Source organism: Hylobates moloch, unplaced genomic scaffold (genome assembly GCF_009828535.3).
Source record: "Hylobates moloch isolate HMO894 unplaced genomic scaffold, HMol_V3 SCAFFOLD_6, whole genome shotgun sequence".
Lineage (NCBI taxonomy): Eukaryota > Metazoa > Chordata > Mammalia > Primates > Hylobatidae > Hylobates > Hylobates moloch.
The window spans coordinates 131,943,171-132,087,349 of NW_026652281.1; the positions used below are offsets into that span (position 1 = coordinate 131,943,171).

General features: G+C 41.5%; 3 protein-coding genes and 1 pseudogene across 7 annotated transcripts; 3 read left to right on the forward strand and 1 right to left on the reverse strand.

Annotated features, from left to right (window-relative positions):
• Positions 1-1,956: 1,956 nt before the first annotated feature.
• GEMIN5 (gem nuclear organelle associated protein 5) lies at positions 1,957-53,286 on the reverse strand. Of its 2 annotated transcripts, none has more exons than XM_058440077.1 (28): positions 53,024-53,286; positions 52,102-52,262; positions 50,735-50,916; positions 46,975-47,126; positions 46,329-46,445; positions 43,403-43,535; positions 42,274-42,439; positions 40,750-40,962; positions 39,681-39,766; positions 35,889-35,971; positions 34,221-34,357; positions 32,182-32,255; positions 31,249-31,430; positions 26,933-27,072; positions 25,748-25,919; positions 21,623-21,850; positions 19,404-19,517; positions 18,543-18,665; positions 17,037-17,132; positions 16,498-16,635; positions 15,284-15,431; positions 12,830-12,949; positions 12,076-12,286; positions 9,739-9,990; positions 6,143-6,305; positions 5,004-5,505; positions 3,103-3,199; positions 1,957-2,507 (listed from the first exon to the last, which is right to left on the reverse strand). In XM_058440077.1, the coding sequence occupies exons 1-28, from the start codon at positions 53,187-53,189 to the stop codon at positions 2,340-2,342; spliced, it is 4,524 nt and encodes a 1,507-aa protein (XP_058296060.1). In that variant the 5' UTR covers positions 53,190-53,286; the 3' UTR covers positions 1,957-2,339. The 2 variants fall into 2 exon arrangements, with proteins under 2 accessions (XP_058296060.1, XP_032014362.1); XM_032158471.2 differs by having other exon boundaries at positions 46,329-46,448.
• A 2,743-nt stretch (positions 53,287-56,029) lies between these two features.
• Positions 56,030-83,614, forward strand: MRPL22 (mitochondrial ribosomal protein L22). Of its 3 annotated transcripts, none has more exons than XM_032158474.2 (7): positions 56,030-56,196; positions 56,275-56,323; positions 65,938-66,073; positions 71,465-71,530; positions 72,229-72,306; positions 76,631-76,700; positions 83,329-83,614. In XM_032158474.2, exons 1-7 carry the CDS (start codon positions 56,169-56,171, stop codon positions 83,538-83,540), a joined length of 639 nt encoding a protein of 212 aa, XP_032014365.1. In that variant the 5' UTR covers positions 56,030-56,168; the 3' UTR covers positions 83,541-83,614. The 3 variants fall into 3 exon arrangements, with proteins under 3 accessions (XP_032014365.1, XP_032014366.1, XP_058296061.1); XM_032158475.2 differs by having other exon boundaries at positions 56,034-56,196; positions 65,956-66,073; XM_058440078.1 differs by lacking the exons at positions 56,030-56,196; positions 65,938-66,073 and having other exon boundaries at positions 56,305-56,323.
• A 26,944-nt stretch (positions 83,615-110,558) lies between these two features.
• LOC116471759 (cytochrome c oxidase subunit 7A-related protein, mitochondrial-like) lies at positions 110,559-111,387 on the forward strand (annotated as a pseudogene).
• A 19,191-nt stretch (positions 111,388-130,578) lies between these two features.
• KIF4B (kinesin family member 4B) lies at positions 130,579-134,963 on the forward strand. Of its 2 annotated transcripts, XM_058440079.1 has the most exons (2): positions 130,634-130,695; positions 130,867-134,953. In XM_058440079.1, the coding sequence occupies exons 1-2, from the start codon at positions 130,684-130,686 to the stop codon at positions 134,386-134,388; spliced, it is 3,534 nt and encodes a 1,177-aa protein (XP_058296062.1). In that variant the 5' UTR covers positions 130,634-130,683; the 3' UTR covers positions 134,389-134,953. The 2 variants fall into 2 exon arrangements, with proteins under 2 accessions (XP_032014367.1, XP_058296062.1); XM_032158476.3 differs by having other exon boundaries at positions 130,579-134,963.
• The last annotated feature ends 9,216 nt before the right edge of the window (positions 134,964-144,179 follow it).

Consider the following 144,179-nt stretch of genomic DNA (forward strand, 5'->3'; position numbering starts at 1 on the left):
AAGAGAGCGAGGACCCTGCAGCCTCCGTCTTTTATGCCTAGGGACGTTAGGTGGGGGTCGCTGGTTGGCTGAGGAACTGGGTCTAGGCTGAGGCGGGAAAGCGTGACCTCTAATTGGCTCCTTTTGGCGGGTCTGTGTTGGGGAGGAAGAAGAACCCGGAACCAGCACCATTAGGGTGCTCTTGTTACCTAACAGGCAGCAGCACCCTTCTGCAGACGTAAATTTACCTTGCTGAGAAGTCTTTTGTTTGAGTGCTCATTTTCTTTGTCTCTGAGCTCTTATTTCCAACGCTGGGATTACAGACATGTGCCACCATGCCCAGCCAATTTTTGTATTTTTAGTAGAGACAGGGTTTCTCCATGTTGGCCAGGCTGGTTTCGACCTCCTGACCTCAGGTGATCTGCCTGCCTCAGCCTCCCAAAGTGCTAGGATTACAGGTGTGAGCCACTGTGCCCGGCCATAATTCATTTTAAAAATTTTATTACTTATAGAGATGGGAGCTCGCTATGTTGCCCAGGCTGGCCCTGAACTCCTGGCCTCAAGCAATCCTCCCGCCTCAACCTCCACAGTATCCAGAGTACAGGCGTGCACCATAGCACCAGGCAACTGAGTGCAATTCAGCCCCTCCATATATACTGCCAAATGTTGGTCTCAAATATATACTGCCTCCATATATACTGCCTAGCTGGTCTCAAACTCCTGTCCTCAAGTGATTCACTTGCCTTGGTCTCCCAAAGTGTTGGGATTACAGGCATCCCAACAGGGCTACCACGCCCGGACTCAAATAGTAAATCTTGTTCTTACCAAAGCAGTAACTGAAGAGTGAGCAGGACTCCTCCACCCACAGGTGATGCTTCCGACAGATCACAAAGGAATTTAGAATTCTAGTTTAACAATATCACTCTTTACTCAAGTGGAAGGGAGTATATATTTTTTCCACCTTTGTAAGTAAAGTTCATTTTAGCAGTTGGTAGAACTGGTGTCCAGTTTTCTACCTAGCCATGCCTATTTATGTCTTTGCAATCAAGAAAGATTCTCCATCCCTGGTAACAAAGCATCGTCTTCCTAAAGTTCACTTAACTGTGTGAAGAACTGTGAGGATCTAAATTCTACAGTATCTCCCTTTGTAGAGTTTATTAAACTCTAATGCTAGGCACATACACGTCTTTGAAAACTGCCTCAAACTTTTTCCTTCCTGGGACTTCCTGTAAATGAGTTTCATTCTTACTGTCCCAACAACCCCAATCCTAGGAATTAATTGAAAAATAAACTACAAACGTGAGCAGAAAAGCCTTCACAATGAATCCTAGAGAAAACAGTTCAATTATCTGAAAGGAGTGTTCCTTCTCACACCCATGCCAGACTCTGATTTTCCCATGCTGGCAACTGTGACATTACAGAAACATCTGTTCCTGACACTGTTCAACTGTTTAAATAACCAAGGAGGAGAAAAACAAGATTTATAATTGAATAGTTTTTAGGGTCCCAATAGTCGGAATCCAATAATCCAAAGGTCATCTATGCAACATTAGGAATATGCATTTTTCTCCAAAGAGTATCTTTGGCTTTAATCTGATTCTCAAAAGGATCCTATGATCCAAGAAAGTTTAAGAACCATTGAAGCAGTAATTTATTCCTGAGCTATTTAACTGCCATCAATCCATTTGTTATAAAACTGAAGGGAAAACACACATTTGAATCACTTCTTCTAAAGCTTTAGTAAGTGAGCTGTTCAAATAAGCAATTACATAAAAGAATAAAACCAAATTTCCAACCTAAAATTCTGACAGGAGAGTCAACATGATGGTTAAGGCCTATTTCATATTCAAACTTCAATCTATGAAAGAGTAGAGAGAGAAGGGCCTCCTCTTTCAAATTAAATATTATAAAAACAATTTTAAAAAGGTATCAATAGTCCTAAAATGCAGCAACTCCATCTCAAACAAGCATGACACATTTCTGATCAGATGAAGTATTTATAAAGGTAGCTTGTGTTTTAAGCATGTAACACTTTGGGTGACGACAGAAGTTTCTCCTCTTTGGGTGAAACCTGCCTAAGGCTGTAGAGATGACCAACACTCTGCAGGTGTTAGTTCTGAATAACTACTGTGGGCTTTTCATGATCTTCCCTCTAGTAGGAGACCACAACTGAGTCTAAAGTCAGATCCACCATGTCTATCGGTAGGCAGGGTTGATTCAAACTTAATCCTCGTTTGTATTCTTTTGGATAACTGCAAAAACATCTAGGGACCAGAATGAATGTCTGGTGAGGCGTAACTGCAGAGGTGAAAGGTGTCAAACATTTTCAATTTGGCAGTTTCTTCAAGGTGTGTGAAAATTCACGTGCAGAAGGTCTGGCAGTGTCTTCTATAGGTTTTTGTGTTGCCATATTTCTGAAGGAGCTCTTGGGCCTGCTGCTGCATTTCCTGGGCCAGGCAGCCAGGAAAGTGGGACCTGATGAGAAGCAGGACAAGGCAGCACTCCAGCACATCTGGGAAGGGCCAGACCTGAAAGATGATGACATGAGGATGAATAAGGAAGCATTTGCAAAAGAGCCACAAACACCTGCACGAAGGCACCAGTCACTCAGGTTCATCTATAGACACTTCTTGGACACAGCTGAGCCAGCTCTCTCCTAAGGCAATGTCCTGTCTTTCTCTTCAACAATTACTCCAAGGAGAAATGACACTCAAAACTGGGATGGCTACTGGGATGTTCTTCTCAATGGCACAATCTCTTTCTATAGCCCTATGCAAATCGACCCTTAAAAATGGTCCTATTAATATTTGGGCCCACAGCCAAAAAGACCTGTCCATCTGTAAGCTATCTAATACATGGCACCAATTTAAATTTTACTTCTTATCTATTAATTTGGTTTCTCTGAAGACTGAGGTATAAAATTATTTCTGTGATCAATAATTCTACTCTCACAAAACATTATAGCTAACCAAAGTAATTGGATTCTAAATTCTTAAGCACATATGAATGGGTAGAGATTTTAGAAACTGAACAGAGAGGTAGCTGACCTTTATAAGAATGTGGTATAGTCGAGTGATAACACAAAAAGTGATGCTTTACCAAATGAACTGCTTTAACTCTTACCTTAATGCTCTCAGGAAATTTCGCCATTCTCTGATTTGCCTCTGTAAGCCTTTTGGTTAATTCAGGCAGAGAAAGTGGCTCATTTTTTTCTTCTTTACTAGTGAAAAAAATAAAAAAGTGTAAGTTGTATGTCTTGCCCTGGGTAACATTTTTCTCCCATTGTTTTTACTGTGGTAAAATGTATATAACATAAAGCTTACCATCTTAGCCATTTAAAAATATAGCTCAGTGATTTTAAATAAATTCATAATGTTGTGGAAAACATCCCCACCACCCATTTCCAAAACTCTTGTCGTTTTGTAAAACTGAAATTTTATACCCATTAAACATTAACCTCTCATTCTGCTTCCCTTAGCCCCTGTCAACATTATTCTACCTTCTGTCTCTATGATTTTAACCATTTTGAGTGGCTCATATAAGTGGAGTCATATAGTGTTATGTCTTTTTGTGACTGGCCTATTTCACTCAGCATAATGTCCTTCCTTCGTAAGGCTGAACGACATTCCACTGTATGGATATAGCACATTTTGCTTATCCATTCATCTGTCAGTGGATACTCAGGTTGCTCCTGTGTTTTGGGTATTATGAATAATGCTGCTATGAACACAGGTGTGCACATATTTCAGACCCTGCTTTCAATTCTTTTGGGTGTATACCCAGATGTGGAAGTGCTGGATCCTATGGTCATTCTATTTTACATTTCTGGAGGAACTGCTGCTATACTGTTTTCCACAGTGGCTGCATCATTTTACATTCCCACCAACAGGCACAAGGGTTCCAATGCCTCTGCATCCTCCCCAACACTTGTTCTGTTTCTCTGATAGTAGCCTAATGGCTATGAAGTGCTGCTTCACTGTACCCCAATGATGAGATGTTGAGCATCATTTCCTGTGCTTACTGGCTTTTTAGAGAAATGTCTATTCAAGTCCTTTGCCCATCCTTGAATTGGATTATCTTTTGTTATGCCTGGGTAGCTTTTACCTTTTTTATATTTTTAAAATTTTTTTAAAATTTAAACTTTTGCCTATGACACAGCCCTCAGGAAGCCCTGAGAGCATATGCTCCTGCCTGGGTAACTTTTATCTCATTTTATAAATAAAATTCCTTTGTCACCTGGCTTCTTAAAATTTAATTTTTTTTTTTGTAGAGACAGGGTCTGTCAACCAGGCTGGTATGAGTGGCACGATCGTATCTCACTACAGCCTCGAACTCCTGGGCTTAAGTGATCCTCCCACCTCAGCCTCATGAGTAGCTGGGACTACAAGTGCATGCCACCACAACTGGCTAATTTAAAAAAATTAATTTTTCTAGAGACAGGGTCTCAATATGTTGCCCAGGCTGAACTTGAGCTCCTGGCCTCAAGTGATCCTTCTGCCTCAGCCTCTTAAGTAGCTACAGGGTACATGCCACCACACCTGGTTATTTTATTTGTATTTTTTGAGATGAGGTCTCCCTCTGATGCCCAGGCTGGAGTACATTGGTGCGATTTTGACTCACTGCAACCTCTGCTGCCCAGGTTCAAGCGATTCTCTGGCCTCAGCCCCCCAGGTAGCTGGGATTACAGGCATGTGCCACCATACCCAGCTAATTTTTATATTTTTAGTAGAGATGGGGTTTTACCATGTTGCCCAGGCTAGTCTCAAACTCCTGACCTCAAGTGATCCGCCCACCTCAGCCTCCCAAAGTGCTGGGATTACAAGCGTGATCCACTGTGCCCGGCCTTTTTTTTTTTTTTTTGGAGAGACACGGTCTCGCTTTGTTGCCCAGGCTGGTGGTGAACTCCTGGGCCAAGTGATCCGCCTGCTTCAGCCTCCCAAAGTGCTGGGATTATAGGCATGAGCCACTGTTCCTAGCCAGCAGGGTTATTTTTCATTCCATCTTGTACTTGCCTCAGTACTTACCATTGGCTCTGAGAACTGCAGAGGGGCTGCTCTGCTTCTACTTCCGGTTCATTCTTATCAGGACCATTTGCTGTGGATTTACAGAGTTGACTCTTCTGGTGTTGGCGGATCATTTCTGCCAAGGTCTCTTGGACTTCAGCAACAGTTCTCTGTGAGTTTTGGAGACTGGCATGCTTTTCTGAAAAGAGCTCCTTAAAAGTACTCAGCATTCGCTCACCTTCTTCTGTGAGTCTCAAGTCTAGTTCTGAAGGCCTGTTTGGCTCTGGCTGAGAAGTTTCAGGGTCCGTTTCTTCAGTGCTGGCAGTGCCTAACTGCTGGCTTGGCTCTACAGAGAGTGTTCTGTGACCAGCTCTTACCCAGATACTGGAATTTGGGCAAGGCCTGGAGAGAGACCACCAGAATTCATACAGACGCCCATAAAGAAAAAAGGCCTCCAAACTTTTGAAAGCTGGTGTGGCAGGGGATTGATGGTCCCCCAACTTGTCTCTTAGGTGGTCACAGCCTAAGAAAAGAGGAAAAAGATACTGGGTCATGCATTTCTCTAGTTGCCAGAAATCTGGCTTCCTGCCCTTATGTTCTATTTCTTATCACCCAAGAAGCAGACCCCAGGAAAAAGGACAACAGTGCGATCCACGGGGCCACATGCCTTTCCACCAAGAGCCAACTGGAGGCTGAACATTTCCTGACTTGGGACAATGTTCTCATTACTACATCCTAGGAGTCAAAGCATGATAGAGTATTCTATTTGTACTACTGAAGGCTCTGGGGCCACAACAACAGATCACACTGTCTCTCTGAAAAATCACGATGATTTAGTTCAGTGACTGACTATGCAGCCCAAGGAATGTATCTTTTTGCTGTTCTTTTCTGTTCTTACTAATATGTAACTACATTCCTATTTCTCTCTCCCTTAAACTGCGTGGAAAGTGGACAGGAGGCTGTAAGAGAGTAGGGCCAGGTAAAGGAAACAGTATAGTTGTTCTTAAAGGCTTGGGTAAGAGAATCCAAACTTTCTACTAAAATGACACAGTTGGCCAATCTCCATCTTTTAAGAGTCTAGGTACTCCCAGTGCCACACCACTAGTGGTGGTGATGTTGTCCATTAAAGGGTGTGTCTCAGGCAGGGGGGAGTCATTTACCGTCAGGGAGAAAGGCTGAGTACACTTCCTGCATGATGGTGAAGCTCCCTGAGTCATAGCTCCGGACCACTGCCCGAAGGAGCGCCTGCACAGCCTCGTCCCAGGAGGCCATCTGTTGGCTCAGCACTGCCAGGGTCAAGTCATGGCAAATGTGAAGCAGGAGCTGGAGAGAGAAGCCAGAGTCTGAGTTAAACATCCTCCCACGGTAGGCGCAGAGGATGCCACCAAACTGTTCCTGTGAACCGCATTTGGAAACAAGTGCACACAATTCACACTTTGAAAGTTCCTCTTCTCTCCGCCACCCATTTTTGCTTCCCACATCAGAAACTCTCATGTCTAGCTGCACAGCAGCACACGCACATCCCAGTGTTAAAGTCTGTTCACACTGAGAAAACACCTTTACATTTGCATTTAATTAAAACAAAAAGTGGGCCAGGCGCGGTGGCTCACACCTGTAATCCCAGCACTTTGGGAGGCCAAGGCGGGCAGATCACAAGCTCAGGAGTTCAAGACCAGCCTGGCCAACATGGTGAAACCTCGCCTCTACTAAAAACACAAAAATTAGCTGGGCATGATGGCGCTTGCCTGTAGTCCCAGCTACACAGGAGGCTGAGGCAGGAGAATTGCTTGAACCCGGAAGGTGGAGGTTGTGGTGAGCCGAGATTGCACCACTGCACTCCAGCCTGAGCATGAGAGTGAGACTCCCTCTCAAAACAAACAAACACACAAACAAAAAAACAAAAAGTGAGTTTCTGGAACTAAAAGCTGTAATTAAAAACAAAATAAAGGCTGGGTGCAGTTGCTCACACCTATAATCCCAGCACTTTGGGAGGCTGAGGCGGGCAGATCACCTGAGGTGAAAGCCTGTCTCTAAAAAAAAAAAAAAAACAAAAATTAGCCGGGCGTGGTGGCGCATGCCTGTAATCCCAGCTACTCGGGAGGCTGAGGCGGAAGAATCCCTTGAACCCGAGAGGCGGAGGTTGCAGTGAGCCACTACACCTGAGCCTGGGTGACAGAGTGAGACTCTGTCTCAAAACAAAACAAATAAACAAAAAAAAAAAAAAACAAAAAAAAAAACCTACCAAAAACAAAATAAAACAAAGCTTGGAGTACAACTAAGAAAAATGTGCTCAATTTTAAGTATGTAGTTTGATAAGTTCTGAGAAACATATATAGTTCCATAACTACCAGCAAAATCAAGACAGAACATTTTCATCAACTGAATATATGCCCTCCGGCTCCTCTGCAGGAGATCTCCTGGCCCCACCCCACTGGCAACCACTGAACTGGTTGTTTTGTCATTTTAATTTTTTCTTTTCTAGAATTCATATAAATGGAACCACAGAGTATATGGTCTTTTGTGTCTTTAATGCTTTTGAGATTCACTGATATTATTATTATTATTATTATTATTATTATTTTGAGATGGAGTCTCGCTCTGTCGCCCAGGCTGGAGTGCAGTGGCACGATCTTGGCTCACTGTAAGCTCGGCCTCCTGGGTTCACATCATTCTCTTGCCTCGGCCTCCCGAGTAGCTGGGACTACAGGCACCCGCCACCACGCCCGGCTAACACCGATATTATTTGTGTGGCAGTAATTTGTTCCTTTTTACTTTATCTTTTTTTGAGATAGGGTCTCATTCTCTTACCCAGGCTGGAGTGCAGTGGTGCCATCTTGGCTCACTGCAGCCTCTGTCTCCCAGATTTGAACGATTCTCCTGCCTTAGCCACCCTAGTACCTGGGATTACAGGCTTGTGCTACCACACCCGGCTAATTTTTGTATTTTTACTAGAGACGGGTTTTCACCATGTTGCCCAGGCTGGTCTTGAACTCCTGAGCTCAAGTGATCCACCCGCGTTGGCCTCCCAAAATGCTGAGATTACAGGTGTGAGCCACCAAGCCTGGCCCTTTTTATTGTTAAACAGTATAGTATGTCACTGCATAGACACAACACAGTTTGCATATACATTCATCAGTTAATGGACATTTGGGTTGTTTCTAGTTTTTGGCTATTGTGTGCTAAGCTGCTGTAAACATTTGTGTAAAAGTCTTTGTGTGGCCATCTGATTTCATTGTTTTAGTGGAGTATCTAGGTAGCAGGACTGCTGAGACATGGGGCATGTGCATGTTCAACTTTATAAGAAACTGCCTGGCTGGGCGTGGTGGCTCACGCTTGTAATCCCAGCACTTTGGGAGGCAGAGGCAGGTGGATCACCTCAGGTCAGAAGTTCAAGACCAGCCTGACCAACATGGTGAAACCCTGTCTCTACTAAAAATCTAAAAAATAGGCCGGCTGCAGTGGCTCATGCCTATAATCCTAGCACTTTGGGAGGCTGAGGTGGGTGAATCACGAAGTCAGGAGTTTGAGACCAGCCTGGCCAACATGGTGAAACCCCCGTCTCTACTAAAAATACAAAAAATTAGCCGGGCATGGTGGCAAGTGCCTGTAATCCCAGCTACTTGGGAGGCTGAGGCAGGAGAATTGCTTGAACCTGGGAGGCGGAGGTTGCAGTGAGCAGGTATCGTGCCATTGTACTCCAGCCTGAGCAACAAGAGCAAAATTCCGCCTCAAACAAATAAAAAAAAACAAAAGGAAAAAAGAAAAGAAAAAAAGAGACTGTCCAACTGTTTTTCAAAGTATATACCATTTGAGAAGTCTTGATCCTCATAAATATCATAATGTTCCCTCATTTTGAAATGAGGGAAAGAACTACGCCAGGCACAGTGGCTCATGCCTGTAATCCCAGTACTTTGGGAGGCTGAGGCAGGAGGATCACTTGAGGAGTTCGAGACCAGCCTGGGTAACAGTGAGACCCAGTCTCTACAAAGAAAAAAAAAAAAAAAAAAAAAAGAAGTAGGTATATTCACAAGACAGACATAGCAATTAAAATAAATCAACTGATCTCTTTTTATCAACATGGATAGATTTTACAAACAATGGCCTCTGAAATAAGCAAACTGCAAAACAATATATGTGGCACTGACACAGGAGGTGCCTGTGGCGAGCTAGGGGAGGAGTGAAGGGCTGAGGAAAGGAAGAAGAAGGACTTCAACTTCACCGTACTGTTTTCATTTCATAAAGTTCTCAAATCAAAATACAAAATGAAACCAGAAAACCCTACAAAGTAAAAATTACAAAATGTGAACATCTGTTAATTCTGGTTGATGGGTTACTACATTATTCTGCTTTCCTATATTCTTTAGATTTTTTATTTTACTTTTGTAGAAAAGGAAATAGTGGCTGGGCATGGTGGCACACGCCTGTAATCACAGCTCTTGGGAGTCTGAGGCAGGAGAATCGCTTGAACCTGGGAGGTGGCGGTTGCAGTGAGCCAAGATCATGCCACTGCACTCCAGCTTCAAACAAATAAAACAAAATAAAACAAAACAAAAAGAGGGAATACTGATCTAATACTAACTTTAAAGTTAAAGGGCTTTGATTAGTCTGAAGGGATCTTTCCAGGTGGCGTGGGCATGCCTTAGCCTTTTCTGAAACAGAGTCCGGTATTCTGCTTGTTTCCCTGTTACAATATACATGGATTAAGGAAGTCTTACCACTGAGTGATTAATGTCAAAAGCTGGTACAGACAGCTTACCTGTTTGGCAGGCGTATTATTTGTAGCAGATGGGTACTTGATGTTCTGCAGCTTCTGAAAGGCTTCCTGATACTGCTCAGGGGTGTCAAGGCTGAAGATGCTCTTCCACACTGCAGTCACCCTCTCCACGAAAGGCCCTTCGGTGCCCGTGGTCCAAGTGTGGTAAGAGGAGGAGCTTTTGCCCTCTGAAAGCTGCTTTTCCTCCAGATGCCTGGACAGTAGCTCCAGAAGGGAAAACACCAATCTCTGACCCTGGAACACGACAACAAGGAAGAGGAACTGTTATAAAGGGAAAGCACTCGGATGATCTCGAGAGCTCTCCTGAGTCCTTCAAAGTATTTCCCTTTGTATCTGCAGCAACCAAAGCACATTAGTGAGCTACCTGCCCCATGTGAGTCATGCATGAAAAGGGACAAAAGGGGCGATCTGACAGACACTTCCCAGGTCCCTTTTGGGGGAAATCTATCCTTAGAGCTCAAGAAACCATTTTTATAGCACAGAATCCCAACTGTAGCCCTACCCACGATGATTTAAGCCACACACACAGACCAGCCACTTAAACCTTGTAGCCTAGTTTGAGGAAAGATGGGCTGGGCTCATCATGTTCTTTCTCCCTGACCAAACTTTGGACTCAGGAATAAAAGCATAATGGGCCAAAGGTGCTGGAACAGACAAGCTTTGTAGATCCAAGAGCTGGGACAGGCATTAGGAGCCATGTCCAAATACGTTTAATTGAGGAAATTGGCTGGGAGAAAAGAAAACAGAAGCACAGACAGAAGACCTAGCAAATCTATTTTCACTAGATTTTTAGTTGCCATGAGATTCCTTGTGTACTCCTACAACAATATCTTCTCAGTTAAGCTTGCAAGAGTCTCTGTTCCATAAAGCCAAAATAGCCCTTATCAGAATATTTAGCATATGCTTATTAGGTTTTCTTGCTTTGTTAAGGATGCTGTTTAAGAGTAAAAATAAAATGCGAAACAGTCATTCTGGAAACTTTTTTTGATTGTGGATAAATTAAAATCTCTCCAGACTTGGTCATTTTATAAATAATGCCCAGTAGCATTATCTTTTGGGGTGTCCTATTTTCGCCTCCATTTTTATTCTGCTGTTCCCAGAAAGCTACCTCCCCATGTACCATGCTCCTTGGGCTCTAAATATTCAGCTAAAAACCATCTTTAGGCCCCGTACTCTGTTAGAGAACAAAGAACTTGAAAAACTCTTGTTAGTAACTGACAAAGTTATCTAAAGTGAATCAAATGTTTACATGTTTTAGAAACTAGGTAAGAGTGCTGATGCTTTAATTTGTTTTGATGTGTCAAAATGGCAGTGGTATGTTACTGATTTTTAACAAGATGGGAACAAAAAAATTTAAGAGATAAGAGATTTCCATTTTCCCACACTTTTCTCTTTTTTTTCTGAAGAGTCTCACTCTGCCACCTAGGCTGCAGTGCAGTGACACAATCTTGGTTCATTGCAACCTCTGCCTCCTGGGTTCAAGCAATTCTCCTGCCTCAGCCTCCCAAGTAGCCAGATTACAGACGTGTGCCACCATGCCTGGCTAATTTTTTTATTTTTAGCAGAGACAAGATTTCGCTATGTTGGCCAGGCTGGTCTTGAACTCCTAACCTCAAGTGATCTGCTGCATCTGGCCCAGTTTTTTCCATAGCTTACAGTTAAGAGGGGCATTTACAAGTAGAGTTCCGTGATTTCTGTTAGAGGCCAACCATTCTCTCTTCAAGGAAGACAGCGCTGATAACATCAATGAAGAAATCCTAGACTGCCAACTCAAGGCCTGGGCTGACTAAAGTGTTTTTTTTTTTTTTTTTTTTTTTTGAGACGGAGTCCCACTATGTTGCCCAGGCTGGATCTTGCCTCACTGCAACCTCCGCCTTCCAGGTTCAAGTGATTCTCCTGCCTCAGCCTCCCAAGTAGCTAGGATTACAGAAGCGTGCCACCACGCTCGGCTAATTTTTGTATTTTTAGTTGAAACGAGGATTCACCATGTTGTCCAGGCTTGTCTCGAACTCCTGACCTCAAGTGATCTGCCTGCCTCGGCCTCCCAAAGTGCTGGGATTACAGGCATGAGCCACTGTGCCCGGCTCATAGGTGTTTTGTACAAACATAAGCAATGGGAATTACTGTGAATGACCATATTATCTCTTACTCTGAATATGCCAACAAGTCATAGTACTTCAGTGGGGCGGCATGGCCAGGGCTTGCTGCGCCTGCCAAATTGGCACAGCTTGTGCAACTGGGTTATTAACTTAGATTTGACTAGAAAAGGATTTGGGACACTTCCTTCTTATATACTAGGAGATGAAATAACGGACTGACCTGTAGACTTTCATGCAGCTGCAGGGCTTCCTGGGCTCCCACCCAGTTGTTGGCCAGAAGCAGCTCTTGGGCACATCTGAGAGCCAGGGAAGCAGACAACTCATCCTCTCCTACGATGGCAGCCAACTCTGCAGCCGTTCTAAGTGATGCTGCATCCCCCTTTTTGGCCAAAACTTTGGCTGCATCATAAGCACAAGTGGCCCCTAAATAGCTATAATATGAATAAAAATGTGAAGAAAATATCATTAAACAGATCTTTTATTCCCACTCCTAGAGGATGGAATCGTTTCTTTCTATCCACTTTGCTGCATGTGCCTTCCTGTGGTCCCAGATATGTCACTGCCCCGGTTGTTCCTGTGAAGGCTCAGGCCAGCACAACTCAGCAGAGTGTATGAGAAACAATAGCATATAGGTTAAGGACATAAGGAAAATGAGAGGGAATGACTCCTCTGTTGGGTTCAATCCAGCATGGGTTGAGGTTCCTTTATTTGATGTTATAAGAGACCGTTAGAAAAATGCATAATTTCTGAATCTGCTACTGAGGTTTTTCTTGAATAGTTATAGTGACTTATATAAATAAATCAGGAGGTAGTTCCTGATGAGTCTTATGAAACTAAGTTGAATATACATATCTTTTAAATAATTTCTCGCTGCTTTACCTCCACCTCTAAACTTATTACTTGTATTCTTGTCCTCCCCCTTCCTGGCAAAAGCTATTCTATGTTGGATGCATCCCTCCACTCCTCAGGCTTACCATTTGGCTGCTATGGCATAGTGGCCATCTCTTTCTAGGACGGTTCCCCAGCTGAGGTACAAGTCCTTCAGGACTGGGTCTTCTGGGCGCAGCCGGGCCTTGGCAATCGCAATAGCTTCCCTAAAGGCAAGAACAGACCCTTTAGCCAATCTGAAAAGGCTCCTCTGTGTATGGTCCTAGGAGGGGCTGTAAGACAGGAGAAATTGTCCCTTTTGCATTGTCTTATTGTTCCAACTTCCTTTAAAAAACTGCACTTGCATTATACAGACAAATTAGAAACATATGCTGCATTCGTTTCTTCAGTTAGATCGGCAGTTCTTAAATTGTGGTCTCTGGATTCCTGGGGGGTCCTCAAGAACCTTTCAGAGGGTTCATGAGGTTAAAACTATTTTTGTAACAATGTTAAGAGTCAGTTACGTGCTTTTTTATAAAAAAAAAAAAAAGTGTTGACATTTGCACTGATTGTGCAAAAGCAATGGTTGGTAAACCTGGCATCTAAGAAAGAAGGCAGTGGCTCTTATAGTGGAAAAAAAGGAAGAATGCCCTTAATGAAGCAGTAAAAATTACGAATTTTACTAAATCCATCAAGTCCAAAACACTTTAATATTCTGTGTGACAAATGGGAAGAACATTTTGTGTTCTCTGCTGCATTCCAAAGTAGGATGGTTGTCCCTAGGAAACACCTATATGAACAGATTACAAGCTAAACTGGCTGCTTTTTTCATAGAACCTCCTTTCTTCTAAAAAAAAAAATGAATAACATAAATAACAGTTATTCAGTGTTGGGTATTTGGCAGATGTTTTTCTCAAAAATGAACAAAATAGGCCTACCACTTCATTAAAAACAACCAACAGTATTTGCTACTAATGATAAAATGCAAGTTTTCTAGCAAAAATTAGAATTTTAGAAAACTTGTACCTACCACTTGTGTGCTTGACAGTTTCCCATAAGTTAGAATTTTCTGATGAGACTGATGGTGATAGTAAGGAATGTAGTATTTTATAATAAGATATGTTAACATTTGGAAGATCTGAACAACTCAGTAAACAAATATTTTTCAAATGACATACAACTGCTGAGTTGTAGCCAACATAAAGTTGTAGCTGGGAAAAAAGTGTTTTATTAGATTAAAGTGATCTAGAGAGAGCAATATTTTGAAAGTATTTTGGGACTTCTACTTCCAGCCATGATGGAATAACTGGGACCAGACCTACCTTCCTGACATAAAACTAAAAAACTGGACAAAATGTCTGAAACAACTGTTTTCAGATACCGGGTAACAGGCAGCACAGGACGGTCAGCCCTAAGAGAACAGAAACAAATGATGGGAGCCCTGTCTTGGCACTGGCTTTCTGCCCAAAGCCATTTTCCTTTTTTTTTTTTTTTTTTTTTTGAGACGGAGTCTCTCTCTGTCGCCCAGGCTGGAGTGCAGTGGCGCAATCTCGGCTCACTGCAAGCTCCGCCTCCCGGGTTCAAGCCATTCTCCTGCCTCAGCCTCTCCGAGTAGCTGGGACTACAGACGCCCGCCACCACGCCTGGCTAATTTTTTGTATTTTTTAGTAGAGACGGGGTTTCACCGCGGTCTCGATCTCCTGACCTCGTGATCCGCCCGTCTCGGCCTCCCAAAGTGCTGGGATTACAAGCGTGAGCCACCGCGCCCGGCCAGCCAAAGCCATTTTCCTAAGGAAAACCCGAGCAAAACCTCAGCAGTCTCTGAGTTGAGAAGAGGAAACAATGGAAATCTGAGGGGCAGAATACTAGGAAGGAGAAAGCTGTCCAGAGAAAGACATCCACAACTCTGCCTGGAGATCCCATTGAGTCTTTGGCTAAATTAAAAGCCACGTATGTAAAGGAAACTCCTTAAGTCTAAACAAAGAATGACTAGGTAACTGTAAGCTGAACAATTCCCAGAGCTTACTCAGGACTTGGAGACATCTGAGTTTTGATTTGTTGAATGCCTAAGGCATTCAAGAAAGATATCAGAATGCAGGAGGTCCAAACTAATTCTAGAATATGATAAACTTGCCCTAACAAAATTTAAAAACAAGCCATGAAAAGATCAAGCTGATACACAACTTCACTACTTACCAAAACAAAGTTCAACACTCTCTAAAGGAAGACAACAAAACCAAAGCGGGGTAGAACAAAAAGAAAATCTTGGCCAAGCATGGTGCTCATGCCTGTAATCCCAGCACTTTGGGAGGCTGAGGCAGGAGGATCGCTTGAGCCCAAGAGTTGGAAATCAGCTTGGACAACACAGCAAAACTCTGTCTCTACAAAAAACTAAAAAATTAGTTGGATGTGGTGGCATGCACCTCCTGAGTGGTCCCAGTTACTCAGGGGGCTGAAGCAGGAGGACTGTTTCTTCCATTTATGTTACTTTAACAATAGAGAAGTTTAGGTTATTTTCACATTATGTCCAAGTATTATCCCAACTCTAGGACCACACAGACCTGTAAAAATGGTTTGACTTGAGCAGCTCCACAGCTTCATACACTTTGTGGATGGAAAGTAGGTGAGAAGCAGCCTTAACATACTGATCCTGAAAGCACAGCTGTTTGGCAAAAGCTTCCACAGCCCATAGCCACACATGGTAGCCAGCTGAAAAAATAAAAGATGGTGGTTAAAAAAACAGTTGAAGAAAAAGTAAAAACAATACCCAGTACATTTGGGTTGAAAAAGGCTTGTTTTCAGTCAATGCATTCAGCAGAACATTTAGATACCAATTCAGCTACCATTACGGATCATCTGCTTCATCTACACATTCTGAAACATCAATTGTTTGATTATGTAACACAAACAAAACAGTACAAAGCTGAAAAGATACAGAAAGGAATGTGTGAGCACAGTTAAATTCCTATAATCAGAATTGATGAGCCAAAGGTAACATGCCTACGTGCTTTTTTTTTTTTCCCTTTCCTTTTATTGTTTTTTAAGACAGGGTCTCGCTCTGTGGCTCAGGCTGGAGCGCAGTAGCACAATAATGGCTCACTGCAGCCTTAACCTCCCCGGGCTCAGGTGATCCTCCCACCACAGCCTCCCAAGTAGCGGGGACCACAGGTACATGCCACCATGCCCAGATAATTTTTTAATTTTTTTGTAGAGATGGGGTTTTGCCATGTTGCCTAGGCTGGTGGCAAACTCCTGGGCTCAACTGACCTGCCCACCTCGGCCTCCCGAAATGCTGGTATTACAGGCATGAATCAGGAATCACCACACCCAGCATTTTTTTTTTTTTTTTTTTTTAAAGAGACAAGGTCTCATGATGTTGCCCAGACTAGAGTACAGTGGCTATTCACAGGCACAATTAACAGTGCCCTATAGGTCTGAACGCCTAGCCTTAAGCAATCCTCCTGCCTCAGCCTCCTGAGCAGCTGGGGACTACAGACTTGTGCCATTATATCTTTAAACTTTACTAGACATGGCCAAATTGTCCTTCAAGAAGTTCTCACCAATTATGCTTTTGCCATTAAAGTGTCAGTGACCTGCTTTTTTTCAAAGGGGTTGGGTTGGATTTATTAGTTTGTCTATTGCTGCAAACAGGATTAGCTTTGTTCTATTTGCAAGTGATTTCAAGCTTAAGACTGTGCTAAGAGCCATCTTTAGTGGGCGTATCCTAGAGATGATAGAGCTTTTGTTGAAAAGAACAAACAAACAAAAACCATACCTGCTGGTGCCATAGCCAGAAGGTTGTCTGTCAGCTCCCCTCTTTCTGCTGCAGTCTGGAGAACACCTTTGAGATCTCCTTTCCAAAGCATAAGCTGGTGAAATAACTCAGGGTGGCCATTTTCTAAGTGACCTTTTCCTGTTTGAAAGAGAGATAAAGTTTGGAAGGTGTTTCAGAAACATGTTACTGACTTGTAGAAAAAGAAAGGCAAGATAGAAGAGAAAGTGAGCTCCTAAAATATGCAGTCATTCTCTGATAGGTGTCACCTACCAGAGTGATTACAATAAGATCTGAAGCCCACTCGGTCACTGTACACTCTCCCACCTTCACATGTATTCAGAGTGAATGCTGTATGTTTAGGATCCTATGATGATGCAAGGGTTGTATCAATATGTAAATCAGGGAGCTCAAAACCTAGTTAGCTGACACGTAAAACTAACCATTATAACATCACAGGATGACAGCCATCAAAGAGGTGCACACAAAATGTTGGGAAAGCATAAAGATGGATGAGATTATGTTGACTGGATTTGCCTCACCTTCAATATCAATCATTCCGTACAGGGTAGCCCTGTCTGTGAAAAGCCCCAGATGAAATCTTTCCTCAAGATCAGCAGACACATCTTCATTCAGCTCTGTTAATTTAAAAAGGCAAAAAAATCAGATGAAGTCATTACATTGATTACAGTTTTCTGTCCAATAACTTCTGAGTATGTTTGGAACACCCACTTCCGACACTGAGAGAATCAGAGCTCTAACAGAGACTCCTGCAGTTACAAAGGGAGCAAAACACAAAAACACTTAAAATGTTAAAAGTGAACCCCAAATCAGAACATATTAAAGTGCAGTAAAAAACAGGCAAAACAATTATTAATAAGTAAAAGAAAGTCCTTAATATTCACTGGGACTTACCACAAGGGGATTTAATATTCATCCTTGGCTTAAAAAAAAAGTCAACTGAGTAATTTTCCAGTAAGGAAAATAAAATGAAACTAGGTTAACTATGTAAGTTACAGGACGTCATCACAAAGCTCCAAAAAGGCTATGTATATAATAAAAGCATAAAACATTTCCATCAAGACACAAGAAACTGATAATAGTTTGATTATGTAATATAGACAAAACAGTACAAAAATTCAAAAGAAAGAAAGAAAAATGGAAGCCCAGGATAGTGACCACCCTTGTTAGGGCAGCGGGAGAGAGTAACTGGGAGGGAGGATGGTCCTCCATTCCTGGGGAGGAGAAACAGAAGATTGGGAGGAAGATTTACTTTGAAAAAAAAAAAAAAAAAAAAAAATTAAAAAAAAATTTTTTTTTTTTTTAAATAGAGAGAGGGTCTCACTATGTTGCCCAGGCTGGCCTTGAAGCGAGCTCAAGTGATCCTTCTGCTTCAGCCCTTAAGCATCTGGGACAACAGGCACGCACCACTGTGCCTGGTGAGATTTACTTTCTTTTTATACTGTTTCAATTTCATTTTATTATGTGCATCCCTTTTCCACATGTAAACTTCAAATTTAAAAAATAAAGTTATTAAAATATCAAAATAGTGGACATTAAATGAAGACTTTGAAAAACAAAAATAAAACAACCCTTCAAAACAAAACTTCCAAAGCAAAAGCTTCCATCAAATTTTTTTTTAAGAAACTGCCATACTACGGGCATATTTCCAATAAGAAAAAAAGATTTTTTTCTCCATAAGGATACTGTTCAATGGGGAAAAGAGTTGAAAGAGTTTATTCATGCTGATATATTTAGATCAACATACCAATTCTGGCACACAGATGGCTGGGAGGAATTAGATTTAGAATAAAAGCAGAGTGCTACATCTCAAAGCCATGGCAGTGCTGACAGTGGGTCACAATGGGGAGTTTGGCAGCAGGGTGTAGGGGTGTAGGGATGTGGAGGGAAGGGAAGGCTGGAGAACATAAAAATACAGAAAACAATTTTAGACATTTCTTTGGGCATTCATTTAATAAATAAGTAAACATCCCTTATATGCCAGTCCCGGAAGACTATGGATGGGCCAAGGAAGTACATTTTTGTACCTTTGGAGTGCTTTGCAGTTGCTAGTACCAAACAGTCCTGATGAAGCTCCTCTTTGGATCTGTGGTCCAGGCTTGTACTCAGGGGAAGCAAGGAACGAGCTTTTCTCTTCTTGATTAAGGTTTCTGAAATTTAATAAAGTACATACTATCTGAAGGAGAGCTGATCAGAAACATAAAACGGAATGCCTATTGTGTGAGTGTAACCTACTGGCAGGACACCACAAGCAGAGAAAGTTCCTCCTCCTCCTAATAAAGAGGCTTTCAAAATAAATTTGCTGGGGGCATTGTTCACAATACACACTAAAACGCTCTTGCTAACATTTATGATGTAATATCAACAATTGCAAAACATTTCATCAAGTGCTAAAAAAAAATTCAAAAGCATGACCCAAAATGGAAGTGGAAGGCCGGGCACAGTGGCTCATGCCTGTAATCCCAGCACTTTGGGAGGCTGAGGCGGGCGGATCACTTGAGGCCAGGAGTTCGAGACCAGCCTGGCCAACATGGTGAATCCCCATCTCTACTAAAAATAACAAAAATTAGCTGGGCATGGTGGCGGGCGCCTGTAATCTCAGCTACTTGGGAGGCTGAGGCAGGAGGATCGCTTGAGCCCGGGAAGTGGAGTTGGTAGTGAGCCGAGAGTGTGCCACTGCACTCCAGCCTGGGTGACTGGAGTGAAAATCTGTCTCAAAACAAAAAAACAAAAAACAAACAAAAAACCCATAATCAGAAAACCTACAAATATTTTGAACCTAAAAAAACAAACAAGAAACCACACTGCTTTTTGACAGTTGCATGTAATATATGTAATATTTTAGGCTGCTTTAACAAAATACTGTATTTTAATTACTAGATACCAACCTGGCTTCTCTTTTGGTGGCTCCTTTTTCAGTAAAATGACTTTGTTATTAATGGTGACTTTTGACTTTTCAAAGCCTGAGGAAACTGGAGTGCAGATAACTGGTTCTCTAGAAACTACATCATGGGGGAAAAAGGAAAAAAAAAGCTGAGGATAAAAATAATATAGAATTTCAGTTCTTTTTAAAAATTAAGAGCCATTCCAAGCTCGGCAATATAATCAATTCATCCATTACCAAAGCTTTTGAGATAAAATGCATTGGAAAAGAAGTAGGGGTAGTTTCCCCTTTCCCACCTCCCAAACTAGCTGTTTTCAGGAATCTGTAAGTCTATTACTTTGGTTTTTTTTTTTTTTTTTTTTGAGATGAAGTCTCACTCTGTAACCCCGGCTGGAAATTCAGTGGTGCGATCTTGGCTCACTGCAACCTCTGCCTCCTAGGTCCAAGCAGTTCTCCTGCCTGAGCCTCACCAATAGCTGGCACAAGCCACCATGCCCGGCTAATTTTTGTATTTTTAGTAGAGACAGGGTTTCGCCATGTTGGCCAGGGTGGTCTCAAACTCCTGACCTCAGGTGATCCACCTGCCTCAGCCTCCCAAAGTGCTGGGATTACAGGTGCGAGCCACTGCTCCTGGCTTACTTTGAACTTTTTTTTTTTTTTCTTTTGGTTAGAGATAAGATAAAACTCTGTTGCCCAGGCTGGAGTGCAGTGGGTGAGATCACAGTCACTGAGGCCTTAACCTCCTGGACTCAGGTGATCCTCCTCTCCTCAGCCTCCCAGAGTGGCTAGGACTATAGGCACAAGCCATTATCTTGGTAACTTTTATATTTTTTGCAGAGATGGGGGTTCCCTCTGTTGCTTAGGCTAGTCTCAAGCTCCTGGGCTGAAGCAAGTCTCCTTCCTTGGCCTCCCATAGTGCTGGGATTACAGGCATGAACCACCATGCCCACCTTACTTTGGACTTTGACTAAGGAAAAAGCTCCCAGCCCTCCACGACTTTATACCATAAGCCAAGGAGTTCCTATACTTTGCTCAAGTGACAAACCACTTTTTACATTTCTAGGTCATAAAGTACTAATTGCATATTTAATTATACTAACAGGAGTAACTTTAATAATAGAGAATATTAGGTGTATGCAATATGGTGTCACAATCCTGAGCACAGGAACTTTTTAGAAACAACTTGTTGATCCATGTTTTGTATAGCCATTTTGTGAAAGAAAGGCTTTTTAAAAAAAAGAAAAATAAAGAGATGGGGGGTCTTGCTGTGTTGCCCAGGCTGGCCTCAAGCGGTTCTCCTGCCTCAGCCTCCTGAGGAGCTGGGACTAGAGGTATGCGCCACTGTACCCGACTAGAAAAGCATTCTGATGAGCCAAAATAATAAATCCATTAGGCTTTTTGCTCTTTATTTACCCCAACTATGTGTCTAATAGCTATCCCTTGGGATGGAGAGCATCAGGAATGCCTTGTATCCTATATTCTAGCCATTTCAATACTGACACATCAATGTATTCTGTTTTAGAATTAAGTATGAGTTATTGCTTCTACTGACACTGTTTGCTATTTAATCGTTTATCAGGGACCAGATATTTAAGGTAAATGTACAAAATAAAAAGAGTGCTAAAATTTTTACCTAACAGTTTTTTTGTTAGTGATAGAGCACTGTTTTGTGAGACATCTGAGAGCCACCACTATAGCTTAACTCACTAGAAGAACCTAATAACCATTCACACATTTTTTTTTCTGTGAGAAGACAGAAAGCAACGTACAAACTCCACGTAAGAGGGGTGAGAGCTTGCAAGTTCCCACAGTGGTAGTACCTTCTAAGTCAGACATTTGTAGGGGACAGTGGTTTCTTTCACCAAATGTGGCTACTGATGTCATACAGTTAAAACCTTTCCCATGTAAGTTCCTATGTACACGACTACCCCAGCTTCGCTTTGTCCCACAGTTTTACCTTGCCCAAGTTGAATAAGAAGTTTTCTCTATAGAACTTTACTATTTCCACCGCAAACATCCACTAGAACCCCTTTAAAACTTCAAACAAAGATATTTATTTTAGGACTTGAATAAAGCTTGAAAAAAAACAAACAAAAAAAACGAATGCTGTTTCCAAGAGTTGGAAAAATGGCAACAGCGAAGTTTCAAACTGAGTAAGGACCCAGCTTAGTTTCCTAGACACGACCACGAAATCCTAGTGATACACAGGATTCTGCCACATACCTGCTGGAGCAAGGCCACAGGGTAATTCCGGCTCCCGCGCTTCCTCCTCCCCTTCTTGGTCTGACACACCATTCTCAAAAGGTCCCGAGTTCTCCTTCACGCTTTCTTCTTCATTTCCATCAATCGATTCCAGCTTTACAGGAGTTCTCACGGTGGGCTTTTTCTTCTTTTTAGGCTTTGGCTTAGGTTGAGAGAGCCGTTTTTTCTCTAATTCAATACTTTTTTTGCCTACAAGAATCACAATAAAGAAGGACAGACTAAAGTATACATTCTTGGTTAAAAGCACTCTAGGTGGTAAACTCCAATATCTCATTACTCTTTAATATCATTTTTACCCATTCCCTTCCTTTTCAATGAACTTTTAAAATTATATTATCACAATATTAACCAAACCCTTTTGAGATTTCATTAAATCATAAACATGATAAACAATAACACCCAAATATTTTAGTGTGTGTCTTATGAACAGGACATGCTCCAACATCACCATAGTACAACCACGGAAATCAGGAAATTAACATGATTCATTACTGCCATCTACTCCATACACTCTATTTAAGTTCTGCCAATTTTACCCAGATGTCTGTTTTTTTTTTTTTTTTGGAGACGTTTTCGCTCTTCTTGCCCCTGCTGGAGTGCAATGGCGAGATCTCGGCTCACCACAACTTCTGCCTCCCACGTTCAAGCGATTCTCCTGCCTCAGCCTCCTGAGTAGCTGGGATTACACGCACGCACCACCACGCCCAGCTAATTTTTGTATTTTTAGTAGAGACGGGGTTTCACCATGTTGGTCAGTCAGGCTGGTCTCAAACTCCTGACCTCAGGTGATCTACCCGCCTCAGCCTCCCAAAGTGCTGGGATTACAGGCATGAGCCACCATGCCCGGCCTATCCAGATGTCTTTTATAGCAAAAGGAATCAATCCAGGATCACACGGTACATTTGGTTGTCATGCCTTTCTGGTTCCCTTCAGCCTGGAACAGTTAGTTGCGTGGTTTTCCTTTGACTTTCATAATTTGAAACTTCTGAAGATTACAGGACAGTTATTTTGTCCAATTTCCCTCAATTTAGGTCTGCCAGATGTTTTTCATGACTAGATTTAGGGTATGCATCTTTAGCTGGAATGCACATTAGCGCTGCTATGTTCATCCAGGGCAATCTATGAGGTAGCAGCTAATTTTTATTCATCCCATTTGGTTTACTTTGATCATCTGATTAAGGGGGTGTCTTCCAAGTTACTCCCTAAAAGGGTATTTCCCCTGTTTAACTACTAAGTATTTGCATCTAAGAGTTTTAGTATTCACTGATGTTTCTTGATTAAACATTGTTACTATGATGACTGCCAAATGGTGAGTTTTTTCTTTTTTTCTGAGACAGGCTCTTGCTCTGTTGTCTGGGCTAGAGTGCAGTGGCAGAATTTCAGTTCACGGCAGCCTTACTTGACCTTCCAGGCTCAAGCAATCCTCCTGCCTCAGCCTCTTGAATAGCTGGGACTACAGGTGTGCGACACCATGCCTGAGTAATTTTTGTAATTTTTTTTTTTTTTTGTAGAGACAGAGTTTTGTCATGTTGGCCAGGCTGGTATCAAACTCCTGGGCTCAAGTGATCAGCTTGCCTCCCAAAGTGCTGGGATTACAGGCATGAGCTACTGTGCCTGGCCCACAGGGTGAACAACTAGTTCCAGGATTTCACTCTACATTCTACCACAAGGAAGAGCTTGGCATCTAGTTGGCATCCTACCACAAGGAAGAGCTTGTGCTTCTCCCCATTTATTTATTATATCAGTCTGGACTCAGGAATTCTTCCATTACTGTTACATTTACATTTTTAAGGTTTCTACATTTACATTTTAAGGTTTTTATCCTTTGCTTACTTTAAAATCATCTTTACTGAGGGGTAATATAATAAAATACACCCATTTTTTAATACTTTGATGATTATCAAAGTATCTACCACCACCACAATTACTTTTGTACTAATCTAATATTTCCATCAAGCCTCTTTGTGGTAAGATATACCCCCTGCTTGAGCCCTAGGCAATCACTAATTTGCTCTCACTATGGTTTAGTTTTGCCTGTTGAAGAATTTCACATACACTGGGCGCAGTGGCTCATGCCTATAATCCCAGCACTTTGGGAGGCTGAGGCGGGCAGATCACCTGAGGTCGAGAGTTCAGTACCAGCCTGGTCAACATGATGAATCCCTGTCTCTACTAAAAACACAAAAAATTGTCTTGGGTGTGAGGCACGCACCTGTAGTCACAGCTACTCAGGAGGCTGGGGCAGGAGAATTGCTCGAACCTGGGGGGTAGAGGTCGTAGTGAGCCAAGAGTGCACCACTGCACTCTGGCCTGGGTGACAGAGTGAGACTCCGTTTCAAAAAAAAAAAAAAGAATTTCACATAAACAGAATTAGACAGTATGTAGTCTTTTGTGCCTGGCTGCTTCTGCTTGGCATGTTTTTCTAGATTCATCCATTTTGTTCTTTATCAGTTGTTACCTTCTTTTTATTGTGGAGTAGAAGTCTACCATAGGGATATACCACAATTAATTCATTTATCTGATGATGGACATTTGGATTGTTAGCAGTTTTTGGTGATCACAGATAAAGCTACTATGAGCATTCTTTTACAAGTCTTTATGTGGACACATCATTTCATTTCTCTGGGTGTAAATTTCTAGTTGCTTAATATATTCTTTCATTTAAAATTAAAAAAAAATCTATTTCACAGAGACAATGTCACCCTATGTTGCCCAGGCTAGTCCTGAACTCCTGGGCTCAAGCCATCCTCCTGCCTCGGCATCCCAAAGTGTTGGGATTATAGGAGTGAGCCAGCATGCTTGGCCAATTTTTCCTATTTGCTTTTATTTTGTAATTTTTGATAGAGACGGGATCATGCTCTGTTGCCAGGCTGGTCTCAAACTCCTGGCCTCAAGTGATCCTCTAGCCTTGGCTTCCCAAAGTGCTGGGAATATAGACATGAGCCACTGTGCCCAGCAGTTGCTTAATATATTTTGTCTGGCTTTCTAGTTGCTTATGGCAAGTCTGATACCAATTAATCTTTCTTAGCCAGAAATGGAATTTTCCTCTTTTTTTTTTTTTTTTTTTTTTTTTTTTAGACAGAGTTTTGCTGTGTCACCAAGGCTGGAGTGCAGTGGTGCAATCTCGGCTCACTGCAAGCTCTGCCTCCCGGGTTCACGCCATTCTCCTGCCTCAGCCTCCCAAGTAGCTGGGACTACAGGCACCCGCCAACACACCCAGGTAATTTTTTGTATTTTTAGTAGAGACAGGGTTTCACCTGTTAGACAGGATGATCTCGATCTCCTGACCTTGTGATCCGCCCGTCTCAGCCTCCCAAAGTGCTGGGATTACAGGCATGAGCCACTGCGCCCGGCCTCCTCTTACTTATGTTCAACAATTGTCCCAGATTTGCTCAGTGGGAGCCTCTTCAAGCTGTTTCTTCTGTCCTTTTGATATGTCTCCTAAATTCTTTTGAGTACTGCCTTCCTTTCTGGCATAAGAATGTTCCAGGTTCAGTTTGTATTCTTCCTGTCCCAGACTGGAACCAGCCATTTCTCCAAGAAGCCATGGACATTTTTAGTGGAGAATGTCATTTAGAAACCAAGATCTGGGCTGGGCCTGGTGGCTCATGCCTGTAATCCTAGCACTTTGGGAGGCTGGTGGGCAGATCACTTGAGGCCAGGAGTTTGAGACCAGCCTGGCCAACATGGCTAGACCCCGTCTCTACTAAAAATACAAAAAAATTAGCCAGGTGTGGTAGTGCGCACCTGTAGTCCCAGTTCCTAGGGAGGCCGAGGTGCGAGAATCGCTTTAACCCAGGAGGTGGAGGCTGCAGTGAGCCAAGATCACGCCACTACATTCCAGTCTGGGTAACAGAGCGAGACTCTGTCTCAAAAAAGAAACCAAGATCTGAGTGCTAGGTATGCTCTTTCCTATTGTGGGTGTTGTTGTTCTCCAGCCCTTGTAGCTGCCTTCTTGCTTAGGCTCAGACCCTTGCCCTACTGACACTAATGTCCTACCAGAATGTCTTTCTTGCTCAATCCTGATCAACTCAATTATTAAGAAAGGGAGAAAAAGAACTAGATAAGCTCTAGGTTCTGACTGACCTTGAGGAGGCCGGGAATGATCTTGCATGGAAGTGAGCCACTTGTGCACACAAAAGTCATCTGCCCCTGAATAGATGCAGTCTGGATCCAAAGGAGACCACGCCACACAAAGCAGTCGACCTCGATGTCCTCGGAAATTGCACAGGGGCTCTTCCCGGAGAGCATCCCACACCTAAACCCAAAAGCACATGGCCGAATAGACATTTTCTGGTTATTCTATTGTTTGGGCGGTATGTTTTCTAATTTAAAAAAACAAACAAACAAACAAAAAACAAAAACAATCTGCGGCCTCTTATTTCCTCAGGTGATTTAGAGTTTTCTCTTAGAAGTTCAATTTCAGAAGAGTACTATTTCCTGTAAGAGACTTCTGTGCTCGGAGATGCATAGACATTCCTACGGGGATGATTTTGAATGAGTTTCTACTGGTGTCCTATGGATTTCACTGTCTCGAACCAGTACTGTATGTTAACTTTTGGGCTTGAGATTCTGGTATCATGAAGAAAATAGCCCACATCTAGTACAGAAATTAGAGTTCTAATTTCTCATAGGTGATTCTTTTGTCTCCAATTCCTTGAGTAATTGGCCAATTTCCTTTCTATTTCTTGAATTATTCTGAACTCAGTTTCACAGAAGGCAGCTCTTCGCGGCTCTCAGCTTTGTGCAGACAGCTCAATTACAACTCAACACTGAGCAAGATACATCACAGATGTTAGGTCCCCAGCTCTAGTTCTGATATCCACAAGTCCTCCCTCATAGATCTGGCTTGGCATTTCATCTTTATTTATTTAAAACTTGGAGATTTCTGACTGACCAATTTATTATTAAAAATTGTTTTGTGATTTTTAGCCAACATTTCAGTGTCTGAACAGGAGAGTACTTTGCATATCATATTAGTCCACCATACTGATAGTGAGTCAGAATGAAATCTGTAAAAATGTTAAGAGTTAGCTAGCTCCTATCAATACTTTCCCCTTCATCTAAGTAAAAAAAAAAAAACAAAACCCAGTCTTAGCCTGGGCCCAGCTATATGGAATGAAACTAAAATGCCTCTTAGAGCCCAGAAAATCTCCTTCTGTAGATGATGATAATGGGGGACGCGAAACCTGCTCACAACCGGGGGTAAAGAAGAAAGAATTTGTTAGAGTACACAGTGAAGTACCCACAGGGACAAGGACACAATAGTACCTGGGCTGTACCATCATAGGAAGCAGATACCAGCCTTCCATCATGATGTGGGCTCCACGCCACACTGGTAATCTTGGCCGTATGCCCTGAGAGGGTCCGGTAGGGCTCTGTAATGGTCACTGGAGACTCAGGGCTGCTCTCTAAAAGGCAAGGGAAAGACATCACTGTTGCTACTAGTAATAACAAAAAACAAAACAAAGTACATCCAGGAAGGCATTCACATGACAAGAATCAAGATTTTGCCATACACTTTCTAGGTGATTTTTTTTTTTTTTTTTGAGATGGAGTTTTGCTCTTGTTGCTCAGGCTGGAGTGCAATGGCGCAATCTCGGCTCACTGCAACCTCCGCCTCCCGGGTTCAAGTGATTCTCCTGCCTCAGCCTCCCAAGTCTAGGTGATTTTTAGTAGGCAACATTGTTAGTTATTAAGAGGCGGGCGGATCACAAGGTCAGGAGATTGAGACCACGGTGAAACCCCGTCTCTACTAAAAATACAAAAAAATTAGCCGGGAATGGTGGCGGGCGCCTATAGTCCCAGCTACTTGGAGAGGCTGAGGCAGGAGAATGGCGTGAACCCGGGAGGCGGAGCTTGCAGTGAGCCAAGATCGCGCCACTGCACTCCAGCCTGGGCGACAAAGTGAGACTCCGTCTCAAAAAAAAAAAAAAAAAAAGAGTGCGGGCACATCCACAGTGCTTAGCGTACAGATCACCACAAGAAGTGTTAGGTCTCATTATCACTTACAGGATATTCTAGCTAAAATGTATAATTTGAATACAGTCATGAGAAAATACCAGACAAATGCAAAATGAGAAAAAATCTACAAAACGAGTGCCCTATCTTCCTCAAAAATGTCACATAAGATTTTAAAAAGTCTGGCTTGGCCAGGCGTGTCGGCTCACGCCTATAATCCCAGCACTTTGGGAGGCCAAGGTGGGCAAATTGCTTGAGTTCAGGAGTTCAAGACCAGCCTGTGGAAACCCTCACTCTACAAAAAAAAAGACAAGAATTAACCGGTGTGTTGGTGCACACCTATAGTCCCAGCTACAGAGGAGGCTGAGATGGGTGGATTGCTTGAGCCTGGGAGGCAGAGGTTGTAGTGAGCTGAGATCGTGCCACTGTACTCCAGCCTGGGTGACAGAGTGAGACCCTGTCTCGAAAAAAAAAAAAAAAAGGAAAACATAAAAAACAAAAACCAACCTAGCTGGGCATGGTGGTATGCGCCTGTAGTCCCAGCTACTCAGGAGGCTGAGGTGGGAGGATGGCTTGAGCCCAGGAATTGGAGGCTGTCATGAGCTATAACTGCACCACTACACTCCACCCTGAACAATACAGTGAGACCCAGTTTCTAAAAAATAAATAAATACACACATAATTTTTTTTTTTTTTTTGAGATGGAGTTTCACTCGTCTCCCAGGCTGGAGTACAATGGCACAATCTCGGCTCAATGCAACCTCCGCCTCCCAGGTTCAAACTATTCTCCTGCCTCAGCCTCCTGAGTAGCTGGGATTATAGGCATGCACCATCACGCCCAGCTAATTTTTGTATTTTTAGTAGAGACAGGGTTTCACCATGTTGGCCAGGCTGGTTTTGAACTCCTGACCTCAGGTGATCCGCCCACCTCGGCCTCCCAAAGTGCTGGGATTATAGGTGTGAGCCACCACGCCCGGCCTAAATAAATCATTTTTAAAAGACTGAGAAGTTATTATAGATGAAAGGAGACTAAAGAGACATGACAACAAAATGCAAATAGGTGATCCTGTGTTGGAATCTACGCTGGAGGAAAAAAAATCACTATTAAGGACATTATTGGATCAACTGACACAACTAGAATACGGGTGGCCGATTAAATTATTTTACTTTTTTTTTTTTAAAGAGACTAGGTCTTACCCTGTGGCCAAGGGTGGAGTACAGTGACACAGTCATACAGCTAACCGTAGCCTCCAACTCCTGGGCTCAAGGGATCCTCCCACCTCAGCCTGTGAGTAACTGGGCCTACAGGTACCCATCATGTCCGGCTAATCAAGTGATCTTCCTGCCATGGTCTCCTCAAGTGTTGGGATCATAGGCATGAGCCACCACGCCTAGCCTAAACTATTTGTTTAAATTGACAAGTAATAGTTGTGTATATTTTAAGGGAAAGATTAAACTATTATATATTAAGTTAAGCTAACAAATTGATAATTGGCAGGAAAAACTACATACATACATGCACACAGAATAAAGCCAATATGACACTAAAAATTGTTGAATTAATAGGAAAAAGTATATGCGATTTCTTTGTACAATTCTTATAACTTTCCTCTATGTCTCAAATATTTCAAAATAAGAAGGTAAAAATTAATTCTGGCAGTTTTCTTCCTTTCTCTATTATTTAGTAGATATAAGTGGATGATTAATTTAGAATCCCAATAATAATCGTAAGGACCAGAATCAGCTTTCTAACTTATGTTGATTAGTTATACACTGTCTACTATTTATTACTAGGAAAATACATCTACATTTTAATACTTTTTCCATATTGCTTTTAACTCAGGAGTCACTACTAGAACCAAAAATATTTTTTCTTGTTACACATAGGATTCTTAGAAAACTACTGAAGTAAATTCTAGAGAAATGAAAAATGTAACTATTTTCACTATGGCTGAGAGCACATGTTTTACAGCACTCTGAAAACAGTTTAGTGTCAGATTGTAATTTCTTCATACTAGGAAAAAAAGTAATCCCACTTCACTCATGTTTAAAAATGGCTCTTCTGACCACCTACTATGGTTTTCCAGGTGCCGAAGGGGCCTCAATGAAATTTAAGATTCCTTATGGAATAAATCATGCCCATATGAAAGTTAACTCATTAAGCATGGAATAGTACTTGCTAGAACACATACAGACACTGCAATTAGACACTCTAAGGTTGAATCTAGGCCCTATCATGTATTAGCGATGCTACTTGCTTGAATAAGTTAGCTAACCTTTCTGGGCCTCAGTTTAATCATTGGGAAAATGAGGATAACGTTACCTATCACCCTCACAGGATTGTGAGAATCAAATGCAATCAAACACGGGAATGAGGTATGTTTCTTCTGTTTGTGTGTAACACTCAAAAACTGCTGGCGGAAGTATTAAATGGCATAATGTTTTTGAAGAGCCACTTAGCAATAACTATAAAAAACTACATCTTTTTACCTAGCAATTCTACTTCTAGAATTTTCTGTACAAAAATTATTCATTCATATTCATGAAGATCTATGTATAAGGCAGTTTATTGTAATAGTACTTAAATTGTAAAAAAAAAAAATAATTTGAATGTCATTTAATTGTGGAATGGATAAATTATGGTAAGCCCATATAATGGAATGAACAGATAACTGTTTTTTTTTTTTTTAATTTTTTGTATAGGTGGGGTCTCCTTACATTGCCCAGGCTGGTTTCAAACTCCTGGTCTCAAGCTATCCTTCCACTATGGCCTCCCAAAGTGCTAGGATTACAGGCATGAGCCACTGTGCCTGGTTGACAGATATTTGTTAATAACAGCAAGATAGAGCCTATGTACTGACATAAAAAGATGTCCATGATAAATATTGTAAATTTAGAGAAAAAAACTGCAAGCAGTATATATTATATATAGCAATTTATTTTTGGCTAGGAACAGAAGATTATTCTTTCACACAAGTACACAGAATTGCAAATCTATTAATATATACTAACATATATACATATGTAGGCTATGACTTTATAAAATCTAGAGAAAATATGCAGCAAACTAATAACACTGGTTATTGAATGATGAAATTTTAGGGGAAAACTTCATATTTTTTTTCTTTCTTTTTTGAGATAGGGTGTGCTCTGTCACCCAGACTAGGGTGAAGTGGTGCAAATATAGCTCACTGCAGCCTCAAACTCCTAGTATCAGATGATCCTCCCAGCTCAGCCTCCCAAGTAGCTGGGACTACAGGCGTGCACCTCTAACCCGGCAAATTTGTTTTTTATTTTCAATTTTTTGTAGAGACGGAGCCTCACTGTTTAACAGGCTGGTCTCAAAATCCTGGCCACAAGTAATATTCTCGTTGTGGCCTCCTAAAGTGCCAGGATTACAGGTGTGGGCAACTGTGCCTGGCCAACTTCATTTTCTGTTACCATTTCTGTCATGTTTGAAAGAATTTTAAAATAAGATGAATCTATTACTTTTGAAACAGAAAAAGTAGTAAGAATAATACTTATTTTATTATAATGTCAAAAATAAAGTAAAAAGTAACAAAGATTAGAATGGAAAGTAGCTGAACAAACGATATCATCCCCAGTATGAAAAAAACCAAAGTTACCTATGATAGTCTTCAGGTTGTGCACATAAATGACTGCATTGTTGGAGCCAGAGGCCATCAGATAGCTCAGTTCTGGCTGGCTGCCATGCTCATGATGCCAGCTAATGGTATTCACAAGCTTGTGATGCTGTTGGATAGTACAGATCAGTTTCAGGTTGGGAACCTGAAATATTTCTATTGATCTGGAATAAGAAACACATCAAAACAAGAAAGATGGATGATCAAATTACAAGTTACAATGCAAATAGTAGCTCCCTCATTCCATCAGGCAAGGAAAGATGAGGTGGAAAAGGATAACCCTTTCTATCACTGCAAAGGTCATTCTCTCATAAAAAATCAAGTATCAAAAGTTATTCTCCAAAAAGTATATTTAGCTTTTAAAAATTCTAGCAATATCCTAACAATACTTTTCTTAAAAAAATTAATTTTTAAAAATTTTAACTTTCCACACTACCTCAGTGTAACAATCTCCTAGTGTTCTAACAATGCTTGATAAAATTGTGTTCATCAGGCATTAATGACAAATGATGATAGGGAGAAGCTAAAATAATTAACAGATCAATGGCTGAATTAGTACTGTGTTACTATGATTAACACTGGTCAGGACATAGACCTAAAAAGCATTTCTGATTAGGCTTACTTTAAAAAAATGGAGATTTAGGCAGTTCAACATAGGAGGTGACCATTTTGTGAGGCACAAGACAGCCAAAATACAGTGTAGCCAAATACTCTCAATGGGCTGAAAATATCTAAATAATTCTGTAGTTCTCAAAGACACAAGGTGCTTCTGGATCAGCGGAGGATATCAAGAACAAATCAAAATACCAAATACAACTGGGCCTCCCCAGCTAACATTACAGATGGCATTAGTCAGCTTGTGATCAAATATATGTGCAATTGCAAATTTTTTATCTTCAAGAAGCAAATACATACCCATCTTCATTGCCAAGAGCCATGATTTTGCCATCTGCTTTCCAACTTATCTCTGTGTGTACAGGCAATTTGTACTAGAAAGCAAAACAAACCAATCTTGACTATATACATATCTCACAAATCAGCAATGACAGCATGAGAAAAAAAATCCCTAGAGTTTAAAAACGTTTTAATTACACAACAGCTATTCTTGTAAAGAATCTACATAATTAGTCAAAGGATTACTAAGAACACGCATTCTAATTCTCATTTCCTAACTGGGCCAAAAAACAAAACAAAAAAACCCCCAAGGCTAATAAGTACTAAATGTTTACAATGCTTAACCTTGTGAAATATATACTTAATTAAACTGATCTGTGCCCATCAGCTTGGACAACGTGGGGACCATGGGTCCTTAAAGAAAGCTATATACACCCTCCTTGTTTTCTATCCCTTCAAAGCTTCTTTCCCTGAATCATTTCCCTCCCATATCTATATGCTGGTATTTCTCAAGGCTGCCTGAGCCCTCTTCTCTTGTTAATTGTCTCTTTAGCCCACCTCATACATGCCCACAGCTTCTTCATCTATCATTATTGTGAAGGGATTCAAAATTTCTATTCCCAGCTCAGACTCCTAGTATGAACCTCTGATCCATACATTCAAGTGCCAATAAATTAAAAGTCTTAGGAACAGGAATTTTGTCTCTTTTATTCATTGCTGAATGTTAATGTTTAGATAAAATTAAGACAATGAGGGAATATAATCAACAATATAATCCAATTTATAACTAAATGTTACTTTTATACTGGCCATAAAAGTAATGAGCAATAACATAAAAATGCTCATTTGGGCTGGGCATGGTGGCTCATGCCTATAATCAGTATTTTGGGAGGCCAAGCTGGGTGGATCACTTGAGGCCAAGAGTCCGAGACCACAGCCTGGCCAACATGGTGAAACCCTGCCTCTACTAAAGACATAAAAATTAACCAGTCTTGGCACGTGCCTGTAATCCCAGCTACTCAGGTGGCTGAGACATGAGAATCACTTGAATCCGGGAGGTGGAGGCTGCAGTGAGCTTAGATTGCACCACCGCACTCCAGCCTGGGCGACAGAACAAGGCTCTGTGTCAAAAAATACATAAGTAAATAAATAAAAATACTCATTTGAAAGGGTAAGGAGGCCAAGGCAGGTGGATCACTTGAGCTCAGAAGTTCAAAACCAGCCTGGCCAATGTGGTGAAACCCCATCTCTACTTAAAAATACAAAAATTAGCTGGGCATGGTGGCCCATGCCTGCAGTCCCAGATACTTGGGAGGCTGAGGCAGGAGAATCTCATGAACCTAGGAGGCCGGAGGTTGCAGTAAGCCGAGATCACGCCACTGCACTTCAGCCTGAGCGACAGAGTGAGACTCTGTCACAAAAAAAAAAAAAAAAAAAAGGTAAGGAAATAAGGAAATCTCAACATTTAAGGTATGACTTTAAAAAGACAGTTCTGGCACATATTGATAGAATGATAACACAAATGTAATTAAACGTGGGAATCTGGGTAAAGGATATAAGCAAATTATGTGTATTATTTTTGTAGCTTTGTGTAAATCTAGAATCATTTTACTAGAAAAACAAAATGACAATTTTGTCTTGAGTAAAACATCATGCAGTTGCATTTGGACACTATATTATTGTTATTTTTACCACAGCATCACTTTGGTGAAAGTGTTGGCCTGAAAAGGATGCTTTATACATAACACCTGAAAGTTTGTAATAAATCATTGTTGCAATTGAGACAAACCTTTTTTTTTCAGTAGTTCTTTTTTGGCTTTTTTATTTTTTTGCCTCATACTCACTGTCTGAGAGGTACCTCTTTGTTTTATTCAAGGATAAAGACTCCTAAGATATATGTTATAACTCACAAATTCATGCACAGCCTTATAAGAACATTTAAGAAATCTGACTTAGTATGATGATGGTAATCTCCAGTAACAGCATTTATTTTGCAAGATGGGAAACACAGAGGGATCTGTGATACAGAAAGAAAAGACTTTAGGACCACAAGAACTCACTTTGATTGAATTGGTGTCCCTGATGAGTTTGTTGATGTCAAAGGCTTCTCCACTAAGCTTCCAGGGGTTATGCTGTAAGACAATCCCTTCTCCTCCACAGCTGTATAAAGCAAGGGAAGGTCTGTCTCCTTCTCCTACTGTATGAAATAAGAAAAGAAATTTACCAGTTTTGTACTTCGCCAGCTTAACTATTTGTTGCTATAGTATGACCATATCATACTACATAGTTGTTTTAAAAGAACTATGTATTTGAAACATTCTAATACATTGGAATAAAATCACTGTTCTTTCCATCTGAACACAGTTGTTGGGAGCAGAAGTAAAAAAACTATACTACTGTAACTCTAGGTTAATTTATGTGATGCAACATATTTGCTTTAAACATTCTTCTGGTATTCATAATAACAGGGGTTCAAAAGCTAGGATCAAAAAACATACATGTTCTCAAAGGCTTCTGAGAATTTGCTTTTTCTTCCAGAAATTGGTACTCTTTGGGAATTACATAGCACAGTAGGACTTTCTATGTCTTATAACAAAGAGATGTCGTCAAAGCAGTGATGTCCTTAGTATCACAGCAATCTTCTTGTTAATTTTTAAGAAGCAAACAGTAATTCTCGTGGGTTTCTATTTTTTTTTTTTTTGAGACGGAGTCTCGCTCTGTCGCCCAGGCTGGAGTGCAGTGGCGCAATCTCGGCTCACTGCAAGCTCCGCCTCCCGGGTTCACGCCATTCTCCTGCCTCAGCCTCTCCGAGTAGCTGGGACTACAGGCGCCCACCACCATGCCCGGCTAATTTTTTGTATTTTTAGTAGAGACGAGGTTTCACTGTGGTCTCGATCTCCTGACCTCGTGATCCGCCCGTCTCGGCCTCCCAAAGTGCTGGGATTACAAGCATGAGCCACCTCGCCCGGCCTCTCGTGGGTTTCTATAAGAGCAGGTTTTACTTTTACCACTGGTAGATTACAAATCAAATACCCAGTAAACATCTGTTGAATAAACGAACTACAAATTCCAATGCTACTTGAGTTCTGATAAATCTACTTATCCTCTCTATGCAATGCAATTCCTATAGAAATTTACAGATGTTTCATCATAGATGATAAAGAAAAGTTTATCAGAGACTTTTGATGAATACACTCATTTAAAAAGCTAATAGAAAAGACTCATTACTTTAGGAATAAGAAAAAGACAAGGCTGAGGGGCTAGAAGAGGGAAAGGGGCAGAATGCTGAATCAAAGGCAAGAGATCATTTCAGAAACTCTAAGTTTGCTTTTCCTGTGGGTGAAAACAGATATTATTCCATTAATATACTGAAGTATCATTCTAATTCTGATAAAATTAAAAAGAGACAGCAAGTTTTAGTGAGTAATATTAGACTGGGTATCAGGACCCAGCATGATAACTACACATACAATGAAAAATTTCAGATCAAATAGAAGAAACAATGCTTTAGTGAGTTTGGGGAAGCTTATTATGGGTAAATGGTTTCTCCCAGGAATTGTGATTTATCGTCTGCCACTACTATCTTCATGAACCCCTGGAGACATAAGTAGCCCACATAAGCAGTCAGTGCACTAGACCATTTATGACTCTTTCCATCTTTAATATTTTAGGATTAAACTGAAGGAAGAATACTCTCGTATTTGTTACGGAATTGTTCAGATACTTACCAAGTGACATGGGGGTTACTGGTGGCCCCCAGGCTAAAGTATATACAGTCTTCTTATGATATGTGCTAGAAATCTGTGGAGGCCTTTAGAAGAGTGGGGAGAGAGAACAAACAGAGATTTAAACAAAAAGGCATAGTGTAGAACAGACCATCTTTTTCTAAAAGGTCCCCATTATAAACATAACTACTAATAATTGGAGAAAAATAATTCAATAATATCTTGCTCCAAATGGTTGATTGTAAAGCAGTTAATTATCATATATTTACTACATTTAAATTATATTTAAATATCAAATAATGACATTTACTACCAAAATGATTAAGTCCCAAACATATTTTACCCCCCCGCAAAAATGTTACTCTTACCTATCTAGCCAGAGCATATATTATCACCACCCAAATGTATTCACTTCACAGTCATGTAAAAGATGAGAAGTTGGCCGGGCGCGGTGGCTCACGCTTGTAATCCCAGCACTTTGGGAGGCCGAGGCGGGCGGATCACGAGGTCAGGAGATCGAGACCACGGTGAAACCCCGTCTCTACTAAAAGTACAAAAAAATTAGCCAGGCGTGGTGGCGGGCGCCTGTAGTCCCAGCTACTCGGAGAGGCTGAGGCAGGAGAATGGCATGAACCCGGGAGGCGGAGCTTGCAGTGAGCCGAGATCGCGCCACTGCACTCCAGCCTGGGTGACAGAGCGAGACTCCGTCTCAAAAAAAAAAAAAAAAAAAAAGATGAGAAGTCATTTTAGACTTACTCTGTGCCATTAACATCACATTTCCTAAACTGAGACAAGATTTCGGGGTAGAGAGATTTTCAGTTTGTGATTGTCTTTTAAAGAAGGCATACTCCTAAGAGTATTTTTGAAGGTTGTTGTGGTAATGATATGTGATGTGTCAGTAAAGAATGCTTAACTTTGTAGGAAAAAACCAGGCAGCATTATTTCTTTTACCATAAATTATCATACATTCTTTGTATGATTTTAGAATTCCAGAGCCTATGAATAATTAGCAGCTGACTTACTTCCATTTATCTGACAAATTTATAGTGATCATTCTAGAGAATAAATCAAAATTTCTAAAAGAAATTTATATTTTATAAACAGGCTAATTTATACTTCAGCCTATTTATTTTCTTTTTTTCTTTTTTAGAGACGGAGTCTCGCTCTGTCACCCAGGCTGGAGTGCAGTGGCGCGATCTCCGATCACTGCAAGCTCCGCCTCCTGGGTTCACACCATTCTCCTGCCTCAGCCTCTGGAGTAGCTGGGACTACAGGCACCTGCCACCAAGCCCGGCTAATTTTTTGTACTTTTAGTAGAGACGGGGTTTCACAGTGTTAGCTAGGATGGTCTCGATCTCCTGACCTCATGATATGCCCGCGTAGGCCTCCCAAAGTGCTGGGAGCCACTGTGCCCGGCCTACTTTAGCCTATATCTAAAAGAAATAGAATAAGCAGTTCTGGCAAAACGCCTCATAATAGCTCTAGGGCAATACCCATCACTCCCTGGCTATTACATGGCTTTTGTACTGTTAATCTGAATATTCAGCTTATAATAACCAGGATATAATAATGTAATAGAATTAGCAATTTCATGATGATATAGAACTATTTAAGTTTTATTTGATTAAAAACAGTGTACTTCAAATAAATCTTTAAAATAGTTTTTTTTTTTTTTTTTGAGACGGAGTCTTGCTCAGTCGCCCAGGCTGGAGCGCAGTGGCGCAATCTCAGCTCACCGCAACCTCTGCCTCCTGGGTTCAAGCAATTCTCCTACCTCAGCCTCCCGAGTAGCTGAGGATACAGGCGCCCACTACCACGTCCAGCTAATTTTTTGTATTTTTAGTAGAGACGGGCTTTTACCATGTTAGCCAGGATGGTCTCAACCTCCTGACCTCAGGATCCGCCCGCCTCAGTCTCCCAAAGTGCTGGGATTACAGGCATGAGCCACCATGCCAGGCCTTAAAATAGTGTTGTTTTTTTTTTTTTTGAGAGTTAAAAAAGGAGAATAGTCAACTGCATATAGGTTCTACATGAGTACTTCAAGAACTGCATATAAAAAGGACAGCTCTGGTGGCTCACATCTGTAATCCCAGCACTTTGGGAGGCTGAGGAGGGTGGATCACCTGAGGTTGGGAGTTCAAGACCAGCCTGACCAACACGGAGAAACCCTGTCTGTCTCTACTAAAGATACAAAATTAGCCAGGTGTGGTGGCACATGCCTGTAATCCCAGCTACTCGGGAGGCTGAGGCAGGAGAATCACTTGAACCCAGAAGGTGAAGGTTTTGCTGAGCTGAGACTGCACCGCTGCACTCCAGCCTGGGCAACAAGACCGAAACTCTGTCTCAAACAAAACAAAACAAAACAAAACAAAACAAAACAAAACAAAACAAAACAAAAGGACAGCTCTGCAGTATCATAAATGATTTTCACTCAGAAATGAATGATCTAAGACAGAGGCCAGCAACCTTTTCTGTAAATATTTCAAGCTTTGTCAGCCACGTGGTCCCTGCCACAATTACTCCACTCTGCTGTGGAAGTATGAAAGCAGCCAGACAGAATGTAAACAAAGGAATGTAGCCAGGTCCCAATGAAATTTTACTTACAGACACTGAAATCTGAATTTTATTTAATCTTCATATGTCATAAAACATTCTTTTGATTTTTCTCCAGCCACTTAAAAAGGTAAAACCATTAATTCATGGACCATGGTTCACCAAAGCCTGGTCTAGAACAGTGTTGTCCAATAAAGTAGCCATTAGTCACGGATGCCTCTTGTGCATTTAAAATGGGGCTAGTGCAACTGAGGAACTGAATTTCTATTTCATTTTAATTACTTTAAGTATAAATAGCCACATGTGGCTACTAAACTGAACCACACAGGTCTGGATTCTAATCAAGCCTCTAGAGCAGCAGTGTACAAAAATAAACAATGTAAGCCACAAAGATGAACTGTATATGTAACCTAAAGTTTTCTAGTAGCTGTATTTAAAAAAAGCAAAAGAAAAAAGTGAAATTTTAATAATGTATTTTTTGTTGTTGTTGTTGTTGTTTTTTTTTTGGTTGAGATGGAGTCTTGCTCTGTCGCCCAGGCTGGAGTGCAGTGGCATAATCTCGGCTCACTGCAAGCTCCGCCTCCTGGGTTCACATCATTCTCCTGCCTCAGCCTGCCGAGTAGCTGGGACTACAGCCGCCTGCCACCACGCCCGGCTAATTTTTTTGTATTTTTAGTAAAGACGGGGTTTCACTGTGTTAGCCAGGATGGTCTCGATCTCCTGACCTCGTGATCCACCCGCCTTGGCCTCCCAAAGTGCTGGGATTACAGGCGTGAGCCACCACGCCCGGCCTATAATGTATTTTATTTAACTCAGCACACTGAAAGTATCATTTAAAATATAATCAAAATAATTATTGAGATTTTAAATTTTCTTTAAATATTAAGACTCGGAACTCTGGTGTGTATTTTACATTTACAGCACATCTCAGTTTGGACTTGGCACCTTTCAAGTGCTCAGTAATCACCTGTGGCTAATGACTACTGTAGTGGAGAATGTAGTTCTAGACATAACTTCTAGTTCATATGAAACATAGGGAACAGGGAAATGAGTTAGAAGCTACCACAAGGAGGTAAGTGACAAGTCCAAAATGTGGAAGAGTCCACCAAACAACTGATTTGTAGTCTTCAAATTGAAAAGGCAACATTATGAAAAGGAAAGTGAAGGATTATTCTAGAGCAGGGGTGTCCAAACTTTTGGCTCCCCTGGGCCACAATGGAAGAAGAATCACCCACTTCTTACTTGTTGGAGTAGGTGTCATACAATCCCACTTTTCCATCATCAGTTCCAAAAGCTAAGCAACCTTCTTTGGTTGGGTGCCAACACAGCTACAAAAAAAAGAGTTTCCAAGTGAGAATATAAGAAGTGGGGCATATAGTTAAAGGAATCCTTACATTACCCTTTAAGCATCCAAAGGGAAAACTTTCTTGCTCTGATTTCTTCATTATTTAAAGGCAAAAAAGGGTATTAAAAACAAAGTCAATGTCATCTGTAATCTTTCATCCAAAAAACCAACTACAGATGTTGTATCTCTCTTTCCAGACATTTTTGTGAATAAACTTATATACAACTGAAAAAACCAAATGAGTTCAAATACGTAAATGATGTGCATTATACACTGTCAAGTTGGAATAAGAGATTCTGGAAGAATTTAGAAAATACAGTTCTATTAATATTATATAGTTTACAAAATTTGAAAAGACAGATCATAAACTGTCCACAGTGGTTCTCTGGATTATTCAAGTGGGGGACTGGAGTGGAGGGTAGGGTAGGAAAAAAATGTTTCCTTTCTCTATTTTTGTGCTGTTTTATTTTCTTTTTAAACCATAAAAATTTATTACCTTTAGATTCAATAGCCAAAAGAAAGGTACCATTTTAGAGAAAACCAAAAAAATTACACATACTGTTTTGTAATCTGCTTTCCATGTTTTGTAACTGACATTTTTCATAAATCATTTATATACCTTTCCACATCAAGGAAGAAAGAATCTACATTATCATTTTCAATAATTTGATGCCATTCCAACATGTGGTTATCTTATAACTTAATGTATTTTCTATGAATATACAGTCAGGCTGTTTCTAACTTCTTACTATTAGAAAAAAATGCTGAGATGAACAGAGCCTTAATAAATTTAAACTCTGGAGGATAATGGGTTTGGTTACAGGATCCTTCTGCTTTCCTAGTTTCAAACTTCATTGAAAATACTTTAAAACTTTTGATTCTCAACAGAGCTCATTTAAATGAACAGGCATAAAAGATAATTATTTGGAAAAAAGTTCAAAACAAGCTCAAAAAAAGAATCCTTACCGCTGTAACCTTGGACTTGACACCTTGCCAAAAATTTTTCACATCGTAGTTGTTCTTTATGGAGAGTGTATTCCACACACGGATCATGCTATCCCCAACACCTATGGCCAAAGAGCCTATATCCACAGAAGAGAAAGCCAGGCTGTATGCAAACCCACCAAGGGAAGGCAGGGTCCAGCAGCACTCCAGGGTGGCCATGTCCCAACATTTTACCTGCAAAGATTAATGGTAAGGGCCTAAACATAAAAAAGAACAGAGAAATAGGAATAAAAAACCTGATATGTCAAATGGGATAGGCTCAAAGACTGGGTAAGGATAATGTATGTCTTCCAGTAGGAATTGAAGAAAGCACTGCTAAGAAAAAAAAATAGTAATAAATTATGTTGCTTAAAGGGATCTTAAAATATATTTATTCCCAAAGATGTCAAGTGAATTCAGGGTTACACAATGAATAAACCAGAACCCACACCGCCTGTCTCCAAGTTTGGTGGTCTTTCTGTCCTATTATAGCACTGGTAACCCCCTCATTTGGCAAACTCTAAGGAAGAAAATGGCCTCGGCACAGTAGAAAAATCAAAGAACTGCTCTCTCAAAAGGCAAAACACCTTATCATACCCAGGGAAGGAGAAATGGTAAGTTTTTAATCATCACTTGTTTAAGAGACAGGCTAGGGAGAAAATGAAGTCTACCAAATAAGCCTAGCTTAACTGCAAAACAGTAAGGTAACAGGCTTTCAAATAAAGTCGATTCTCTCTGAAAGATTTCTATTCTGCTACATAAACTACAAACCAGGATAAACCATAGCATGAGGACCTAACACAGGGGTGTCCAATCTTTTGGCTTTCTGGGGCCACATTGGAAGCAGAATTGTCTTGGGCCACACAAAAAATACACTAACACTAGGCCAGGCACCGTGGCTCACGCCTGTAATCCCAGCACTTTGGGAGGCTGAGGCGGGCGGATCACAAGGTCAGGAGATCGAGGCCATCCTAGCCAACACAGTGAAACTCTGTCTCTAGTAAAAATACAAAAAAAAAAAAATTAGCCGGGCGTAGGTGGTACACGCCTGTAGTCCTAGCTACTCGGAAGGCTGAGGCAGGAGAATGGCGTAAAACCGGGGAGGTGGAGCTTGCAGTGAGCTGAGATCACGCCACTGCACTCCAGCCTGGGAGACAGAGCAAGACACTGTCTCAGAAAAAAAAAACACTAACACTAACAACAGCTGATGAGCTTAAAACCATCCTGAGCCGTGGGCCGGACAAGCTTGACCTAATACATCCTTCCCTGGGCAAAACTACCCTTCTTTATTATGTCTGCTTTAACAAAAAACTATTTTGGTGGGTCTTCACATTCTCCTTACATGTGAGCTATTGATATATTCAGTGCTGATCTGTATCAATAACTCTGAAATTGGAGTCAGGGGTGGAGTATTACGACTTGACAGGTGCTTTGAAAAAGCCCTCTCATCCCACCCAAGTTGTAAACTGCTGCTCTACAATGCTGAGTGAAAATAAGCATTCTTACATCTCTATCCATTGATGTAGAAAGTAATAGCTGTTTGTCATCCTCTGTTTGTAAAGGACATAAATTAAACACAATTCTTGAATGATTTTGCCCTTCTGATGAGGCACTGAAGAGGGTGTATTTCCGTCTCCAAGATTGAGTGAGATCCCATTGCAACAGTTCACCTCTGTGAAGGAAAAACACACGCATTAGTTGTTTTACAATCTGAAAACAAGTGACTGTTGAGACAGAGTCTGGGCTCACAGCTGCAAAATGATTTGTTGTCTTTTAAGGAGAGAAAAATTGCATATTCTGAAAATATGCACAAAATATCTCTGGGAAGGCTGGGTGCAGCAGTTCACATCTGTAATCTCAGCACTCTAGGAGGCCAAGGCAGGAGGATCACTTGAAGCCCAGATCTCAAGACCAGCCTGGGCAACAAAGTGAGACCATCTCTACAAACAATTAAAAAATTAGTTGGGCATGGTGGTGGTCACCTATGGTCCCAGTTACTTGGGAGGCTGAGGTGGGAGAATTGCTTGAGCCCAGGACGTTGAGGCTGCAGTGAGCTGTGTTTGCACCACTGCACTCCAGCCTGGGTGACAGAGCAAGACCCTGTTTCAAAAAAGTCTAATCACAGAAAGGGGAACCAAGTAGCTAGGGAAGACAGAAGGACAGTTTATTATATACTTGCATTCTTCTTGAACCATGTGAGTATATTGGACTACCCTTTAAACAGATTTATCTCTAGCCACTAGAAGTAGGTAGTCAATGAACTTTGTTTACTGAATGGGCATAGCAATCCAACCTAAGAGAAAATATTATAACCATCTCCCCTTTCTACACTTGAAGTGACTGGAGCTCAGAAAAGTAAAGGGTCTTGCTCATGAATACAAGGCAGTAAGTGACAAAGTGATTCTGAAATTTAGTTCTGACTTCAGAGTCCATATTCCTAACTGCTGGACTATACTGATTTGATCTTTTTACAGCTCTGTTAGTAGACAGTACAGGCATTAGTCTCATAATTTTTCCATTTCAAATGGCCCATCATAATACAAGCCTTGGCCATTACTTTCTCCATCCTAGGAGGACTTGAGGCCAAATAGAAAAACAAAATATATCTGAGAAAGCATGACCAAAAAAGACTTACCCAAAACAGCTAGATACCAGCTGTGTTGGCTGATTGCTGGGCCAATGGAGTGTCAACCAAAGGCGCTCTTTAACAGTTGGGTCTATACCCGCTCCTCTTCTCTTCAGAAAGGGCAATTTCAAAATCATCACCCCTGCAGATTAAAAAGAAGCCCAATGGGCACTCAAGACAGTGAAACTACATGCATGAAGTCGCCGCCGGTTCATAATAGTCTGTGCTGTACAAGCTTGTTAGTTTGGTTACTTAGAATTCAGATCTCATTTTCCAATGGTTACAATTTTAATCATTATTATGGTTATAATTTTAATCACTATAAATAGTGGTTAATACTAGTCTAGCTACATTTAGGTCAAACAAGCTTCCATAGGCTATCTTGACAATCTCAATGTATTAAGAGTATTTTTTTTTTTTTGGCCGGGCGCGGTGGCTCATGCCCGTAATCCCAGCACTTTGGGAGGCCGAGGCAGGCGGATCACGAGGTCAGGAGATCGAGACCATCCTGGCTAACATGGTGAAACCCTGTCTCTACTAAAAATACAAAAAAATTAGCTGGGTGTGGTGGTGGGCACCTGTAGTCCCAGCTACTCAGGAGGCTGAGGCAGGAGAATGGCATGAACCCGGGAGGTGGAGCTTGTAGTGAGCTGAGATCATGCCACCGCACTCCAGCCTGGGCCACAGAGCGAGACTCCGCCTCAAAAGAAAAAGTATTTTTTTGTCTGGGAAAATGAGTTCCCAAGTAAAACTGAGAACCTAGCTAGTAACACAGCTGAGTTGTGTACCCAAAAGTATTGCGGTGACATAACTCCAAAGTGAAAAGGACAGAGGTTGGGATTACTATTTCTAGTCGGCAAGAAATCCAACAAAGAAAAATTTGGCAGTCAACATGCTGTGGTTGGGGAGTACCTTCACCTGACATGCTTCTAATCACCGTTTTTTAAGCTGTATTGTGCATCAGAACCACAGGTGGAACTTTAAAAAATACATACGCCAGGGCCTAACTCCTAGAGATTCTGACTCAGTAGATCTGAGGTGGGGTACAAGAACCTACATTTTCCAAAGACTCTCCAGCTGATTCTGCTGCACAACCACAACTGAAGGCCATTTTACCAGACACCTCTAAGTCTAGACGTTACCCTCCTGGAGGGATCCTCAGCGTTATGTTCCCACTTGGACTTTTAGCTGCAGTATGCCCAAAAGTAGCCTGTAAACCTTAAAAAAGTTCTGTCTTCCCAAATTATGCTATTAGTTACCTACCATTGATGAAGACTGGACGACATTCCAAGCGCTGTGCTACTTGCTTTACATGCATTTGGGCAAATATGATAAAACTATCATGGTTTCAAATAAAGTAGAAAGTACATCCATGCTCATAGCATATTATTTAGAATAGTAAAACATGGAAGCAACCCAAATGTCCATCAGTGTGTGAGATATGAGTTCTAAATTTCTCTTCAAAGAATCAATATGTCAGTATGTTCAATTATTTGCCTTCTGTTTTTAAACTTAACTTCCTCGTAAAAGCAACCTTTTTTGATTACCTGCTCCATCCTGACTCATCCCGATTACCTGCTCCACCCTGACTCATTCTGATTTCCTGCTCTGCTATAACCATTTTTTCTGCCATAACCATTTTTTCCCGTCAAACCACTTACCCCGGCACTCTCTTTAAATTAGCCAATCAGAATTAGTTTAGCCTGTGTGGTCTAAACCTAGCTGACAGGGGAACGACACCGCAGCAGGGGCCACATGCGTCAGGGATAAGAACCCCTCCCCTCCCTTGTCCAAGTGTGCGCTCACCATTGCTCCATCTGTAAGGGCGCACCCTTCTATAGAAGTACACTGCCTTGCTGAGAATTAAAAAGAAAGTTTTATATTTGAGTGCTATTTCTTTTGCGGCACCGAAATTTTATTTATAACAAGTGAATGAGTGGGTAAGTAAAATGTGGGACATACATACAATGGAATATTATTCAGCCTTAGAAAGGAAGGATATGCTGACATACGTTACAACATCGATGAACCTTGGGGATATATGCCAAGTGAAATAAGCCAATCACAAAAAGACATACCATATGTATAATTTCACTCAAAGGAAATACTCAGAGTAGTCAAAATCATAGAGCAGAAAGCAGAAGGATGGTTGCCAGGGCCTGAGGGAGGGGGGAATGGTGAGTAGAATTCTGGAGATGGGTGGCTGTGACAGTTGCACAACTTTAGAGTGTACTTCATACCACTTAAATGTACACTTAAAAGTGATAAAGATGGCAAATATTATATTTTCCACCACAGCTTAAAAAACTGCAAAAAAAAAGAAAAAATAAAATGAAGAAAGAAGCCCGCTAGAAAGAGAAAAGCAAGATTTCTACTATAAAGGTTATATTCTATGATATACTATAAATATTCATTATGCCTAGAGTTTCTCTCAATTTTTAAACTTAAAGATAAAAGTTCTGTTCAAAGAGACATTTGGGAAAGCTAAATGATTGAGGGGCTCTATAATTTGGATAAAATGAGCTTTTACACATAATTGTATGCTGGGTGTATGTAATTTATTCTGCATTTGTGCATTAAAAGCTCTAACTCTTAAGATCTTTTCCATTCTCCTGGCTTAGGCCATATCATGTTCTAATATTCCTGTTTTTATTGCCAATATTTTGTTCTCCATGCCAAACAGTGACCCTTCTATAAAGCAAGAGATCCTTGTCTTCTCCTGGAATGCATCGGAAATACTAATCTCTAAGACTAGATGTTGAGAGAATAGAGAGTTCTAGCCCAGGCTCAAATGAGAAAGCAGAATTCTAGACCAAAAAGTGAAGAACTGCTCTCAGATAGATGACACACCCTCAGGGCAATAAGACAGAACAAAAAACCCTCTACTTACACCAGATCAATATAGGTTACATCACAAAAGAACGATGAATCTTACCTCGGCCTCTAGAACAGCTCCAGATTCGAATGGTTTGATCTTTGCTTCCAGTGGCTAAGTAGCAGCCTTTTGTTTCTGGAGCTTGTGCTACAGCATTCCCGTTGGTAATTTCAGCTTCTTCTATAAGATAGGTGGCAATTTTGTTTTTAATTTGCATTAAACACACACTAATATAAAAAAATTAGTTTGCAAGAGTTTCCAAAACTTAGCTATCTCTTTCATAGGTCTGAACTATAAAATTTGAAGTTTTAGGTATAATTAAAATGATATAATTCAGCCTGGCGCAGTGGCTCATGCCTGTAATCCCAGCACTTTGGGAGGCTGAGGCAGGTGGATCACCTGAGGTCGGGAGTTCAAGACCAGCCTGACCAACATGGAGAAACCTGTCTCTACTGAAAATACAAAATTAGCTGGGTGTGGTGGCGCATGCCTGTAATCCCAGCTACTTAGGAGGCTGAGGCAGGAGAATCGCTTGAACCTGGGAGGCGTAGGTTGCGGTGAGCAGAGATTGCGCTCCACCCTAGGCAACAAAAGCGAAACTCCATCTCCAAAAATAAATAATACATAAAAGATAAAATGATATAATTGTACCCGCTCTGTTCTTCAGGTCTCAAGAGTACTTAACTTTCCCTTAAACCATTTCTACCTGAAGTTTCCTCTTGGTTTATAGATAAACAATCTTCACCAGGCAGGGGACACCAGACTATGGAGTGGATTTCATCATCATGGCCTCGAAGCCTATGAATAACTTCTCCTTTCTTACTGATGTCAATTATCACCACTATGCCATCCTTGTAGCTAAAAAACAAGAGTTAGAAATATTACTAAAAAAATGAAGACAGAACAGAGTCTCTAGTAAACATTTTGGCTTAGAGTTACCATTGGTGCATTCCTTAAAGTTAGGTGCATTTGGGGTGGCGGAGGAGGGAAGAGGAAAAAAATAATTTTGTTTTTTCCTTTTTTTAAAGTGCTCACCTTATGCCTTCTGGTTTTGTTAAAACCCTTCTCTCTATGATCAAACTCTTGGCACTAGGTAATACTATGTATGTTGCCTGGTACAAAACTCACAGTGGACCATGATTTTGTTCTAAGGGAACTTTCATAATTTTTGCAAGGGTCCAGCAACTCTTCTTCTTTTTTCCCTCTCTGTTGCCCAGGCTGGGGTGCAGTGGCACAATCACCACTTACTGCAGCCTTGACTTCCCAGGCTCAAGCAATCCTCCCACCTCAACCTCCCAGAGTAGCTGGGACTAAAGGTACGTGCCATGCCCAGCTAATTTTTGTATTTTTTTGTAGAGATGAGGGTTCACCATGTTGCTCATGGCTGGTCTCGAACTCCTGGGCTCAAGCAATCTACCTGTGTTGGCCTCCCAAAGTGAAGGGATTATAGATGTGAGCCACCACACCCGGCCAACTCTTCTAATTAGAGATAATTTTGTCCTAGTGCACTGGAAAATAATCTTTTTTTATAAGTGATACTACTTTTTAAACTGTGAACTTAACAAAAGTTGCAGAATTCTACACTCTAGACCTGCATATTCCAAGGCTGTCATTTTATGAATTCAAAATAAACTGAGAAATTCTAATAGCTTTTTAAAGATGAACTACTTCAGATACATAAAAAAAGTAATCTACCACCCTGCCTAAGAAAAATAATTACCAATAGAGCTGAAGTCCTCTGTACATTCCACCTCAATCAAACCTCTCTCCTTGCCAGATCTCTTCTCCTTTTCTTCCTTTACCCAGAGGTCAAACTCTATTTGTGAATTGTGTTATATCATTCCTAGCCTTTCTTTGTATATATTCCTAAATAAGATATAGATTTTGCATATTTTAAAACTGCACATAAATGCTATAATCTATTTTCCTGCAGCTTGTTTTTTTCACTCATTCTGTTTGTAATTCGTCCATGTTGATACACGTAACTCTAGTTCCTGGCCAGTCATTACACTATTGTATTAGTACTGCACTGTGTGAATATATCAAAGTTTATTCATTTTCCTTTTGAAGGGCTTCCATTTTTTACAACAAAAAAATGCTATTAATGTTCATGTACACGTCTAAGACAATTTCAGGTTTGATGCCTAGTAATGGAACTGCCAGGATGTTAAGATATATGCATCTTTATTAGAAAGTACAAAACTGCATTCTACAAAGTGGCTGTACCTATTCACACTTCCTACACATTACAGAATTCGACAGGGAAAAACCCCAGCACAGCTTTATTTATTTATTTATTTATTTATTTTTTAAAAGAAACACTAGAGTATGTCAACCTTTGAAGACCTAGACTTTGAAAACTGCCAAGTAATGCAACCTAATTGCCAACAGATCAAGCTATTTAGAAATTTGAATCAAGCTTTCTGGGAATAATACTATTCTGAAGATCCTCCCCTGACCCCTGCCTACCACCTTTCTGTTCATCCTATCAACCCTACTACAACACTGCTCCCACTTCAAGAGACTGCCGATCCAGTTCCCTTCCATTTTCACTATCACTCACCCACACCTGTCTTTCCATACTTCCCTCCACCCAATGCAGCACAGATTTCATGATCCATCACTATCATTGACTTTTTTTTTTGAGATAGAGTCTTGCTCTATCGCTCAGGCTGGAGTGCAGTGGTGCAATCTTGTCTCACCACAACCTCCACTGCCCAGGTTCAAGTGATTCTCCTGCCTCACCCTCCTGAGTAGCTGGGATTACAGGTGTGCGCCACCACGTCTGGCTAACTTTTGTTTGTTTGTCTGTTTGTTTGTTTGAGACAGAGTTTAGCTCTTGTTGCCCAGGCTGGAGTGCAATGGCTCAATCCTGGCTCACCACAACCTCTGCCTCCTGGGTTCAAGTGATTCTCCTGCCTCAGCCTCCCTAGTAGCTGGGATTACAGGCATGTGCCACCATGCCTGGCTAATTTTGTATTTTTAGTAGAGACGGGGTTTCTCCATGTTGGTCAGGCTGGTCTCGAACTCCCGACCACAGGTGATTTGCCCACCTCGGCCTCCCAAAGTGCTGGGATTATAGGCGTGCACCACTGCGCCTGGCCTAATTTTTTATTTTTAGTAGAGATGGGGCTTCACCATGTTGGCCGGGCTGGTCTTGAACTCCTGACCTCAGGTGATCCACCTGCCTTGGCCTCCCACAGTGCTGGGATTACAGGTGTGAGCCACTGCGCCCAGCCTTATCATCAACTTTTAAAAATACCCGTACGCCCCGTCTCCTTCTCCCTCAAGTGTACTTACTCCACAAAGCCCCAAACCTGGCTGAATCCAACCATCTCCTTTCTCAAACAGTTTGAGTTTACTTTAAATTTATGGCCACGATTCTTTGTTTGCCACTCAACAGTGAACACTGGGCCTATAATTTTCCTTAGTACATTCATTTTCCTATTCTCTTTGACCATTTTCATACCTTCTTTGCATATCCGGTTTCAACCCCATGATGAACTTGACTCTACCACTCTGACTTAGGCTTCACTGAGAAAATCAGAAATCCCAGAATGGTACACCTTTTTCTTCCAAACACATCTACAAATCTACTTGCACCTATTTCCATATTCCCAGCTGTTCTTTCTTCTTGTCATCTGAATCCAATCCCCTCTTGACTTTTCAGCAATACCCCTACATTTATCATAGTTTACTCCTGCAACAAGCTCTTCCTCTTTTCAAGCCTTACTTCCACCAGCATAAAAACAGGTCCCATTTAATATTTCCCATTTAATACTCCCTTGACCCCATCTATCCCCTCTAGCTTCATGTCTATGCACATTTTTACAACAAACTTTGTGAAAGAGTTGTTGTCTCTTTGTATATCTCTATTGTCTTAGTCCCCAGTCTTTCAAATTCACTCCAATCAGAATTTCTCCTTCAACATTCTAGGGAAATTGCTTAAGTCTTCAAATTAGAGAAAATAGACATCTTTCAGTGAGAAGTACATGAAATGGTGAAGGAAAGGGGGATGTGTATTCAGGCAGCTCATGTGAAACAACCTTGGTGATCAACGAGGAAACAGATCCCAATGCCATATCACTTTCCCAATCTAAAGGGAGCGCTCAGAACTAGAGAGACCCAGCAAAGTCATCTGACACCTGGGAGTTCATGTTATATCAACGGGCAGTAGAGAAAGCGAAAAAGGTGAAAGAGGACATTTCCTACATGTAAAGGTTGACTGGAGGAGTTAGATCCGAAGAACGAAGAAAGTACAGTACCATGGAAACCAAGGAAACAAAAATGGAGTGGCAGAGACAGTAAGGACCTAGAGGAATAAATGATGCCAAGGGCTCAGGGGGAGTGGTTAACATCTGTAGATGGTTTCCTTTGAGGAATAAAAGGACAGAAGAAGGTAAAGAAAATGCAAAACACGATCATAAACAAACAAAAATCATCAATACAGATGGCACAGTACTTACCCAATGGCTACTAAATCTTCATGATGAGGTGAACAAGTAAGACAGAAAATTGTCCTGGGTTCTATAAAGAGGTGCTGGCTATCATTTCTGTTAAACCAGTAACAGAAAACTACTCCTTTTTCATCCCCAGATACTAGTAAGTCCTTTACTCGAGGAGACCAATGTAATGTTGATATCGTATGCTTTAAAACAAAACAAAAATCTGTTATTATCAATGCTGAAGTTTTACCTAATTTTTTTTTTTTTTTTTTTTGAGACGGAGTCTCGTTCTGCCGCCCAGGCTGGAGTGCAGTGGCGCAATCTCGGCTCACTGCAAGCTCCGCCTCCCCGGTTGACGCCATTCTCCTGCCTCAGCCTCTCCCAGCAGCTGGGACTACAGGCGCCCGGCCGTTCTACTTAATTTTTAACTTGTATCACAAACCAGCATAATGCTACATATATACATTAAAAGTAGTTAATATGGCCGGGCACGGTGGCTCACGCCTGTAATCCCAGAACTTTGGGAGGCTGAGGCAGGTGGATCACGAGGTCAGGAGATCGATTCCATCCTGGCTAACACGGTGAAACCCCGTCTCTACTAAAAATACAAAAAATTAGCCGGGCGTGGTGGCAGGCGCCTGTGGTCCCAGCTACTCGGGAGGCTGAGGCAGGAGAATGGCGTGAACCCGGGAGGTGGAGCTTGCAGTGAGCCGAGATCGCGCCACTGCACTCCAGCCTGGGTGACAGAGCGAGACTCCGTCTCAAAAAAGTAAATAAATAAAAAATAAAATAGAAGTAGTTAATACTTATTAGTAGTACTTGTATAGCAACACGATATTAACAAAATGGTGGGAAGATTTAGACTACTGGAGATCAAATAATCATTAAAAATTTTTTAAATAGCTTAATGCAAAGTTCTTATTAAGCAGGTCTTTTCCTTTGTTCTCTCAAAAGGCAGGTACATCAAGTAACTATCTAGCTTAGAAATGAGTTTCATTCACTCATTTACAGTCTATATCAGGAGTCCATTTGTATCAATAACCGGAGGGTAATTGTTTTAGACCTTGTGGGCCATACCATGCCTGTTGCAAACTACTCAACTCTTGTATCATGAAAGCAGTCATAGACAATACTTAAATGAATTAGTGTGGTTGTATTCTAATAAAACCTATTTGCAAAAATAGGCACAGAGCAGTTTGCCAACCTCTGGTTTGTATGTATCTCCTTTCAAAAACAGTTGAGACATCTTACAACATAGTTTCTTATCTAAGTAATGAACACAATTACAAGTTACTTTGCACAGATGAGCTAGCAAACCTAGCCTGCAACAGAAGAACCCTCAGCACAGATAGATAAAAACGGTTTGAGAAACCAGTAAGCCATGGTACCTGATGGAGTGCATGTTCTGTCACAACTGTTTTTGTCTCTACATCCCATATTTTCACAGTCCCATCGTCGGAGCTGGTGGCACAGAGATTGTACTGACCAGGGTGATGAGAAAATGTGAAGCCAGAGACCCTTTCGGTGTGTCCCACCAACTCTCCTATGACTTTAAGCAAAACCAGACGCTAGGTTAATCGAAGTGCTATCCAAGGTTCCTGGCAGAATCATATTGTTGTTGGATGATGAGTAAGCAGATGCTGTAGTTACTTAACCCATGGTATAACTGAAACACCGACAGACTTACAATCAGAATTCCCAAGTGCTGATATTGGCTGTGCCACGTGACTTCGAACAAGTCTCTGAGCCTCAGCTTCTCAACTGTGAAATGAATGTTGATATATCTTGCTCTGCTTAGTTCGCAGACTGGAAAGCAGCTCAAATAATGTGAAAGTGACTCTTATTTAGATGTGGCCAGAATAAATTACCTGGCATGTCATATCCTAAGGCACAATCAAAGCCTAGTTTGGAGCCTGAAAGCATCTGCTTCAACCCATTCATCTTACAGTAAGGAATGCCACACGTTGCAGGATCTTGCTTAGGACCCCCTTAGGAAGGCTCCCGGGGGTCTGGCGCGCACCGGGCTGGGAGGGAGAGCCATATAAATGGCCGGGACTATACAAGGCTAACTTTTCAGTAAGCAAGCTGCCCCACGTGGAAGCTCCAGGAGGCGGGACCGCTAGGCCACAGCATGGTGTATCATTGGGAGACCAGAAGCAACTCAGCTTAGTGACTGTGGGCTTCCTCTCCTCCCAGCCTGGGCCTCAGTTTCCCTAGCTATAGAAAACGGGGTGGCTGGAGACGTCCACTCGGCGCCCCTGGGGAACGTAGAAAGGGCAGTAAGTCTCGGGCCCAAGGGTGGTGAGTTACCTCGAAACGGGGGTGTCCCTGGACTCTCGCCTGCGCCCGGGCCCACGCGGACAAGGAAGACGGAGGTCCGCGCGGCGAAGCCAAAGAGGCCCCCGGGCACGGCATCGCTGCAGCGGGCGCAGTACCAGTTGGGGGAGGGCGGCAGCGTCCGCGGCTCCTGCCCCATAACTACAAGCCGTCAGAGCCAAGAGAAGCTGCCACAGCCAAGAGAAGCTGCCACAGCCGACCGCTCGCAGCCTCACGCCTTAGGTAGGGAGCGGGGCGGGGTGAACTCCGAGCTCCGCCTTCTCGGGCAGTCGCTACGGTGCGCGTCGAGGCCCAGCCAGCACCGCGCGTTCCGTTCCCGCTGCCGCCGGGCTGGAAAGGGCGGGACCACGCGTGCTGAGGTAGCCCTCAGTACCTAGCCCGCGGGAGGCGGTCCGCCCCAACCCTGGCTAGGGTCGGGTGTTGCCTGAACACAGCCCCGAGGTTAAGCATTCTCACTTCCCACAGAAAGGCACAAAATTAGAGGATTAGACTAGTGGAACCACCGCCCCACGCTACCAGTTTATTCTTTGGACCTGTTCAACCACTATCCCATCTAGCGTTTTTTGAACGCTATGTGCCAGAGAACTTTGCTAGTTGTGGAGGTGTTTTAAAGATATGCACAAGAGGCCGGGTGCGGTGGCTCACGTCCGTAATCCCAGCACTTTGGGAGGCCAAGGCGGGCGGATCACGAGGTCAGGAGTTAAAGACCGGCCTGGTCAACATAGTGAAACCTCGTCTCTACTAAAAATACAAAAATAAAATAAAATAAGAAAATAAGCCGGGTGTGGTGGCAGGCGCCTCTAATCCCAGCTGCTCGGGAGGCTGAGGCAGGAGAATCGCTTGAACCCGGGAGGCGGAAGTTGCTGTGAGCGGAGACCGCGCCACTGCACTCCAGCCTGGAGACAGAGCGAGACTCCATCTCAAAAAAAAAAAAAAAAAGTAAAATGCAACAATCCCTAGACAACCAATACTAGGGAAGCTGAGGCAGGAGAATCGCTTGAACCTGGGAGGCGGAAGTTGCAGTGAGCAGAGATCGCGCCACTGCACTCCAGCCTGGGCGACATTGCGAGACTCCATCTCAAATAAAAACAAAACAAAACAAAAAAAGGTATGCACAAGAGGCCACTTAACAAAAATATTGTTGTACCTGAGTGAGTTAGAGAAAACGCCACACTTTGAGACGAATTAAGAGTCCATTTAGCCGGCAGCCAAGAGATGGCTAACGCTCAAAGTTCTCTCGGCCCGAAGAAGGGGCTAGATTTTCTTTTATACTTTGGTTTAGAAAGGGGAGGGGGGGTCTAGTTAAAACAATTTTACAGAAATAAAGTAGGCAAAAAGTTAAAAGGATAAATGGTTACAGGAAAGTAAACAGTTCCAGGTGCAGGGGCTTTAAGACTATTACAAGGTGATAGACTCGGAGCTTTGGGAGTTATCCATCAGACGAATTCCTGGAAATTGCTTGCCACAGTATCTTATCAGTTAATTGCATTCTTGGATGTGCTGGGAGTCAGCTTGCACAAGTTAAGTCCTTGAGGAAGGGGCTGCCAGTGGAAGAGCCAAGATGGAGTGTGTCTGGCTCTCTTAGCTAAGGGAGAGTCAATTCAGGTGGAAACAAGGCTAGGTGATCAGAGGAAAAAGGGAGAGTCTAAAAACAGGGTTAGTAAAAACAAGGTTGGCCATTACAATATGGAGCCCAGGAGACAGGCTGGTGTGAGCTGTGATCGAGCTACTGCACTCAAGCCTGGGCAAGAGTGAGACCCTGTCTCAAAAAAATAAAACAAACACAAATATGAAAGTACAAATCTGGAATTAAAAAGAGAAAGAACAGTTTCTGCAACTGGGTGGAAATTCTGGCTCTGGGTTCTGGGTACTCAAAGATGAAAGAGAAGCAAATGGAGTGACTCTTGATTTGCTTGATTGAGGGCCAGCTGTGTGAAGGAAGCTGTATGTGGTAAATGGTGTGGAACAGTTTCCTTTCAACTCAAAAATGCTGAAATGCTCAGATTCTGCACTACTCGTGTGTTGCTTGTTTGCGTTGGGTATCTGACACTTCTCCATATGTAGCAAACCAAAATCTGAATTACCTGTTATTCTAATACAGAGAGGTCAAATACATATATTTGCAGGCGTCTAGGGGCACAAATTTGGAGGCACCTAGCCGTAGATTGATCACTGGTTTGCCAGTTGTTAGTTGAGAGACTTTAACCTATCCTAAATATGTTTCCTCATTTGAAGAAGGAAAATGATAATCCATGCTTTGTTGGATTGCTGTGAGGAATAAATGAGATTTAGTGAAATACCTGCCGGACATAAGGCAGTAAATGCCAGATGAATATAAACTCATTCTTGAAGGTCAACCGGATTAGTAGGGATTAGGACAGCATACATCATATTTGAACTATTTGCTCTTTAAAAGAGATTTTAGGCTAGGTTTGGTGGCTCATACCTCTAACCCCAGCACTTTGGGAGGCCAAGGAGAGCAGATTGCTTGAGCCCAGGAATTTGAAATCAGCCTGGGCAATTTGGGGCAACTCCTTCTCTATAAAAAATACAAAAATTAGCCGGGCGTGGTGATGTGCGCCTGTAGTCCCAGCTACTTGGGAGGCTGAGGTAAGAGGGTGGCTTGAGCCCGGGGTCGAGGCTGCAGTAAGACTAGGTCGTTGCTACCGCACTCCAGCCTGAGCGAGAGAGAGACCCTGTTTCAATAAAATGAAATAAAATAGCTTTCATACGATTTCAACTGATCTTTACAACAAGCTTGTGCCCTAAGTTTAGTCATTTCTGATAAGAAAACTGAGGACCACCGGATTAGGTGGCTTGTTCACAGATTCGGTTCCCCTACTCCTTTCTAGTTTGTGAGTTGGGGCTTCAGTTTTTCTGAATCCAGGTGAATTTTCGGAAGTCCACGTGCTTTCGGCCTTTATTAATTCATTCATTCCCAAGCCAGGTTCGCCTGACCACACCGCGAGCGCCGGCCCAGTGCTTGCGATCTTCGTGACAGCACCGCGGGTGTAAGCACTGCTCGTGGGAGAGCCTCACAGGAAATCCAGAGTATTGCGCATGCGTGCTGTCCAGAAGGCGCTTGAACTCGGAGGCTTCCGTAGCGGGAGGGCGAAAGATGGCGGCGGCAGTACTGGGACAGTTGGGTAAGGATTTCTTAGTGGTTAAGCGACTGAAGGGAGTCGAGATGGAATCTGAGTTGACGGCTTGTGTTGATGTTACAGGTGCGTTATGGATACATAACCTGAGGAGCCGGGGGAAGCTGGCCTTGGGGTAAGTCTCTCGCTTCGGAGTTTCGGAAGGGCCCAAGGCGTCTTTACTATTCTGCCAGTTGGTAACTGAACGCCTCCGTGCCTAACTGTGCTTTAGGCTCTGGGGCCACTGAGGCGAATGAGACAGCCCGAGTCCCTGCTTTGTCACTGTGTTTTTCGCCACCTTATTGCATAAGCTCTGCAGGGATTAGGATTACCCATAACCCAAGGGCGATTGTAAATGCGATTTCTGAACGTCTACTGTGATCATTCTGGACAAGGTTAGACTATTCCATCTCCATATGGAAGCGTCCAACTTTTCAAGTTACCTCTCTGGTTACTTGCTTACATGGGCAGGGACCGTGTTGTGGACAACCCTGGTTTACGTCGTACCTGACATTGCGTTTAGCGGTTTATATGCCTTAACACATTCTCATAACATTCTACGAGTAGGTACTGCTATACCCGTTTTTCAGACAAGGAAATTGAAGTCCCCAAACGTAACATAACTTGCCTAAGGCCACTCAGTTGTAGGAAATTTTGAAGCTTTATACAGAGGATTCTGTAGCCTTAGGACAAAAGCATTCATTAAAGGTTAGGGTAAGTAGTCGCTGTATTTCTCCCCAAAAATTAATTTTTAAAAAACCGGTATTTGAAAATTGATAATCTAATTGTAAATTTTCTGGTCTGTCCATTTGTTAGCATTGATTTTGGTTTAGTTCATAGGCTTTGCAGACAGATGAGTTGTATATGAATCTATTTTTTAACTGTGATTTTGGAAAAATTACTTATTCTTAATAAGCTTCAGTTATCACTTTTATGATATGAGTGTTATATTAGTACCTATCTCGTAGGTTTTTAAAATTTTTTTAATTTTTATTAATTTTTTTTAGATGAGATCTTGCTATGTTGCCCGTGCTGGTCTCAAACTTAAGGACTGAAACAATTCTCTTGCCTCAGCCTCCTGAGGTACTGGGATTACAAGCACATGCCATGCGTGTAGCTCTAGTAGATTTTAAAAATGAAGTTCAAACAAGATAATGCATATGAAGTATTTAGTATGTTTATGGCATGTGATAATCCCACTCTGAATTCTAGTTGCCATTAATGTTTTTATTATTATAAATTATTACTGAGTTCCCAATTATATTTAACCCTTTTCTAAGTTCTTGGGTCCGAGGGGGATAAAGAGGTGGGCTAAAGAAGAAAATAGGAAGCAGTAGCTCTTAGGATTTTTTTGTACTCTTCTTAGATAATCTTCTGTCACTCTTCCCCCAACCATGCTGATTAACTTACTTTTTCTGAATATACTTTGCGCTTACTTGCTTCTTGGCTTTTCCTAATATGCCCTCACATCTTGTCTATAACAGCAGTCCTACCCATTATTCAAACCTCTGTTCAGATGTTTTCCCTTCAGGAAGTTTTCACTGGTCTCTCTAAAACGGAAAGAAATTAGTTTTCCCTTCCTTTTAGCATGTGTGCCTTCTGTGATGACTTCGTGTATATGTGTCTATGCCCTTTACTAGCTTGTGTATCTTGTGTATCTTGGAGAAGTAAGGACATTTGTTTGTTGTTGTAGCTCCAGCATAAGGTCTTAGACAAGGTGAATATTTTGATGTTGATTTGAATTGTCTTGCACCAACTTGTATTAAGAAGCTCTGAGCAAGAAACTTAAGCAGTTTGCCTTTAGTCTTTTCCTCTATGTCATGATACAAGAGTGTTGGGTTTTGCTAGATAATCTCTAAGGCTATTTGCAATTCTGAAGTTATTACATAATTTTGTGAATCCTTATTTTGGATTTTCTAGTGGGGAAAATGACCATAAGAAAACTAAGTAGAAAGGTATAAATAATGTTCATGATAACCACGTAAAATTTTAGTATATAATCTGATTCAGTGATTAGAAACTTTTTTTTCCTTTTTTTTTGGAGACAGGGTCTTGCTCTGTGCCCAGGCTGAAGTGCAGTGCTGTGATCATAGCTCACTGCAGCCTCAAACTCCTGGGCTCCCACCTCAGCTTCTTAAGTAGCTAGAACTACAGGTGCATGCCACCACACCTGGCTAATTTTTTAGGGTCTTGCTATGTTGCTCAGGCTGGTCTCTAACTCCTGGTCTCAAGTGATCCTCCTGCCTTGGCCTCCCAAAGGGAGGGATTACAGGCATGAGCTGCCAGGCCAGTGATTGGAAACTTAATTGCATATAGGCCCCAGACTAGAAATAAATAAACTAAGGAAGTTGTCTATGTAAAATGAAAGAGTGGGAGGACCCGTGGTGGTCAGTACAGTGTATTCCTCATCTAAAAACATTGAATTAGGTTAAGAAAACTGCTGCTGACCAAATAAAACATTTCTGCAGCAGCTATATATATACATATATACACATATATACATATATACACATATATACATATATACACATATATACATATATACACATATATACATATATACACATATATTCATATATATATCTATTTAAAAATTTTTTTTTTTTAAAGACAGCGTTGTGCTGTGTCACCCAGGCTGGAGTGCGGTGTCATGATCATAGCTCACTGAAGCCTCGATTCAAGCCATCTTCCCACCTCAGCCTCCCAAGTAGCTGGGATCACAGGCGTGCGCCACTACACCTGACTATTTTTTTTTGAGTTTTAGTAGAGATGAAGTCCTGTTATATTGCCCGGCTGGTCTGAAACTCCTGGGCTTAAGTAATCTCCCACCTCAGTCTCCCAAAGTGCTGGGATTACTCTGTAGGCTATATTTGTTAGCTGACTGACAGTTTTCAGTTTTTGAATTCCAAGTCTCCTATTTTACTGATGCATACATTTGAGAAGTTTTGTGACTTACTGAAGGTTACACAGTTAAATGTCAAAGTGAGGATCTAAACAAAATATTTTCTGGGACTACAGGTGCACGCCCCCACACCTGGCTAAGTTTTGTATTTTTAGTAGAGATGGGGTTTCACCATGTTGGCCAAGCTGGTCTCAAATTCCTAGGCTCAAATGATCTGCCCGCTTCGGCCTACCAAAGTGCTGGGATTACAGGCGTGAACCACTATGCCCAGCCAAAAAAAATTTTTTTTTTAAGAGAGTCTCACTATGCTGTACAGGCTGGTCTCGAACTCTTGGGCTCAAGTGATCTTCCCACCTCAGGCTCCCGAGTCTCTGGGATTACAGACGTGAGCCACCAAGCCTGTCTATACCACCCTTTAGATGGGGGCATATCCTCTTAAGCTTTCCTCAGTTTCCAACCATGTGTAAAATTTTGGCATAGTTATTTACACTCAGTCCTCTTACCTTACCTGTGTCTGTATTCTTTCATTGATTCTACAAATATGTATTTAGTGCCTGCTCTGAGCTGGGAACTATTCTAGCACTGAGGATTTTGCAGGGAACAGAAACAGACAATAATCCCTTGCCATTATGGAGTGTACAATATAGTAAGGGGGGCAAATAAGCAAAATAAGTAAAATATAGATTATATTAGTGACATCTGCTTATGAGAAAATAAAAGCAGAGATTGGGAACAAGAAGTATGTATGTTTGAGAGAGGAACTTGTAGTTTTAGATAGGGAAGACCTCACTAAAAGATAACATTTGAGTAAAGAGTTGAAGGAAATGAGGAAGCATGCTGTGCTAACGTCTGAGCAAACAGCATTCCGTACAGATAGAATAGTAAGTGCAACAGCTCCAAGGAACCATGTCTGGTGTCAGGAACAATGACAAAAAGGAGAGGGATAGTGATAGGAGATGTGGTCAGAGAGGAAGGGGGAGTCATAAATCTTATAGAGCCTTATTATTTTTTGTAAATACTTTGGCTTTTATTCTGAGCAAGATGGGAAACTATTGTAAGGTTTTGAGCATAGGGGTGATGTGATCCGACTTATGTTTATGAGTGTTTCTTTCTGGCTGCTATGTTGAGAATAGACTGGGGTGGGGATGGGGAGCAAGGATGGAAGCAGAGACCATTGGATATTTCAGGTATGAGATCATGGTGGCTTGGATTATGGTGGCCGTGAAGGTAAGTGAATGGTTGGATTCTGGCAGTATGTTAACCACAGCTGACAGATCTTGTTGATGCATTGGATGTGAGGTATGAGAAAGAAGGGTGACACCAAAGTTTATGACCTGAGCAACTGGAAGGGTAGAATTAACCATTTATTGAGCTAGGAAGACTTCCAGAGGAGCAGGTTTGGGGAGAATATTAGTAGCTCAGTTTTGGGTTTGTTAAATCTGAGCTGTTCAGTAAGCATCCAAGTAGAGATATGAGTAGGCAATTGGGTATATGAGTTTATAGAGTTCAGGGAATGGATGTAAATTTGGGAGTCATCAATGCATGGTTAATGTTTAAAGCTGCAAAGCTGGTTGACTTCACCAAGGGAGTGAGTGTAGATAGAAAGAGTCCAAGGATTGATTCCTGCCTAAGGCAGCCAACATTACAGACCAGGGAGGGAGACAAGGAAACAACAAAGGAGACTGGGGGGGAGTGGCCAGAGAGGGGAGAAGAAAACCCCAAGTGTCCTGGAACCCAATTAAAGAAAGTGTCTCAAGGAAGAGCAAGTGACCAGAGATACTTAGGTCACTCTCAGATGATGACTGATAATTAGAATTAGAATTAGAATTTGTCTGTATTTTCTGTTTTAAGGTTGCTTCATTTTGTTTTAATTTCGAATGTTATTCCAGCAATTGGCCAGGAGAGGGCACATAGGAACTTTTGATTTAATATTCTGTACTTCTAAATTAAGTACCCCATTTGGAATAATACTTTAATTTAATTTGATTATAATAGTTTGGACTTTGCTTGATAATTCAGTTTATGAATTATTTGAGTCCTGAAAGTATTATAAGAATTCAGAAAGCTTTGACATTATTAATTCATAGTATGTTTAATTTATGAAGCAACATATATAATTCACCAAATATGTATTGAAGATTTGAAGAGTGCAAGGTACTGTGCTAGGCGGGTGCAGCAGGTATGGGCCTGACTCAAGAAATCTTTCAGATTGGTTTGTAGCAAAGGGGTTCATGTTTCTGTCATGCTGTTGGTGATGAGATTAGAGATAGAATTAAGGTTAGGAGAGGCCTTATAGATGATGTAGTCTAATTCCTCTTTTCACAGACAAAGAAACCAAGGTCCAAAGAGGTGACAAACATAGTGTACCCTACTCACTAACTACAACTACGTAGAACCATAAACATTTATGATTATAAACTTGAGAAGAAACTTTAAAATTGTGTATTTAAAGCTTACAGTTCACAGGACTTATTTGGGGGGTGGGGACAGGGGAGATTAACTGTTCAAAGGGCCTAACTTTGTTTTATTTTTTATACCCTTAAAAAAAAAAACACGGGCGTGGTGGCTCACACCTGTAATCCTAGCACTTTGGGAGGCTGAGATGGGTGGATCACCTGAGGTCAGGAGTTCAAGACCAGCCTGGCCAACATGGTGAAACCCCGTCTCTACTAAAAATACAAAAATTAGCCAGGTGTGGGGTGTGATGGTGTGTCCCTGTAATCCCAGCTACTTGGGAGGCTGAGGCGGGAGAATTGTTTGAACCTAGGAGGCAGAGGTTGCAGTGATCTGAGATCGCACCATTGCACTCCAGCCTGGGTGACAAGAGTGAAACTCTGTCTCAAAATAAAATAAACAAAACAGAGGCAAGGTCTTGCTGTGTTGCCCAGGCTGGTCTTGAACTCCTGGCCTCAAACAGTCCTCCTATCGTGGCCTCCCAAAGTGCTGGTATTGCAGGCGTGAGCCACCATACTTGGCCAAAGGGCCTAATTTAAAAATAACACTAGCCATCAGTGTTTATCATGGGCTAGACCTTGTAGGATGCACTATATTAATTATTAATCCATCAACACTGTTAAAAAAGTATTATTTTCCTCATTCTACAAGTAATAAGATCTAAAATTTATTGAGCCCTTTTAAGTGTCAGGTTAAGTATTTTACTTGCATTTGAGCTTCTTAAGAAGGCTATGAGGTAATTATTATTAGTCTATTTACTAATGGGAAAACTGAGACCCAGAAAGTTATATGACTTCCCCAAGGCCATTCACCTAGTAAATTAGAGTTAGGATTTAGACCCAGGTCTGCTTGACTCTGTAGCCTCAGCTGTCACCATCTGGCTTATATTTCATTAGCAAAATAGGCCTTCATACATCATGTATCCTAATTTTGTGCTTCTCAGTTAAGACATTGGAACCTAAATGTGGATGGCAAAGGTATAGACTTTGTTAGGTATTTTGATGGCACTAATCTTGATATTAGGAAAGGAGATAGTGAACTTGGGGTAAAAATGATACACTAGAAGAATAGATTTGTTTGAGTCTTTGGTCTAAATGGCTTGAAGACTAAAAACAAAGGTTTTGTTTGCCAAGTAAATCATCCAAGTTGCATATTTGTATGAGAATATGCCAATGTACAACCACTTTGAGTATATAAGTCTGAGTTAAATGTTTACTCAGTATCCGCATACTAGACATTGTTCTTGGTGCCAGAATACAAAGAAAGTCGGACTTGCCCTTTAAATGCTCAACATCTGTACACTTAGGACAATAACTCATTCTATCACAGCCACTTATGATAGTACAGTGGTCTAAGTCATTGCTGTATGGCTGGCAAGAACAAAGTATTAAGACAACGCGAGAATCATGATCAGAGAAGGGATTAGGTGATGTTTCACATTGAGGTGACATTTGAGCTAGAACTTAAAACAGGATAAGCATTTCATTCAGGAGATAATGAGACGAGAAAACAATTTGAGTAAAGGCTTGGTCAGGGAACAATGAACATCTATGTGGCTAGGCTATAAGGGCAGATTGGGTCTAGATTATGAAAGGCCTTCTATGTCTTGCTAAAGAGTTTGGACTTCGTATTGCGGGCAGTAGGGAAATACCAAAGTTTGCTGTGTTAACTTTTTATTTGGATATGCCCAGACATATACAAAAGTAGACAGTTTGATGAACCTCCATGTATCTGTTACCCAACTTCAACACTTAATACTTATGGCCAATCTTATTTATAACCTGTACTCTCCCTCATCATATTTTGAAACACTCCCCCCAATGTATCATTTTCACAAATATTTTACTGTTATCTCATTAAAAAGCATTAAATATCCATTTGATATTTAAACGTCCAACAGCTTCATAACTGTCATACTTTTTAAATTATAATAGTTCACACATTGAAACTAACTGGTATTTCTGTTAAATCTCTTACTCTGTAGGTTTTTTATTCAACCCTCTCTTTTTTTTTTCGTGTAATTATTTGTTGGAGACAACTGGTTGTTTTGTAGCATTTTCTATACCTTGGATTTTACCGAGTGCATCCCCATGATATTACATAACATGTTGTCTTTTCTCTGTGTTTCCTATTTTGAATCTAGGAGCTTGAGCCCCCAGTTTCATTTTGGGCAGGAAAGACTACTTTGTGGATGGTGGGTGGTGTGTTCTTCCATAAGGAGGCACATAACGCCTCCTTTATCCATTAGTTTATTAAGGATCACAAGATGATGCTATTATAATTTGCTATTCCTTCATTACTAACTTTATACAAGTCAAACTTTTCCTCATCTACTACTTGGAAACTTAACGGTACAGTTCGTATAGGAAAGACAGGGTAAGTCTTGTCTTTTTCTTCATTCTTTCTCTTCATTCACCAATTTTCAAAATAACAAGTTGGCTCACTAGCATCTTCTAATGGTAACTAATTTGTATTTTTCCTGGTTTTGTTATAAACTTATGGCTTTAAACATATTTGATGTGTTTCAACCCGCTGCAATTATTGTCCTCATTAATGTTTGGCTTGTCCCATCTTTGGCTTGTTGGGCATCCACAAGTTGGCTCCTGAGTGCCTTTGACATGACCTTGGTAATCTTTGATGGCTTCTTTGCTTTCTGATATGACAAGATGTTCTAGGCTCATTTTGTATGTTATCTGCTTGAGATCTGCAATCAGCCATTTTTCTCAGAAGTTTTGGTTCTCTTCAATAGGAAATAGTATTTCAAGACTGTAATCTGGGAAGTAGGGGTGCTAATTGCTACTAGATTGTTCATTGCTTCTATACCTCTTCAGTGGAGAGATCTAGTACTTACTGGATTTTGGCTGAACCTCGTCTGCTTGTTTCCATACCAAGAATCCCAGTAGTCAGTGATGCTGAAAAAACAAGGATAGCATTAAATATTAATATTACATAACTATTCATCTGCTTATTTCAACAGATGTTTTTAAGCTGGAGGATGACATGTGTAGCTCTGAATTATAGAAGGGTAGCTCATTTGGTACTCAAGCAGAGAAAGATGGATTGGAACTGGGCAAGTTGATGGAAGAGAAATCAATCTAGAGGCTATTGCTAGATAGGATGGTGGCAATTAGAATGGAGAAGAGGTAAAGCATTTGAGAACGATTTCAGGGGAATCTTTATTTTATCTGTAAGATTTGGTGACTAGCTCTGGCAGGATGAAAATCATTGGGAAGTTGAAGATAAACTCTAGAACACCATTCAAGAGTGATTTTATTTAGTGATATAGGGGAGTAGCGGATGCCGGGGAAGATGGGAGAGGAAGAATGACTAGTTGTATATTATTAAAGCAATCGAAGTGTGGGGGAAGAGGTCAAGGAATAGTGAATTTGGGATCTTTATCATCAAGTCTCAGCCCATTAGTTTAGCATTCAAAGACAACCACTCTAGCCTCAATGACCTTTCCAATACTTAACAAATTCTCTGACTCAGTCAGACCTCCCCTTATTTCTCAACTCTGTACCTCTGCATAGATGATATATGTCGTTGCCCCATTCCTCTGATTATTAGTGTATTAGTCCATTTCACACTGCTATAAAGATACTACCTGAGACTGGATAACTCATAAACAAACGAGGTTTGATTGACTCACAGTTCTGCATGGCTGGGGATGCCTCAGGAGACTTCGAATCATAGGGGAAGGTGAAGGGGAAGCAGGCAACTTTTTCACAAGGCAGTAGGAGAGAGAGACAGCGCAGGGAAACTGCCACTTTTAAACCATCAGATCTCATGAGAACTCCCTCACTATCACGAGAACAGCGTGGGGGAAACTGCCCCAGTGATCTAATTACCTCCCATCAGGTCCCTCCCTCAACATGTATGGATTACAATTGAAGATGAGATTTGGGTGGGACACAAAGCCAAGCCATGTCAATTAGGGTGTTCAAGATTCACCTGAAGTCACCTCTGAAATCCTCTGCTGTTTCCCATATTTTAGTTATGTGGTTTTATATTGTCTTCTAATTGTTTTGTGTATTTGTCTTAGTTACTCAACAAAGTTGGGCAACCTTACAGGTCAGATCAGAGAGCTCATTATGTCTTCTCTAAATCTTTCTTAGGAGTGGGCGACTTATAAAAGACAGTGTTGTTGGCCAGTCAGGGCAAGAAATCTTGGGTTAATATCTATTAACGGTTTGACTTATGTGCGTTTACTTTCTCTCCCATTAGCCTCTAATAAACTGTCTCTTTGTTGTGTTTAAAAGTAGTCTCTATTAATGAATACCTCTAGAATATTTCCACTTGTGATCCTTAAATTGTTTTCATCAAAATGGAGCTGAAGTGGTTCAAAAGATATGTAAACTCTACAAAAAGTCACCTAAGTGTCTGTTGTTTTATAGGCTTCTTTCATTTCACAGTGTTTTACCTCAATCATATATCCACACAAGTGCTTCTCTTGACATTTCTCGAAAATGGGAGAAGAAGAATAAAATTGTTTATCCTCCACAACTGCCTGGAGAACCTCGGAGACCAGCAGTAAGTTTGTGGGTAGAACTAATCTCTTAATTCTGGTAGTGCTCTTACTCTTAAGTGATTAGTAATGATTTATTATTTTGTGTTAAAAAAATTATACAACCATTTGCTCTAATTGACACAGAAGATGTACTAGATTTATCTCTTTGATAGTTGAAAACGATTGTTATACTTTACTTGTTTGTCTTTACTTAACCTCCTGGATAGGGACCTTAACTCTAAAACTAAGCTAATAGTTTAAGACATACTGATTTTTGACTCTGAGAGGCTTGCTGATGAGCTCTTAATGATGGAGCATGTGGAGTTGGCAAGAATGACTTAAACTATTGGCCAATGTTTAAATTATGTATATGATTTTCCAGTGTTATATATTTGAATATAGACACACTGTTTTTTTGTTTGTTTGTTTGTTTTGCATTTGAACCTAAAGTTTGAACTTAATCATTGGGTTCCTACTGGAGATTTATCTTATCGTTAGCTGCACAGAATAAACAAATAACTTTTCAACTTTCATATTTTGTCATGACATCACAACTTGAAAGATTTGTCAGTCTAGGCTATTAAGTATTGACTCCATTTTGTTTATTTTATTTTATTATTATTTTTGAGACAGAGTCTTGCTCTGTCACCCAGCTGGAGTGCAATGGCACGATCTTGACTCACTGCAACCTTCGCCTCCCGGGTTCAAGGGATTCTCCTGCCTCAGCCTCCGGAGTAGCTGGGATTACAGGTGCCCACCACGATGCCTGGCTAATTTTTGTATTTTTAGTAGAGATGGGGTTTCACCATGTTGGCCAGGCTGGTCTCCATTTTGTAATTAACCAAAATTTACTAAATGAAATGTTACACAGTTGCACAAATATCATAAATAAAAATTTTTCTGTAATTAATGAACTTTTTTTGCTTCTTACCTAAGCTCTTTGAAATCAGTTTTTTTTTTTGTTTAAATTAATTTATTTTTTTTGAGATGGAGTCTCGCTCTGTTGCCCAGGCTGGAGTGCAGTGGCGCGATCTCGGCTTACTGCAAGCTCCGCCTCCCAGGTTCGCGCCATTCTCCTGTCTCAGCCTCCCGAGTAGCTGGGGCTACAGGCGCCTGCCACCGCGCCCGGCTAATTTTTTGTATTTTTAGTAGAGATGGGGTTTCACTGTGTTAGCCAGGATGGTCTCGATCTCCTGACCTCATGATCCGCCCACCTCGGCCTCCCAAAGTGCTGGGATTGCAGGCGTGAGCCACCGCGCCCGGCCTGAAATCAGGTATTAATTGGAAATAAATTATAACAGTATTTGTCAAGTCCAGAATCTATAACATATAACAGCACAATTTTGTTGCGTGTTTGTTTTGTTTAGTATCTTTAGATATTAAAAAAATGTACTTTAGGATATATCCCAAGTGGCAAAATTCAAATAGTTGGTAGTATGTCATCTGCTTAACTCTAGCAAATGACGAACACTATTCAATACAGTAATTTGTTGTGTGTTATATTTAATGAAACTATTTTGATTAACTTTTTTGTATCATTTATCCTTCTTATACAAGTGCCTGTGGGAAGACATTTGATTTGATATAGGAACTTTGGAAAACCTTAATTTCTCTATTTTGCACAGATTTTGTTTCAGTAAACCTTTGGGGGACAAATTATGACATTTGGGAAATATGAACATTTTCTGACTTTAAATAGTATTTAGTAATTTAATATTGGTACATCAGTTGTACCTGTTATGACTGGGAATACCGATACCCTTCATAAATACCTGACTTACCAGAAGTAATTTATTCACTGGCCATATAGTTCATAATACTGTGCTATAATGTACAATGTCCCTTAGAATTTCCAATCTGCCAGCTGCAGCCATTATTAAAATTAGTTTTATCTCTAGCTGAAAAGAGGGCCAGATAATATCTACCATTCTACCCAATTCTGATCTTCTGCATTAGAATATATAGTCAATAAATAATAGTGGATGGGATAGTGAGCAAACCCCGTAGCAGTAAATTAAAATGAATTTTACCAATGTAGAGTTGTTCTAGGCTACTCCTCATATTTTTAAGACTAACTTCATAGTTTAGCTAGCACCAATTTCCAAAGAATATAGATTCTTATGTAGATTTTGTCTTATGTGGGGCTTCATATAAAGAAAATGAAGGCTGGGTGTGGTGGTTCATGCCCGTAATCCCAGCACTTTGGGAGGCTGAGGTGGGCGGATCACAGGGTCAGGAGTTCAAGCCCAGCTGGCCAATATGGTGAAATCATATTTCTACTAAAAATACAAAAATTAGCTGGGTGTGGTGGTGCACACCTGTAGTCCCAGCTACTGGGAGGCTGAGGCAGGAGAATCACTTGAACCTGGGAGGCGGAGGTTGCAGTGAGCTGAGATCGTGCCACTGCACTACTTCAGCCTGGGTGACAGAGCGAGACTCTGTCTCAGAAAAAAAAAAAAAAAAGAAAAAAAAAATGAGCCAGAGAGAAATTAAATGGCTTTATGATAGTCACACCTTGTTAATTTGGGCTTCAGTTTACTTTTGCAGTATCTTTGAAAAAAGCTATGTTAAATAAATGAAAAGTGTAATGAGACTGTGTCAAAACTCTTTGAGCTACCATTTCTTACTTTTCCTCTTTTTCTTCACTCCCCCAACAACCATTTCTATATGAGACATATTTTTAATTTATGGATTAGTCAGCATACTGATAATAATACATTAATGTGAATCTGAATCTTCTCATAAAGCTCTAATAAGAACTTTTTTTTTTTTTGAGACACGGTCTAGCTCTGTTGCCCAAGCTGGAGTGCAGTAGCATGACCTCGGCTCACTGAAGCCTCTACCTCCTGGACTCAAGCTATTCTTGTGCCTCAGCCACCCAAGTAGCTGGGATTACAGGCGTGTGCCACCACACCCGGCTAATTTGTATTTTTAGTAGAGATGGGGTTTCTCTATGTGGTCCAGGCTGGTCTCCAACTCCTGGCATCAAGTGATCCACCCACCTTGGCCTCCCAAAGTGTTGGGATTACAGGTGTGAGCCACCGTACCTGGCCTAAAACTTTTTTTTTTTTTTTTGAGACAAGGTCTCACTCTGTTGCCCAGGCTAGAGTGCAGTTGTGCAGTCATGGCTCACTATAGCCTTGACCTCCTGGGCTCAAGAGATCTTCCCACCTCAGCCTCCTGAGTAGCTGGGACCACAGGTATGTGCCACCACTCCCGGCTAATTTTTGTATTTTTAGTAGAGATGAGTTTTTGTCATGTTGCCCAGGCTGGTCTCAAACTCCGGCGCTCAAGCGATCTGTCTGCCTCGGCCTCCCAAAGTGCTGGGATTACAGGCATGAGCCACAGCACCTGGCCAGAAATTTTATTAGGTAACACTTTTTCCTCATTTAAATTATTATATGCATTTAAAAATAAATTGATTTATTTAAAAGTTATTGATTTAGACATTTTATAATTTAGACATACATTTATTTCATTTGAATAACTATTTTACGTATCCTATCCTCACTTTATCTAATTTGCTGTATAGGTCAGTTAATGGCAGAGATACGTAACTAGGTCTTCTGACCTCCACCTTTGTTACTTTATTTGCTTGATACTTACGTACTGAGACTTTGTCTCCTTTATCTTTAGAAAGTGTCCTTAGACATTTCACCTGCCCAAAGTAAATGCTGAGGTTTTTTTTTCAGTTTTGGAAGAGGATGATTAACTTTTGCTTTTCTTGTAAACACTTCATTCCTTTTTGCCATCCTCTGGTCAGGATTACAATTTTTTATATGTGTAAAATTTGAGAGTAATCATACAGAATTAAGGTTTAAAGTTATCCCACCACAAGAATGCACAAATTAAAGGGTCTCTTCTATATGAAAGATTTTGTTGAGTGGATTAATTTTTGCAGATTATTATTATCAATCATGATAGTTCTTTCCTCTCCCTGTCTCCCCAGGACACTTTATTGCTGAAAATGTAATTAGGCTGTTGCTATAGTTTCAGGCTGTCTGCTTCTATTGCAACTGAAATCTGCCACATATTAAAAGATGGCCACTTGAGAAAACTGCTCTTTCTAAGGCATTTGAAAATTTCCAGCAGGAGTCAGAATGTTAGAAAGTTTTGAGACCTCCTTGCTGTAGTTTCCCATAATACGTGTTTTCTAATTTTTTTTTTAACTGGCAGTTTGGTATAGTAGTGGAAAGAAAGTAGAGGAACTTTTGAAAGTAGATGTGCTAGACATTGTATCAGGTGTATCATACTTCTCTGTTCTTTGAATTCCAACTTTGTCTCTTGCAAACCTCTGGTCTTAGACAAGTCACTTGATTTCTCTGATTTTCAGTTTATATATAAAATATTTCTCTCTCAACTCATAGAGTTAGACTAAATGAAATAATGAGTGAAAAGTGCTTTTTGAACTATACATTGTAATTAAACAGGGCATACCTACAACTTTATTTTTTTTTGAGACGGAGTCTTGCTCTGTCGCCCAGGCTGGAGTGCAGTGGCACAATCTCGGCTCACTGCAAGCTCCGCCTCCCGGGTTCATGCCATTCTCCTGCCTCAGCCTCCCGCGTAGCTGGGACTACAGGTGCCCGCCATCACGCCCGGCTAATTTTTTGTATTTTTAGTAGAGACGGGGTTTCACCATGTTAGCCAGGATGGTCTTGATCTGTTGACCTTGTGATCCGTCCGCCTTGGCCTCCCAAAGTGCTGGGATTATAGGCTTGAGCCACCGCACCCAGCCAACTTTAAATAGAACATAATAAAAGCTAACATTTACTGAGAAGTTACCATGTGCCAAGCACTATAAAATGGTTTCTTGAAATAGGTTATTTTATTTCCCTCTAATTATCGTTTTATTTATTTTACAGAAGAGGAAAATTAGAGAGAGGTTAAGTAGCTTGCTCAAGATTATGTAGCTAGTAAATGGCAGAGTTAGGATTCAAATCCAGGCAGTCTGATTCTAGAACCTATGCTGTTGACCAAACACCTAGAATATTGGCTTTTCACATGAAAACAGTTATTTTGTCCATTTTGCTATTTTTCTCCTCATTAATAATGAGCGTTTTCTTCTTGTACTTTTTCTTTTGTTCTTTTAATCAGCTAAATGTTTTCAAGATACTTTCATTTAAATCTTTTGGGATTTCTTTGGATAGAAATGTTGCAAGTGTTGACACAAACCAGCCGTTGTATAGTTTCTATATCTCCCTTAGTAATCTTTTAACATAGTGAGACTTTGGAAAAATACAACTTTGTGTAGGGGAAAATAGTCTTTAAATTCTTAGTAATGTTTCTATTTCTTATGGCAGCGTTTTCTTTAGGCCTAGAAAGTAAAAACTTAAATAACAGTATATGTTATTGTCATTTTGTGGTAAACCTGCTAAAATTTTCTTTCTGTCCTTTGTTTTCCTATTTGTAAGGAAATCTACCACTGTCGAAGACAAATAAAATATAGCAAAGACAAGATGTGGTATTTGGCAAAATTGGTAAGCTGCAATGACTATTACCATATAATTAATAATTTAGGAAAGAAGCTATGAGTTCCCCTCCCCACCCCTCACCCCAGGATTTGAAAAATAAAAAAGATTTGTGAGGAATATGATATAATTGGTAGGTAGTCAAAAGAATGATTGTACAGAGATGTATGATTTTCCTTAATTTTCACCTTTTTCTGAGAAACTAAATCACATTGGATAGATAGATACTAAAAGGCATCAGGAGTTTGGCTATAACCAGAGAATCCAGGAAACCTACTTATTTATCTGTAAACTTGATTCAACCTGTTTTAAAACTGTTGCTTTTAAGTTTTTTTCCCTAGGAAATGAAATTTATAGATGAGGGGAGACAGAAGCAGCAAATATACATATAATACATTTATCCTATAGGAAAAGGAGATGCCTTGAATGCCTAGTGTAGTTGTTACCAACCTGTGGTCTCTCTGTCATGTTTGCTGCCTTTTAATGTTACTGAAACTATTACAGTCTCAGTTTTATGGTTAAAATGTTTGTTTCATTTTGACTGAAAGAGAATAGTATCTCCTCTCAAACTTGTTTTCTTCTCTTTTGTTTGGGTTCAATTCACTGTTTTTAGAAGTTACTCAAATTATGTAAGGCTTTCATTGAAAAGGAAACATTGACTTTGTAAACTAATTTATTTTCTTTTGTCTCTCACCCTTTAATTCCAGATACGAGGAATGTCTATTGACCAGGCTTTGGCTCAGTTGGAATTCAATGACAAAAAAGGGGCCAAAATAATTAAAGAGGTAAACTTACAAGTTTGGGTGCGGTAGGGAATGGGGAACTGGGGAATGCAGCTGTCTTGCAATTATTAGGAAGCTTAGACTAAATCATGAATTCCCTAAATTTTCTGTTGTAAATGCATACTTTATATAATACAGATTTAGGGTGCTCAGTTTATTAAATATGTGTATACTTTAGGAATGTTGTGTGCTTTAGGGTTTATTTCCTGAGGTGCTTTTATTTCCACCAAATATTTATCTGTTTTTTACTGCTTATGATGTGATGAATCTTATTTTTAATGATTTGGGGCTTGGTATGTATATGTGTGTATTTGTGTGTATGTATGTGTGTTTGTGTATATATATTATTTATTTCTTGGAGCAAGGCTGAACTTCAAGGTATATTTTTTTGAAGATTTTTTTTTTTCCTATAAAGGAGAGTTTTTGTAACTAAGTAATTTTGTAACTAAATGGAAAGAGCCCTGGACTGGAACTCAAGAGACTTGGACTTTAGTCTTTTCTCTGATCTTTTTCTTGTGACCGTGGGCATGACACTTAACCAGTCGGTTTCTATTTTTCTCACCTAAACTATGTGGGATTGGATTAGATGACCCCTAAAGATCCTTCCAACTCTAAATGTAGCTAATTCACTAGATACAAATGTGCTGACGGTAATTGTGGTGACTCTTTCTAGGAACGTGAATATTCTTTTTTTATTACATATATATTTTTCTTTTTTTTTTTCTTTTTGAGACAGAGTCTAGCTCCGTCGCACAGGCTGGAGTGTAGTGGCGCCATCTTGACTCACTGCAATCTCCGCCTCCTGGATTCAAGTGATTCTTCTGCCTCAGCCTCCCGAGTAGCTGGGACTACAGATGTGCGCCACCATACCCGGCTAATATTTTTGTATTTTTAGTAGAGATGGGATTTCACCATATTGGCCACGCTGGTCTTGAACTCCTGACCTCAGGCGATCCGCCCACCTCAGCCTCCCAAAGTGCTGGGATTACAGGCGTGAGCCACCGCACCCAGCCTATTTTTCTTTTTTAATATTCTTTTTTCAAAAAGTTGTGTTGATTTTTGTCCCTTACCATCTGGGGATATCAGCATTATTTTCTATATATTCAGTTAATTCTCACCAAAAGTCAGTTCATACCTTTCAGTTTAGTAGTAATAGTTAAATAGTTGAGATTGATAGATTCAGACTTCTAAAGGGTTCCTTTGTAATGCTATGATTTTGCTATATTTAATTCAATTCAGAATGCATTTACAAGTATTTGTTGTGTACCCAGCCTTGTACTGCATTCTTTATCTTTTAAGGCGTAAAAGATCTGGTTTCTGTTATTTCTGACAATTGCGTTTTTTTTTTTTTGAGATGGAGCCTCGCCCTGTCACCCAGGCTAGAGTACAGTGGCGCCATCTCCGCTCACTGTAACCTCCACCTCCTGGGTTCAAGTGATTCTACAACCTCAGCCTCCCGAGTAGCTGGGACTACTGATGTGTGCCACCACGCCCAGCTAATATTTTTGTATTTTTAGTAGAGACAAGATTTCACCATGTTGGCCAGGATGGTCTCAATCTCTTGACCTCATGATCTGCCCACCTCGGCCTCCCAAAGTGCTGGGATTACAGGCGAGAGCCCCTGCGCCTGGCCCAATTGTCATATTTTTACAAAAATGTGTTCTGGAGGAAGTTAATTCAAAATATCTACAGAGAGTAAATTTGATAATTAACCTCTTTAAGGAAATTATTATATCAAGTGTGATTTTCTCTACTTGTCTAATGTTAATGGTTACTTTGCATCCAAAGTTTAAGAATTTTTATTTTATTCTAGTTTTTAATTAGATTTTTGTTTCTTTTAGAGACAGGGTATCACTCCATTGCCCAGGGCTGGAGTATAGTGGCATGATCACAGCTCACTGCAGCTTTGACTTCCTGAGCTCAAGGGATTTTTGTCCTTCAGCTTCCCAAATAGCTGGAACTGCAGGTGTGTGCCACCACGTCCAGCAAATTTTTTACTTTTGTAGAGATGGGCTGGTCTTGAACTCCTGGCCTCAAGGGATCCTCTTGCCTCAGCCTCCCAAAGTGCTGGTATTATAGGCACGAGCCACCATCCCAGCTAAGACTTTTCAGTAAGATTAAGCTATTGAGTTTCATGAACTTTGTGTTTGTTTTTTAAGATAGGGTCTCTGTTGCCCAGGCTGGAGTGCAGTGGTGCAATCTTGGCTCACTGCAGCCTCCACCTTGTGGGTTCAAGTGATCCTCCAGCCTCAGCCTTCCACATAGCTAGGGTTAGAGGTATGTGTTACCACACCTGGCTGATTTTTGTATTTTTAGTAGAGGTGGGGTTTTGACATGTTGACCAAGTGGATCTCAAACTCCTGGCCTCATGTGATCTGCCCATCCCATCTTGGCCTCCCGAAGTGCTGGTACCATGGACATGTGAGCCACTGCATCTGGCCTTGGGAACTTTTTTTTTCTTTTTTTTTTTTTCCTTAGGTTTTAGGGTACATGTGCACAATGTGCAGGTTTGTTACATATGTATCCATGTGCCATGTTGTTTTGCTGCACCCATTAACTCGTCATTTAGCATTAGGTATATCTCCTAATGCTGTCCCTCCCCTCTCCCCCCACCCCACAACAGTCCCCGGAGTGTGATGTTCCCCTTCCTGTGTCCATGAGTTCTCATTGTTCAATTCCCACCTATGAGTGAGAACATGTGGTGTTTGGTTTTTTGTCCTTGCGATAGTTTACTGAGAATGATGTTTTCCAGTTTCATCCATGTCCCTACAAAGGACAGGAACTCATCATTTTTTATGGCTGCATAGTATTCCATGGTGTATATGTGCCACATTTTCTTTTTTTTCTTTTTTTTTTTGAGACGGGGTCTCGCTCTTTCTCCCAGCCCGGAGTGCAGTGGCGCAATCTCGGCTCACTGCAAGCTCCGCCTCCTGGGTTCACGCCATTCTCCTGCCTTAGCTCCCCAAGTAGCTGGGACTACAGGCGCCCGCCACTGCGCCCGGCTAATTTTTTGTATTTTTAGTAGAGACAGGGTTTCACCGTGTTAACCAGGATGGTCTCGATCTCCTGACCTCGTGATCCGCCTGCCTCGGCCTCCCAAAGTGCTGGGATTACAGGCGTGAGCCACATGTGCCACATTTTCTTAATCCAGTCTATCGTTGTTGGACATTTGGGTTGGTTCCAACTCCTTGCTATTGTGAATAGTGCCGCAATAAACATACGTGTGCATGTGTCTTTATAGCAGCATGATTTATAGTCCTTTGGGTATATACCCAGTAATGGGATGGCTGGGTCAAATGGTATTTCTAGTTCTAGATCCCTGAGGAATCGCCACACTGACTTCCACAATGGTTGAACTAGTTTACAGTCCCACCAACAGTGTAAAAGTGTTCCTATTTCTCCACATCCTCTCCAGCACCTGTTGTGTCCTGACTTTTTAATGATGGCCATTCTAACTGGTGTGAGATGGTATCTCATTGTGGTTTTGATTTGCATTTCTCTGATGGCCAGTGATGATGAGCATTTTTTCATGTGTTTTTTGGCTGCATAAATGTCTTCTTTTGAGAAGTGTCTGTTCATGTCCTTTGCCCACTTTTTGATGGGGTTGTTTGTTTTTTTCTTGTAAATTTGTTTGAGTTCATTGTAGATTCTGGATATTAGCCCTTTGTCAGATGAGTAGGTTGCAAAAATTTTCTCCCATTCTGTAGGTTGCCTGTTCACTCTGATGGTAGTTTCTTTTGCTGTGCAGAAGCTTTTTAGTTTAATTAGATCCCATTTGTCAATTTTGGCTTTTGTTGCCATTGCTTTTGGTGTTTTAGACATGAAGTCCTTGCCCATGCCTATGTCCTGAATGGTATTGCCTAGGTTTTCTTGTAGGATTTTAATGGTTTTAGGTCTAACATTTAAGTCTTTAATCCATCTTGAATTAATTTTTGTATAAGGTGTAAGGAAGGGATCCAGTTTCAGCTTTCTACATATGGCTAGCCAGTTTTCGGCCTTGGGAACTTTTTGACAAGTTTCTGACTCAAAGACATAATGTTCCTTCCCAAGGGTACTGCTTACCAGCACTGCTATCTCCTTTATAGCTTACACATGTCATTAAAAACTTAGTAGGATGGGCTGTGTTCTATGCATTTACAATTCTTGATCTAAGGAAGGAAAGCTCCCTTCTCCTTTTGTACTCTTATCATTTGATATTCTCTTTTTAAAATTGACTATGGAAGCATGTGATTAGCAGTCATAGTACAGAGATAATGAGAGATGAGAAACTTAATTCCATTTTACTTCAGGGTTAACCATATAAATGCTTTTCTTTTTCTTATTTAAGGTTCTCTTAGAAGCACAAGATATGGCAGTGAGAGACCACAATGTGGAGTTCAGGTCCAATTTATATATAGGTAAGATTTTTAATATTCTTAGCATTAGAAAATGTCTTCAGTAGTAATGCCATGTTTTTTATCTAATGACAGTCTTTAATATCTAACTCCTCAGGACTTGGTTTGTCAGTGAGAATTGCTAATAATGGCTTATTCTTCAGCCGTATGCATGTCAATTTTAATTTAGTGTTAATGAAAATAACTGTACTGTTTTACCTGTTCTGTAATGAGACTGAGATCATAAAGCCAATTGCTAATAATTATTAAATAATAGATACCAAGACTGGGGTACATAGAGTGGTACTTTAATTGTAATATTATAACAAATAGTATTAACACATTTTTAAAGTTGTTTGTCAACCAGAAGGAGGTAAATAATCACAGGTGCATTTAAAAAATTTTTATTTATAATGTGCCAAGCCAGGTGCCTAATCCATAAAGGTGTCCTGTAATTTAACCTTCCAATTATCAAAATGGAAGGTCTGTTGAATTGTAAAAGCCAAGGGGCCTTGGAAGGCTCAGATGCCCCAGATGTGTTTGTTCCACTTTGTTACTACATCCTGAAGCATTATCTCTGCTTTTACATGCTTGTTCCACATCAAATTAAATTAATATAAGTTAAAATGCTTTGGGAAGCATGATGTGCTGTACAAATAGAAGGAATCTTTTTGCTGCAGACCGTCACACAGTTCTTTTCCGAGAAGGAGATTAATGTTTATTACAAAGCTCTCTTGCCTCCTCCCAACACCATGGGAAAGTGGAGCAGTGGTTGGAGTTATTGTTTTTTTCTCACTATAGCAATTACTCCTAACCTCAGCAGTTTTATAATCAAACAAAGATGTTGATGTTGAAGCAAAATTTTCTCAATCTGCCATACCAACATATAAAGATTATTTTACTTAAAGCTATTTTAAATTCAGGATATGGGGAACAGCTACTCTCCAGATGGAGGAGAAAGGGCTGAATCAGTACAGGGGGAATTAGTTGTATTTTATAATTTTTCAACAATTAGAGTAAAAAAAAAATTATCTAATTTCTACTTTTTCACATAGCCTCCGTGCTGGTTAGGTTAAAATCTCAGTTCAACTCACCTGGAATTGATGCTGGCCACCACACCTCCTGAAATTCAAATTAGTTGATTTTCAGTTGAAATGCTTTATTTTAAAGCTGAATCTTGTATAATTTTATTCTGATACATGCAAAGATGCAAAGGGAAATCAAAATGGCAACTCAGAAGATGCAGGGCCATAGTAGTTAATCATAAGCATTTTCTTCTGGGAGCATTATGAATAAATAATGTTGGAGAGGGCTTGGAATCATTGGAAGGGATGAGGAGCAAGACCATTTGCTTAAAACCTCTTGGTGATTCTTCCTGCTCTGTGACTCTGAATATCAAATCAAATTTAATTAATTTTATGCAGTTTCACAGGAATGTGAGATTCGTAGCTGATAGACTTTCTAATGGACTTCAGATACAAATGAAATACGATTTGTCTTTAAGCCTTTTTCAATAACTGTCTTTAAATCCTTTTCAATAATTGTAGTAAAGAGAGATAGGATAAAAAGTTTAATCCTGTTCTTCCAAATGAAGGGGCAGGGTCCACTGTTGTCATTAAGCAAACATGCTTAACCAATCCTACATAAATGACCCTTTATTTTATCTTTTTTTATTTTTGGAGATGAGGACTTGCTCTGTCACTCAGGCTGGAGTGCAGTGGTGTGATCACAGCTCACTGCGGCTTTGAACTCCTGGTCTCAAGTCATCTTCCTGCCCCAGCCTCCTGAGTAGCTGGGACTAGAGGCACATGCCGGCACACCTAGCTAATTTTAAAATTTTTTGTAGAGACAGAGGTCTCGCTTAGATGCCTATGCTGGTCTTGAACTCCTGGCTTCAAGCGGTCCTACTACCTCAGCCTCCCAAAGTGTTAGGATTACAGGCATAAGCCACATTGTCTGACCCTTTAATCCAGAGTTCTTTTGCACATTTCTGCTGAAAAATCTCTGCCTTACCTGTACTCTCTTCATCTACTTCTGTGTTGATGACTTAAGTAAGGATAATAAATTTGGATTTATATTATGATTTTTAAAATTTTTCATTCACTAAGTATTTTGATGCCTAATTCCATAATCAAAAGAGATGAGTTCCCTCAGGAAGAGTATGATGTGTCAGACATTTTATCCCTGTATTTGCCAAGCTTTTTCTTAAGAATCATCTTGAGGTTGTTACTTAAAATATAGATTCCCAGGCCTCGGCACAGACCCACTGGACTTGAAACCCCAGTGGAGAGGCCTGGGAGGCTGTTTATTTAATAAACAGCTTAATAATAATCAGTAGTTTAATAAACTATTGATTCTTAACCATAAAATATGGGAAACTGATTTATCTTACTGTGTTCTTGGAAAAGGCCTAGACATTTCATTCCATAGACTTCTGTTAGAGTTTTGAAAGACTAGTTACTTATTGGCTACTATTTTGGTTCAGCAATGGTTCTTTCAGTACCCTGAAATAAGTATAGGCATTTTAAAGGAAGTGCTTTTTTGATAGCATATGTTCTCATTATATGGTAATTCTTTCAAATGCCTGTCATTGGTCTAAAGCTAATACCTGGTGTTGCATGACCACAGATTTAGAAAGTTCATTTCCCTTTCAAACTTTAATGATGACTAATGATACTGTGAATAGGCCTTAACAAGTGGACATGGACTAATAAAATGTCTCTGCTTAGTGATTCATGGCATCTAAAGCGAATCACTTTAGGGAAAGTGATCAACTGACCTTGTATATCAATCTTATTGGCTAAGAGTGATGAAGGTGGGAGGGGAGGGCTTCTAATGTTACAATTTCAAGATTTGTATTTACTAAATACTACTAATAGGAAATATTCACTGTGTGTATATATACTTACTTACTTATTTATTTATTTTGAGATGGAATCTCACTCTGCACCCAGGCTAGAGTGCAGTGGTGCGATCTCAGCTCACTGCAACCTCTGCCTCCAGGGTTGAAGCAATTCTTGTGCCTCAGCCTCCCGAGTAGCTGGAACTACAGGCGTGCATCACCACACCCAGCTAATTTTTGTATTTTTAGTAGAGATGAGGTTTCACTATGTTGGCCAGGCTGGTCTCGAACTCCTGACCTCAGGTGATCCACCTGCCTCAGCCTCCCAAGATTTTGGGATTACAGGTGAGAGCCACCGTGCCTGCCCTGAAAATATTGGCAATATTTTAAATTCATTACACCTATTGGGTATTATCTATAGAAAAACACAGGTTGTCTTCATTTTTGAGATATCTTAATGTGTTTTTTCATTCAAAAAGTATTTGAGTACTTTCTGTGTGCATACTATCCACATTAAATAGGTGATGTTATATCTTTTGTGTCATTTTAAAACATTTAACACTTGTAGTTCTTTGACAGTAGTATTTCTTTGGAAGAATGCACACATTGTTCTTCTGAAGTATAATAATACCGTGTATACCATTAGTATTATATGTACTTGAAAAACTTTGAAACTTATTTCAGAATTTGAGCAGATTTACCAGAGACCTCTGTATTGAAAAAATGATATTATGTAGCAGATTATGTATTGCAAAGTTATTTTTGTTTCTATGGATCATGAACTTTTGGGGCAATACAAAAAGGGTGTAAGTTTGGTTGAGGAGGTGACTTTTACAGATGAAACACAGATGCTTATAAAGACAGCATATGATTTGGGACCAAAAAGAGTAATACAGACAAATGGTATTGTTGGAGTAGAGAAGAAAAGGTCAATATGGGTTAGAATAGTCGTGGAGACTTTGTAGAAAAAATTGGCATGTGAAGATAGGCTTTTGGGAGTCTGGAGGAATGCTCTTCCAGGAGAAGAGCAGATTTTTAAAGTGGGGTAGCCATACATGCAGAGGCACATAGGTTGGAATAAGCAGTAATAGTGTAGTACAATGAGGAGAACAGTGTGAAGGAAGTAGAAATTTGACCTCGAATAGATAAAATGGGAAGGGTAGATTGGGCCTATATTCCAGAAAACTGAACATGGCAGGCTGTGCATTTGGTTCAAACTATATCAAAGAGGTTTGGGTAAGAGATTTATGTTATTAAGATAGTGTTTTAAAAGTATTAATGATAAGCGGTAGTTTTGAAATTGTGCTCTGTGGGGTGTCTAGCAGTGGGACCCTTGATATCTTCATCACCACTATATCCCTGGAGCCCAGGATAGAGCCTGGTACCCAGGAGGAACTCAAAAATGTTTGTTGAGTGAATGAATGGCACAGTTTTGGGTCTTCCTTGACCCACGTTTCAATAGGAGCAGATCAGCATTACAGTGTTTTATATATCAAGCTTCTACATGTTGTTTGATTTTGCTTGAAATGATTCCGTATACAAAAGCAGTTTGAAACCCCTAAATATGGACTTAGTGGAGGAGAGATTGGAGGAGAGGAACCAGAAAACATTTTGGCAACTATGTTCTAAGTCCTGATTTCATTTACACCTCAGGGTGGCTGTGTTGGGTATTCCCATTACGGTGTATTAAAGAATCTTAGGATGTTTCAGAAAAATTAATGTTTTTGTTTTGACATAAAGAAATGATGGCATCATGGCTTTAAGATATGCAGATGATCTTTTATGCCTTTAAGATGAAATCATGACTGACAGCAGGCATTGAGCTTCTGCTTTTGTGCAGATTTCTGTAAGTTTGTGTTTTGGGGGAGATAGAAGGGAAATGGGAGCTGACGTAGACCCTGATGGGGTTGATCATTGTGATCTAGTGATCCATTGAGTATTTGGAAATTGGTGCTCAAGTTGGATAGAGAAATGATTTTGGATAGAAGCAGCTATCACATTTGTAAAATGCTTTTTAGAAATTTTCTGGTCTCACTGTTCTTATTTGTAGGTTTCTTCTAGGCAAGTTGATCCAGGGGACGCACCGTGATGGGGTTTCCTTATAAAGTGATTTGTGTAATGCTGCTTTCTCTGGAAATTTGTAAACTCATTTTTTCAGTGCCCACTAAATGAAGTTAATAAAAGGGCAGTAGGTCTTTCCCTATCTCACTTAGACCCTAGGCAGTTTTCCTTTCATTCTTGGCTTTCCCTTTGGCAAAGCTAGGAGGCTTCTGCTGAAACCCACTTCACTAGAGGATATCGTAGTTAGAGAGTTGTCAAGTGCATACTTTGGTATAGTCCCTATATTTATAAAGTATGTCACAGTAAGTGTATAAGAATGATGTGTGTTGAAATGGATAATTTGATATGTATTCTGTAGATTTTACCTTTTTAAAAGGCTTATTAACTAAACAAGTAGCTGACTAAATACATTCAGAAAATAGTAGAAGGTAGCTGGCTACTACTCTGACTTATTGGGGGTGAACAGGTGAACAGTTCTCCTTATATACTATTTGTTTGTTTTTTTTTTTTGAGATGGAGTCTTGCACTGCCACCCGGGCTGGTGTGCAGTGGTGGATCTTGGCTCACTGCAGCCTCTGCCTCCTGGGTTCAGGCGATTCTCCTGCCTCAGCCTCCCGAGTAGCTAGGATTACAGGTGCCTGCCACCACAACTGGCTAATTTTTTGTATTTTTAATGGAGACGGGGTTTCACTATGTTGGCCAAGGTCCAACTCCTGACCTTGTGGTGATCTGCCCGCCTTGGCCTCCCAAAGTGCTGAGATTACAGGCGTGAGCCACCGCACCCGGCCCTTATGTACTATTTAAAAGATTTCTTTAAACTTTCAAGGTCAAATTTTGATATACAGAATGGGGGAGGGGAGCCGAGGGGGCCGTTGTGCCAGAGTTCCTAAAACTGGCTGTGAATCAGAATTTCTGGGGAGAGTTGGGGTACAGGTGTTTGCCCAGGATGTAATTTCCAAGGCCCACCCCAGATATACTGAATTAGAATCCACAGAGGTGAGTTCTCAGCATCTGCATTTTAATTACATTCTCTAGGTTAGTTTGATGTAGCTTGTCAGAGAACCAGCATTTGGGAGCCATTGACTCCAGCGGCTTCTCATCACAATTAGAATAAAATAAAAAACTCCTTGCCTGAGCCTACAGGGCCCTGTGTAATCTTGCCCTGGCTTTATCTCTAATCTCTTTCCCTTGTTTGTGCCCCTCTTCCCCTTGCTTACTATGCTTCAGCATGGTAGTCTTCTTTCTTTTCCTAAAACAAGCCGAGTACATTCCCACCATTGGGCCTTTGCACTTGCTGTTTCCTCTGCCTGGAATACCCTGTCCCTAGATACTCACACAGATGATTCATTACACTCTTAGATCAAATCTCTCTTTCTCAGGGATGCCTCTTGACACTCCCAGTCTGAAGTCCCCTACACCCCATCATCGTCTGTCATCTCATTCTGATTTATTCACAGCACTTGTCACTAGCTGAAATTATTTTATTTTACGTCTGTCTTCTCCAGAATGTAAACTGCTTGGAGGCAGGGGCCTTGCCAGTCTTGTGCACTCTTACTTCTCCAACACTAGAATAGTGCCTGGTCCTTAGTTAGTATTCAGGAGATAGTTGTTTTGAGACGAGCCTGCGCTAGCCAACCAGTGAGCCTGTGTAGTCTCAGAATCCAGTCAAGTAAAGGACAGAAATTGCTCAGCTGGTCAGGCTTGTGGATAACACTCATTTCCTGTAATTCTCTTTTTCTTCCCATTTAGCTGAGTCCACCTCAGGACGAGGCCAGTGCCTGAAACGCATCCGCTACCATGGCAGAGGTCGCTTTGGGATCATGGAGAAGGTTTATTGCCATTATTTTGTGAAGTTGGTGGAAGGGCCCCCACCTCCACCTGAGCCACCAAAGACGGCAGTTGCCCATGCCAAAGAGTATATTCAGCAGCTTCGCAGCCGGACCATCGTTCACACTCTATGATGAGGAGATTCAGACTCCACGGTGTATATATTTTGCCATTTATTTTCTAAAAATAAACAAAAATTGAAGACAAATGCTTTTTATGATTTCTCATTGAATTATTGAAACAGTGTATAACTGCTAGTTATAAATGAATATTTATAAGGCTTTGCCCATTTCTTTTGAGCCTCTGGGCATATTTGTATGCATTTGCGACTTGGAAGGGGAAATCAGCTTTAAACATAGTAACAGACTATATTTCAAAAGGCTTTTGGAGTAACTTTGAAAGGGAATGTTAACTTTCCAACTAGTGTCCTGCAGGTGGCTGTTTTGATACTGGACTTGAATAGAGTGTTATGAGGTAAGAAAATTGCTTTTATTTCACTTAATTTTCTCTTGGGACCATGGGAAGTTAGAGTGGCTGCATGTTTCATTACAGTATTTTAGGGTGTTCAGTGGTACTGTTTTTCCTTTCACTGTTGGCACAGGCCAGTGAGTCAAGAATTATATTTTCCTTTACTGTTTTAGCAGTAACTTGAAACTACAGGAGTTTATTAGATATATGAATCTAAAACTCCAAAAACCTTTAACTTTGAAAATTTTCTTTTGGTTAAGCAAAGCCTGTTTTTATTTCTTCTTCCAACAGTGCTTTATATTGTTTGGATATCTTGTTTAGGATTGATTTATTTTTCAGGGTAAATTCAATTACTGAGAGAGGAATTGAACCAACCTCAGCATTGCATTCTAAAATGAAGCAGTAGTTGGCACTCAACCTTTTATTAGCAGAAAATTGTTAGTTTCAAATTAGAGTGTTCAACACTACTTCCCTCTCATTCATACACGTCTTCATTAAGAAGAAATACTCTTTGTCTACAGCCCTAGTCCAACTTTTGCGTGCAAAAGAAGAATGGAGGTTGCTTGCTTGTTAATGCAGACTTCTGGGCCCCACCCCAATGATTCAATTCACTAGGTCTTATGGGGGGCTGGTTTCAGAAATCTATGTTTTAAACAAACACTTCCAGGTAATTCTGTTGTAGGGGACTACGCTTTGAGAATACGGCTCTAGGAGAATGAAGAATGTAGTTTTATTGCCATGTTTTAAGATGGCATTAATAATAGTTACTGTTTACTGGGAACTTGTTATTTGCAAGCTCTGTGCTAGTATTTTACATAATTCCTTACAACATCCTGCAAATGTAGGTATTGTTTTGCCACTTTACAAAGGAAGAGACCGAAGCACACAGAATTCAAATAACTATCACAAGTCACACAGCATGTAAATATTGGGGCTATGATTTAAACTAGGTTTCTAAAGTACCTGGTTCTGCATACCTAATGAGTATACAGCTGGGTTTTTGTGTCTCTCCAGTTAACCTAATGCATGGGTAAAAAGACATCAGGGGTCAGTGGAATAAAGCAAGGTGTAGGACAGATTGATTCTGGGTCCTAAGCTGTTGTAGCATGGAGTCATGCTACTGGAATATTAAAAGGTGACCTTCATTCTAGTCTGTGCATTCTCATTAGCCAGAAAGAAGACTGGATAGGTCTCTTCCCTTCCTGGGCTCCATTTCATTCATTTATGAAACAAGAGACTCAATGTTCTCTGTAGAAAACGTTTTTTAGAATCACTTGAAGAATTTGTTTAAAAATGCAAATTCCTGGGGTCTACTCTCAGACTAAGTGAATCAGAAGTTTGGTATGGGAGACCATGGAACCTGCAGTTTTAATAAATGCCCCAGTGATTTGCATGTTGGAGAATCACCACACCAGGTCACTGTGCTCTCATGTGGTGGGGATGCTCCACGATTGGTCTTGGAGTTGTGACTTCCTTGGGTGTGACTAAAATAAGCCAGGTGGTGCCATGGACATCATAAATACAAATTATGTAAGTGAAGGCACTGCTTCAGTCAGGCTATAAAAGCTATTTTGAAAGAGGTAAGGAAAAAGTAGGATTGTAATGAAGAAAATTTCCTTTGCAGGTTAAGCCTTCATTTGGAACTGCTTCCCGGATGTTACAAAAAGTAATAATAGCTAACCTGTGTCACTGACTGTACCTGGTACTATTTTAAGCACTTTATATACATTATCTCAATGAATCTTTCCCATTGTGACATCCGGCTAGTTTTTGTGGCTAAGAGTGTACTTTCTAACATCCATGAACATTGTGGTCCCCACTTGAAGTTTCACTTTGCATGTTCAGTGATATGGTTTGGCTCTGTGTTCCCACCCAAATCTTATCTCAAATTGTAATCCCCATGTGTCCAGGGAGGGACCTGTAATCCCCACCTAGTGACGGAGGGAGGTGATTGATGATGGGTGTGTTGTACCCCATGCTGTTCTCATGATAGTGAGTGGGTTCTCATGAGATCTGATGGCTTTATAAGTGTTTGAAAGTTCCCTCTTCACTCGCTGTCTTGCCTGCTGCCATGTAAAATGTGCCTACGTCACCCTCTGCCATGATTGTAAGTTTCCTGAGGCCTCCCCAGCCATGTGGGACTTTGATTTAATTAAATGTCTTTTCTTTATAAATTACCCAATCTTGGATATTTCTTTATAGTGGTGTGAAAATGGACTAATACATTCAGAAACCATTATCTGTTATTCTTTAATGGCAATCTCTGAACACTTGTAATTTCCTTCTTTTCCAAAGAATTACTGTAGACCCAAATTTTCATCATTTGAGTGTAGCACATTCAGAAGTACACCAATTGCAAGTATACAGCACAAATTATGATCAGCTGATGAACATGTACAAATAACCCCCATTAAGACAAGAAATAGAACATAAATAGCAACCCTGAAGCCTCTACCTGCACCACCGGTCACTACCCCATCTCTCCTCTCAAAAAGTAATCATGATAGATAAAAAAAAAGGTCAGCTTTTGTTTTTTCAACTCTATGTAATTTATTGGGCAACTATTATATACATGGTACTGAAGATACAGGCAGTGAACATAGTAAATACGGCCCCTGCCTGAGGAGCTCACTGATGGGAAAGTCAACTGTATATCAGTCATTGAAAGTGTCTGTTGTGGATTCAGAGGGACAGGGGGCTCTGAAAAATAGTTACTGCTTCTTTGGGAGTTTACTTAATGAGATACAATCAGGAGAAAGGATAAAAACAAATATATGGTTCAGTAAAGAGCTATGATATCAAATGTCAACTTAAGGGATTTTATTTTATTCTTACTATTTTAGAGACAGGGTCTTGATCTGTTGCCCAGGCTGGAGTGCAGTGACATGATCACAGCTCATTTTAGCCTCAGCCTCCTAGGCTCAGGTGATCCTCCCACCTCAGTCTCCCAAGTAGCTGGGAGAAGAGGCATGCACCACCACACATGACTAGTTTTTGTATTTTTTGTAGAGATGGGGTTTTGCCATGTTGCCCTGGCTGGTCTCAAACTCCTGGGCTCAAGTGATCCTCCCACCTCGGCCTCCCAAAGTGCTGGGATTATAGGTGTGAGCCACTGCACCCGGCTTATTACAAATACTTTGAATGAAAGCAAGGAAATATTGGTAGGTGAATTATACTTGTGCACTAAAATAAAATTTTTAAAAATATCCAATGGGGACTTGAATGATTATTTTCACATATGGCCCAAGGAGGCTCATACAAATTCTACTTTGGAAAGGAAGGGATGGCAATATTAATTTCAAAGTGCAATTTAAGGAAAAAGTTAAATGACCCTAAAAATGTTGTTCACACATGCAGTCAATTTGAGAAAACGTACAAGTCTTCTGAAGAGCATTTGTAAATTCCATGTGTCCATGGTGGACCCCAGTATAAGAAATACTGATTTAAGTAGTTTATCTATTTGTCTGTTTATCTAAATGGTCACAGTTCTTTACCCTTTTCATATATCGATGCTCTTTGCAATGTGACTTTGTATCTCCTCTTATTAAGAGGTGGAGTCTTTGAATCTGGGCTGGCTTTGTGACTTCTTTGGCCAACAGAAAGTAGCAGAAGTGACAGTTTTCCAGTTTTCAATCTAGGCCTCAGAGGTCTCATTTGCTTCCTCTTTTTTTCCTGGACCTTTGCTTCTGCCAGGTCAACAAGCCCAAGCTAACCTGCTGGAGGACTAGAGACCACATGGAAGAGAGCAGTGAATCACCCACTGACAGCCAGCCAACTCCTAAACATGTGAGTGAGCCCAGCCTACATCAACAGAGCTGCCTACCCCATGAAAAACTGACTATATGAATGAGCCCAGTTGAGATGAGAAAACCCACTATAAACTGACTTACAGAGTCATGAACAATAATAACTGCTTATTGTTTAAGCCATTGAGATTTGAGGTAGTTTGTTACACAGTAATAGGTGTGATAAATATTTCAAACTTTGTACCCTACAGAAAATACCTATCCTTTTAAAATGGCTGTAAAAATTTATGAAATTGATTCTAGGGTTATCATAAAGGAACCTTAATAGATTCTTTCATTCTTTCAAATAGAAACTATATAGATAACTTTTTGAAATCATACTGCCTTAAAACTAGAAATTGTTCCTTTTTAAAAAAAGTTTAAATATAATTCAAGCTACTTGATAATTGAACACTCCTAACTCTTGGTTCTTTGGGGGAAAAGGGATCATTAAAGTGGACGTGACCTATGAATTCAATCAAATACAAATGAAAAAATTCGATGTGGGAAAAGGGCATACAGAGAAGATTAAGAATCCTATGTAGCTGAAAAAAAAAAAAGAAAAAAGAATCCTTTGTAGGAATGTGCTGTATCATAGCCAACCTGGAAGTACATTTCTCAGAATCCCCTTCTCTGTAGGGTTGTGGGTTAGAATTGGCTGAAAGATGAGTAAGATCTGGGAGCTGGAAGTGATGCTCTCACAATCATTTTGGCATCCTGATACCTATTGTAGTGGTAACTCAGTCGAAGACACCATGCTAAAGGAGCAAGCATCCCATTCCAGCATCTTGTAAGACTAATGTAAGCAAAAATGAATTATTAAAAGAATATTGGATTGCTCAAAGAATTTCTAAGTGGCCCAAGAACTAGATTTTAAAGCTACGTAGCCAGGAACAATGCAATCAGATGACATAGGAGGAAAACCATACCTCCTCACAGTAGGACTGTTCTAATGGAAAGACTAGGATTCCATCATAGCTGCTCCTACAGGGCCAGATGCCTGTGTACTGTCTGGGTATAATAGAATCTGTAGTCTCCTACTCTGTGACCACCTCCTCACATTGTTCTCTTCCATCTCTGAATCAGTGTGGGCATAAATGACTGGCATATATTATATGAATGAACCTTAGTTGTAAGTGCAGAAATGTACTTTTTAGTTCTCTGGTTTCTAAAGCATGCCAATGTCCTCCAGTCAGAGACCACCACAAATATAACTCTAGTTGAACAAGTTGGGTTTATTACTTGTTGCAGCGAGGGAAAACACACCATGGGGAGCTATGGGGTGTCTCAATAAGAGGTGTTAGAACCTATTATAGGATTTGGGCATTGGTTGGGTGATTTGTGGAGGGGCTAGGGAAGCAGGTATTTTTTTCTAGATTGGATGCTGTTAGAAAGCAGGTGCAATTCTATGATTATCTCAAGTTTTATCAATAAGGAGGGCAAATGAGAGTGAAAAAAAAGGGGGTAAGTGGTAAAGAGTTAACAGTTACACATTTTGGCCATGAGAGAGGAATGTTTGCTATTTTGTGAGGGGCACAGTGAACTTATTTTTGTCTGAGCTTCAGCAAAATGATGGTGTGGACTCGCCTTATTTCATTGAATCATGATCCCAGAGTAACTTTGCCTGGCTTTGATATTCTGTGACATGGTTTATGTCCAACAGAGGGCAGCATGGCCTAGCTGTGAGTGCCTGGCCAGCTTCTGAATGTCAAGGGCTGCTCTTTTCTTTCTCAAATGCAAGAGAAGAGAATTGTTGAATAAGTTGATTTATTGTTTCTGCCACAAGTATCACCATACTTAAAGTGAAGCTCTGGTATTTCCCACTAAGTTCAGGTACAAGACAAGTATGCTGACTATCCATGATCATTTAATATTTTCTGAAGGTTTAGCCAACACAGTAAAACAAATGAGAAAAATCTTTGGAAAAGAGGAAGCAAATTATTATTTACATATAATTGCCTATCTAGCAACCCAATAAAGTAAACAAAAAATATTTGAAGTAAGTAGAGTTCAATAAGGCAGTTGGTTACAAAATCAATATGCAACACACACACACACACACACACACACACACGCACACACACACACATTTAAGAGACAGGGTTCTCACTGTTTCTGTTGCCCAGGCTCAAGCTCTGGGGCTCAAACCCTCCCACTTCAGCTTCCCAAGTAGCTAGGACTACAGGCACATGCCACTGTGCCCAGCTAAAGCTTATCTTTCAAAATCAACAAATCAAAAGAAAAGATAATTTTTAAAAAGTATTAAAAGTAGAAACTAAAATAGAAAATAACTAGGAACAAACTTACATAAGTAGGCAGGACCCATAGAAATAGAACTGTAAAACTTTACTGAGGGATTTGAAAGAAGACTTGAATAAATGATAGGGCATACCCATTCTTGAATGGCATAACTCAAGAATTCAACCACTTCAATTCTAATAAAAATGTCAAAAGTATTTTTTTAACTAGAAAATATAATTCTAAAGTCACCTGGGAAGCTTAATAAAGGGATGAAGAAATTTTGGAAGATTGAGGGGTGACTGACACTGCTAGAAAGAAAGGTTTATTATTAAAGCAGCATGATTCTTATGTAGCCTCCCAGACAGGCTCAAGTATATAGATTTGATATAGGATAAAGGTGGAATTGAAATACACTTCTGCTTAGGATATAGCTGCAAAGCTCATCACTCTCACCCTAACAATGAAAATGACAGGTAAATGACAAAATCATTACTTTTGTTGAGCCCGTGAGAAAGAATAGCTTCTGAGGCAACCAAGTAAGCTAATTCAAAAGGGAGACAAGTTCCTCCAAGGAGAGATGGGCTATACAAACTGTCTTAACTCTGTCAGAGCACAACAAGAGAGGCCACCACTTTTTAAGTGGATTAGAAGAAATCAGGGAAATTGTTACATGCTGTCAAAATCCATGTGTGGATTAGTGGGCATTTGTTTTATTATTGTTCATAACACTGTGCAGCCTTCTGTGTATATGACGTATTTTAAAGTAGGGAAAAAGTAAATTTGGGATCCAAATGTAATTTCCTGCATTTTTACACACAGGGGAATTTAGGCACAGAGAGGCTGGGTCCATTGGTGAAGATCAATTACTCCCATTTCCCAGTTCAATTTTCCGTTCCCTATCCAACCCTCTGCCAGCTAAAGCAGCCACATGATTTAGCATAAGTTAATCGACTCTGAACTTTTAAAATCAAGGCCAGTTTAAAAGAACTTAAGTTGCAGATATGAGATGTTTAATAAAAAGTGAACACACATGGGTGAAATTTATCTGACTTGGGATGGAGAAAGCTTTTTATAAAGCAAAGGCAGAAGCCATAAAGAAAAAGATGAACATCTTAGGAGTATTACGAGATATATCTGGATGATAAGATTATAGGCAACCTAGTCGGGCGCGGTGGCTCACGCCTGTAATCCCAGCACTTTGGGAGGCCAACGGGGGCGGATCACGAGGTCAGGAGATCGAGACCATCCTGGCTAACACGGTGAAACCCTGTTTCTACTAAAAATACAAAAAATTAGCCGGGCGAGGTGGCGGGCGCCTGTAGTCCCAGCTATGCGGGAGGCTGAGCCAGGAGAATGGCGTGAACCCCGGGGGGCGGAGCCTGCAGTGAGCCGAGATCGCGCCACTGCACTCCAGCCTGGGTGAAAGTGCGAGACTCCTTCTCAAAAAAAAAAAAAAGATTATAGGCAACCTTTAATTTTACTTTGTGTGTTTTTCTATATTTTTGATGTTTTCTAAGTGAAATATATATTACCTAGGTAATTAGAAAAAATAGTAAAATTAAAAATAAATATCACTTTGAGTACTGTGAGGAGAACCAGGAATGGAAGAATGCAGCTAACTCAGGAGAAATATGTGTTTTTGGCAGCTATCATTACCTTGAGTTTTCACATAAAACCTTAAGTTTTATAGGTGGAGAGAAAAACCAGGGGAAAGCACCTGATTAAGTGGCATTAAGTGGATGCTGGTGAAAATGTGACATTAGAATATTGAAATATGATGAAATTGTGGCACAGGTCATCCTTGGATGTGCAGGTTGTGACCTGAGCAGAACTGTCTTCTGACCCATCCCTGCTCATCACAGATATTAAGAGTCTGAAGAAAGCTTGGCACAGGCAGCGTATAGAGAACACAATAGGAAGTCTTGGTAAAGTCACAGAAGCAAGAGAAGCCCTTATATCCTCCACCCAGTGATTTCAAGTGGGAGAGAAGGAAAGAGAAGTTTCTTGGAGTTTATGCTTAAGCCTCACCTGACTTTATCACTGTGCTACGTGGCTAGTTTCTTTTCTTTCTTTCCTCTCTTTCTCTCTCTCTCTCTCTCTCGTCTCACTCTGTTACGCAGGCTGGAGTGCAGTGGCGTGATCTCCGCTCACTGCAACCTCCGCCTCCCGGGTTCAAGTGATTCTCCTGCCTCAGCCTCCCAAGTAGCTGGGACTACAGGAGCGTGCCACCAAACCCATCTAATTTTTGGCCAGGCTGGTCTCAAACTCCTGACCTCAGGTAATCCACCCGCCTCAGCCTCCCAAAGTGCTGGGATTACAGGCATGAGCCACTGTGCTCGGCCTAGTTACTTCTTTAGATCCAAGTTCCCTGCTCTGATAAGATGGTGCAAAGTGAGTGTGTTAAATGTGGCTTTTCTCTTAAAGACTTGTTTTCCCATAAGCCAACAGTGTTGATTGTCTGTGTTAATGGAGAGGATTTGTAAACCCATGACTAAGTGAAAAGTAGAGACGTCTACATCCCTTAAACCTTAGCTTGATTTTTACTCCCCTCTCTGCCCTCTTTTCTAATGTTTCTGCACTGTTAAAACCTTCCAGTGGCCTTCCACAGGTTTCAGGATAAAGTTTAAACTTCTTGTCTTACAAAGACCTGCTTTTCATTATAGCATCAATGCTCATTACCACATACTTCAATCATACCAAATGAGCTCTGAATACTTACGGCCTCTTATTTCATGTCTCTGGGCATTTACAGTCTTGCTGATATTACCAAATTGTGTCCGGAATTGTTTCCTTCCGGTGGGTTCCTGGTCTCGCTGACTTCAAGAACGAAGCAGCGGACCCTAGCGGTGAGTGTTACAGTTCTTAAAGATGGTATGTGTGTCCAGAATTTGTTCCTTCAGATGTGTCCAGAGTTTCTTCCTTGGTCTTGCTGACTTCAGGAGTGAAGCCGCAGACCTTTGCAGTGAGTGTTACAGCTCTTAAAGGTGGTGCAACCGGAGTTGCTCGCTCCTCCTGGTGGGTTCGTGGTCTCGCTGACTTCAGGAGTGAAGCCGCAGACCTTGGCAGTGAGTGTTACAGCTCATAAAGGTGGTGTGGACCCAAAGAGAGAGCAGCAGCAAGATTTATTGTGAAGAGCAAAAGAACAAAGCTTCCAGACCTGGAAGGGGACCCAAGTGGGTTGTCCTCGCTGGCTTGGGTGGCCAGATTTCATTCCCTTATTTTGCCCTGCCCACATCCTGCTGATTGGTCTATTTTACAGAGCGCTGATTGGTCCATTTTACAGAGCACTGATTGATCCATTTTACAGAGTGCTGATTGGTGCGTTTACAAACCTTTAGCTAGACACAGAGCGCTGATTGGTGCGTTTTTACAGAGTGCTGACTGGTGCGTTTACAAACCTTTAGCTAGACACAGAGTGCTGATTGGTGTGTTTTTACAGAGTGCTGACTGGTGCGTTTACAATCCTTTAGCTAGACACAGAGCACTGATTGGTTTGTTTTTACAGAGTGCTGATTGATGCATTTACAAACCTTTAGCTAGATACAGAGTGCTGATTGGTGTGTTTACAAACCTTTAGCTAGACAAAAATGTTCTCCAAGTTCCCACTCGACCCAGGAAGTCCAGATGGCTTCACCTCTCACTATGTGCCCGGCACTCTGCTAAACGTGTGCTCTTCCTCCTCATAACAATCCTTTCTTGTTGGCTTGAATACTTGAATATTGTTTCCATTTAACAAATGAGAAACCTAATGTTCAAAGAAATTAAATAATTTGTCTAAAGTCACACAGCTAGTAAGCAGCAGAGCCAGAATTTAAACCCAGGTTTGACTCCAAAGTCTGAATTCTTTTTCAAAGATTATGGTAAACTACACATCATATAAAATATACCATCTTAGCCACTTTAAAGTGTGTAATTCTATGGCAGTAAGTACATTTACATTGTTGTGCAGCCATCACCACCATCCATCTCCAGAACTTCTAAATCTTCCCCATCTGAAACTCTGTATCCATCAAACAATAACTCCTCATATCCCCTCCCAAGAACCCCTGGCCACCACCATTCTACTTCTGTCTCTGTGTATTTGACTACTGTAGGCACCTGTTATAAATGGAATTGTATAATATTTGTCCTTTTGTGACTGGCTTATTTCATTTGGCATAATGTCTTCAAGATTCATCCATATTGTGGCATGTGTCAGAATTTCTTCTCTTTGAGGCAGAGTCTCCCTCTGTTACCCAGGCTGGAGTGCAGTGGCATGATCTCGGCTCACTGCAACCTCCGCCTCCTGGGTTCAAGCGATTCTCCTGCTTTAGCCTCGAGAGTAGTTGGGATTACAAGTACCCACCACCATGCCCAGCTAATTTTTGTATTTTTAGTAGAGACAGGGTTTCACCATGTTGGCCAGGCAGGTTTTGAACTCCTGACCTCAAGTGATCTGCCTGCCTCAGCCTTCCAAAGTCCTGGGATCATAGGTGTGAGCCACTGCACCCAGCCCAGAATTTTCTTTTTTAAAGCTGAATAATATTCCATTATATTTATATACCACCATTATCAATTCATCTGCCAATGGACACCTGGGCTGCTTCTGCCTTTTGGCTGTTGTGCATATTGCTGCTATGAACATGGGTGTGCAAATACCCCTTTGAGTCACTGCTTTCACTTCATTTTAGTATTTACTCAGCAGTGGAATTGCTGAGTCATGTGATACTTCTGTGTTTAATTTTTTTGAGGAACCTCCATACTGTTTTCATGGTGGCTGCACCATTTAATATTCCCACTAGCAATGCACTAAGGTTCTATTTCCTCCACAGTCTCGACAATGCTTTGTATTTATTTATGTTTTAATACTAGCCATCCTAAAGGATGTGAAGTGGTATTTCACTGTGGCTTTGACTTGCGTTTCCCTAGTGATTAGTGATGTTGAACATCTTTTCACCTGAAAGCCTAAATTCCTAGGCCGGGCGTGGTGGCTCATGCCTGTAATCCTAGCACTTCAGGAGACCGAGGGGGGTGGATCACGAGGTCAGGGGATTGAGATCATCCTGGCCAACATGGTGAAATCTCGTCTCTACTAAAATACAAAAAATTAGCTGCGCGTGGTGGCAGGTGCCTGTAATCCCAGCTACTCAGAAGGCTGAGGCAGGGGAATCGCTTGAATTTGGGAGGTGGAGGTTGCAGTGAGCCGAGATTGTGTCACTGCGCTTGAGCCTGGTGACAGAGCAAGACTCTATATCAAAAAAAAAAAAAAAAAGAAAGCCTAAATTCCTAACCTCTGCTTATTTGGAAATTAATGAAATTTAATTTTTACCAAAGTAATAAATGTACATAGGGATATGGTTTGGCTCTGTGTCCCCACCCAAATCTCATCTTGAATTGTACTCCCTTAATTCCCACGTGTTGTAGGAGGGACCTAGTGGGAGATAATTGAATCATGGTGGTGGTTTCCCCCATACTGTCCTCATGGTAGTGAATAAGTCTCATGAGATCTGATGGTCTTATCGGGGGTTTCCACTTTTGCATCTTCCTCATTTTTCCCTTGCCACTGCCATGTAAGAAGTGCCTTTCGCCTCCTGCCTTGATTCTGAGGCCTCCCCAGCCATGTGGAACTGTAAGTCCAATTAAACCTCTTTTTTTCCCCAGTCTTGGGTATGTCTTTATCAGCTGTGCGAAAATGGACTAATACACCTAGTTAACAAAATCAGATACTAAGATTGATAGAGAAAAGTAGTAGCACCCATTTCCCACCCCACACTACCACCTGGTGTCCCTAAGACTGAGGTCATGTGTCAGGTGCCATTCTTTATTGTACTTAAACAGCTTTTCTTACAATAATGGAAAACAGCTATTTCCTACAGCCATACCACTATCAAAGAGAAAAATAAAAAGTTGCCTGTTTCAAGGAAATTGAAAGAGCACATTTAAATAAAAATGATTTCTTTTGAGGCTGGGTGTGGTGGCTCACACCTATAATCCAAGCACTTTGGGAGGCCAAGTGGGGTGGATCATGTGAGGTCAGGAGTCGGAAATCAGACTGGCCAACATGGCAAAACCCTGTCTCTACTAAAAATACAAAAATTAGCTGGGTGTGGTGGCGCAACCCTGTAGTCCCAGCTACTTGGGAGGCTGAGGCAGGAGAATTGCTTGAACCCGGTGGGGGCAGAGGTTGCAGTGAGCCGAGACCGTGCCACTGCACTCTAGCCTGAGTGACAGAGAGAGACTCCATCTCAAAAAAAAAAAAAAAAGATTTCTTTTGAAACAGTTTCAAACTCATATGCAAGTTGTAAGAACAGTATATAGAACTTTGGCATACCCTTCATCTAGAGATGCCATTAAAGTTTTCCTAATAGTCCCAGTAACACTCCTGATGGCAAAGGATCCTATCCAAAGTTTCATCAGCAACACAACCAGTTGTCCTTTTCTCTAGTTTCTTCCAACCTGGCATTGTTCCTCAGCCTTTTCCTGGCTTTCATGGCCTAGACATGGGTGAAGATTATAGACCAGTCATTTTGTAGAATCTTCCTCTATTTGATCTTGTCCTGTTTCCTCCTAGTTAGACCTAGGGTGTGCATTTTGGCAGGAATGTCACAGAGCTCTATTTTTTTCATTGCAACCCACTGGGTGGCACATGATGTGTATTTGGTTGCTGGTTTTTTCACTCGATTACTTATTAGGCTGGCATCTCCCAGGTGTCTCTACTGTAAAATTATTCTTTACTCTCTTTGTAATTAATAAGGATCTTATGAGGAGAGACTTTGAGACTCTGTAGATATCTATTTCCTCATCAACCTTTCACTGACTGGAGTTTTAGCATCCATTGATTTTTCTTGACTGAATTAATTATTACTATGATGTTGCCAAATGTTGATTTTCTGTTATCATTCCTTCTTCATCTATTAGTTGTCTTTCTACTATGAAGAAAAGCTTTCTCCTCTCATGTATTTATTCATTTATTCTTATCAGTATGGATTCATGGGTGCTTTATTTAATGGATTGTAATCTGTTACTGTCATTATTTTAATGCTCAGAATTTCCCATATTTGGCCAGTGGGCACCACTTCAAATTAGTTCCTGTGTCCTTTTTATGTTTCTCCATCATTGAGCACCACCTTACTTTATGACTTAAAAAGATGTTCCAGGCTCATCTTACTCATTCTCTGGAGTCAATGATTTGAAGACAGCAGATTTATTTGTAGAAATAGGACTACGCCTAAATGTTTAAAATGCAAAAACAGTGTGTTATCCAGTCTGCTTCATGTTCATACACTACCACCGAGTCACCCATATTTGAGATTTCACCCCTGCGTTGCTGCCACATTTGTTAGGTATCAACCCCAACAGAAGAGGTGTGCATTTTTATAGGCAATTAAATATTAGCTGTGAACTTTAGCACTCATGAGGGGGAACACAGAAAGGAATGAACAGTGATCTATGTTGCAGAATTGTTTGGTTTCCTCCTCTCAGATACTCAAGAGGCTGCCAGCATAGGAGCTCTGTCTAGAGAGAAAACAGTTTTTACATATTTCTCTTTAATGGTAGTAGAAGCAAAACTACTGTTGTGAAAAGACACTGGGTTTAGACTACACCATATGGCCCTGAGAGGGGTTCACCACTATAGCCTCTAATGGCTGAACTCAAAATAGCCCATATTTCTGCATTGATGGAGAATTAGCTACTGACTGCCAGGAAACACCCATTGTAGCAGCTCTTCAGCCTTGTAATTTAAAATAATTACTAATTAAATGAAAATAAAATAGAGTTCATAATAACAATAATAATCACTGTAGCATTGGTCATTACCCAAGTACTGTTTGTAGGAGTGTTACCTAGGGGAACATCACTTGCAGAAGGGTGGAAGAACTGTGGAAGGAGCTGGGGTTTATTATTACTGCTAGGTAGGGAATCAGGACCGCTCCAGAGTGCTTGGCAACCATAGTCCTAATTTGATATTCCATCTATATTGCCAATCTCATGTTGTTTCAAGGAATTTGTTCACTAATACAGAAGGCAGCATGCCATTAAAAACCAAGGAACAGGAACAGCTGTGTGGCGCTCACCAACAGATTTATATCATTGCAGGAAACAACTCAAGCAATTACTTTGTCTTTGACAAGCATCACTCTTATCCCCATCTCAGGAAAAGTGAGGCCCTTTTGCAAGAGGGCCTTTGAGTGTATATGACCAACATTAAGTGGTTATGACAGGACATATGGAATACTGTACATGGAGCCAGTTTCAGATAACTGTCCAGAGGCCTATCTGTGTATCTAAGAAAGTAAAAGGTGGAGGCTACCTAGTTAAAGGAAGACTTTCTGTTTTTATTGTTTGGGTGACCTAAAATAACAGGCATTTCTTTACATATTCATTCACCCAACAAATGTTTGAGTGCTACTATGCATCAGATATTGTTCTAGGTGCTGGGAATATTAAGATAGACATGGTTGCCGACCTCAGGAATCTGACAGTCCACTGGCTAGGGAGGAATATACAAATATAGACATGTAAAAAGTACCATGGAGGAAAAGAAGAGAGTGCTTGGGAGGATAGCAGGGGGACCCTTTCAGCAATGTGGCATCTGTGATGGGCTCTTTGAGGAAGTACCATTTTTGTTGAGGCCTAAAGTCAAAGGAGAGATTAGCCAGGAAATCGAGTAGGGGAGAATGTTCCAGGCAAAGGCAGTGCCATGGGCAGAGGCCCCAAATGAAGATGAACCTAGTTCACTGGAGAAACTAAAGCAGAGTGTATGGAGAAGCACAGAAACACAGAGTGGGGGAGGATGCGGCACAAGGTACGAATAGGTCAACTGACTTCTGGGACAGGTGGTCTTGGAGAGGAGTTCAGATCTCACTGTAAGTATAAAGGGAATCTTTGAAGCTGGGGAGTGGCAGTGCCTGGTTGATGTCTGTAAAAGCTCAGTCTTGTCTCTGGTAGACAGTGGCCTGTGGGTAGCGGGGCCTGAGCTGATGCCAGAAACCAGGTAGGAGGCCATTTAAGAATTCAGGTTGGCCGGGCGCGGTGGCTCATGCCTGTAATCCCAGCACTTTGGGAGGCCGAGGCGGGTGGATATGGGTGGATCACGAGGTCAGGCGTTCGAGACCAGCCCAGCCTGGTCAGCATAGTGAAACCCCGTCTCTACTAAAAATACAAAAAATTAGCTGGGTGTGGTGGCGGGTGCCTGTAATCCCAGCTACTCGGGAGGCTAGGCAGGAGAATCACTTGAACCTGGGAGGCGGAGATTGCGGTGAGCTGAGATCACGCCATTGCACTCCAGCCTGGGCAACAAGAGCGAAACTCCATGTCAAAAAAAAAAAAAAAAAAAAGAGAGAATTCAGGTAAGAAACGACTGTCCCTTGGACCAGGGAGACAGTAGGGAATGATAGGAAGTAGACTGACTGGAAATTCATTTAGGCAGTAGCACTGACTGGGGGTGGTCAGGAGTGTGGCGGTTTCAGGGCAGGTTCCCAGGTCTCTGGCTTGAGCACAGGGTGAACAGATGTGCAGTATGCTGAGGTGGGAAGCATCAGAGGACAACTAGATCTGGATATTAAAATACCCAGATTCATTTATTGTGGTAAAATGAACATAACATAAAATTTACCATTTTAGGCCAGATGCAGTGGCTTACATCTGTAATCCCAGCATTTTGAGAGGCTGAGGCAGGAGGATCACTTAAGCCAGGAGTTCAAGACCAGCCTGAGTAACATAGTGAGACCCCCATATCTACCAAAAAAAAAAAAAAAGGAAAGGCAAAAAAGAGCCTTGCCATTTTAACCATCTCTAAGTATACAGTTCCATTGCATTTGTTGTGCATCCATCATTAACTGTCCATCTCCAGAACTTTACCATCTTTCCCAACTGAAACTCTGTACCCATTAGATAACTCCTTATTCCTCTTCTCTCCCTATCCCCTGGCAACCACATTCTACTTCCTGTTTCTATGAACTTGGATGCTTTAGATGCTCCCTATAAGTGGAATTATACATTATTTGTCATTTTATGACTGGTTTGTTTCACTTAGCATAATGTTCTCAAGGTTATTCCTGGTTGTAGTATATTACAGGATTTCCTTCCTTTTAAAGGCTGTGTAATGTTTCATTGTGTGTACATATCACAGTTTTCTTATCTATTCATCCATAATGGACTTTCGATTGCTGCCACCTCTTGGCTATTGTGAATAATGCTGCTATGAATATGGGTGTGCAAACATCTGTTCGATCCCCTGCTTCCACTTCTTTTTGGTATTTACCCAGAAGTAGGATTGCTGAATTATATGTAATTCTATGCTTAATTTTAAAATTTAATTTAATTAAAAAAATTGACAAATACGCTGGGCATGGTGGCTCACGCCTGTAATCCCAGCACTTTGGGAGGCCAAGGCGGGCAGATCACGAGATCAAGAGATTGAGGCCATCCTGGCCAACATGGTAAAACCCCGTCTCTACTAAAAATACAAAAATCAGCTGAGCATGGTGGCGCGCGCTTGTAGTCCCAGATACTCGGGAGGCTGAGGCAGGAGAATCGCTTGAACCTCGGAGGCGGAGGTTGCAGTGAGTGGAGATCGTGCCACTGCACTCCAGCCTGGTGACAGAACAGGACTGCGTCTTAGAAAAGAAAAATTGACAAATAATAATTGTATATACTTATGCAGCACAATGTAATGTTTTCTTATATGTGTACATTATGGGATGATTAAATCAAGCTAATTTACACATCCATCATCTCACATACTTATTTATGTGTGTATGTGTGGTATAAACATTTAAAACCCACTCACTTAGCAATTTAAAAGTATACATTGCATTATTATTAACTGTAGTCACTGTGGTGTGCAATAGATCTCAAAAACTTATTCTTCCTGTCAAGCTAAGACTTTGTACCCTTTGACCCTCTGTGCATCTACATTTAATTTTTTGAGGAATCACCACACCATTTTCCACAGTGTTGTACCATTTTATATTCCCATTAGCAGTGCACAAGTGTTCTATTTTCTCCACCTTCTTGCCAACACTTAGAATTTTGTTTTTCTTTAATCATCATCCTAACGCATGTAAAGTGGTACCTCACTGTGATAAAACATTAAAATTTTTAGATATTAAATTTGAGATGCCTGATAGTCACAGTTGGATATTTCAGCCAGGATTTCAGAAGAAAAGTGTTCTAGTCAGTTGGAATTCCATCAATGAAGGTGTGCAGAGAACTCTTATGAATAACTCATCATGGCCAGGCTCAGTAGCTCACGCCTGTAATCCCAGCGCTTTGGGAGGCTAAGGCTGACAGATCACTTGAGCCCAGGAGTTTGAGGATAGCCTGGGCAGCATGGCGAATCGTCATCTCTACAAAAAATATAAAAATTAGCCAGGCATGGTGGCATATGCCTGTAGTCCTAGCTACTCAAGAGGCTGAGGTGGGATGATTGCTTGAGTCCAGGAGGTTGAGGCTGCAGTGAGCTGAGATGGCACCACTGCACTCCAGCCTGGGTGACAGAGTGAGACCCTGTCTCTAAAATAAAATAAAAATAAATACCTCACTCATCATAGTGGACCTCCCATGTTTGTTTTTAAGACTTCCTACTCCTACCAGTGTGTCCACTATTTGAGGATGTGAACATTTGGGTGTTTCAGTTCATTTCTGGTGAACAAATAGCATTTTGCACCAGGTTCTTCTCTTTCTAATCCATGTTGTTCTCCTGTGGAAATTAATGAAGAATAATTAAATGTCAGATGCAAGTAAAAGTGGTGAAAAGCTTCAGAAAGTAAGAGTTTATTATCTTTTTCTTGGTAGGTATAGCTAGCTGAAGTCAAGTAGTTTTAATAATCTTTTAGAGTGAATGGAAAGCATTTTTGTTTGTTTTTCCTTTTTTGTAACAAAGAAAATTCAGTTTTAAAGTGTTTTTCAATTTCTCTCTGAGCTTTCTTTCATTCTCTGATTTCGTTGCTTCTCAGTGGGGTAATATAAACCAATTTTCTGTTGTCTGTTATTCATCAAAGCTGTCGATTTACCCTGAACAGAACGAAGAGAAGGATATTATTAAAATAAAACAATTTCCAATTGAGCTGCTAATAAATGCTGAAATGCATCTACATTTCTCCTATTGATTATCTCCTGCTGACAAAGGCAAACACAAGCTTGTATGGCATGCCGCCCGTGGAAATGAAAGATTTAATTAGATGAAAACCGAATGAGTTGGAAGATCTACTGCACTCAGTCAACAAGCAATTGTTATTCATAATTGGCTGTTTAAAATGTCCCTGCTTATTGAGACTTTTTCACTTAAAAAAATTCCCTACAGTGCATTAAGATGAACGCAATCGTTAGTAAATTTTCCCCTGTGCATTTTATAAGCTCAGGGTTGTGGACTAGAATGAGCCCTGTCAGGCCATAAATCAGATGTAATAGAACGTCTTGAAATTGGAAACTAGCAAGCAAAAGCAGGGAGATAGTTTCCCCTCTAGCCCCATATCCAAGTGCTGAAGGTGGAAAAAGAGGTGCTAGTGGAAGAGAGGTAAGAAGAAGCCCAGAAACTTAGGGAGTGGGATTCTTTAGAACTCACTAGCTCTGCAGGTGCCTGCATTTAAAATTTAGTGTCTGGTAAATGCACTGATATTTAGTGAGGGGAGTATATTACAAAGTCGGTATTCATTTCACCAGGAGGATTTCAGACACCTATCAAGTTCCCTGCTCTTCAAGACACAGTGGGGAAAGGAAAGATTGATAGAATTGTTGCCTGTGGCAGCCACATGCCATTTAGCCTATACAAATGTTCCTTCTTGGAATCCCAAGCAAGTCATGAACCTTTGAAGGCCTTGGTTTCCTCATTCACACAGTGGGGATATCGACTGCACTGTTCTAATCCATTCGCTATGAGGATTAAATGAGATAATGTAGGTAAAGCTTTTAGCACAGTGACTGGGAACATATAAGCCCTAAATGACTCTCAGCTATTAACAATAATAATTCACCTTCCACATTTATAGGCTCTTGAGGAGAAGACAGAATTTCCTCTGTTTCTTATATTTCTGATAGCATCTTGCCCACTGCCTTACACTTCTGCTCTCCATAAAAATTTTTGAATGAAAGGGAATGTCAATCTCTCAATCTTGAAGTTCTTAGAGATTCACATAGGAGTTGACAATTGTTCAACAAATACGTATTTAAAATCTGATTTTTAAATAAAATTTTAAGAGACAGTGTCTCACTTTATCACCCAGGCTGGAGTGCAGGGGCCTCATCTTGACTTCTCGGGCTCAAGGGATCCTCCGGTCTCAGTCTGTTAAGCAGCTGGGACTAAAAGTGCATGTCACCATGCCCAGCTAATTAAAAAAAAATTGTTTCATTTTGTCTTTCTTATTACAAAAGAAGTGACAGCTGCTCCTTGGCAGAGACAGTCAAGAGGGCAGATGTGTGTGAACCAGACTGCCTAAATATGCATTTCTTTTCTCCCCACCACTAGAACAATTGGATTGTAGAGGAATAAATACATTAATACACATACAACACTTGGAACAGTGCCTAGAACATAGCATGTGTTCAATAAATACTAACTAGCATTGAACAAAATACAACAAAAAACAAGAGATCACTCATTCTCAGGATCTTGAGATAACTGCTAAGAAACACTTATTGAGAGACCATACTATGTGAGTGACAGAGTGCTAGGCATTGTGGGACATAATAGCCCATTGATTGAACTCTTAGTGACATCAGGCACTGTGCTCAGTGCTTTGCACATATTGTCTTATTCAATTCACACAACAATCCTACGAGGTAGGCATATTATTATCCCCTATTTTTGAGTTGAGAAAACAGGACCAGAGAGGCTTGGTAACTTCTCCAAGGTCATACAGGTGGTGAACGATGGAGCTAAGATTCAAACACAAGTCTCTTTGATTCCAGAGTTAACCTTTATGCACATCCCTAGAAGCCTGATACTAAGTTAAGATGAGGCAGCCCAGATGAAAGAGACAAACATGATCTAAGTGAGGTGAGAGAGCCAGCAGAGGACAAAAAACCAGACAATTGTAATACATTTGCTCCATGCTATAACTGTGACTCTTATAATTAGGCCTCAGACACTTTCTTAACACAGTGATTTGGACATTTGAACAAAGCTGGCACATGAGATGAAACCCTTCTGCCATTCCTAGAACAAGCTTTGTATTAAATACAGACTCAAGAAACTCAGAGGGATTCTTCTGAAAAGGCTTTACGGAGTTCCTAATGACCAGGTTTGATTCTTCATGTCATATTACACTGCATTTATGTGGCACCAGAATCTGAAGGCTAGATTTTTTTTTTTTTTTTGAGACAGAGTTTCCCTCTTGTTGCCCACGCTGGAGTGCAGCGGCATGATCTCATCTCACCACAACCTCTGTCTCCCAAGTTCAAGTGATTCTCCTGCCTCAGCTTCCCAAGTAGTTGGGATTACAGGCATGCACCAGCATGCCCAGCTAATTTTGTATTTTTAGTAGAGATGGGGTTTCACTAGATTGTCCAGGCTGGTCTCGAACTCCCGACCCTAGGTGATCCACCTGCCTCGGCCTCCCAAAGTGCTGGGATCACAGGTGTGAGCCACTGCGCCCAGCCCGAAGCTAGATGTTTTTTAGTATCTGGCCCCCTTTAGTCACCACTCCCATATTAAAACACTATGCTATGTTAGTTCATGTTTCTCAAGTGTAATCTTGAATCAAGTGGAACAGATAAACAACGTCAATGAAAATATCTTTTGCAGACACTGGCAGGATTTATCCTTTTGGAAATGAAGAGATAAAAGATGCATAAATGTTTACTTTTACTTTTGATGTTAATGTAACCATTGAGCACACTTGGTCCCCAAGCAAATTAATTGCTACAAAATGAGAATAAATGGCACACAGTCTGTACTGAATGGTTGTCTGTTGGATTAGCCACCCCTCCGCATGGTCTCATGGAAGAAGCTGACCTCTGTAGCCAAGTTTGATGCACAGCTGTGCTGCATTAAGAACATTGGAAGGCTCCTTGGAAAACCTGGGGTCCTGATCCTCTAGGTTCAGGTTGGTTCTTGGCGTGTTGTGGAGTGAAAGTTGTTTGTGCAGTGAAAGTTCCCTCTCCCTTGGGGAGGATGTGCAAGGCTTGACTCAGAAGTCCCAGGGTAAGCCTGGCCAACATGGTGAAATGCCACTGTACAAAAAATACAAAAATTAGCTGGGCGTGGTTGTGTGTGCCTGTAGCCCCAGCTACCTGGAGGCTGAGGTGGAAGGATCAATTGAGTCTGGGAGTTTGAGGCTGCAGTGAGCTGTGATTGCACCACTGCACTCCAGCCTGGGTGACAGAGCCAGACTCTGTCTCAGAGAAAAAAAAAAGTCCCAATGTTGAGGCTAGCTTCCCCAATCCCTAGCTGTGTGATATTTAAAAGTCAAAGATTCTTTGAGCTTTACTTGGTTTATCTGCAAAACAAAGTTGTGGCTAATAATTATATATATATATATATATTTTTTTTTGTAACTTGTATTTTTAATTGTGGTAAAATACCTATAAGCTAAAATGTATCATCTTAACCATTTTTAAGTTCACAGTTCAGTAGGCTAACAATTGTATTTAAGCATAACTTTAACTGTACCAATATTACCCCCGCTAGCCTGGCAGAATCATGGTGAGGGTCAACTGAGAAGGATGTGAAAATGCTTTGTAAGGTACAATGTCCTTTGCAGATATCAGTTGCTGTGGTGGGCATGACCCCATCCTCTTTCTGTTTTCCCCCTCTGGGTCTTGGACTTCAGATCCCTTCAGTTCTAACATTCTGTGGAAATGTTACTTCTTACCTGGTAGAGATTTCCATCTCAGTAAGGAGTCAGGCTTTACACCAAAAGCCTGGAGGTTTCTCTAGGGAATCATCAAACACATAGCAGTTTGGTTACTTTTCTTGTCACCCTATGGAGGAAGCCACTGGTAAAGTCTTTCTGGCTTGTTGGTGATCCTGGTGTATCTCCATAGCCATATCTATTTATTTATTCAAAAATATTTATCCAGTCCCTTCTAATTGCTAGGTCCTGTTTGAGGTCCTGGGAGCACAGCCTTGAACAAAAGAGACAAACTCCCTGTCCTCATGGAGCTTACCTTTCCTTGGGGAAGGCAGGCAACAAAGTATATATAAAATATCAAGTAGGAAGTTCAGCTTGCAACTGAAATCCTCTAGCCTCACTCTGGTGCTTTGAAACAAATGGGACTTTCAGGAGCTGCTGATAAAGGATGAGGATGCCAGCTGGGAGGCTGAAGTGGGAGGATTGCTTGAGGCTAGAAATTGGAGACCAGCCTGGACAACATAGTAAGACCCCTTCCCTACAAAAAATTAAAAAAATTAGCTGGGTGTGGTGGTGCACGTCTATAGTCCCAGCTACTTGGGAGGCTGAGGTGGGAGGATTGTTTGAACCCAGGAGGTGGAGGCTGCAATCAGCTATGATTGTGCCATTGTACTCCAGCCTGGGTGACAGAGTGAGACCCTGTCTCAAAAAAAAAAAAAAGATGTCAAATTCTTTTAAAACAGGGCTGTGAAATTTGGTAAAGAGGGGACAACCCTGTTAAAAAGAAGAGGAGATAAACATTTCTTGAGGCTTTCTGATGTACCAGGCACCCAAATTACCATATTTCATTTATAATTTTGCATTCATTTGGATATTGGTCTAGCTGCTTTAAAATAGAACAAAATAATAGAGGCTTTAATGAGGCAGGAGTTAATTTTTCTCTCAGATATCTAAGTCTGGGCTAGTAGGTGGTTCTGTAGAGCAGAGCAGCAATATTCCCCAAGGTTATTCTAGAGCCTGGGCTCCTCGTATTCAGCTGCTGCACTGTGTATGTCCCAGAGCGCTGCCACAGTGGATAGGGTCAAAGATGATGCACACCACCCTTGATAATTGTGTTGCAGCCAGTGGGAAGAGCAACGGGAAGTGAGGGCACGCCCCCTAGTCTTAAGGGCGTGGCCTCGGAGTTATAGACATTACTTTCTCTTATATTTCATTAGCCATAGGGTTGTCAGATTTGGCATATGAAAATGCAGTACACCCAGTTAAATTTGAATTTCAATAACTATACTTTTTTGTCCAAATGGGGCATACTTATACTAAAAAATTATTGGGCCAGGCACGGTGGCTCCCAGCACTTTGGGAGGCCGAGGTGGGTGGATCACTTGTGGTCAGGAGTTTGAGACCAGCCTGGCCGACGTGGTGATACCCCAGCTCTACTAAAAATACAAAAATTGGCTGGGCGTGGTGGCATGGGCCTGTAATCCCAGCTACTTGGGAGCCTGAGGCAGGAGAATGGTGTGAACCCAGGAAGCGGAGCTTGCAGTGAGCCGAGATCACGCTACTGCACACCAGCCTGGGTGACAGAGCAAGACTCAGTCACACACACACAAACACACGCACACACACACACACGCACACACACACACACGCACACACAGTATTGGACTTTTAATTTGGTACATACTCATACTAAAAGATTATTAGTTGTTTATCTGAAATTCAAATTTAACACTGCATCCTATATTTTATTTGGTAATGCTAATTGGCCAGGATCTGGTCACGTGGACACACCCAGCTGCAAGAAAGCTTGGGAAATGTAGTCTTTAGCTGGGTGGCAATGTGTCCAACTACAGCTTGGGGTTTTTTAATTACTGAAAGGAAGAAGGGGAGAATGGATATGGGGGATGTGGTGGGATTAAGGATGGATATGAAGTAGGTACTAGCATCATCCTCATCTTGCAGATGAGGGAGACACAGAGTCAGGACTGGAATCTAGGTCTGTGTCACTTCACTGCTCTGCCAGGAGGTGGCGAGGAAGGCAGCTTTGAGAGATGGCGGGAATTATTCAGCCAGCCCTTGATTCTGACATTGTGGCAGGAGCAAGAGGAAGAAGAACCGAGGCTGAAGAGGACCACTTTCTCCACTTCCTCCTGCACTCTTCTTAAGCACTCAATTCTGTCTGAGATTTTAGATCTAAGATAGTCTTATTTGTTACTGGCTTCAATAGAATAAAATCTTGTCTCTTCCACCATGAAAAAAATAAAAGGAGTGCATGCTCATGGAAGTTGGTAGCTGTGATACCAATAGAAGTGTAAACTCTATGGCTAGGCACGGTGGCTCACGCCTGTAATCCCAGTACTTTGGGAGGCCAAGATGGGCAGATCACTTGAGGTCAGGAGTTGGAGACCAGCCTGGCCAACATGGCAAAACCCCCATCTCTACTAAAAATACAAAAATTAGCCGGGCATGGAGGCACACACCTGTAATCCCAGCTACTTGGGAGGCTGAGGCAAGATAATCGCTTGAATCTGGGAGACAGAGGTTGCAGTGAGCCGAGATTGCACCATTGCACTGCAGCCTGGGTGACAGAGGGAGACTCTAAGAAAAAAAAAAAAAGAAGTGTAAACTCTAGGAAGAGGAAAGTGACTTTTTCTCTTTGCAATCCTCAGTCCCTGGGTTGTAAAGGAAACAAGCTTTGGAATCATGAGGGATTCATACCTGGTTCTGAATCCATTTACCAGCTGAGCCTTGTTTTTTCGTATCTGCAAAGTGGGACCATAGCACAGCTGCTCCACATAATTGCTGAAAGCATTAAAAGCGAAAATGTAGGCCGGGCGCGGTGGCTCACGCCTGTAATCCCAGCACTTTGGGAGGCCGAGGTGGGTGGATCTTGAGGTCAGGAGATGGAGACCATCCTGGCTAACACGGTGAAACCCCGTCTGTAATAAAAATACAAAAAATTAGCCAGGCGTGGTGGCGGGCGCCTGTAGTCCCAGCTACTCCAGAGGCTGAGGCAGGAGAATGGTGTGAACCTGGGAGGCGGAGCTTGCGGTGAGCCGAGATCATGCCACTGCACTCGAACCTGGGTGACAGAGCGAGACTCTATCTCAAAAAAAAAAATAAATAAAATAAAAGTGAAAATGTGCTTGAATCTAGAAGCCTCCAATAAGAGCGATTCATTTCCCTTTCTTCTGCATGAACAAGGCAGCCGTGGTGAAGTGGCTGCCTCTTCCACTCTGCACCTGCAGTATCATTTTGAGCAGCTCTGAAATTTTCCCCTACCTTCTCCAAGCATAAGGGAAAAAATTTGTAGATAGGAATATGATAAATCAGGTTCAATACTCATTGCCATGGCTACTACATAAAGTACCGGAATCAGTTTCAAAAAAAAAAGAGATAATTTATTATAAAGATGCATACAGTTCAGAGCTCCGATGCTGAGGGTGAAGGCCAATGGCGGAAATAGTTCAATTATGTGCCTGTCCACTGAGGACCCTGTGCTCAGGTAAAAGTGGCTTTTTGGACTGTTGACCTCCAATCAAAATCAGTCACATTTTTGACCCTCTTGACTCTGTCAAGCCAAGAGGATAAACATTGAATCACTGAGGTTTCCTCATCATCTGCTCAGGAAAAGACATACTCCCTAGCTCATTGATTGAGTAGGTTTTGTTTAGAGTGGATGTGAGGTGGGTATAGGCGGAGAATTGGCCCGTCAAGGAGAGAATAGCCAAGGGGCAGCACAATAGCAAAGAGGGAAGTCAGGGTAGGCATCAAAAGGTGAATTATCTCCAGCCTGTGCTTTGGGAATTGGTCCCCTATCTATAAAATGAGTAGCTATCACCTATGGGCCTATGAGAAATCTCCTGGAGGAGATTTCATTTATATGTAATATCCAGAAGAGGTAAATCCGTAGAGACAGAAAGCAGCTTCGTGGTTTCGAGAAGCTGGGGAGAAGGGGCAATGGGGAGTGATGACCTGATGGGGCTTCCTTTAAGGGTGATGAAAAGGTTTTGGAACTAGATAGAGGTGGTGGGTGCACAGCATTGTGAGTGTACTAAATGCCACTAACTTGTACCATTTAAAATGGTGAAATTTATGTTATATGAATTTTATCTCAAAAAATAGAAACTAAAAATAAACAAAACTCTCTCTCAGATCCCTTTCAACCACATTGACTCTGTCAAGGCAGCCTCTGGAAAGATAAAGATAGTGGCTGGGCTCTGACCCCAGTGCAATGCCCATGGCTAAATGTTGTGGGGATGTGGGTAGTCCTCACTCCCTCTGACCTGTTCCTCTTCTTACCCCTCACAGAAGAACCCGCAGGGCTGTGTGCACCAATGCCAAGTGGTTAAGAGTATGGGTTTTTTGGGGATCTTAACCTACGTGTGAATCCTGACCACGCCACTGTTGATGGTGTGAATCTGGAGGTTACAGAACCTCTCTGAGCCTCAATTTCCTCACTTGTCAAATGGGGATGAGAATATCATGCTTTTGTTAGCATGAACTAAGCGTGTAAAGCATTTAACACAATGCAGGGAGTATTACTAGCATTCAGTAAATGGTAGTGGCTACTATAAATAATAATTCTGTTATCTGTTGTATCTGCCTGAGCATAGTATTGATTGCCAAGATCCAGAGGTAGCAAGAAGTTTTGTCTTCAGCTAAATCCTTTAAAAACAATCCCAAACCCCAACAGCCTATTGTGGGGTGGGAGGAGTAGAGACTCGGCAACAATCGAAGATATTATTATTGTCTTAGTTTTTTTGTTTTGAAAATATCTAATAAATAGCGTTCTTCTTCCTTGTCTGAGTGAGTCTTAAACCAATTGAAAAATACAACAAAGGGCAGTTGCTCAGGCAGCAGATGCTTCCAGGCCCTGGGCATCATGCACTACAAATGTAGTGGCTTCAAGCAGAAGTTGGTGGGAGCATGGGCTTCGGAGGCCTAAAGCCCGCAGGGATTAAAGCCTGTGGTTTCCCTTCCCTTCCTTTCCCCTCCTCTCCTCTTCCCTCCCCTCTTCCCTCCCCACTTCCCTCCCCTCCCCTCCCTGCCTCTTCCCCTCCCTTCTTCCCTCCCCTCCCCTCCCCTCTCCTTTTCCCTCTCCTCCCCTCCCTCCCTCCGTCCCTCCCTCTCTCCCTTCCTTCCTTCCCTCCTTCTGTCTTTCTTCATGGAGTTTTGCTCTGTTGCCCAGGCTGGAGTGCAGTGGCGCAAACTTGGGTCACTGCAACCTCCGCCTCCTGGGTTCAAGCAACTCTCCTGCCTCAGCCTCCCGAGTAGCTGAGGTTACAGGCACCAGCCACAATGCCTGGCTAATTTTTTGTATTTTTAGTAGAGACAGGGTTTCACTATGTTGGCCAGGCTGGCCTCGAACTCCTGACCTCAGGTGATCCACCTGCCTCGGCCTCCCAAAGTACTGGGATTACAGGTGTGAGCCACTGTGCCCAGCCAAGCTTGTGGTTTTCACAGAAGCACCACCTATATCATGTCTGCCAAACCAACTAAACTGACCTCCAATTCCACTGCATATGAATCTGCTGGGAAAAACAAAGTTCCAGAACTGCAGAAGTTTTTCCAGAAATCTGACAGTGTTACCATCCACCTGAAACAAGGCCTGCCTGACCAAATGCATTATGGGACAGCCATGGCCCTGAACTGCGGGAGGGACCATCTACTACCTGATCACCCTCTACATGGCTTCACAGCCCCAAAACTAAGGAGTTAGGTTGCAGAGGACTGGTTTGCTTTTTGGTGTAAACCCTGTGAATTTTCATTTTTCCTTTTTCTTTTTTTTGAGATGGAGTCTCACTCTGTTGCCCAGGCAGGAGTGCAGTGGCGCCATCTTGGCTCACTGCAACCTCCGCCTCCTGGGTTCAAGTGATTCTCCTGCCTCGGTCTCCCAAGTAGCTGGGAGTGCAGGAGCCCGCTACCACACCCAGCTAATTTTTGAATTTTTTAGTAAAGACAGGATTTCGCCATGTTGGGCAGGCTGGTCTCAAACTCCTTACCTCAGGTGATCCTCCTGCCTTGGCCCCCCAGACTGCTGGGATTACAGGCATGAGCCACCTTGCCCAGCCTGATTTTTCACTTTTCATTGTTTCTGTTAATTTTTTTTTTTTTTTTTACTTGGATGGCTTACTTAACATTATTGCAAGAAGAATAGAAACATATGAAGACAGTGTTTCGGTTTGTTTAAGAAAAGCATGTGGCTTCAGAGCTCATTTGATGGTTAAAACTATCATTTAAACAAGTGATGCCGTGCTTTATGCTTGTGTTCCTGATTTCCCTGGTGGTTCTGGATGCAGGTTGCCCACGGGCTTATTCACGTCAGTCTGTGCTGAGGACCTTAGGGACTTACTTGAGGTTGCATTTTTGAGCATGGGGTAGAGAAGCCTTTTTGGATTCGGATACAGCTGAGGAAAGAAGACAGAAGCCAAGGCCAGGAGCATAAAATGAGGGGCTCAACTTAGTACTCACCTTGGGAATTTTTCTATCTTGCAGTAAAATCTTAATAGAAATTATCTGTAGTCTGCCTCTATTCACTGGACAGTTCATTTCAAAGGGCTATTGACCTCATTTCTGATCTTTAGTGAAATTGTATGTGTAATGGTGTGTATTTATTCCATGATGGGAACAGAGAACACCTGTTTAGTGTTGCACTTTAGACCGGTGTCTGCTTTGCTAATGCAGCTGTGCCACTAATTCTCCGTTATCTTTTAAAAATATTATGGCTTTAGATTATGACTTATTTTGACTGTGGAATAAATACATGAATGAAAAAAAAAAATAAGACAGAAGCCTGGGGAGATATAACTGATTTTGGAGATTGAAGGGATTTTATACTGCTGAACCCCCGAATGAGACTTCTCACCCCACCATGGACAAGGCTGGATCACTGGACAGCTGCCCAGATTGGGGTCTGTCCTTGATACACTTACAGTATGAAGGAACAGAGGGCATGCTAGCCCCTTGCAATAGGGCACGTTCCTAAGCCCACCAAACAGGGCAGGCACTCTGCCTCTAGGAGCGAAGCCAGGAATGGCCCTAGGGGACCGTCTTCCAAATAGAAGGAAAGTCATGAGAGAGAGAGAGATGCCTCTTCACATTGTTTAGCTATAGGCCCATCCGAGTGGTCTCCATGACAAGGCAGGGGCTTCCTAAACAATGGGATAGCTGTCCTACTTCTGCCCCCATGTGGTCTGACATGGGGAACGCCACTCTACTGCTGGTGACCCTTCCTTTTACATTCAGTAAGAAGTCCTTTGTTACAAAGGAAATAGAATAGCAGACAAATAAACACAAAACCTGGAAACAGCCTAATTTTGCCCAACATTAGGGGAATAAAGTAAATTATAGAATATCCATTCAATGGAATGTTAAGAAGCCATTTAAAAAAGCTGTTTACAAAGGGCTTGTAATAATGTGGGAGTTATGTGGCATTATGTTATAACGTCAAATGAAAAAAGTATGATACAGAATTGCACATGTAGTATGAACTTGGCTATATTAAAACCTCGCTAAGATTATACATAGAAAAATGAACAATTTGGGAGGAAGTCTCCAAAATACTCACAGTGGTTGCCTTTTTGGTTAGTTTTTTCCTATAGCTTACAAATTTTCTATAATAAGCATGTATTTCTTTTGCAATGGAAAAACCCAACTTTATTAAAAAAATAAAACTTTTTTATAACGGCAAAGATTACTCATTATCAGTCAAATCAACAATTTAGAACTTTATGGATTCATAAGATTACAGAATGCTAATGCTGCAAGGGACCTTAGAGATTGTCCTAGTTTAAGAATTAAGACTGGGCGCAGTAGCTCACACTGGTAATCCCAGCACTTTGGGAGGCCGAGGCGGGCGGATCAAGACGTCAGGAGATTGAGACCATCCTGGCCAACATGGAGAAATCCTGTCTCTACTAAAAATACAAAAATTAGCTGGGTGTGTTGGCATGTGGCTGTAGTCCCAGCTACTCAGGGGGCTGAGGCAGGAGAATTGCTTGAACCTGGGAGGCGGAGATTGCAGTGAGCCGAGATTGCACCACTGCACTCCACCCTGGTGACAGGACGAGACTTTGTCTCAAAACAAACAAAACAAAAGAAAACAAAAAATAATTAATTTTTTTTTTTGGTGAGGGAAGGTGACAGATCCCCTTCAAGGATCTCCTAGGAACTATGGCTTACTTCCTGATAACTTTTTTTTTTTCTGAGGTGGAGTCTCACTGTCACCCAGACTAGAGGGCAGCAGTGCCATCTCAGCTGACTGCAACCTCCGCCTCCCAGGTTCAAGCAATTCTCCTGCCTCAGCCTCCCAAGGGCTCCCAAAGGGCTGGGATTACGAGTGTGAGCCACTGCGTCTGCCCCCTTCCTAAGAACTTAACACATTTAAACAACTACCATTTAATTTGCTTTTAGTTTCAAGTTACAGAAAGCCCTGCTCAAAGCTGCTTAAACAATGAAGAAAATTCATTGGCTCATGTAGCTAAAAACTTCAGCCACCTCTGCCTCTTAACAGTTACATCTCCACCACCTTGTCTCTCAACAGCTACAGCTGCAGAAAAATCTCATGCAATTGATGGAACTTATCTTGCAGCTGGAATCTTAACTTTGAGAAAAATGGATTAGGTTTCCAATCTCTCCAGGTGGAAAGAAGACGAAATGGCAGTTAAGAAAGCCAAGCCACGGATTCTGCCATGATGGATGCACAAATACTATGAGAAAACAGATAGAGGAGCAATTGGTCATCAGTGTGGTCACTGTATGGACTTCAACAAGCCCTTTTCTATTCTGGATCTCCATTTCCTCATCTCTAAAATGAGGCCGTTCAATTATGTGATTTGTAAGGGCCTCTTCAGTCCAGCTATTTCAGAAGTTTGTGAAAGACACCCTAGCTCTGACCCAGAGTTAAACGATTTTCTTCCTGGGAGTATTATCTTCCCAGCCGACAGGCCAGCCCTACACATTTGAACATAATCATTAAACACCTGGCAAGAAGTGCCACCCCACATACAGTTTAATAATTCACATTCCAATCCAATTACTGCGAGTTTCATAAACAAGGGCTTATTAGAATATGGTTGCTTCCTCTGAGTAAGCAGTGTTTTTAGAAAGGAAATTACAATGATTATCTTCAAGATACAGGCATGAATAATATAATCATTCCTCCTCCCTCCTTGTTTTTATCATTTCCTTTCATGCTATCTCAGATGGGAGGTCTCTAGCCAGCAGTGACTCAAGGCAGCACCTCTCCCACACCGGGCCCTTTCGGCTCCTGGACATAGTTCTTCCCTGTCTCTTCATTAGAACCCCTCTGTCCTGGGTCCTTAGGGAGCTTAGGGATTTGTTAAGTGTCCCACTTATTATTTATTCATCTCTGATTTACTTTTTTAATTATTATACTTTAAGATCTGGGATACATGTGCAGGATATGCAGGTTTGTTACATAGGTATACATGTGCCATGGTGGTTTGCTGCACATATCAACCCGTCATCTACATTAGGTATTTCTCCTAATGCTATCCCTCCCCTAGCCCCCCACCCCCCTGACAGGCCGCAGTGTATGATGTTCCCCTCCCTGTGTCCACGTGTTCTCATTGTTCAACTCCCACTTATGAGTGAGAACGTGGTGTTTGGTTTTCTGTTCCTGTGTTAGTTTGCTGAGAATGATGGTTTCCAGGTTCATCCATGTCTCTGCAAAGGACATGAACTCATCCTTTTTTATGGCTGCCTGGTATTCCATGGTGTATATGTGCCACATTTTCTTTATCTAGTCTATTATTAATGGGCATTTGGGTTGGTTCCAAATCTTTGCTATTGTGAACAGTGCTGCGATAAACATGTGTGCATGTGTCTTTATAGTAGAATGATTTATAAACCTTGGGGTATATACCCAGTAATGGGATTGCAGAGTCAAATGGTATTTCTGGTTCTAGATCCCTGAGGAATCGCCACACTGTCTTCCACAATGGTTGAACTAATTTACACTCCCACCAACAGTGTAAAAGCGTTCCTGTTTCTCCACATCCTCTCCAGTCTGTTGTTTCCTGACTTTTTAATGATTGCCATTCTAATTGGCGTGAGATGATCTCATTGTGGTTTTGATTTGCATTTCTCTAATGACCAGTGATGATGAGCTTTTTTTCATGTTTGTTGGCTGCATGCATGTCTTCTTTTGAGAAGTCTGTTCATATCCTTTGCCCACTTTTTGATGGGGTTGTTTTTTTCTTGTAAATTTGTTTAAGTTCCTTGTAGATTCTGGATATTAGCCCTTTGTCAGATAGATAGATTGCAAAATTTTTCTCCCATTCTGTAGGTTGCCTGTTCACTCTGACGATAGTTTCTTTTGCTGTGCAGAAGCTCTTTAGTTTAATTAGATCCCTTTTGTCAATTTTGACTTTTGTTGCCATTGCTTTTGGTGTTTTAGTCATGAAGTCTTTGCCCGTGCCTATGTCCTGAATGGTATTGCCTAGGTTTTCTTCTAGAGATTTTACGGTTTTAGGTCTTATGTTTAAGTCTTTAATCCATCTTGAGTTAATTTTTGTATAAGATGTAAGGAAGGGGTCCAGTTTCAGTTTTCTGCATATGGCTAGCCAGTTTTCCCAACACCATTTGTTAAATAGGGAATCCTTTCCCCATTGCTTATTTTTGTCAGATTTGCCAAAGATTAGATGGTTGTAGATGTGTGGTGTTATTTCTGAGGCCTCTGTTCTGTTCCATTGGTCTATATATCTGTTTTGGTACCAGTACCATGCTGTTTTTGTTACTGTAGACTTGTAGTGTAGTTTGAAGTCAGGTAGCGTGATGCCTTCAGCTTTGTTCTTTTTGCTTAGGATTGTTTTGGCTATATGGCTCTTTTTTGGTTCCATATGATATTTAAAGTAGTTTTTTCTAATTCAGTGAAGAAAGTCAATGTTAGCTTGATGGGCATAGCATTGAATCTATAAATTACTTTGGGCAGTCTGATTACTTTTGCATGTGAGTGGAAGAGCTTTGGGGGAAAAAGCAGCACAATGACAGTCAGTGGACTGTGTGCCTTTGGGCATTCATGACACTTTCTGGTCTCCAGAGCTCTATTTCTAAAATAAAGTGATTGAATTAGACCAGAAATTCTTAACCTGGGGAACATGGGCAGGTTTCAGAGAGTTTAAGAATGAGCTCAGTTATACATAGTAAGTTGTGTGTGTGTCAACATTCATATCTCCAGTTTCTTTTTCTTGTTTTAAGTCAAAGTCTCGCTCTGTCAGCCAGGCTAGAGTGTAGTGGTGCAACCTTGGCTCACTGCAACCTCTGCCTCCCAGGTTCAAGTGATTCTCGTGCCTCAGCCACCCAAGTAACTGGGATTACAGGTGTGTGCCACCACGCCTGGCTGATTTTCTGTGTTTTTAGTAGAGACAGGGTTTCACCATGTTGGCCAGGCTGGTCTCGAACTCTTGGCCTCAAGTGATCTGCCCGTCTCGGCCTCCCAAAATGCTGGGATTACAGGTGTGAGCCACCACGACTGCCCCCCAGTTTCTATTTGGGAAATAATGTGGTCCCCAGGGGCATGAATTCCATATCAGCTATAAAGCAGAACAGGTGATCTAGTTAAGGCAATCAGCTCTCTAGGTATCCCCTCACATATTTTTTGTTTTTATTTTTATTTTTTTAGAGACAGAGTCTCGCTCTGTTGCCTAGGCTGGAGTGCAGTGGCACAATCTTGGCTCACTGCGACCTCTGCCTCCCGGGTTCAAGCGATTCTCCTGCCTCAGCCTCCCAAGTAGCTGTGATTACAGGCCCGCACCACCACACCTGGCAATTTTTTGTATTTTTAGTAGAGATGGAGTTTCCCCATGTTGGCCAGGCTGGTCTTGAACTCCTGACCTCAGGTGATCCGCCTGCCTCAGTCTCCCAAAGTGCTGGGATTACAGGTGTGAGCCACCGCACGTGGCTATTTTTTATTTTTTAGATGATGTCTCATTCTGTCATCCCAGGTGGAGCACAATAGTGCAATCATGGCTCACTGCAGCCTCGACCTCTCTGAGCTCAGCCAATCCTCCCACCTCAGTCTCCTGAGTAGCATGAGGCATGTGCCATCATGCTCGGCTGATTTTGTTTGTTTGTTTGTTTGTTTGCTTGTTTTGAGACAGAGTCTTGCTCTGTCACCCAGGCTGGAGTGCAGTGGCGCAATCTTGGCTCACTGCAAGCTCTGCCTCCCGGGTTCACACCATTCTCCTGCCTCAGCCTCCAGAGTAGGGGGGACTACAGGTGCCCACCAACACGCCCGGCTAATTTTTTGTATTTTTATTAGAGATGGGGTTTCACCGTGTTAGCCAGGATGGTCTCGATCTCCTGACCTCGTGATCCGCCCGTTTCGGCCTCCCAAAGTGCTGGGATTACAGGCGTGAGCCACCGTGCCCAGCCTAATTATTGTATTTTTTATAGAGATGGAGTTTCACCACGTTGGTCAGGTTGGTCTCAAACTCCTGGGTTCAAGTGATCCGCCCTGCTTGGCCTCCCAGAGTGCTGGCTGGGGTTGTAGATGTGAGCCACCATGCCTGGCCAGGATGGCACCTTAATCCAATATGAGTAGTGTCTTTATTAGAAAGAAGAGAGGCACAGACGGGAGAATGCCACATGAAGACATAGAGACACAGAGAGAAGATGGCTGTGTGAAGACAGAGGCAGAGATTGGAATGATGCTGCCAACAGCCACAGAACACCTGGGGCTACCAGAAGCTGGAAGAGGCAAGGAAGGATCCTCCCTTGAGGCTTGTGAGGGAGCATGGCCCTGATGACACTTTCAGTGTATGGAACTGTGAGAACAGAAATCTCTGCTGTGTTAAGCCACCCAGTCTGCGATTCTCTGTTACAGCAGGCAGCCTGAGCAGACTGACACACTGCTGTTGCCAGGAGAATGCAGGAAGGCAATTGGTGAGGCCCTGGGCACATGGCCACCCCATGTGTCATGCTCACTCAAATAACCAGAGCTGTGAGAGAGGGAAAGCTGGTCCTCTAAAGGAAAATTGAGGAGCAGTTTCAAAAACAGGAGAAATGGAACCTTGCATAGGCAAAAACTGGAAGTGTCCACCATAACATTTAATGCCCTATTTCGGCCGGGCACGGTGGCTTGTGCCTGTAATCCCAGCACTTTGGGAGGCCGAGGTGGGCAGATCAGGAGATCAGGAGATCGAGACCATCCTGGCTAAACAGTGAAACCCTGTCTCTACTAAAAATACAAAAACAAAATTAGCCGGGTGTTGTGGTGGGCGCCTGTAGTCCCAGCTACTCAGGAGGCTGAGGCGGGAGAATGGCGTGAACCCAGGAGGTGGAGGTTGCAGTGAGCCGAGATTGCAACACTGCACTCCAGCCTGGGCAACAGAGCGAGACTCCGTCTCAAAAACAAAGAAACAAACAAACATTTAATTCTCTATTTCAGGTCCTCAGCACTTCTTGCCTGAGTTCCTGATGGAATCGCCCAACTTTCCTTCAAGTTTTCCTCCTCTTCTCTTTCCGTCCTATTTTATACAAGATGCCAGGTTATTGTTCCTCATTTTTGGTTGTGCTCTTACCACTTTCCTGTGCAAAATCCTTCGAAAGTTCCCCACACCAACAGAAGAAAAATCCCGCTCTTTAAACTGACCTTGACAGGCACTTTCAGGCTGGCTTCCGGCACCCACCATCTCCATATGTAGAAATTTGACTTGCCCTCTAAAGCCTGCGTCAAATACTGTCTCCTCCAAGAAGCTTCCCAGATGTTTTTTTAGCTGGAAGTTTTTACTGGCCTCTGGACTTTTTCTCCATTTTCATTAAGGTACTTGTATTAGTTTGCCAGGGCTTTCATAACAAAATACCATAAACTGGGTTGCTTAAACAATATAAATTAATTTTTTCACAGTTCTGGAGGCTAGAAGAGCAAGATCAAGGCATTGACAGGCTTAGTTTTCCTGAGGCATCTCTCCTTGATTTATAGACAGCTACCTGCTTACCAGGTCCTCTCATGGACTATTTTTTTTTTTTTTTGAGACAGAGTCTCACTCTGTGGTGCAGGCTGGAGTGCAGTGGCACAATCATGACTCACTGCAGGCTCAATTTCCTGGGCTCAAGCAATCCTCCCACCTCAGCTTCCCAAGTAGCTGGGGCTACAGGTGCATGCCACTATAACTGGCTTTCTTTTTTTCTTTTTTAAAAAGATGGGGCCGGGAACAGTGGCTCATGCCTGTAATCCTAGCACTTTGGGAGGCCAAGGTGGGTGGGTCATTTGAGGTCAGGAGTTCGAGACCAGCCTGACCAACATGGTGAAACCCCACCTCTACTAAAAATACAAAAATTAGCTGGGCATGGTGGCGGGCACCTGTAATCCCAGCTACTCGGGAGGCCGAGGCAGGAGAATCACTTGAACCCAGAAGGCGGAGGTTGCAGTGAGCCGAGATCGTGCCACTGTACTCCAGCCTAGGTGACCAAGTGAGACTCCATCTCAAAAAAAAAAAAAAAGAGATGGGAGTCTCCCTGTGGTGTTGCTGGTCTTGAACACCTGGGCTCAAGTAATCCTCTTGCCTTGGCCTCCCAGAATTCTGGGATTACAGGCATGAGCCACTGCAACTGGCCTTTCTTCCTCTTATAGAGATACCAGTCATACTGCATTACAGTCCCATCCTAGATGCCTCATTTTAATTTACTATTTGAAATCCTATACCAAATACAGGCACGTGGATTAAGGCCCACCCATATGATCTCGTGTATCCCTGAATACCTCTTTAAAGGCCCTGTCTCCAAATAAGGTTACGGTCTGAGGAACTGCATGCTGGGACTTTGACGTATAAATTTTGATGGGAGGACACAATTCAATCCATAACAGCACTTAAAACTTCCTATTTTATTTTATGGATATTTGTGTACTTATTTTAACTCCCTGAGAAGATAGTAAGACCCTTGAAGGCAGGAAGTATATCTTATCTATATCCTTTTATCTCCCATAGTGTTTAATGGACATTCTTGGACTTAGTAAATGCTCAAAATTTTTCGTTGAGTGAATGAATGGTATATAAAATAATTCTTGATTAATAATAATTTCTCATTTCCCAAATTTTATATTAAAAAACTATATAGTGGAGATAACATTGGGCTTGATGTCAAAGACTTGGGTTTTTTTCCCAACTCTGTCACTTTCTAGTTGTGTGCACTTGAATAAGTCACCTAATCTCTCTGGGACTCCATTTCCTCATCTGTAAAGTGGGAATAATAACACTGTCCTGTTTGCTTTACAAATCATTAATGAATATTAATAAAATAGTTTAGTTACCCTCAAAATATTTGGGGGCAACTACTATACCAGGCATTGTTCTGGGAACTTGAGATATAATAGTGAACAAGCTGGGCCAGGTTCCTGTTGACAGAGGATTTTTCTCTCAGCCCCTTTGCTGGACTCGCAGCAGTGGTGCCCTGTCTACTTGGCATCACTCAGCCCCTTCCGGGAGGGAGCACATGAGCGAGCCAGTGTGGGATCTGGCCAGCCACTCCGAGCATGACACAGGAGCAAGCTCTGTGTGGGGCCCATGGCTAGACCAGGTGCAAGGGTGCCTATGACAGAGAAGCCCCAGAGGGAGTGTTAGGGTGCTAATTAGCTCTTTTAGTTCCGCCATACACAGCCTGATGGATGGTGGCATGTTAGCAGCTCAGTCAGCCCCTGGCCCCATCACATGGAATGGCTGCCCTCTGCTGGCAGGGGCAAAAGGCCAGTGTCATAGCCTTTTTGGGTACCCATTCTCAGTGGGTCCCAAGCTCTTGTCCAGCATCCAAGAAGAATGAGGATATGCTGACAATCAAAGAGTGAGCAAGGCAGGGAGTTTTATTGAGTGATGAAACAGCTTTCTGTGGAGACAGGACGTTCCCCTAACCGAATGCGGGAAAGTTCCCCCCAGTGTGGCTGAGTCCAGGGCTTTTATGGGCTCAGAATAGCAGGGGCAGGCCGTAGGTGGTATTGGAAAAGGCAACATTCGATTGGTTAAGAGGTGTTATTCAGAAAGACTCAATAGGGAAAGGGTGGGCAAACAAGAACAGAAGTTCTCACTCTGGCTTGTGGGTTTCATCTGGGACCAGCAGTCGGATCTTTCAGACTTTAGGCTGTTTTTTGGCTGGAAGGTGGGGTTTCACTGGTGATCTGCCCCTATTTGCCTGGGCATTTGGTTGCCTCCTGTCACTATCACTGTCCTCATTCTTGTTCTTGTGGGGAAATAGGTGATTAATGAGAAATTACTACTGATGAGTACCCAAAACAATTTCAGAAAGTGCTAAGTTCAATGCAGACTACAAAGCAACATATGTGATGGTGGGGGCTTACCTCCTAGAAAGGGTGGTTAGGAAAGACCTCTCTGAGGAGGCATTTGAGCTGAGATGTGACGAATGAGAAAGAAGTGGCTATTCTGGGGAGTGAGAGGTAGGCGGGATGAGTATTCCAGGCAGAGAGAGGACAAAAGGCCCCGAGGCAGGAGAGAATGAGTGTGAATATTCAAGTAAGCTAGTAGGGTAATGACATGTAAAATTTGCAGCTCAGTCAAATGCAAGGCTTCCCACCCATCACAGAAAGACCCTAGGGTTGGGGTTTTATTTCTGACTCATCCGTGGTGTACATCTGGGGCGTCACTTCCCACGTATGCAGCCTTGGGCATATCACCTTGCCTCTCATGGTTTTTCCTTCCGTGCCCTGCCTGGCTGCCAGTGTTGGGAGGGGGTTAAATGTGACCATGTGGGTAAAGGCACTTTGAAAATAGGAAGCACTGTGTGTTTTCCAGGTGGTATCATTATTTGAGAACAAATTACCTACGATTAAGGATTTGGACTTTGAATTCTGCAAGTAGCTTGCTGATCAAATTTTCTGAGGAGAGCTGCAGTCACCCCAGCTCAGAGCTCAAAAATGCCTGTCTCAGGCTTTTCAAAGCAAATTGATAAGAATTAAGTAGAGGTAGCTGCAGTGATGTGAAAGCTGTGTTTTGTGGGGGTTGAATTCTAACTTTCTTGCCTACTGAGACTCTATACACATGATTTGGTGTGAGTAACCCCCCTGTTTGGGTGCTTGGATGCCTATGAAACTATCTTGGGGTCAGGTCACTGTGTGTGTCTGTGTGTGTGAGATTTTACATTGCAACAGAATATTCCAGAAAAGAGCCATCTGCTCAGATATTTTAAGCATGCCACTGCCCCCAGAGCTGATGTGATTGAACATTATACACATACATCTTGAATAGTGAAATTGCACCCAGGCACATATAAATTACAGTAACAGAGCATTCTTTTTTTTTTTTTTTCACCATCCTTTCTTGATGAAAATTCTTTTTTTTTTTTTTTTAAATTATACTTTAAGTTCTGGGATACATGTGCAGGACGTGCAGGTTTGTTACATAGGTATACATGTGCCATGGTGGTTTGCTGTACCTATCAACCCGTCATCTACATTAGGTATTTCTCCTAATGCTATTCCTCCCCTAGCCCCCACCCCCTGACAGGCCCTGGTGTATGATGTTCCCCTCCCTGTGTCCATGTGTTCTCATTGTGAGAACATGTAGTGTTTGGTTTTCTGTTCCTGTGTTAGTTTTCTGAGAATGGTGGTTTCCAGCTTCATCCATGTCCCTGCAAAGGACATGAACTCATCCTTTTTCATGGCTGCATAGTATTCCATGGTGTATTTGTGCCACATTTTCTTTTCTTTTCTTTTTTTTTTTTTTGTTTTGAGACAGAGTTTTGCTCTTGTTGCCCAGGCTGTAATGTAATGGCATGATCTCGGCTCACTGCAACCTCTGCCTTCCAGGTTCAAGCGATTCTCCTTCCTCATCCTCCTGAGTAGCTGGGATTACAGGCATGTGCCACCACGCCTGGCTAATTTTTTGTGTTTTTAGTAGAGATGGGGTTTCTCCATGTTGGTCAGGCTGGTCTCGAACTCCCGACCTCAGGTGATCTGCCCGCCTTGGCCTCCCAAAGTGCTGGGATCACAGGTGTGAGCCACTGTGCCTGGCCAGTGTGCCATATTTTCTTTATCTAGTCTACATTGATGGGCACTTTGGGTTGGTTCCAAGTCTTTGCTATCGTGAATATTGCTGCAATAAACATACATGTGCATGTGTCTTTACAGTAGAATGATTTATAATCCTTTGGTTACATACCCATTAATGGGATTGCTGGGTCAAATGGTATTTCTGGTTCTAGATTAACAATTATCCATCCACTCAACAGATATTTATTGAGCATTTACTATGAGAAGTCGCTGAGATAAACAAACATCCTCTCAAGTGGGTATCTGTTTCTATTGGTTGGACTCTTGGTCTCTGTCTGTCTGTCAGTTTCTCTTTGTCTCTTTCCCATGTTCTCTCCTGCCCCCTTCACTTATGGATTTGCCTCATTGGAATCAAGATCCATTCAACTAGAGGGGCTTCCATAACTGAGGCTTGGGGCATATCAAATGGACCAGCTAATGGTGACTTTTTTTTTTTTCCAAGGCAGGTTATCAATTATGAATGGTCAGGCAATTGCAGATCAAAAGAGTCCCATTTCCCCAAATGATATAGTAGATTTTAGAATGAGATGAAATGAAATGGAGCTAAAAAGCATTTTTAAAAAGAAGGCTAAGGGATTTGGAGCTGGAGGTATGAAGCTCAGGATCAAGGAGACTTCTTGCTTTGGTTTCAGAGTCTTGGACAGCTTATGCATAAACTGGAGGGCCGGCAGCTGGAATGACCAGGACGCCTAGGTGCTGGGAAGGTTAGCAGGCTGGTGGTTGCAGGCCACTGCAGTCTAAAGAGTGATACTGACTTAACATCAGCAGCAGGACTGCTTGCTTTCTCTGCCTCAGCTCCTGTTGCAATTTCTATGCCATCTCTGTGGCCTGGACCTTGTGATTTTCAGAGATGAGAGTGCTGCTGGGAAGCTTCCCTGGACACCCCCTAGGAGGAAGAGTTATCCTTGCTGCTTTCCTGGGTTTGCTCATCCAGGGGGATTGTGGCAGCTGTTGTGATTATTCTCTCCATCTCTGTCTCTGTTCTCTCTCTATACATATTTATATCTCTCTCTGTCTCTGTCTTTCTGTTTCATTCTCTCTCTCTCTCAGACAGCCCCCAACCACCTGCTGCAGTAGCTTCACTTCCCAACACACCTAGAAACCCACACATTCTCAGCTATAGAGACAAGGAGGAAATCCCATGGAAGCACATTGGGCCAATTAGTGAGGGAAATTGACGACTATAAATTTTATGAATTCAAAAAGTTACTGAATAATACATGTTCAACACAGAAAAATTAGAAAATATAGGTAAACAAAAAAGCAAATGAAAATCACTGAGTGTATAAGGAATTTTTAAATTAAATACCAGTTAAAAAATATGAGAAGAGAAATCTGTGAATGAAAACCAAATACTCAAACGCTTCAGAAGGGCAAGAAATAAAGAGTGAGATCCTCTGTTGCTGGACCCCCAAGTCCCCTTCCCTTGAGACAAAAAATTCCAGAAATTTACTCTACCTGCACAAATGTATGTCTCTATGTATATGATCTTAAAAGAAAACCACAAATGGGAGCCTAATGTTATTATTGTATTTTTAGTAGACATGGGGTTTCTCCATGTTGGTCAGGCTGGTCTCGAACTCCCGACCTCAGGTGATCTGCCCACCTTGGCCTCCCAAAGTGCTGGGATTACAGGTGTGATCCCAGCACCTTATTATTCTACTTAATAAATTCCAAATACCTTTCCATGATAGCACATATGGATAAATTGTGAATATGGCAAATATGCCTTAGTCATTGAGTGCCATGTTATGAGTACCATGTTAATTTGTGAATATCATGAATTATGAATACCATGTTAATTTGTGAATATCTCTGGAATACATATTGAAGCAACAAAGACAAGAGAAAAGGACACTCGGCACTACTGGGAAATGATACTTGATTATTTAGAATTTATCACATTTGCGCTATCTTTGTGGAAGGATGTGACAAATTAATTAATTTGCCTTTTCTCTAAACTGACCACTCCCATCACACAAATGCTCTGTGCACTCTGAATCGTTGCCTGTCTTTGATGTCAGCAGTGACACAATCCACAAACCTTCATGGCATTTGGACTCGTTGTGTTCAAGGACACAGAGCCAGAGCAGGGCTGCTTCCCTGGGGCCTAGATGGTGCTGGTCTTGAGAGCAAGTGTTCAGGGAATGGGCCATGCTTACTAGAGTTGAGCACTGATGGACAAAGGGGCCAATATATTTTTGATAAATAGATTTTTTATGACATGTGGGATCTTCTAAAATGGGGAGCTCAGAGCAGGGCCCCTCCTGCCCAGGTCTATGGGTGGGACTCTACACTGGCATGACCGCACTGGTTGTTAAAATATTGAATTATATTCATACAGTTGGTAATAGATGCTGCTTTGCATCCCAAATGATCTCTCCCCGTGACTCCCCCTACCCTGACCCTCCCCAGAAACCACCTCCCCTGCCCTCCTCATGATCCAGCAACTGAAAGATTAAGGCCGAGAACAGCAAAGGGCCTCTAGAACATGGCTCCAGAGCTGTTGCTGTGCCTATTCTTGTGGGCACAGAAGGGATGTAGGATGTGCTGATCAGGTTGTTACATATTTTTATTATTACCCCTACTTATGAGTAAATAATCAGTGAATACCATGCCCTTGTTTCTCTAAAGACAATTTTGTGTCAGAGACCACCGATGATAAAAACAAGATGGGTACTATGAGAAAACAAAGCCCAGATGACAAGCTGGGATGCTATAGGTCACATCCATTTCATCAGGTGGCACATTGAGAGCCACCTTGACCACTTTGGTTTCTCCGGAACAAGCATCTTTGGCAGGAACCCAGCAGCAAAACAAACTGGAGTCATGAGGGGTGATTATCTTGCAACTGCTGCTTGCCACATTATCTCAAGAGCGATGCTTAGGATTCTGAAAACACCCTGCCTGGGGCCAATAGTACAACATTTAGAAAGATATGGAGTTGGTGCCATTCTTCCTCTTTGTCTACAACTCCGATAGATTCGTACCTTTTCCCCTTTAAGAAATGTGGCATTTAGGGTATTTAATTTAATTGGGTGGGTTGGGTAGAAGTAGAGTAAGTTGCTTTTTCCTGTCCTTAATTCTGCTAGGTAACCAGGGACCAGTTGGAACAAAACCAAATCTGATTCATAAAAGATAACATCTGTTAGCATGTTTTCTTCTTCCAGGCTTTTTTTCTATGCATGTAAATATAAATAAGTTACTATACTTTTGCAAAATTGGAATTATTATGTTTTATATAGTTTGTATTCTATTTATACTTAACATTACATGGAAAGCAATGGCCAAATCATTAAGTATTCTTCTAGGACAGGATATTTAATGTTTATATAATGTTTTATCACAGGGCTACATCAACATTTAACAGTTTTATTTTGGACATTTAGGCAATTTTCAATTTTTTGCTAATATAAGTAACTGTATGATAAATAGTCACATCTTTTCACACATCCTTTCCTTAGAATAAGGAATGTCAGCTTCAGAGATACTCCTTTTTAGTTCATATGCCAACTCTTAATCTTAGTTGCCACCATTAGATTTAATTTCTCCCACGGCTTTTTTATGGACTCTGGACTAAGCACCTCTTGAATTATCTCTGAACTCTCAGCAGCTTTATAGAAATAATCTGGAAGCTGACCAGCAGCTCTAGTTTCTGGGCACATCTGATTTACAGATTTCCTAGACATGGAGCAGATACTGGCCGTTGCTGACGGCTCCATAGTTTGTAAGGGTAGTGTAAGCATCTAATAGGAGATGGAATCTTTTTTCTCTTGGCCTACTGCTATCCTCCTCCTCCCTTCTCTCTTCGTCTTCCTCTCTCTCTCGCTCGCTCTCTGTCATCTTTCTCTCTCTCTCTCTGGAAAAGACAGATTGGCATAACCTGAGTCAGATACTCACATCTGGATCTGTAAACCAAAGGCCAGATAAGGTGGGTTACACTGAAGAAATATAGCAACTTCTATAACCCTATGCATAATGAGAAGAAGAAGAAATTCTTAGAAAATAGTGACTGGGCAAACAAGGCAACAGGGTCCAAAACAATTGGGTTTGATATGGCAGGGTTCTAATCTATGGTCTGCCAGAAACTTGCTGAGCCACTCAGTCTCCTTTGCTAGGACTCAATGTGCTCCTCTTTGGAATGACACAGTTGGCTGGGTGTGGTGGTGCATACATGTAATCCCAGTACTTTGGGAGGTTGAGGTGGGAGGATCCCTTAAGTTCAGGAGTTTGGGTCCAGCCTGGGCAACATAGTGAAAGCCCATCTCTGCCAAAAACAAACAATTGAACAAAAATTAGCCAGGCGCGGTGACATGCACCTGTAGTCCCAGCTACTTGGGAGGCTGAGATGGGATGGATGATCACTTGAGCCCAGGAGGTAGAGCCTGCAGTGAGCCATGTTCCAGCCACTGCACTCCAGCCTGAGTGACAAAGTGAGACCCTGTTTCAAAAAAAAAGAAAAAAAAAGGACACAGTTGGACTGATTGATTCCCAGATTCCCTCTAGGTTCCTCAGTTTGTTGGTGGTAAAGCCAAGGCTCCAAACTAGGGCTTCTTCCTCATGATATATCTCCTCCAGCTAGCAGCCTTCTGCAGTCCATGCTGTTCTTTATGATGAGTTCCCTGGCTTCCACCTCCGCTCCACCAGGCCAGAATGAAGCCATTGACCTTTGCCGTTAACTTCCAAGAAAGATGTGTGTGTTTCTTGCTTTATGCTGTAGGTGAAATAGGAGTAAATGGAATTTGGGGTAATCATTTTTCCCCACTGACTCTGTGATTGCACTGTGATTCCAGAACTCTTTTTCCTTTAGAGAATGTGAGATACTGGAAAGCCCTTAGAAGTCATTTAGTCCAGGAGCTCTTAATCTGGATTCTGTGAACCTCTGAGATCTGGGAACACACTGAAATTAGAGGAAGAATGTGTATATGTACATTTTTGAATCGGTAGAGGAGATCAATTTTTAAAGCCAGCTTATTTTAACGGAGATACAATTAAGATCTTAAAACGTACAGATTAAATATTCAATTTGATAAGTTTCCACAAATATATAACTTGAGCATCCATCATCCAGAACAGGACCTAAAACATTTTAATCACACCCAAAGGGCACCCCTTGTCACTTTCTAGTCAATCCTCCCCTGCCCCCCATTCCCCCAGCAACCACTTTCTGACTTCTATTTAATATGACCATAGTTTATTTTTTTCTTGTTTTAGAATTTCATGTGAATGGAACTGTACAGTTTTTGCTTTTTTGTCTTGCATCTTTTGCTCAACATATTCTTTTTGTAAAAAGACTTAACATTTTTTAGATCAGTTTTAGATTCACAGCAAAATTAAGAGGAAAGTACAGAGATTTCCCACATGCCTCCTTCCCCCAGACATGTTATCAACATCCAGCACCAGAATGGTACATTTGTTATAATTAATGAACATACACTGACACATCATTATCATTCAGAGCCAATAGTTTACATTAGGATTCACTCTTAGTGTTGTACATCCTTGCCAGCATTTGATGTTGTCACTGTTCCAGATTTTGGCCATTCTAGTAGGTGTGTAGTAGTATCTTATTGTTTTAATTTACATTTTCCTGACCAAATATGATGTGTAGCATCTTTTCATGTGCTTATTTGCCATGTTTATATTTTCTTTTGTGAGGTGTCTGTTAAAGCCTTTGGCCCATTTTAAAATCAGGTCTTCATTTACTTATTGTTGCATTTTAAGAGTTATTTGTATATTTTGGATAACATTCCTTTATCAGATGTGTCTTTTGCAAATATTTTCTCTCAGCCTATGGCTTGTCTTCTTATTCTCTTGACAGTTTTGTTTGAAGAGCAAAAGTTTTCCATTTTAATGAAACTTATTAATGACTTATTTCATGGATTGTGCCTTTGGTGTTGTATCTAAAAAGTCATCTCACACCTAAGTTCATCTAGGTTTTCTCCTATGTTATTTTCTAGGAGTTTAATAGTTTTGCATTTTACAGTTAGGACCATGATCCATTTTGAGTGAATTTTTGTGAAGGCTGTAAGGTCTGAGTCTAATTTTTTTTTTTGCGTGCAGAAGTCCAGTTGTTCCAGCACCATTTGTTCCATTTGTTGAAAAAACTATCTTTGTTTCATTGTATTGCCTTTGCTTCTTTGTCAAAGATCAATTAACTATGTTATGTGGGTCTATTCACTGTATCTATATGGTCTCTCTATTCTAAAACATTGGTCTATTTGTCTATTCTTTTGCCAATACCACATTGTCTTGATTACTGTAGTTTCATAGTAAGTCTTGAAGTTGGGTAGTGTCAGTCTTATGACTTTGTTCTTCTCCTTCAGTATTATGTTTGCCATTGTATTTTTTTTTTTTCCTCTCTATGTAAACTTTAGAGTCAGTTTGACAATATCTATGAAATAACTTGCTGGGATTTTGATTTGAATTGCATTGAATGGATAGATAAATTTGGGAAGAACTGACATCTTTATGATATTCAGTCTTCCTATCCATGAACATAAAATATCCCTCCATTTATTTAGTTCCCCTTTGATCTTGTTCATCAGAGTTTTGTAGTTTCCATCATGTAGGTCTTACACATATTTTGTTAGGTTTATACCTGTTTCATTTTTTAAGTGCTAATGTAAGTGGTATTGTGCTTTCAATTTTGAATATCACTTATTCACTGTTGGTATATAGGAAACCAATTTACCTTTGTGCATTAACCTTATATCCTGCAAGTTTATACTATACTCACTTATTAGTTCCAGGACATTTTTCTGTTGTTGGTTAAAAAGAAATTTCTTGACTTACCCCTTCCCACCGTGCTGGCCTGTGCGCGCGGACATGCGCGCTCCGCCCTCGGGCCGTCTGCACTGCAATTGGTTGGCGTCTCTGGGAGGGATTTGAAACTTGGCGGTTAAAGCTCCGGCTGGGACAGAGCGGCGGGAGACCCCGGGTGAACGGGGAAGGGACATTTAGTTTGAGACGGTGCTGAGATAGGATCATGAAGGGAGAGGTGAAGGGAATTCCTGTAAGAGTGGCACTGCGTTGTCGCCCTCTGGTCCCCAAAGAGATTAGCGAAGGCTGCCAGATGTGCCTTTCATTCGTGCCCGGGGAGCCTCAAGTGGTGGTTGGTACTGATAAATCCTTCACCTACGATTTTGTGTTTGACCCCTCTACTGAACAGGAAGAAGTCTTCAACACAGCAGTAGCGCCGCTCATAAAAAGCGTATTTAAAGGATATAATGCAACGGTCCTGGCCTATGGGCAGACTGGCTCTGGAAAAACCTATTCCATGGGAGGTGCATACACTGCAGAGCAAGAGAACGAACCAACAGTTGGCATTATTCCTAGGGTAATACAACTGCTCTTCAAGGAAATTGATAAAAAGAGTGACTTTGAATTTACTCTGAAAGTGTCTTACTTAGAGATTTACAATGAAGAAATTTTGGATCTTCTATGCCCATCTCATGAGAAAGCTCAAATAAATATACGAGAGGATCCTAAGGAAGGCATAAAGATTGTGGGACTCACTGAGAAGACTGTTTTAGTTGCCTTGGATACTGTTTCCTGTTTGGAGCAGGGCAACAACTCTAGGACTGTGGCCTCCACAGCTATGAACTCCCAGTCGTCCCGATCTCATGCCATCTTTACAATCTCCATAGAGCAAAGAAAGAAAAGTGACAAGAATAGCAGCTTTCGCTCCAAGCTGCATCTTGTAGACCTCGCTGGATCAGAAAGACAGAAGAAAACCAAGGCTGAAGGGGATCGTCTAAAAGAGGGTATTAATATTAACCGAGGCCTCCTATGCTTGGGAAATGTAATCAGTGCTCTTGGAGATGACAAAAAGGGTGGCTTTGTGCCCTACAGAGACTCCAAGTTAACTCGACTGCTGCAAGATTCTCTAGGAGGTAATAGCCACACTCTTATGATAGCCTGTGTGAGTCCTGCTGACTCCAATCTAGAGGAAACATTAAGTACCCTTCGCTATGCTGACAGAGCAAGAAAAATCAAGAACAAACCTATTGTTAATATTGATCCCCACACAGCTGAACTTAATCATCTAAAGCAACAGGTACAACAGCTACAAGTCTTGTTGCTACAAGCCCATGGAGGTACCCTGCCTGGATCTATAAATGTGGAACCATCAGAGAATCTACAATACCTGATGGAGAAGAATCAGTCCCTGGTAGAGGAGAATGAAAAATTAAGTCGTGGTCTGAGCGAGGCAGCTGGTCAGACAGCCCAGATGTTGGAGAGGATCATTTTGACAGAGCAAGTGAATGAAAAACTGAACGCCAAGCTAGAAGAGCTCAGGCAGCATGCAGCCTGCAAACTGGATCTTCAAAAGCTAGTGGAGACTTTGGAAGACCAGGAATTGAAAGAAAATGTAGAGATAATTTGTAACCTGCAGCAACTGATTACCCAGTTATCAGATGAAACTGTTGCTTGCATGGCTGCAGCCATTGATACTGCAGTGGAACAAGAAGCTCAAATGGAAACCAGTCCAGAGACAAGCAGGTCTTCTGACGCTTTTACCACTCAGCATGCTCTCCATCAAGCTCAGATGTCTAAGGAGGTGGTTGAGTTGAATAACTCCCTTGCACTGAAAGAGGCCCTAGTTAGGAAGATGACTCAGAACGACAGCCAACTACAGGCCATTCAGTTTCAATACCAGGATAACATAAAAAATCTAGAATTAGAAGTCATCAATCTGCAAAAGGAAAAGGGAGAATTGGTTCTTGAACTTCAGACAGGAAAGAAGGATGTCAACCAAGCCAAGCTGAGTAAGCACCGCCGCAAACTTCTCCAGGAGCTGGAGGGTCAAATAGCTGATCTGAAGAAGAAACTGAGTGAGCAGTCCAAACTTCTGAAACTAAAGGAATCCACAGAGCGTACTGTCTCCAAGCTGAACCAAGAGATATGGATGATGAAAAACCAGCGGGTACAGTTAATGCGTCAAATGAAAGAGGATGCTGAGAAGTTTAGACAGTGGAAGCAGAAAAAAGACAAAGAAGTAATACAGTTAAAAGAACGAGACCGTAAGAGGCAATATGAGCTGCTCAAACTTGAAAGAAACTTCCAGAAACAATCCAGTGTGCTCAGACGTAAAACGGAAGAGGCAGCAGCTGCGAACAAGCGTCTCAAGGATGCTCTCCAGAAACAACGAGAGGTCACAGATAAGCGGAAAGAGACTCAGAGCCATGGAATGGAAGGCATTGCAGCTCGAGTGAGGAATTGGCTTGCAAATGAAATTGAGGTTATGGTCAGTACTGAGGAAGCCAAACGCCATCTGAATGACCTCCTTGAAGATAGAAAGATCCTGGCTCAAGATGTGGTTCAACTTAAAGAAAAAAAGGAATCTCAGGAGAATCCACCTCCTAAACTCCGGAGGTGTACATTCTCCCTTACTGAGGTGCATGGTCAAGTTTTGGAGTCAGAAGATTGTATTACAAAACAGATTGAAAGCCTAGAGACTGAAATGGAACTCAGGAGTGCTCAGATTGCTGACCTACAGCAGAAGCTGCTGGATGCAGAAAGTGAAGACAGGCCAAAACAATGCTGGGAGAATATTGCCACCATTCTGGAAGCCAAGTGTGCCCTGAAATATTTGATTGGAGAGCTGGTCTCCTCCAAAATACATGTCACCAAACTTGAAAACAGCCTGAGACAGAGCAAGGCCAGCTGTGCTGACATGCAGAAGATGCTATTTGAGGAACAAAATCATTTTTCTGAGATAGAGACAGAGTTACAAGCTGAGCTGGTCAGAATGGAGCAACAGCACCAAGAGAAGGTGCTATACCTTGTCAACCAGCTGCAGCAAAGCCAAATGGCAGAGAAGCAGTTAGAGAAATCAGCCAGTGAAAAGGAACAGCAGCTGGTGAGCACACTGCAGTGTCAAGATGAAGAACTTGAGAAGATGCGAGAAGTGTGTGAGCAAAATCAGCAGCTTCTCCAAGAGAATGAAATCATCAAGCAGAAACTGATCCTCCTCCAGGCAGCCAGCAGACAGAAACATCTTCCTAATGATATCCTTCTATCTCCAGAGTCTTCTTTTGAATATATCCCACCTAAGCCAAAACCTTCTCGTGTTAAAGAAAAGTTCCTGGAGCAAAGCATGGATATCGAGGATCTAAAATATTGTTCAGAGCATTCTGTGAATGAGCATGAAGATGGTGATGGTAATGGCGACAGTGATGAGGGGGATGATGAGGAATGGAAGCCAACAAAATTAGTCAAGGTGTCCAGGAAGAACATCCAAGGGTGTTCCTGCAAGGGCTGGTGTGGGAACAAGCAGTGTGGGTGCAGGAAGCAAAAGTCAGACTGTGGTGTGGACTGTAGCTGTGACCCCACAAAGTGTCGGAACCGCCAGCAAGGCAAGGATAGCTTGGGCACAGTTGAATGGACCCAGGATTCCGAAGGCTCCTTCAAACTGGAGGATCCTACCGAGGTGACCCCAGGATGGACCTTCTTTAACCCTGTCTGTGTCACCCCCAATAGCAAGATCCTGGAAGAGATGTGTGACATGGAGCAGGTGCTGTCAAAGAAAACTGCTCCAGCTCCCTCCCCTTTTGACCTCCCAGAGTCAAAACATGGAGCAACAGACTACCAACAAAATAAGCCTCCAGGGAAGAAAAAGAAACGAGCTCTGGCCAGCAACACCAGCTTCTTCTCTGGTTGCTCCCCTATTGAAGAAGAGGCCCACTGAAGTTGGAGTCATCATCTCTACCCCCAATCTGGCTTGGGAGATGCTTTCAGGTTGCAGCCAGAAGGGGTTTTTTAAATGACTTCTCTGGATTTCAGGTTTCTTGCCATTGAAAAAAGGAATAAAGCATTACTAAAAAGAAGGTAACCTTTGTTGGATGTTGTCCCTCAGCCTCCAGCCCCAGACTACTGCTCTCTGCTCTCTAGAAGGCTGCTAAACCACCTACTGAAGAGAGAACCAACTGACTTTCCTAATGACTCATCAGGAACCAGTCCTCAGTATGATCAAGTTCCTTCTTATTTGTGAGCAGTTCAGGCTATCTCCTGATGGGGATGAGGCCAATGCTTTCTTATCTTTTGGTTGTCTCTGCTTATTGGAGGAGCCTGGCCTAGAATGGAGGTCTGGCTTAGATCTTTCACTCCACCTTGGGATGGGGTTGTGATCTTTCCTGTCCTGACCCCCTCTGAATTGTAAGTGTTTCAATAGTACTCTTGATTGTATGCCATGTTGTTGAAGTAAATGAATTGTATTTAAATGTTACGTAAATAAACCTTAGCCCATCTACTGTTAAAAAAAAAAGTCTCATAGACTATCATGCCATCTGTGAACAAAGATAAGTTTTGTTTCATTTTGTTTTTGAGACAGAGTCTCACTCTGTTGCCCAGGCTGGAGTGCAGTAGTGTGATCTTGGCTCACTGCAACTTCCGCCTCTGTGGTTCAAGTGATTCTTGTGCCTCGACCTCCCAAGTAGCTGGGATTACAGGCTCACGCCACCATGCCCGGCTAATTTTTTGTATTTTTAGTAGAGACGAGGTTTCACCATATTGGCCAGGCTGGTCTTGAACTCCTGACCTCAATTGATCTGCTCGCCTAGGCCTCCCAAAGTGCTGGGACTACAGGTGTGTGCCACTGCACCTGGCCATTAACAAAGACAGTTTGATTTCTTCCTTCCCAATGTGTATACTTATTTCCTTTTCTTGTCTTATGACATGACATGACTAATATTTTCAGTACAACGTTGAAAAGAAGTGGAGAGAGAGGACATCCTTGACTTGTTCTGTATCCTAGTGGGAAAACTTCCAATTTCTCACCATTAAATATGATGTTAGCTGTAGGTTTCTTGTAGATATTCTTTATCAAGATAAGTTCAACTTTGTTCCTAGTTTACTGAGCGTTTTCATCATAAATGGGTATTGGATGTGTCAAATGCTTTTTTTGCATCTATTGATATGATCGTGTTAATTTTTCTTTTTTAGTCTGCTGAGATGATAGATGACATTGATTTTTGAATGTTGAACCAGAACTTGCATACCTGGGATACGTTCTACTAGGTTATGGTATATAATTCTTCATTTCATTTTCTTATAATGTCTTTGGTTTTGATAATATAACCACATCATGTTTTTTGAGATTCAGTCATGCTGTTGTGTATATTAATAGTGTCACGGGATCTCTGGGGTGTAGATTTTTCTGGCCAGAAACCTCTGTGGCCACAGCACCTTTGCCTGGGTTCTTGTCCAGCGTCCAGGAAGAATGAGGTACACAGATAAGTGAAAGGTGAAGAGTTTTATCTAGTATTAGAACAGCTCAGAGTGGGTAGCTCCCTCTGTAAGCAGGTTGTTCCATCCACTGTTCAGCTCTCGGCAGACAGGAGACCCTAGAGAGGGTGGCTCCTCTCCACAGACAAGTCATTGGGATGTCTCTGCAGGTCTCTGAAGCTCTTATCAGAGAGGGTCTCTCCTCTCTGCCGGCAAGTCGTCTCTGCAGCTCTCAGTGGAGAGAGTACTACTCTCTGCACAGGTCGTCTCATCACCTCCAGCTATCAGCGGAGTGAGTGCTCCGCTCTGCAGCTGGTTGTCTCCTCGTCGTCTCTCTGCCCTCTCCCTCCTCTGGCTGTCCTCTGGCCTGCTCTGGCTGAGCGCCTAGGGCTTTTATGGACCTCAAAGGGGCGAAAGTATGTGCTGATTGGTCCATGAGTGGCCATGGGCAGCCGGAAGAGGCACTACTGGAGTTCCCACTCCAGTCTGCGGGACTAGCAGCCCAGCCCCCAGCCTTCAGGCCTTCCCTGGCCTGAGGGTGGGGCCTTACTGGGGACCCTGTCCCCTTCCGCCAAGGAATCAATTTGCCTCCTGCATGACAATTCATGGCCCCGGGGCTCGGCCCCAACCCCTGCTCTGAGACCAGAGCAGGGCAAAGAGGGGCCAGACAGTGGAAGCAGACACCCCCCGAGCCTGCAGGGACTGGGAGTGGGGTGGGGGTGGGGTGGAAGACTTCCTGGCTCCTGGGAGTTTCTGCCCTGCCAACTCAGCCCCAGCTCCTGCCTGCTTCCTGGAGTAGGAGGTCCAGGTCTGCAGCTGCCGGTGTGGCAGATGCTTCTGCACTGGGGGATGCAGATCCTGCCTGTTCCTGGCTTCCCCAAGAGCACAGGCAAGCTCGGATCCACAGCTGAGGTTTGGGCGGCTGTAGCTCCAGGAGGGCGGGGCTCCTGCCTGCTTTGTAGAGCAGGAGGCCTGGGTCTGCAGCTGCAGTTTGGGTGGCTGCAGCTGCATGGAGAGCTCACGTCTCAACTCAGAAGGGGCAGGGCTCTCACAGACTCCATGGAATGTGCAGCCTCAGTCTTGCCTCCCTGCTGCAGCCGGCATGATGGCAGCAGCCACTGCCATCAGTAGTTGGTTCCTTTATATGGCTAAGTAGGGAGTAAGGAAAGCAGGTTGGACTAGCAACAAAAGTTTGAGGCCCCAGAATTTCTGGCTGGGCTGGTTGATGAAGATATTCTCCTATATGAGGCCAGTCCATGAAGACTAGGAGAGGTGGATTTCTTTTTTTTCTAATGAGCAGACACCAACACAGTCAAGGTAAATGAATAAATAAATATTCAAGGTGAATGAATAAATAGGGAAATATGTTCCAAACAAAAAGGAACAAGATAAATGTCCAGAAATACCCATCATAAAGATGCTTACTGAGAGGACTTCCAATTCCAAAATGGTGGTGCAGAAGCAAGCTGGCTTTACTCCCCTTCACAGAAAACCAAAAACAAACACTGAATGCTGAGATTATCATAAAAAACATCTCCGAACTCAAATATGAAGATAAGATAGCTCCCAGGGCCTCAGAGAAGTGAAAAAAATTCTGAGCAGAGAATAGGACTTCCACATCTGTGATGCTCCTCCCTCCATTCTGCCCAGCACCAAGCATGCAGAAATATTTTCCCCCAATTCACTGTCTCTACACTGGAAACAGTGAGACTAAGGTGGACAACAATCTTGGATGCCCTGGCAGGAGATTTGTCCCTTCCTTAAGCCATGGGTAGCATCGAGAGTGTCTGAAGAGAGAAATAGCCCTGAAGACAGGCAGAGACAAAGTGGGAGTTATGATTACCATTTCCAGCCCTGGGAACTCTGCTCTGTAACTTGGCCAAAGGAGATGCCAAATCATAGTAGTGCACCACACTGAAGGTGGTTCATTCCAAAGGTCCCCTGGGCACAAACCCCTAGCCAGCCTTCCCACAATGCTGGGATATCCTCTTTAGTAGCTTCTGCATTCAGGAAGGACAGTGCTTCAATTATTTACTAGAGCTGAGGAGAACCTGGGCTTAAGGTGCCACCTGGAGCCAAAGAGGAGGCAGTGACCAAATAGTAAAGAACATCTAAGCAAACACATCTAATAAAAACCTAAACAAGCCAGTTAGAGAAGACTGGAATAAATAATTAAAGCAATACAAATACATAGACATACATCCATAAGAAGTAACAGCAAACAGGGAACCATGATCTCCCCAAACAGACAAAGCAAGGAACTGGTAACTGACCCTAATGAGATGGTGATATGTGACCTCTCTGAGGAAGAATTTAAAACAGTAGTTTTAGGGGATCTTTAAGATAACACAAAAAAGCAATTCAGAAATTTATCAGAAAAATTTAACAGAGATTGAAATAATTTTAAAAAATCAAACAGAAATCATGAAACTGAAAAATATATGTGCTAAACTGAAAAATTTATTAGAAGGTCTCAACAACAGAATTGATAGAGTGGAGAAAAGAATCAATGAGCTAGAAGATGACTATTTGAAAACACACAAACAGAGGAGAAACAAAAAGGATGAACAGCAAGATTGCCTACAAGATACAAAAATACTACCTTAAAAGACCAAATCTAAGAATTATGGATGTTCAAAAGGCAGCTAAACAAGAGTACAGGGTAGAAAGCTTATTCAAAGAAATAATAACAGAAAACTTTAAAAAACTTGGTGAAGTTATAGTATAAATAACCAGGCACAGGAAGGTCAGAGAACACCAAACAGCTTTGACCCAAATAAGACTACCTCAAGGCATGTAATAATAAAATTCTCAAAGGTCAAGGACAAAGAGAGAATCCTAAAAGCAGCAAGAGAAAAGAAACAAATAATTTATAAAGGAGCTCCAATTCATCTGGCAACAGACATTTCAGTGGAAGCCATATAGGCCAGGAGGGAATGGAATGACATTTTCAAAGTGCCAAAAGAAAAAAACTGACATTCAAGAATACTATATCTAGCAAAATTATCTTTCAAATCTGAAGGGGAGATAAACTTTTTTTTCCCAGACAAACAAAAGCTAAGAGAATTTACCACTACCAGATCTATCTAACAAGAAATGCTAAAGAGGGTTCTCAAATCTGAAAGAAAACAACACTAATGTGCCAAAAAAATTGAAAGCATAAAACCCACTGGTAAAATTGACTGCACAAACCAACCCAGAGTACTGTAATACTGTAATATTATTTCCTACTCATAACTCCAGTATGAAGCTCAAAAGACAAATTTACCAAAAACAATAATAGCTATAGCAACCTGCTAAGAGTTGGGCAGCATAAAAATATGCAAATTGAGACAATTAAAATGTGGAGGAATGAAGTTAAGCTGTAGAAGTTTTTATTTTTCTGTTTTTTTCTTTGTCTCTATCATTTTCTTTGTGATCTAAGATAAGTTGTCATCTCTCTCTTCTTTTTTTTTTGATATGGAGTCTTGCTCTGTCACCCAGGCCGGAGTGCAGTGGCGTGATCTTGGCTCACTGCAACCTCCGCCTCCAGGGTTCAAGATATTCTCCTGCCTCAGCCTCCTCAGTAGCTGTGATTACAGGCACGTGCCACCACGGCCGGCTAATTTTTTTACTTTTAGTAGAGACGGGGTTTCACCGTGTGGCCCAGGCTGGTCTCGAACTCCTGAACTTGAGCAATCTACCCGCCTCAGCCTCCCAAAGTGCTGGGATGACACATGTGAGCTACCACGCCTGACCAAGTTGTCATCTCTTTAAAATATCTGATTATATGTATGAGATGTTTTTTGTAAGCCTTATGGTAACCATAATGTAAAAATCTATAACAGATTCTCTAAAAATAAAGAACAACAAATTAAAACATACTACCAGAGAAAATCACTGAACCAAAAAGGAAGACAGTAAGAAAGGAAGAGAGAAGTTACAAAACAACCAGAAAACAAGCAACAGAATGGCAGTACTAAGTCCGTACATATCAATAATAACACTGAATGTAAGTGAACTCAATTCTCCAATTAAAGGGCATAAAATGGCTGAATGAATAAAGAAACAGGACCCAACTATATCCTGCATGCAAGAAACCCATTTCACTTATAAAAACACATATAGACTGAAAGTGAAGGGGTAGAAAAAGAGATTCCACACAACTGAAAACCAAATGATGAATAGAAGTGGTGAGGGTAGGCATCCTTGCCTTGTTCCTGTTCTTACGGAGAAAACTTTCTGTTTTCGCAATTGAGTATAATGTTAGCTGTAGTTTTTACATATATGGGCTTTATTTATTTTTATTTTTTTATTTTTTTTTATTTTTTTGAGACGGAGTCTTGCTCTGTCCCCCAGGCTGGAGTGCAGTGGCGCGATCTCGGCTCACTGCAAGCTCCGCCTCCCAGGTTCACACCATTTTCGGGCGTCAGCCTCCTGAGTAGCTGGGGCTACAGGCGCCCGCCACCACGCCCGGCTAATTTTTTGTATTTTTAGTAGAGATGGGGTTTCACCGTGTTAGCCAGGATGGTCTCGATCTCCTGACCTCATGATCCACCTACCTCAGCCTCCCAAAGTGCTGGGATTACAGGCGTGAGCCACTGCGCCTGGCCTATGGCCTTTATTTTTATTTTGTTTTATTTTTTTGAGACAGAGCCTCTCTCTGTCACCCAGGCTGGAGTGCAGTGGGGTGATCTTGGCTCACTGCAACCTCTGCCTCCCTGGTTCAAGCAATTCTCCTGTCTCAGCCTCCCGAGTAGCTGGGATTGCAGGCACCCACCATCGCACTTGGCTAACTTTTGTGTTTTTACTAGAGATGGGGTTTCCCCATGTTGTCCAGGCTGGTCTTGAACTCCTGACTTTAGGTGATCCACCCGCCTGGGTCTCCCAAAATGGTGGGATTACAGGCGTGAGCCACCGAGCCTGGTATATGGCCTTTATTATATTGAGGCAATTTCCTTCTATTCCTAGTTTGTTGAGAGTTTTTTTTTTTTTTTTCATGAAAGGATATTGAATTTTGTCAAATACTTTTCCTGCATTTATTGAGATGATCATGTGATTTTTATCCTTTCTTCTGTTAACGTGGTGTATCACATTGATTGATTTTTATATGTTTAATCATTCTTGCATCCCAGGGATAAATTCCTCTTGATCATGGTGTATGATCCTTTTAATGTGCTGTTGAATTTGGTCTGCTATCCTTTTGTTAAGGATTTTTACCTCTATATTCATCAGGGATATTGACCTGTAGTTTCTTTTCATGTGGTGTCTTTGTCTAGCTATAATAACAGAGTGATGCTCTTCCTATTACATGAGATTATAAGTATTCCCTCCTCTTCAAATTTTCTGGAGAATTTGAGAAGTATTTGTATTAATGCTTCCTTAAATGTTTGGTAGAATTCACCGGGGAAGTAATTTGGTCCTGGGCTTTTCTTTGTTTGGAGTTTTTTTTTTTTTTTAAATTACTGATTCAATCTCTTTGTTAGTGATAGGTTTGTTCAGACTTTTTTTTTTAATTAGAAAATTTAAATTTATTATACTGATATTGTTTACAAAGATTGAAAAAATTTTTATTTCCACATATTATTGGGGAACAGGCGATGTTTGGTTACCTAAGTTCTTTAGTGATGATTTGCGAATGTGTAGTCATTTATCCCTCACCCCGTTTCCATCCTTTCCCCCTGAGTTTCCAAAGTCCATTGTGTCATTCTTATGCATTTGCATCCTCATAGCTTAGCTCCCACTTGTGAGTGAGAATATACAATGTTTGGTTTTCCATTCCTGAGTTACTTTACTTAGAATAATAGTGTTCAATCTCATCCAGGTCACTGTGAATGCCATTAATTCATTTCTTTTTATGACTGAATAGTATATATATATATATATATACACACACACACACATATATACATACATGCACACACACACACCACAGTTTCTTTTCTTTTCTTTTTTTTTTTGAGATGGAATCTCACTCTATCAGCCAGGCTGGAGTGCAATGGGCATGATCTAGACTCACTGCAACCTCTGCCTCCCGGGTTCAAGTGATTCTCCTGCCTCAGCCTCCCAAGTAGCTGGGATTACAGGCATGCACCACCACACCTGGCAAATTTTTGTATTTTTAGTAGGGATGGGGGTTTTGCCATATTGGCCAGGCTGGTCTTGAACTCCTGCCCTCAGGTGATCTACCTGCCTTGGCCTCCCAAAGTGCTGGGATTACAGGCGTGAGCCACCTCTCCCAGTCTATATACCACAGTTTCTTCATCTACTTGTTGATTGATGGGCATTTGTTTTTGCAATTGCAAATTGTGCTGCTGTAAACATACGTGTGCAAGTATCTTTTTCATATGACTTCTTTTCCTCTGAGTAGACACCCAGTAGTGGGATTGCTGGATCAAATGGTAGTTCTATTTTTAGTTCTTTAAGAAATCTCCACACTGTTTTCCATAGTGGCTGTACTAGTTTACATTCCCACCAGCAGTGTAGAAGTGTTCCCTGTTCACTGAATCCATGCCAACATCTACTATTTTTTGATTTTTTGCTTATGGCCATTCTTGCATGAGTAAGGCGGTATTGCATTGTGGTTTTGATTTACATTTCCCTGTTTATTAGTGATGTTGAGCATTTTTTCATATTTGTTGGCCATTTGTGTATCTTCTTTTGAGAATTGTCTATTCATGTCCTTAGCCCACTTTTTGATGGGATTTTTTTTTTCTTGTTGATTTGTTTAGTTCATTGTAGATTCTGGATATTAGTCTTTTGTCAGATGAATAGATTGTGAAGATTTTTTTCCCACTCTGTGGGTTGTCTGTTTACTCTGCTGATTGTTCCTTTTGCTATGCAAAAGCCCTTTAGTTTAATTAAGTCCCAACAATTTATCTTTGTTTTTATTGTATTTGCTTTTGGGTTCTGGGTCATGAAATTCTTGCCTAGGCCAAAGTCTAGAAGGGTTTTTCCAATGTTATCTTCTAGAATTTTTATAGTTTCAGGTCTCAGATTTAAGTCCTTAATCCATCTCGTGTTGATTTTTGTATAAGGTGAGAGATGAGGATCCAGTTTCATTCTCGTACATGTGGCTATCCAATTATTCCAGCACCATTTGTTGAAAAGGGTGTCCTTTCCCTTTTGCTTTGTCGAAGATCAGTTGGCTGTAAGTATTTGAGTTTATTCCTGGGTTCTCTATTCTGTTCCATTGGTTTGTGTGCCCATTTTTCTACCAGTACCATGATGTTTTGGTGACTATAACCTTATAGCATAGTTTGAAATCAGGAAATGTGATGCCTCCAGATTTGTTCTTTTTGTTTATTCTTGCTTTGGCTATGCGGGCTCTTTTTTGGTTTCATATGAATTTTAGAATTTTTTTTTTTTTCTAATTCTGTGAAGAATGACGGTGATATTTTGATGGGAATTGCATTGAATTTGTAGATTGCTTTTGATAGTATGGTCATTTTCACAATATTGATTCTACCCATCCATGAGCATGGGATGTGTTTCCATTTGTTTGTGTCATCTATGATTTCTTTTAGCAATGTTCTGTAGTTTCCTTGTAGAGGTCTCTCATCTGCATGGTTAGGTATATTTCTAAGTATTTTATTTTTATTTTTTGCAGCTATTGTAAAAGGGGTTGATTTCTTGATTTGATTCTCAGCTTGGTTGCTGTTGGTGTATCAAAGAGCTACTGATTTGTGTACATTAATTTTGTATCTGGAAACATTGTTGAGTTCTTTTTTATCAGTTCTAGGAGCTTTCTGGAGGAGTCTTTAGGGTTTTCTAGGTAAATGATCATATCATCAGCAAACAGTGACAGTTTAACTTCCTCTTTATTGATTTGGATGTCGTTTATTTCTTTCTCTTGTCTGATTACTCTGGCTAGGACTTCCAGTACTATTTTGAAGAGGAGTGGTGAGAGTGGTCATCCTTGTCCTGTTACAATTCTCAGAGGGAATGCTTTCAGCTTTTTCCCATTCGGTATTATGTTGCTGTGGGTTTGTCATAGGTGATTTTTATTATATTGAGGTATGAGCCTTATATGCTGATTTTGCTGAGAGTTTTAATCATAAAGACATGCTGGATTTTGTCAAGTGATTTTTCTGCATGTAGTGGGATGATCATGTAATTTTTGTTTTTAATTCTGTTTATGTTGTGTATCACATTTATTGACTTGGGTATGTTAAACCATCCCTGCATCTCTGGTATGAAATTCACTTAATCATGGTGGATTATCTTTTTGATATGTTGTGGATTTGGTTAGCTAATGTTTTGTTAAGGATTTTAGCA

What these genes read in the sequence shown, in the direction of transcription:
- KIF4B (XM_032158476.3), top strand. Translation starts at nt 130,684, where the DNA reads ATGAAGGGAGAGGTGAAGGGAATTCCTGTAAGAGTGGCACTGCGTTGT.
- MRPL22 (XM_032158474.2), top strand. Translation starts at nt 56,169, where the DNA reads ATGGCGGCGGCAGTACTGGGACAGTTGG. An exon ending in TGTGGTATTTGGCAAAATTG is followed by an intron (nt 71,531 to 72,228) that starts GTAAGCTGCAAT and finishes CTTTAATTCCAG; the next exon opens with ATACGAGGAATGTCTATTGA. An exon ending in CAGGTCCAATTTATATATAG is followed by an intron (nt 76,701 to 83,328) that starts GTAAGATTTTTA and finishes CTTCCCATTTAG; the next exon opens with CTGAGTCCACCTCAGGACGA.
- GEMIN5 (XM_032158471.2), bottom strand. Translation starts at nt 53,189, where the DNA reads ATGGGGCAGGAGCCGCGGACGCTGCCGCCCTCCCCCAACTGGTACTGC. An exon ending in AGGGACACCCCCGTTTCGAG is followed by an intron (nt 52,263 to 53,023) that starts GTAACTCACCAC and finishes TTTTGCTTAAAG; the next exon opens with TCATAGGAGAGTTGGTGGGA. An exon ending in GCCACCAAAAGAGAAGCCAG is followed by an intron (nt 18,666 to 19,403) that starts GTTGGTATCTAG and finishes ATTAAATTTCAG; the next exon opens with AAACCTTAATCAAGAAGAGA.